This window comes from Hemitrygon akajei, chromosome 2, assembly GCF_048418815.1.
Source record: "Hemitrygon akajei chromosome 2, sHemAka1.3, whole genome shotgun sequence".
Lineage (NCBI taxonomy): Eukaryota > Metazoa > Chordata > Chondrichthyes > Myliobatiformes > Dasyatidae > Hemitrygon > Hemitrygon akajei.
In genome coordinates this window covers 32,556,379-32,700,557 of record NC_133125.1, presented here as the reverse complement: position 1 = coordinate 32,700,557, position 144,179 = coordinate 32,556,379, and the positions used below count along the sequence as shown (strand labels likewise).

The 144,179-nt window shown below is 40.3% G+C and overlaps 1 protein-coding gene across 4 annotated transcripts; it reads right to left on the bottom strand.

The window, feature by feature from the left end:
• Positions 1-26,050: 26,050 nt before the first annotated feature.
• Positions 26,051-143,720, bottom strand: gramd2b (GRAM domain-containing protein 2B). 4 transcript variants are annotated; one of them, XM_073069660.1, is made up of 14 exons: positions 143,595-143,720; positions 53,023-53,151; positions 48,361-48,439; positions 45,910-45,979; positions 45,036-45,139; positions 44,082-44,177; positions 43,402-43,473; positions 41,450-41,530; positions 39,902-40,010; positions 36,678-36,791; positions 34,063-34,156; positions 31,820-31,930; positions 27,268-27,361; positions 26,051-26,876 (listed from the first exon to the last, which is right to left on the bottom strand). In XM_073069660.1, exons 1-14 carry the CDS (start codon positions 143,654-143,656, stop codon positions 26,835-26,837), a joined length of 1,257 nt encoding a protein of 418 aa, XP_072925761.1. In that variant the 5' UTR covers positions 143,657-143,720; the 3' UTR covers positions 26,051-26,834. The 4 variants fall into 4 exon arrangements, with proteins under 4 accessions (XP_072925761.1, XP_072925749.1, XP_072925757.1 ...); XM_073069648.1 differs by lacking the exon at positions 143,595-143,720 and adding an exon at positions 128,028-128,149; XM_073069656.1 differs by lacking the exon at positions 143,595-143,720 and adding an exon at positions 79,048-79,499.
• Between the last annotated feature and the right edge of the window lie 459 nt (positions 143,721-144,179).

The following is a 144,179-nucleotide window of genomic DNA, read 5'->3' as shown; positions in this document are numbered from 1 at the left end:
AACACAGCAGCCGGGGGGGAGTGTCACAGCCTCAGTGCGAAATCCACCCGATCCTCGCCTCCAGTCCCGACACCCTGCCTTTCCAGTCTAACCACACCGGTGTTTAAATTATGCAAACAGTTTGGTTCACTGTTCACCAGTACAGATTTAGAAACTGGAGTCAAACATTAAGAGCATTATTTGAAAGAAATGGACTTGCAGTTCCAACAGTCAGAATTGTAGCCAGCAAAATCAGTCCCACTGGGTTTACACTGGGGCCAAACATTTGCTAATAAAAGCTGCTCAGCAGCAGTAGGGTGTTAGGAACAACAGTCACAGCAACTGAGATGTCAACTAGAGTAACCATGAGATTCAAAAGCCGGAATGGAAATGGGTAAAGATGTCAAAATGACCGAAGAATGTAATACTGATGATTAGGACTGAAATACAAGAACAGCAAATCAACAGAAAAGGCCTGGAGGTTTGGATCGGGTGCTGAGAAGGTGCCAGGAAGAGAATCCATGATTAGAAAACCATCCTCAATCCAAGAGTTTGACAGTGATCTAGCGCCATAGCAAAGGTCTGAATTATGCACAAGCATCTGTAAAGGGCTGCTTCCCAGAGGGATCTAAGGTAACTCATCATGTGTGGTAAACAAAAACTTCAGAACCTTGTGCAAAATTCTCAAAGGACTCTCTCACAATGAAGCAGTGACAATAGCTGACAATGGTATAAATAGAGCTGCTGATTTTAAGTGGCATGTACTTTAAAGAAAGGCCTGAAACTGTTGAATGCCACTATCAAAAGCAAATAGATGAACTACAGAAGTAATATGCAATTTTATGAAATCTCAAGCCAGAGTTAGATCCTTGAAGATAAAGCATATAAATGGGCAGAGCATGATGCTCCCTGCTAAGCATAACGCAGCTAGAATAAGACAAGGTTTTCTTGAAGTCCTATAGAGCAATCAAAAATACACAGGAAGCAGTTCCTATTTGCAAATGATTCAAAATTCAGGGATTAGAGAATCAATGTAAACTATACAGGTGGGTGTTTGGGAAAACATTTTATGCAGGGTAGTTATGATTGGGAACGACTACCAGATCAAGGCCTTCAAAAGAAAATTGTATATACATTTGAGAGAGAAATTTCAGGGCTGTGGAGGGTAATTATTGGAGAAAAATGATGGGATTGCTCTTCTTGAAGCTGGCTTAGACTGAATGTATTCATTTGCCTTCTGTGTTCTAATAGCAATAAAGGAATATAACTTTGTATCCTTCATCCAAACTCTTGTGTTCATAATCTGTTCCAGACCAAGACCCAACATTTAAATCTGATGCTGGGACTTATATACAAAGGTTCAAAGGTTTATTTATTAGCAAAGCATATATCCTTATACAACTCTGAAATTGGTCTTCTCCAGATAGCCATGAAGCAAAGAAAGAACATGAAAGTCATTCAGAGAGAAATATCAACCTCACCCCTTCCTCACACAAAAGAGAACGGCATCCTGATCATCCATAATTATCCCAATTATTTGCCATAACATATCCAATATTATTGTGCTCTGCTCACTTGATTTTGTTGCATTCACCTCTTCCATCCGTCCAAAACACCCAATACGCAGGCTTGGATCCAATTCTTTTAACAAACCAAATCCATTCAGCAATCAAAGTCCTAATTTAGAGTATTGTGGGCAGTTTTGGTCACCTACCCACAAGAAAAATGTAAGCAAGTTTGAAAGAGTGCAGAGAAAACTTACAAGGATTTTGCCGGGTCTGGATGACCTGAGTTATAAGGAAAGATTGAATAGGTTAGGACTGTATACTTCAGAATGTAGAAGACTGAGAGGAGATTTGATAGAGGTATACAAAATCATGAGGGGTATAAATAGGGTAAATGTAAGCAGGTTTTTTCCATTGAGGTTGGGTGGGACCACAACTAGAAGTCTTGGCATAAGGGTGAAAGGTGAGAAATTTAAGGGGAACATGAGGGGAAACCTTTTCACTCAGAGGGTCATGAAAGAGTGGAATGAGCTGCCAGCACAAGTAGTCAATGCGAGCTTGATTTCAACATTTAAGAAAAGTTTGGATAGGTACATAGGTAGTAGGGATATGAAGGGATATGCAGGTCGATGGGAGTAGGCAGTTTAAATGGGTTTGGCATAGAATAGATGGATCAAAGCGCCCATTTCTGTGCTGTACTTCTCCATGACTCTATGACTCCTGCAATGCAGAATTCCTTCACTAAAGTCATCACCAAAGCATATTCTCCACTTTTAAGACACTCTTGTGACAAATGTCTTTGACCAAGCTCCTATTCCCCACTCCTAATATTAAATCTACATTTAATATTTTTGATATTGCTTTTACAATCTGTTAAGTAAGTTCACCACAGTGGGTGATGTGTTTAAAATGAACAACTAGGGAGAAGATATATATATATAGTGTTCAATGATAATGAGAGATTCTCTGTGTTAAGTATCGTTGTATCATGGTTCTGCTGGGTTGAATGGTTGTTTCAGTGCTGCAGTTTTAGGAGGCTATTAAAGTTCATTGTCTTCTTGTAGTACTGTGAAGCAGACAAAGAAACTATTTTAATTTCACATTTGCAGATGAGATTTCTTAACTCTCAAAGCAATATTCACTGTTTGTGGTATTCTAATTGATCTGTATGGAGTCTCCATGGCATTTGAAAATGTCACAGACATTAGAACCCAGCTGAAGTAAAGAATGGAGATAATAGACCTTTTAATATTCCTGTCACATTCTCTACATTGAATAATTCAATGGTAATTTTATCTCTTTGCCTGAGAATTATTTCTTGTTTCTCTTAACCCATTTAACCACTACCTAAATATTTGGTCAAAGCAATTTTTTTTTCTGGAAAAATGCTGCTGTGCAAAGCACAATTGACTTTAGGAACATTCTAACCCAATGGTACAGCTGAATAAATTTAGTAGGCAATTGATCTACAGCCAGACAAGAAGGTATGAAGAGATTTTCAGTGAACTATTTTTAATTCAATGGAGTATCTTTTATAAATGAGGTTACTGACATTGCCCAGGACATCTAGTAAACAAACATGATATCATGTGTGCTGGTTTACTCTGGTATACACATTGGGCAAAGTTAAAAAATGAGTTTCATTCATGTATATATGTTGCTGAGAGATCAAACGCCCAAAGCAAATGCAGATGGTATTTGCAGAGAGAAAACGTCAGAAAGTCAAACCACTGTGTCCTATATCGAACTTCACAAGCTTGCAACTGTTACCAAGCAAATCTGCATGACTTCGCAGAGTGCAATAGTAGCAATTTGGAGCCATGCTAATTCTTTAAAGTTTCATCAAATAAAACCCACCATAGACTCAAACTGCTACAGGATGATATTGATTGCTATCACATCAATATTTTCATCCTTGTAGTAGTTTCCATGTAAAAAAAATCATTCTGCTCAATCCTGCTACCTCTTCAAGGTGTTCTCAAGCCATCATTATACACTCAAAGGTCACTTTGATAGGTACAGGAGGTGCCCAATAAAGTGGCCACTGAGTGTATGTTTACGGCCTTCTGATGCTGTAACCCATCCACTTCAAGGTTTGACATGTTGCATTTTCAGAGATGTTCGTCTGCACATCACAGTTGCAAAAGGTGATTATTTGAGTTACTGTTGCCTTTATGTCAGCTTGAATCAGTCTGGCCATTCTCCTCTGATCTCTCTTAGTAACAAGGCATTTTCGCCCACATAACTGCCACTCACTGGATGCCTTTTGTGTCTTGCAACATTCTCTGCAAACTCTCGAGACTATTGTGCATGAAAATCCCAGGAGATCAGGCGTTTCTGAGATACTCAAATCAACAATCTGGCAGCAACAATCATTTCACAGTCAAAGTCACTTAGATCACACTTCTTCCCCATTCTGATATTTGGTCTGAACAACAATTGAACCCCCACACCATGTCTGCATGCTTTTATGCTTTGAGTTGCTGCCACATCACTGGCTGATCAGATATTTGCTTTAGTGAGCAGGTGTACAGGTGTACCTAATAAAGTGGCCAATGAGTGTAGGCACCGGCATTTTCCTTAACACCGACCTTGGGTTAACAGATCAATAGTTCCCTATTTTGTTTCCTTTTTAAAAATAGTGTCATCACATCCATGGGAGCAATGCCAAAGTCTACAGAGCCCAGTGAGATGATAACTGGAGCATCAATTATATCCAGTCTGCCTCTTTTAAAACTCCGAGATGTGGAATATTGGGCCCTTGGGATTTATCAGTTTTCAACCTCACCAACTTCTTTGACTAATAACTAGTTCCTCATTTTCACTAGTATCAGGCAGGGGTTTTATGTAATTCCTCTGCTATTTCTTTCTTCCCCATTATAAATCCTCTGTCCTAGTCTGTAGGTGACCCATGTTTATCCAAGAACTCTTAATCTCCTATCTACCTCACTGTGGTGCTTGCACTTTATCTTACTTACCTCCTCTGCTCTTCACTTGCTCTGTAGCTGCAACAGCAGTCAGCTTCTTCTTTACTACCTTGATGCATGGTGTCATTGGCCTGGATTAACACAAAGGCTTTTCACTCTATCTTGCATTAGGGTTGGGGTTAGGCCATAAACATACACTCAGTGGACACTTTATTAGGTACCTCCTTAACCTAACAAAGTGACCTCTGAGTGTAGAATAACAGAACACCTTGAAGAGATACTAGGATTGAGCAGAGTAATTTTTTTTGTTTGGAGAGATCAAAGGGTAATAACATCTTTGTTTTAATCCCCCTTTAATCTTTGACATTGGTCTCAGTCTTAAACTTTGTAAGCTACATCCTTTCTCTGGTGCAGTCATTCTTCTGGAGTTTGACGTGATGCTCAGGAAACCTGAATACCTTCCAGCGTTTGGGAACTTCTTCCTTTAGCAAATGCAATCGAAACATTTTGTTCTAGAGATGTTAGTGAATGTGTAATTATCCCGCCCAATATCTTATCCACAGTAGCCTGACCTACTTCAGTGATGACCTCTTCCTACAAAGCAGCATGATAAACATATAAAGGACCTTGAGGGTATCGATTGTGTTGGCTTTCTTTATCCACATTTTAACCTGAGCAATTTGGTAAAGATCTTGATCGCTGCCACTTTGGCACTCAGATTGTGTGATGTGGGCAAAAGTTAGTATTGATTGAATATAGTTCAGATGAGTATGATAATCACTACAAAGTCAGGAGCTTTCATTATCTGTTCTGGGCAGCATGACAAAGGGTGTGGCCATTCTATTTATTTTGATCAACATGGCATTACTTTTGGTTGTTTAGCTGCATCTCGACTTGAGTCTTCTGTAGAGCTGGCACCAGTTTAAATAGGCATTTGGCTTAACACAAGTATGGGTCTTGTGCCCCTTAATACCATCTTCAATCTAGAAGAGGTAGCTGCGAAGTGTTCACACTCCGTACATTCTTCCAAGCTTTTTGTAATGAATTAATTCTTTTTCTACATCTGATTGGTAGCTCTACTTTTTGACTCTGGTGTAAGTCTTTCAGTGTCTCACCTGAATAAATTTTGTCCATAATCAGGACAAAATTTGTGCAGCTGACCAGTGCACATATCAACGGCTTCACTTTAATTTAAAAATTGTTGATTTCCTATTGTGGCACATACTGTTTAAGCTACATAACTTCCACTGCTCATTGATTTTGATACTGTGCGAGCTCCTCCATTGTAATTTTCACTGATGAAGATTGATCTTCATCCTGCGTCTATCGAGACAGACTGAGCTTAGACACTTTTTTTTAGGTTGAAACACTTTGTTCTTCTTTGGGCACTTGCTTTGGGCAGTCTTCAGTACATTTTTGAACAATTTTCTCCAGCCCTTCTCAACTTCTATGCCAAATGTGACCATGTGTTCCAGGTTTGTATTTGAACTCTCACCTTTGCTATTGCTCTTCAAAGTTCAAAGTACATTTATTAGATAGATAGATAGATAGATAGATACTTTATTCATCCCCATGGGGAAATTCAACATTTTTTCCAATGTCCCATACACTTATTGTAGCAAAACTAATTACATACAATACTTAACTCAGTAAAAATATGAGATGCATCTAAAATCACCCTCTCAAAAAGCATTAATAATAGCTTTTAAAAAGTTCTTAAGTAGTTTACTTAAATACATTGAGTCCTAACCCCGGCACTTTAACATATCTTACTCCTGGCGGTTGAATTGTAAAGCCGAATGGCATTGGGGAGTATTGATCTCTTCATCCTGTCTGAGGAGCATTGCATCGATAGCAACCTGTCGCTGAAACTGCTTCTCTGTCTCTGGATGGTGCTATGTAGAGGATGTTCAGGGTTTTCCATAATTGACCGTAGCCTACTCAGCGCCCTTCGCTCTGCTACCGATGTTATACTCTCCAGTACTTTGCCCACGACAGAGCCCGCCTTCCTTACCAGCTTATTAAGACATGAGGCATCCCTCTTCTTAATGCTGCCTCCCCAACACGCCACCACAAAGAAGAGGGCGCTCTCCACAACTGACCTATAGAACATCTTCAGCATCTCAAAGTCTATATGCATTATACAACCTAGAGATTTGTCTCTTCACAGGCAGCCACAACTATTCACCCAACTATTACATAACATTGCTATTAGGCACTGGTTTATGTTCTTCAGTGCTTTTAGAAAATATCTCTATTGATATGGCTATTTTAAAAGCACATTAAAATGTTGAGTCTTACATTCTCAGTGAATAGATTGAGTTTTCTCATCTGCAAAGTTTCACATGAACTTGTAGTAGTTCAAGAAGTTTGACAATACAACAACATGGCAGATGGAGTACAGTGTGGAGAAATGTGACGTCATTCACTTTATTTGACGAAATACTGAAGGGGCAGGTTGATGTGTCTGTGCACAACTACATGTATGTTAAATAAAAGCATGGACATGGGGGATGGCTTTAACTGGTGTATTCACACTGCACAGAGAGAGAACAATGTGCACGTGTAGACAAGAGTGCATGCACAAACAACAGATCAGTACGTGGTGCTAGGGGTGGTCATTGTTCTAAAAGAAACAGATCCATACATTACACTTCCTCCCCTTTAGATTAATGTAACATAAAACTGTACATGTACAAAACTTTCAATTTCCCTTTCATAAACCTATATTTCAAATAAGTATGCCTTCACAATGACAGTCCATAACAAACTTCACAGTTCTAAAGGTTCAGTCTTTTGGGTGGAACTCTGTTTCTTTCAGGATAGTGCCTCTGGACCTGTGGAGTGGTATCAGGTTTGGCAGGTGTCTTGTCAACAATAACGTATTCGTTGCATGTCAGGACCTGTGGAGTGGCATTAAGTTTGGCAGATGACTTGTCTAAGATAATGTTCTCAGTTTCCAGTGTCACATTGCTGTCGGTGACATCATCACTGAGAGGAAAGTCCTTTGCCTGTAATGTGTCCATCTTGTTGGATGCGGTCGACTCAGGTGTGTTCTTCAGGTGAGCATCCAGTATCTGGTCCACTTGCCATCTCCAAGTCCGATCTCCAACATCCACTGTGTACATCAGTGGTCCAAATCTTGTAGCTATTCCAACCAGGTGTTCACTTGTCTTCTTGGTAATCATGCACTAGGACTTCCTATCTATTCTCAAAGCTCCTTGCTGCTTCACTTGGCAACTGGCGGAACTGTTTATTTTGCACTTTGCTCCGTAGATCTGGTTTCAGGAGGTCTATGTGAGATCTCAGATTCCTGTTCATGAACAGCATTGCAGGTGTTTGATTTGTTGTCGCATGATCAGAGTTCCGATACACAAAAAGGAAGTTGTCCATCTTGTTCTGTAGAGAAATGCCCTCCTTGTCCATCACTTTAATGGACTTCTTGAAGGTCTGGATAAGCCTTTCAGCTAACCCATTCTTTGTTGGGTGGTGAGGAGCTGACTAGAAATGTCTGATGTCATTTTTCTTCATGAACAGTGGGGATTCTGCTGACATGTATTGTGGTCCGTTGTCACTCACAGTTTGTTCTGGTAAACCATTTCTGGTGAAGATAGATTGCAGAGCAGAGACAGGTTTTGCTGAGATAGTTGACTTCATTGGTATAACCTCCAGCCACTTCGAATGAGCATCCACACCAATCAGGAAATGGAGTCCATGAATGGCTAAGCAGAGTCAATATGTACTCTTTGCCATGGTGATGACAGCCACTCCCACGGGTGTAACAATGCCTGTAGGGGGCGCATTTTGAACTTTTTGGCATCCCAATCAGCTTTTGCTCAAGTTTTCAACCCATTTATCTCTTCCCAGCCACCACATGTAACCCCAGAAGAGACTCTTCATCTTGACTGTACCCAGGTGTCCTTCATACAGACTTTCTAACACTCTGCTGTGCATGTTAGAGGGAACTACAACACGAAATCCACACATCATCGTTTTTTGACATACCAACAGTTGGTCTCGTCTCATTGAGTTCTCTGGAAACATAGGGTTACCATCAGCTGGCCATCCTTCCACGGTGATGTCATAGACTTTTGACAATATCAGGTTATTTCTCGTTTCTCTTTGTATTTCTGAATTTGTTACTGGCAACTGCTCCAGCAATGCTGCGTGGAACACTTCTGCTGGGTCACAATATGACTTCTTCAGTTGCAAAAGTTGGACAACATGACAAGCCATTAATGTTGCTATGTTGCCTGGTAGCATTGAACTCCATGTCATTAGTGCTGGCTCCTAGGAACAGTGCCCAATGTTGTAAGTGGGTAGCAGACATCACTGGTATTCCCTTCCTGGGATTGAAGATAAACACGAGGTGCTGGTGATCTGTCACTAGCATAAACTTCTGGCTGTAGAGGTAGAGGTGGAACTTCTTTATTCCCCATACAAGATTAAGGGCATCTCTGTCAATCTGTGCATAGTTGTGTTCTGCACTCATCAGTGATCTTGAAACAAACGCAATTGGGTATTTGGATCCATCTTTCATAGTGCGTTCGGGCGTTTGGATCCATTTTTCATCTTCCATCTTTCAAATGGCTCCAGTGCCATAAGGGGACACATGGCATGTCAGGGTGATGGGCAGGGATGGGTCATAATGGGTGAGCACTTTATCCGATGTTATTAGTCTCTTTGTTTCCTTGAATGCTCTTTCACATCTTTCGAACCATTCCCAATTTGCTCCTTTCGTTAGCAGTGCATTCAATGGATGCAGCACTGTAGCAGTATTTGGAAGAAACCTGTGGTAGTACTTTACAGGCTCAAGTACGACCTGAGTTCTGACACGTTTTCCAGTTTGGGTGCCTGCAGCTCTGCCTCATTCTTCTCTTGTGACTTGTGTAAACCATGCTTGTCAATGACATGTCCACAATATGAGATTTCATTCTTGAAAAATTCACATTTTTCTCTTTTTGCACACAGACTATACTCACTCAGCCTAGTAAGCACTTTACCAAGGTACTGAAGGTGCTCTTTATCACTTTTGCCAGTCACAATGATGTCATCAAGGTAACATTGTGTTCCTGGGATATCTTGGAGCACTTAGAAACATAGAAACATAGAAAACCCACAGCACAATACAGGCTCTTTGGCCCACAAAGTTGTGTCAAACATGTCCCTACCTTAGAAATTACTAGACTTCCCCAAAGCCCTCGATTTTTCTAAGCTCCAGGTACCTATCTAAAAGTCTTTTAAAAGACCCTATCATATCCACCTCTACCACCGTTGCCGGCAGCCCATTCCACGCACTCACCACTCTCTGAGTAAAAAATTACCCCTGACATTTCCTCTGTACATACTCCCCAGCACCTTAAACCTGTGTCCTCTTGTGGCAACGATTTCAGCCCTAGGAAAAAGCCTCTGTCTATCCACAGGAAATGCCCCTTATCATCTTATACACCTCTATCAGGTCACCTCTCATCCTCTGTCACTCCAAGGAGAAAAGGCCAAATTCACTCAAACTGTTTTCATAAGGCATGCTTCCCAATCCAGACAACATCCTTGTAAATTTCCTCTGCACCCTTTCTATGGCTTCCACATCCTTCCTGTAGTGAGGTGACCAGAACTGAGCACAGTACTGCAAGTGGGGTCTGACCAGGGTCCTATATAGCTGCAACATTACCTCTTGGCTCCAAAATTCAATTTCATGATTAATGAAGACTAATTCACCGTATGCCTTCTTAACCACAGAGTCAACCTGCGCAGCTGCTTTGAACATCCTATGGACTCAGACCCCAAGATCCCTCTGATCCTCCACACTGCCAAGAGTCTTACCATTAATACTATATTCTGCCATCATATTTGACCTACCAAAATGAACTATTTTACACTTATCTGGGTTGAACTCCATTTGCCACTTCTCAGCCCAATTTTGCATCTCATCAATGTCCTGCTGTAACCTCTGACAGCCCTCCACACTATCCACAACACACCCAATCTTTGTATCATCAGCAAACTTACTAACCCATCCCTCCACTTCCTCATCCAGGTCATTTATAAAAATCATGAAGAGTAAGGGTCACAGAACAGATCCCTGAGGCACTCCACTGGTCACCGACCTCCATGCAGAATATAATCTGTCTACAACCACTCTTTGCCTTCTGTGGGCAAGCCATTTTTGGATCCACAAAGCAATGTATCCTTGGATCCCATGTCTCCGTACTTTCTCAATAAGCCTTGCATGGGGTACCTTATCAAATGCCTTGCTGAAATCCATATACACTACATCTACTGCTCTTCCTTCATCAATGTGTTTAGTCACATCCTCAAAAAATTCAATCAGGCTCGAAAGGCACGACCTGCCCTTGACAAAGCTATGCTGACTATTCCTAATCATATTATACCTTTCCAAATGTTCATAAATCCTGCTTCTCAGGATCTTCTCCATCAACTTACCAACCACTGAAGTAAGACTCACTGGTCTATAATTTCCTGGGCTATCTCTACTCCCTTTCTTGAATAAAGGAACAACATTCTCAACCCTCCAATCCTCTCCTGTCCCCATTGATGATGTAATAATCATTGCCAGAGGCTCAGCAATCTCCTCCCTTGCCTCCCACAGTAGCCTGGGGCATCTCGTCTGGTTCTAGTTACTTATCCAACTTGATGTTTTCCAAAACATCCTCTCCAGCACATCCTCTTTCTTAATATCTACATGCTCAAGTTTTTCAGGTTGCTGCAAGTCAGCACCACAATCACAAAGGTCCTTTCCTGACTAGTAGAGATTCTCTCAGCTAATACCAATGGTTTAGGGCTCAAGTGATTTTGTAAAATTGTAATTGTAAATACCTTACCTGCTGACTTTCCAGGGGTTACTAATTTGTGGAAGAGACTGCATGTTCTCGGGCTCATTAATCTAAGTGTAGGGGCTCTCTTTTGCTCCTCCACATTGTTTGCGTTACAATACAGTTCAACCCTCTCAATATACAATTGCCAGCTTTTATTAGCTCTGTCAAGTTTGTCAACTTTCCCAACTGAAGCCATTGCCACGTTATTTTCACTTTAAATTCAACACGTTATGCACTGTACTCATGTCTTTGTAAGTGTCTGTGACAGCTTTCTTGTGCTGTTTAACACTCACTGTTTTGTCCCTTAACTGTCGGTGCAGTTGGTGATATTCTCTGACATTTAGGTTCATACTCACCGTCAATTTGTTGTATCTGTGCACAACTATATATCAATTAAATGAAAGCACGCACGTGAGAGATGGCTTTAACAGGTGAATTCACATTGCAACGAGAGGGAGAAAGAACAATGTGTGATGCATAGACAACAGTGCATGTGTAGACAGAAGACCAATATGTAGTGCTAAGGGGGGGGGGGCATCACTGGTCTAAAAGAAATAAATCCATACGTTATACAAGAGAATCTTTAACATAAAAAAAATCGGCAGATGCTGGAAATCCAAAGTGATACAGATAAAATGCTGGAGGAACTCAGCAGGTCAGGTGGCATCTATGGAAATGAATAAACAGTTGACGCTTCCAGCTGTGACGCTTTTTCAGGCCTGAAAAGGAAGGGGGAGATGCCAGAATATAAATTTGGGGGGAGGGGAAGGAGGATAGCTAGAAGGTGGGAGGTGAAGCCAGGTGGGTAGGAAAGGTGAAGAGCTGGAGTGGAAGGAATCTGATAGGAGAAGAGAGTGACCCCAGGAAAAAGTGGAGAGCATTTTCTGCCTCAGACACCAATGGAATTATTGACCGTTCAAAACCCAATTATGGTTTATATATATCAGAATCAAAAGCTGGGGGGATTAGGCAGGAAAGTAACTGAAATGGAAGGTCAGCTGTAAGCTTGTTGACTAGAGGAACAGGCATAAGGGTCGAAATAAAATACACCTACTTTTGCAAAGAAGTGGAGATGTTTTTAAAGAAGCTGTGAAGTATTTCTACTATAGGTGGATGCTCTGAGCTCCAGTCTTGCATTCTTTTGCTTTAACAAGTCCAAGGTCACTCATTGATCTGAACATTAGTCTTAAACGCTTGTGTGTTTCAGTTTAATGAAAGTACCATCACTGTCCACCTGCATTTTGAGATTGCTGTGAATCACCAGACCCTTTAAGTGTACAATTTCTGAATATAGGCAATGGTTTTGTTGCTTTGGGTAGCATCTGATTTTCTTTTGTCTGTCCCTATAATAACTGTATGTTGCAGCATTCAAGCCCTAGAGCTAACCAGGGTGTACCGTGGTAAGTATGGAGAGCTGATAAACTATAAAAAGCAAAACTATTGGGAAAACTCAATAGGTCAGGCAGCATGTGTGAAGATGGATAAAGTGTTAATGTTTTGAGTTAACTCCGGACCAGAACTAGGAAAAATTAAAAACCTGGCATGGGTATAATTTGCAGGGAAGAATGGAGAGAACAAAATGTATATCTGGTAGGATTGAAGCAAATGAAAGAATGGATGACACTGGCATTTATTCAGAGAAGTTCTTCTTGGACTGTGTACAGTATACATGATCAAATACATCACTATATCATAATTTATGCTCAACCAATGTAAGGCAGCTTCCTTATTAACAAAAGCAATAAACAGATTATGGATTTTCAGTAGCATTGGCTATAACTCACCTGTTCTTCACCATTGAAAATTTGTTTTAGCTAAATCTGCTGTAATTTCAGTATTTTGATGTTTTTTTCATAAACAGTACAGACATAAAGCCTAGAGCTGTAATGCAGGTTTCATTTATGCTCTTGGAAGTTTGAATTTGCCCAGTGAAGAAAGAATATGATTGAGAATGGAATTCCTTTGTCATGGTCCCGATTGTTAATTCCCTATCTTGCCCCTAATCTCCTTTGATTATGCCTTGATTCCAATCATTAATTTCCCATTTACTGCTAATTCACCTGATGACAGCACACCTGGTCACCATCGAGAACTGCAGTATAAGAACTCTGGTGTCATAACCACTGGTTGCCAGTTTGTTGGTCTATTCCTGTGTGATAACTTTGTTTCCTGGCTGCTTAGAACCATTAGTTCTAAGTTCAGCTCCAGTTTCAAGACATTCCATGAAAACCCCGTCTCTGTCAAGACTCCATATCAGAGCTCCATGTCAAGATTCCTCCTGTTTGCTGCTCAACGTTCATGTCTGTGCAAGCATCCCCAATTCAATCTCTGTGCCTTTGTCGTGCACTTGGGTTCTCCTCAGTCGCTCTGTGCAACAAAATGAACTGGCCATAATGAACCCAGTGGACACGAATCGCCTGCTACAAGCCCTCTCCAGCCAGGGCTCCCTACTGGGCCTGCACGATCAGCTGCTCCGGGATGTCATGGAGAAACTCCGTTCCCGGTCAGTGAACGTAAAAAAAGATCAGTGAACAGGTCGACTGAGCATCCGCTCATCTTACCCCATCCACTCTGGGGACGCTGTCTGACCAGCTCGGATAGCCTGTAGTGGCATCGCCCTATGTGTCAACAACACGACTGCTAAGAGAGCTGTACGTACCTGAACCGGAGCCCTACGCTGGGGATCTGGAGAAGTGCCGGGCCTTTCTGCTGCAATGCTCCTTGGTGTTTGAGCAGCAGTCATCCATGTACGCTACGGATAGATCAAAGATAGCTTACATCATGGGGTTGTTGCAAGAAAGTGCCTTAGCATAGGCCACGGGATAATCAGCCAGAGACCCGCTCTTCATCCCCCACCCTCATCTCAGAAATGAGGAAGATTTTTGACTATCTGGCCTGCGGTAAAGATGCCGCTAAGTGTCTACTCACCCTCCATCAGGGCCCACGCAGTGTTGCAGAATACTCTGTGGAGTTCCGGACTTGGGGTGTAATGATGAGGCACTCCAGGAGGTATTTTGGCAAGGCCTCTGTGACATGGTAAAGGACGAGTTGGCGGCTAGGGATGACACTGACAGCCTGGATTCATTGATCTCTCTAGCCACCAGGCTGGGTAACTGACTCCGAGAACACCAGAGGGAGAACCAGTCATCCTACACCTTTGGCCACCCCACGGCACGCTTTACCACTTCTTCCAGCCCTGGCTTCTCTCCTCCTCCTGCTCCTCGAATAGCTCCTGGTCCGGCTGTTTCCACCCCGAGAGAGGAACCAATGCAGCTGGGACAGAGCTGTCTTCCTCCCACAGAGTGACTCCGGAGATTAAGAGCAGGGGATTGTTTCTATTGCGGTCAGTCTGGCCAATTCTGTGCTAACCGTTCTCTTCGGCCAAAAGGGAGGGCTCACCAGTAGGAATGGGGACCCTGGTGAGTCAGGCAACATTCCCTTCTGTCCCCAATCCCGGATGCAGATCCAAGCAACTGTAAACTACAACCAACAGTCCCTGTCTCTGTCCGCCTTGGTTGACTCTGGTGCTGAGGGACATCTGTTGGATGAAAACATAGCTTCCCAGGCCGGAATTCCTCGGGAACCATTGAGTACCCCTCTGGAAGCCCGGGCACTGGACGGAAGATGTCTGGCCCAAGTCACTGACTGTACACCACCACTGTCTTTGATTCTCTCTGGGAACCACCGGGAACAGGTACAATTTAACTTAATTTCCTCTCCTCAAGCTCCTATAATTCTTGGGTACCCTTGGTTAAGCTGCTATAATCCCCACATTGATTGGTCCACTGGAAGTGGGAAGATAGCCAGCTGGAGTCCATTTTGTCACTCCACTTGACTACAGTTGGCTCTTTCCCCTGTAAAAGCCACCACGACCTCGTCTGCCATTGGAAACCACCCCCCCCCCCCACCGACTTGTCCAGGGTTCCAGTGGAGTACCACGACCTGGGACAAGCGTTTAGTAAGCAACAGGCCCTTTCCCTGCCTCCACACCGACTATACGATTGTGCTACTGACCTTCTCCCCAGAGCTTCTCTACCCACCAGTCGGCTGTATAACTTGTCCCGACCGGAGAGGAAAGCAATGGAGGGTTACATCAGTGAATCTCTCATGGCAGGCATTATCTGACCCTCATCCTCCCCAATGGGCGCCATGTTCTTCTTTGTGGGGAAGAAGGATGGTTCACTACATCCCTGCATTGACTACCGAGGCCTAAATCATATAAACATAAAGAACAAGTATCCACTGCCCCTCATAAACTCCACTTTCGAACCACTTCACGGAGCCACCATCTTCTCCAAGTTGGACCTACGAAGCGCCTACCATCTGGTCAGAATAACGGAGAGCGATGAGTGGAAAACAACATTCAATACCCCTCTAGGCCACTTCGAATACCTGGTCATGCCATTCGGCCTCACCAATGCCCCCACCATCTTCCAAGTTCTGATTAACGATGTCCTAAGAGACTTTATTAACCATTTTGTGTTTGTTTATCTGGATGACATCCTAATCTTCTCCAGCAGTTTCCAGGAACGCATCCATCATGTCCATTAGGTTCTACAGAGGCTTTGGGAGAACAGATTATTTGTTAAAGCTGTGAAGCGTGAGTTCCATGTCCCCTCCGGCAGCTTCTTAGGGTACATCATTGAGAGCGGGCAAGTGAGAGCAGATCCTGAGAAGATCCAGGCGGAGGTGGAGTGACCAAGACCCATGACAGACAAGCAACTCCAGTGATTTCCGGGGTTTGTGAACTTCTATCGCCGTTTCATCAGGGATTATAGTTGGGTGGCAGCGCCCCTTACCCAACTCACCTCACCTACGACCCCTTTTCTCTGGGACCCCAAAGCAGACGCTGCCTTCTCAGAGCTGAAGAGGTGTTTCACGTCCGCTCCCATCCTGGTCCAACCAGACCCCTCTTGTCAATTCATCATGGAGATCGAAGCCTCCGACTCTGGGGTGGGAACGGTCCTCTCCGAACGTTCTGGCCCTGATCAGAAACTTCATCCCTGTGCCCTCTTTTCTTGCTGGCTGTCCCCCACTGAATGAAATTATGACTTAGGGAACTGGGAGTTACTGGTGGTCAGACTTGCTTTGGATGAGTGGTGGCACTGGCTGGAGGGATCGGAGCATCCATTTGTCGTCTGGACCGATCACAAGAACCTTGAATACATCCAGACCGCCAAATGCCTGAATTCCCGTCAAGCCCGTTGGGCATTATTTTTCGGCCGGTTCAGGTTTACACTCCCCTATCGTCCGGGGTCCAAGAACAGGAAGCCCGATGCTCTCTCCTGTCAATACATTTCCGAGGAGGGCCTTCCCAACCCCGAGACCATCCTTCCACCATCCTGTGTGGTGGCTGCCCTCACCTAGGAGATCGAGGCCATAGTCAAAGAGGCCCAACGGGCCCAAACTGACCCAGGCAATGAACCCTCCAATTGCTTTTTTGTGCTCGATTCCGTTCGATCTCAGGTTGTCCTGTGGGGGAACCTGCCATCCCGGGACTGATCGGACATTGTCCCTTCTGAAGAGGCACTTTCTGGTGGCCGTCCATGGAAGCTGATACCCGTTCCTTTGTCTCTGCCTGTTCTGTTTGTGCCCGTGGAAAAGTCTCCCACCGACCACCTGCTGGATTGCTTTGTCCTCTACCTATTCCTAACCATCCTTGGTCTCACATAGCACTGGATTTTGTTATGGGACTACCCCCTTCACATGGAAACACTGATGTACTCACTGTAGTGGACCACTTCTCCAAAACTGTACACTCTGTAGCCCTTCCCAAACTCCCTACAGCTCGGGAAACAGCCGGCCTTCTCGTTCATCACGTCTTCCACCTTCACGGGATTCCTTCGGACATTATTTCTGACTGGGGTCCCCAATTCGTCTCTCAAGTCTGGAGATCCTTTTGTCAAGCCCTTGGAGCCTCAGTAAGTCTGCCGTCCGGCTTTCATCCGCAGATGAACGGTCAAACGGAACGGGCTAACCAGGATTTGGAAGCAGTACTGCGCTGCATAACCACCAACAACCCGTCTGCCTGGAGCACCCATCTCGCTTGAGTAAAGTACGCCCACAACTCTCTGGTCAACACAGCTACCAGAATGTTTCCCTTTGAATGCTCCCTCGGTTACCAACCCCCTCTGTTCTCTGCTCATGAAGAGGACATTGCTGTGCCTTCTGTTCAGGCCCAGCTCCGCTGGTGCCGCAAGATCTACAAGGGTGCACGCATGGCCCTGCTCCGCTCCTGAGGATTACCGATCGCCATCGGATTCCTGCACCTGATTATCAACCTGGGCAGAAGGTTTGGCTCTCTTCTAAAGACATCCCCCTCAAAAACGAGCCCAAGAAACTCGCCCCTCGCTTCCTGGGACCTCTCGAGATTGAGAGTGTTATCAAGCCCACAGCGGTCTGACTCAAACTGCTTAGATCTATGCATGTCCGTCCTACATTCCATGTTTACCAATTGAAACCGGTATCTGTCCACCCTTTGTGCCCTCCGGCTCAACCCCCTCCACCCGCCTGGATCATTGACGACCACCCAGCGTACACTGTCAGGTGATTACTGGATGTGCGCCGCCGAGGCTGGGGCCTCCAGTACCTGGCTGATTGGGAAGGATACGGCCCGGAGGAATGTTCCTGGATCCCCTGCTCCTTCATCTTGGACCCTTCCCTCATCCGGGATTTCCATCGGGACAATCTGGACAAGCCTGGTGGATCGCCAGGAGGTTCCCTTTGGGAGGGGGAGTACTATCTTGCCCCTAATATCCTTTGCTTATGCCTTGATTCCAATTGTTAATTTCCTATTTACTGCTAATTCACTTGATGACAGCACACCTGGTCACCATCAAGAACTGCAGTAGAAGAACCTTGGTGTCACAACCATTGGTCACCAGTTTGTTGGTCTATTCCTGTGTGTTAACTGTATTTCCTGACCAATTAGAACTGTTAGTTCTAAGTTCAGCTCCAGTTTCAAGATATTCCATGAAAACCCTGTCTTTGTGTCAAGACTCCATATCAGAGCTCTGTGTCAAGATTCCTCCTGTTTGCTGTTCAACGTTCATGTCTGCGTCAGCATCCCCAACTCCGTCTCTGTGCCTATGTCCTGCACTTGGGTTCTCCTCGGTCGCTCTGTGCAACATCCTTGGCATTCAAATATGAGTTGCAGGAAGGAGATAAATACCTCCAATTGATTGATGTTGGAGCAGGTTAAAGGGTCGACACAACATCGTAGTCAGAAGGTCTGGACTGTTCTCTGTTCCAATGAGCTTTGTCGTATTTTTATATTAGCTGAATGCCCTTAAGTGTTTTGTTTAACGGCTGAATTTTCTTTGAAGGAAAATTATTTAATTGTGTTTGTTATATACTTAATGTTATACTTTTATATTTAATTTAATGTAAATGTTTTTATCCCACTAATTCGGAGTGATAGTTTGGGAGGAGAGGAAAAAAAACAATGGAGTGGGAAGAAATGCACTGTTTATTTGCATTGATGTGTCATGATTTTACACTAGCAAGACAGTAAAATGTGATTTGCAATGCTGGCATGAAGAAACTGGCTGAATCTAATTACACTAGGGCTGCAATAAAATCAAAAAAGCATTCCTTTCTAATTTTAAAATTATTTTCTCCCAGCAGCCAGCTTGATTAACACAAAAACAAACCTTTAAATAGGGTTTTCCTGTCAGTGGAATAATTCTCTCTTAATTCATGCTTAAAAGTATATTGTATGTTTGTCTAACATACGCTTGGATTGTGAACATTGTAAATCTACATCTAGTGGATATTGCAGTATTTGTATTAATCTACAGTGGTCTCTGTTGCTGCCAATTAAAGCAAGTTTAGGAGGTGTCCTATCAGGATCACGTGTAACTTAAAGAAAAGCTTGGACCAACCTTGATTGCTCATGTCCTCTTTGGAAAGAGCTCAATGGGCTAGGTGATGTTACTGAAGTAATTTTCAGTATGTCAGGTGTCTCAACTCTTAAAATGGCCTCAGTCAAAGTAAGGAAGCTTTTCCAATAAGTTTATCATTTTAGTACGTTTTATAGCTCCCAGAAATACCTTGACATTTATTTCAAATCAAAAAGTTCTTTTTATAATACCCAGGCAGGAGAAGCAACTTTGGGAGTATGGCTCAATGGCATTTTTAAACAGAGCTTTGTCTCAGTTCTTGTTTATAAATGAGGGATTTGAGCAGTGGTCAGGTTTCAGACCAGAAAAAAAGAATGGCTTAAATCTGATATCATTGTAGTACTATCTTGACTCTCTGTTGCCAGTTCCTCAAAAAAAAATCACAAGACTCATATCTTGGAAGTTGTTTTTACCCACCTTGTCTCTTCTGTTTCCTGCTCCAACTCATTCATGTAATGATCTATTGTTACGTACCCCGTAACTGGGTGTCTAACCAGCAGAGAAAGAAGAATTCGTTGGAGTCTGGTGGTACCAAACTAAAGGTGTTTATTAATAAAAATAAGCAAAAACCATATCAATAATGCAAATATACATATAAAACAAGTTATCAGTAATAAACCCAGAAGTGTAGGAATAATAATAATCAATAATAAACTAGCTCTATCGATGTCTAGGGGTAAATAAATTGTCATAGAAAAATATAAAGTTCAGTTCAGTTCAGTTCATGAGTGCTGATGAAGTTATGGTTGTTGTATTGTAATCATTGGAGAGAGAGAGAGCGAGCGAGATGTAACAGCTACAGTCAGGCAAACCTTTCTTTGCTTTCTTAATCCGTCGTATCGGTGTGGTCATTCAGTTATGACCTCTCCGTCCTTCAGCTACACCGTTCTTCTGTGGTGGACTCGTCACTCTGGCATGAGTGGACACACACACAAGTCCCCACCGGCCCTGCTGTGACACTGTGAGCTTTACTGACCGATCTCCTGGCTCGGTCTCCGAAGCCCCCACCTTTCTGTGGGTTCCAACACTCAATCAGTGTCCACTGGCGTGTCTGGAGGGTGTCTCTCCAGACCTGTCTTTTATCCCCACTCACGGGGACTCAGCTATCCATCACTCCTGAATGACTGTGTCCATCAAATAAGGCCACTGCTTCAGTCCACTGAGGAATGTTTATGAGCAAAATAGTAGAAGATAAATAACCCTTGCTTTAGTCATAATACAGTAACATCAACAGTCTCTCTCCCCCTCTTATCTATAGCAAATGTTCTTGCCTGGGCTTTATCTCTCTCTCATGGTCAGCATAGCAACAGTAATAGTTCGTGTTTCTCGGGGCGGAATGGTTAACTCTTCACCCCATTGTCCATCAGGTCTGTTCATCACTCATAACACTATAAAACTATCTGCAATGCCTTGTATAGAGCAATGCTCTCATTTTCTTTAAAAATAAACTAACACCATGATACTTCTCACAAGTTCACTGGGCAAAGAGACACATGACAGACAAAATGCTGGAGGAACTCAGCAGGTCAGGCTGCATCTATTGAGGAGAATAAACAGTCAATGTTTTTGTTGAAACCATTCATTAGGACTCGGAAGGAAGGGGGAACAAGCCAGAATGAATGTTGGGGGAGGGAGGAGGTTAGGAGTACAAGCTGGCTGGGTGATAGGTTAAACCAGGTGAAGGGAAAGGTGGATGGGAGGAGGATTGCAGCATCTGCAGAACATGTTGTGTTTGTAAAAAGACAGATAAGATTGTTCTTTTAGATATTAATCTCAATTAATTAAATGGTTGTACAAAACTTGTTCATGATATTCTGGTATATGCAAGTAGAAAGTGAACTCCAAGTTAGTGTGAAACATGTTTTAAGTTACAATAGCAAGTGACTATCATTAATTAGGTTCTAATATGTGCACTTGGTCAGACAATGTCCAAGAGAGATACTAAAAAATAGATTCATTGAAAATTAAAAGTAGTTATTTAACACTGAATACAGAAATGCAAAGAAGATACAATTTAGAAATGGAAATCAGTATGTATTTTGACCATCAAATAGAAAAATACAGAGAATAATATTCTTCAAAATATTTTGTAATACAATGCATACTAAATCACAGCTGAAATAAAGAACATTTACTGTGGAGGCCTAGTTTAGTCTTTCTGTTTAAAAAAAAAAAATTACAAAACACTCAGCCTGCCTATATAGGATATGTTCTGATAAAAGCATGCAAACTTTAGTTACAAGGATCAAAGCAATTGCCCTGACATCTTTTCTATTTTCCTGAGCATCTTCAATCTGTATTGAGTTTCATGAAACTACAGAGGCTGCAAGAAAACCTCAAATGTCACAATCATTAGAGCTTAGCATAAAAATGAAACATTAGTGATTGTAGTCACTAAGGAGCCAGAAATTCTCTATGGAATATGATACTTAAAATAAACTGTAATAGGAGCCAAACAATAGTGGATCGAAAAGCAAACCTGCAGGAACTAATGCGCGCACATTTGTACTGCTATGTAAAAGATACCTACATTCAAGAGCTTAGATCTATTATTTACTCAAAAAGATGCTAAAATTTGATATTTTGTCAGTGTCCTTAAACCAATGTGTAATTCCCAGTGAATGGAGCACAACCAGCTTCGGCTTGGATCCCAACAAAGCTTTTTTCTGTATCTTCAGATTCAGATTCCTATTCTCTTCCTATTAGAAGAGAAAATCACAACGGGCATGGCATCCTTTTGGAACCACTTTGAGGCACTAATACACTGGTCTAATTAACGAATTATTAATCACGACGGTCCAACCTGCTTGTTAATCAATACAATGCGAAAATCCCATTTGTTTGTTGTATATTTGATTGCTTGAGTTCTAATGTAGTATTCAACAACTTAAAACAAAGGGAGAAATGATTTTAATTTACTGAACTTGATAAGCAAAATGCTTCTTGACTGTTAATGTGTATGCCTAGAGTTATTTCAAACAGATGGTATAACAGGTGTTTATGAACACACACTGCTAGTACAGCCAAGTGCATCTCACAAAGTGATATGTGCCAACAGATGGCTGGTTTTCCATTTTCTCTTTGTAGGATATCTGTTAAGAGTAATTAATGAAAATGAAATCCTAATCAGGTATTCTTCAATTAAACACCTGTTTCTGAACTCATGTAATTCTAATAGTGAAATGTATCGCTATCTGGCAGGATGAGTCAAAAACTAATATTAACTGCTCATTAATGATATGCTGTCAAAGTTACTATTGTCAGGAGATAAACAGAAGCTGAGATTTCTTAAAAGAGAAAATCAGAAAACTGCAGATACTAGAAAGCTGAAATAAAAACAGGGAGTTTTAGAAACAGTAGGACAGACGTCATTTGTAGAAAGAAAAAAAAGTTAACATTTCAGCTCTAAGATCCTTCATCAAAATCATACGGCCTTCCCAAACCAGAAGCCTAGGATGAGCCCAGAGATCTGCAGTCTGCTGAGAGCTAGATTTGTGCCACTCAAGACTATTAATCCAGAATGCTACAAGTTGAGGTTTGACTTTTGTAAGAGCAAAAGGACAACTCTGACTGAAGCTGGAGACATAATTATTTGCATTTCAGCTGCCGCAGGGTTTACATGCCATTATTCCAAGGCGGCATAAATGGCAGTGATGTTTCACGTTTTGATGAACTCAATGCCTTTCCTGCACACTTTCAAAGGGAGAGCGACACTACACCGGCAGCATCTGGTGACCCTATGATCTCAGTCTTGGGAGTCCAATGTCTGAACATCCTCCAAAAGGGTGAACCCTCAAGACATTGGGCCCTGACGATGTAACTGGCAGAGAAGTGAAAAACTGTGCTGACCAACTAACTGGAGTATTTAAACGTCTTCGACCTCTCACTGCTGCACTCTGAGCTTCCCACCTGATACAAATGGGCAGCAATCATCCCAGTGTCCAGGAAGTGCAGGGTGCCTCAATGACATTTGGCCAGTCGCACTCCTATCTACCATAATGCTTTGAGTGGTAAGTTAGAATTAACTCCTGCTTGACCAAGGCCCTGGACCCACCGCAATTTGCCTACCACCACAACAGATCAATGGTAGATGCAATCTCACTGGCTTTTCACTCTACTTTAGAGCACCTGGACAACAGCAATACATACATCAGGCTGTTGTTTATCAATAATAGGCTGGTGTTCAACATCACTATTTCGTCAGTGTTAATAGTGAAGCTTCAAAACCTCAGCCTTCAGTACAGGTAGGTAATAACATCTTCAGCCTGACAGTCAGCACAGGCACACCTCAAGGATGTGTACTTGCCCCTCTGCTTTCCTCTCTCTACCCTCATGACTGTGAGGTAGAGTTAAAAATGCTGTAAGTTAAGATGACATTATTTGTTGGTGAAATGTCAAGTGGTGACAAAGAATATGGCATACAAAAATAAGATGGATTGACTGGTTGGGGTGGCATGGTACTGTAGTGGTTAGTGCAATACTTAGCCAACTGCTGCAAGATCAGGGTTCAATTCCCACTGCTGTCTGGAAGGAGTTTATATTTTCTCCCTGTGACCAGGTGGGATTCCTCCAGCTGCTCCCACATTCCAAAGGTTAAGGTTAACAAGTTGTGGGCATGTGCTGTTGGCACTGGAAGGATGGCGACACTTCAACCATAACAGAATGGAGAGGCAGACTTAATGGGCTGAATGGCCTAACTCTGCTAAGGCCTTATGGACATTTGCAGGCTGCCCAGCACAATCCTCACTGATTTGATTTGATGCAAATAATGCTTCTCACAGTATGCTTCGATATACATGTGACAAATAAAGCTAATCGAGTGGTGTCACAACAACCTTGCACACATCGGCGAGATCAAGCAGCTGTGCACTTCAGACAGGGGAAGTCAAGAGAACGTACCCAGTCTTCACTGAGGGGTCAGCAACAGAAAGGGCAAGCAGCTTCAAGTTCCTGGGCCCAACACATCAATGCAATCATGAAAAAGACAAGTCATCAGTTCTATCTCATTAGAAGTTTGAGGAAATTGGGAATGACAACAAAATCTCTTGTAAGTTTCTATATAGAAAGGAGAACATTGACTAGTTGCATCACAGACTTGTAAGGAGGCTGAAGTGCACAGGATATTAAGGAGGTGGTAGATTCAAATCTGCCTCAAGCAGAACCCTCCTCACCATCGAACACATCAAGAAGCAGTGCTCCAAGAAGGTGGCAGCTATCTTGAAGGACTTTCAAAAACTGGGACATGCCCTCTTCTCATTACGACCATCAGGAAGAAGGTACAGGAATTTAAAGACACAATGATTTAGTAACAGCTTCTTCCCCTCCACCATCAGATTTTTGAACAATCTATTAACACTATCTCATTTTTTTTTGGCACTATATTTACTTCTGTATTTTATAGATCCTAGTCTTTGCACTGTACTGCTGTTCCAAAAAACAATTTTCATGTCATATGTCAGTGATAATAAACCTGACTAATTGAGAATTGGTCAAATTAATTTTAAAACTCCAGTTGAAGTTTTAGAATCAAAATCCTTCAATTTATAGCTTTTGCTGCAATGTTTCACCTTATTATAACAGAAGATGTTATATTGGAATTAGACCTCCTTTATGTAGATGATGCACGATACAAATTGCATGATTAGAACACATTGTGCCGGGCTGTGCTCCTGTGTGGCCAGCAACTCTGTTTGTAGTTTTCTGACACTGAGCAGACAAGGTGCCAAGCCCAGATGATACATGATTTTTCACTCTGCTTCTGGAACCTGAGTTCTAAAGCAGTTTCACATCATACTGGGCTGGATGCACCACAAACTTAGCCTCTGGTTTTATCTCATCTATGGCTGACAAACACTGACCATATTTAACTAAATGGGGTTAGGGAGTTTCATTAATAATAAATTAAACATTCACTTTATAGTACATTTAACTTACTGTAAAAACTTGCTTAAACTTTTAAAATATTGCTATTGAACAGTGATTAAAAAAAACGCGAAATTTGTCAACAGGGACAGTGCTTCAGGGAGGGCCCCAGTTTCTATTACTTGCAGGTTGGTGCAGATTACAGAACAGATCTGTGGGCTATCATAGAACATGACAGGGTAAAGAAATGTGTGCCATATCTAGCCATTTAAACTAAAGGCCCAAATCATTAATTGTCTTCAAGTATTAAAAGAAAATAGGCTGAGGAATGCAGGTTATATATGGATTATGATTTGTGAGGTTGGGAAAATTTATGTTGACTAGGAAACTACTCCTGGGAGAAGAATTCGAAGGATTTAACAAATTCAGGTATAAATTGGTTCGGTTCTTCAGATTAACCAATTAACAATTTTCAAATCGGATTCCATGATTTAAGTTTGGTTACATGCTCTTTTTGAGAGCCTAGAGACCTTCATGTCCAGAATTAAAGGTTTTTGCCAATATGAAAAATGTTTCCTGCTTTATCCTTGTACTGTGTTTCCATGAAAAGAAAAATGGGACCAAATTTCTCAGGTTAAGCTAGACTGGATAAACTTAAAGCTAGGGAAGAAAAAACCTGTTTATGTAGGCCCAAAAAAATTGTGTTTTGGAATCCATGGTTGTTGCTCAGAAGTAAATGTACTTCTGCATTAATGTTACTGAAATTTTTCTTGGTTCATAATGATGGCATTGTCCAGATCCTATTATTAACTCAAAATTAACTCATTAAAACAAAAGATTTGCACATAATCTTATTACATGACAATCCTATATTAATTAAAACAAGCTTTCCCTCTGCTCATGACACATCAATCCAGCTCACTCCTCAAACTTGTAATTCAACATTAGTTTTGCAATGATTAATGTATAAACTTGATGAATGTCATTTCTATGTACAGAGTACAATAATGCCTACCTACCTCGTGAAAGAATAGTACAAATTTTAGTATGCCAAAACTTTATTTGTAAAACAAGTAAAATCAAATCCAAGATTTTAAGATCTCAGTTACAATGTATAAATAGCGGATTGTAATAGCTGTACATTTACTCAGTAATGTCTATAGTGCATTTAATATCACTGTGCAATGTACCTACTAATCTGAAGCACTGGGGTGGATTTTAATCCTCAGAGCCCAAGCATAGTGTCAAGGTGGAAATCAGACAGGGAGGATTTTGTCCTCCCATGCCTGTCTGTCTGTGATTTTTTTTCCCCTCTACATTACTAATGTGATCATCCATCCAATGCTCAGACACCAAAGATAAAAAAATATTTTATGTTCTTGGAAAATTCTGCACTACAAAAGCAATTTGTAACTTGTCCAAAGTTTATTTTGCATCATTAGACAAAGGGATATTGCATATATTGTACTTTATTCATAATAACCCTAATGAAGGGTCATAGCCAATGGCTCGACTACTTTTAGCTGGTTGGCATCTTGTAAAATACATTACAGTGGAAGTACATAAAGGCTCTTCAACTTTGAGTATTGCTTTGCAAAAGTTTAATTTCTAAATGAAGAACTTGCTGGTCAATGGAATTCTTTTTTTTTGCACATGTAAGGGAAAATAACTTGCATATTTCCTCCAAAAGGCAATGCAAAATTCCTTTAAATATAGGACCGAAGCTTATCAATCTTCACTCTGTCCTGCAGAGTTCACTTTACATTCCAGAGATTTATGGACTTGCTGGGCACAAAATGTACTGATGATTGGAAGCACAGAAGTTCATTCAGTTCCTTCAAGAAGCTTTTGCAGATTCTTCTGTATCTGAAAGACAATATAGGGAGAGAGTTGAAATGGGAAATACAGCCACACGCTCATTAATTTATTGGGGTTTTTTTTGCAAAATTTTCTACCAATATAATCAAAGGAAACAGAATTCAGATTTTAAAATAATCATTTAAATTTAATTTCCTCTCATGAACATAAGTGCACCATTTTCACGTCTTTGCAATGGGTGTCAGATAATACCTGAAATGATGTTGTGGACTCAGTTGCAATTTGAACCCTCATCCTCATTTAGAAAACTCTGTGTTATCTTGACCCATTCTGCACCTGAAACTTCACTTCAGACACTGAACTCATCTGTAATATTTTTTCACTCAAGAAGAAGCTTTGACACAATAATATAATGGCATTTGAATAATTTTTTGCTCACCTTTTCCAGCTTTGCAAGATTTTCATTTAATTCATCATAGATTACATCAGTATTGACTTGGTATGGTAAACCCATGTCATGCTGAATGAAGGAACTACAGAAAATAAAAGTGAATGCAATAAATTCTACGTATTACTAATTCAAGCCATAACTGAACACACAGTTAAACAATAGATTTCAACTGCTGTCATTCATTATTATATTCAAATTTTTAAAAAAATCAATAACTGAATGGCACTGCAAGGAAATAAAACACATTGTATCAATTATAATAACCCTTTATTTCTCGCCCAATATTGCCCCTTAACCAGAGCAGATCTTTCTATAGGTAGAGCTAAACCCAACTGGGTCTGGGAGTGGGAGAGGCAAAAGAAAAAATGACTTCACCTACACACACAAATCTCAAGCTGCTAACCTGACTGAATAATCCATTCTGTAACCCATATTGTTGTATGGCTGTTCTACCAGATGTGCTGATTTTCAGGATTAATAAAGATCCAGGTTTTAGAGTTAGAGAATGTAGGAACTCATCCATGGAGAGGAATAAACAGCTGACACTTCAGGCCAAGATCTTTTATCAGGACCGGAAAGCAGAATAAGGTAGAGGCAGGGGAAGGAGGACAAGCTAGGTGACAGGTGAAAAAGGTAGGTGGAGGAGTGTGGATAAAGTAAGAAGCTAGGAGCTGAAGAATCAGACAGATTAGAGTGGACTATTGGAGAAAGGGCAGGAGGAGGGGTACCGGGGAGGTGATAGGCAGATGAGAAGAAAAAAGGTAAGAGGAGTGGGGAATAGAAAAGCGAAGGGGGGTGATGGGGAAATACTGGAAGTTAGAGAAATCGATGTAATACCATCAGCTTGGCGGTTACCCAGATAGAATACAAAAGGCCTCATCATAACAGCAGAGCTGGCCATGGACCAACATGTCAGAATGGGAAATGGAATTAAAATGATCGGCCATCAAAAAATCCTGCTTTTTGCAGATAGAGTGACAGTTACTTGATAAAGCAGTCCACGTCAGGTCTCACCAATGTAGAGGAGACCCCATCTGGAGTACTGGATCCAGTAGATGAATCCAGCAGATTCCCAGGTGAAGTGCTGGCTCGCCAGGACTGTTTGGGGCCCTGAACGGAGGTGAGAGAGGAGGCGAATGGAATGGTCTGTGGGACCCTTTTTTGGTGATGGGGTCCCACTGAAGATGGTGGAAGTTGTGGAGAATGATGTGCTGGATGTGGAGAGGTGATAGGTTGGTAGGTGAGGACACTATGAACTCTCTATTCTTGTCAAGATGACAGGAAGAGGGCATGACTGTAGATACCCAGGAAATGGAGGAATGTGGGTGAGGGCAACATCAATGGAGGAGGAAGGGAAAACCCACTCTTTGAAGGAGGAGGACATGTCTATGCCCTGGAAAGCAAACCTCATCCTGGGAACCTCCTAGCTTTTTACTTCATCCCCCCCTCTCCTGCCCACCTGCCTTCACCTATCACCTTCTAGCTTGTACTCCTTCCCCTCCTCCCACCTTTTTATTCTTGCTACTGCTCCCTTCCTTTCCAGTCCCGTTGAAGGGTCTCAGCGCAAAACACCAACAGCTTTTTCAGTCCCACTGATGCGGTCTGACCTGCTGAGCATCTTGTGTGTGTGTGTGTGTGCTGCTCTGGATTTCCAGCATCTGCAGAATCTCTTGTGTTTACGACACTGCTAACTATTGACTGGAAAAGCCTGAGGTACTAATATTTCCCTCGAGCCAGCTCGATAGTTGTAATGTTTATTGCTCGTTAAGCATTTAAGAATAAACCAAGGAGACAAATAAGAATTTGAAAAAAATTCTTCAGTTTAACTTTTGTGGATAGGTCATATTCATCCCTTCTGAAAACATTGTACCATATATATAAAATCACTTGCAACATGGTCAACAGTAAAGGTGGCCAACTTTTCCATTGGTTTTTATGAAGTTCAGGGCAAGTAGCTGTAAAATTCATATTAAGGGCTGTTTTTGTTTCCAATGAAAATCAAAGACACAGAGTGGAATGCAATGTTGTCTATTCCTGCATTAAACTGTTCCCCTCATAAGTTGAAGAACTACCAGTAAGATGGCAGGGCTTGTGAACACCGGGCCTCTCGAGGGCCAACCAAAGGTGCGTTTTTTCCCCCCCTCGTAAAATTAGTTTTTTTTAAACGATCCAGCGACAATTCTGCTCCAAGAACTTTGAGTACCGCAGGGCTACTCCACCAGTGAGCTGCTCGTTGATCAGAGCTGCTGGACTGGTATTGGCGGCGGAGTGGCCAAGGTGTCGAAGGAGCCAGTCGGGACATCGGGAAACCAATCTGCCAGGATACTGGAGGAGCCGGTTTGTGTTTGGATGAGCCAACCTGGCTGCAGACTGTTACTCACAAGCATCAACGTTGGTGCAGTACAACCAAGGGAGATCGTCTCAGACATTTCACTTGCGATCGCAGAACTCCGTTGGACAGCGATAATACAAGTTGCCACAAGACTGTTACCCTTGTCTGGTGAAGGGACAGATGACATAGGAGCTGTGTAGCCTTGGTTGCAGTGAGAGTTAGACCTCAAGCCTCTGATTTGCCTGGTGCTGCAGACCATGTGAGAAGACGCGGAAGCATTACAGCATGGCGTCCATGCTTGGCTGTGGCCTGGCCTTTCCCCATTGGTGCTGCCCTCCAGTGTTTGAGCAGTGGAATGACATACTGGACTGCATGTATCTGCACACTGCTGGGATGCTGTACCATCGACTGATGGACACTGTCACTCAGGGTCTTGGGCTATTAATATGGTTTTTCTCCCCCCCTCCCCAAGTAAATATGCTTTTTTGCTCACTATTTTGAATGTTTTGCACCTTGGCCCCCAAGGAATGCCGTCTCTTTCAGCTGTATCTATGTCAGCTTGGAATGATAATTAAACTTGATTTGATTTTAATAGCACTAAAAGTGGGGAAACATAATCCCACAATAATACAAATTTCTGCATCAGACTACTTTTAAAAATTTGGGGTACAGATTTCCCCCGCTATCCGAAGGTAGATCGTTCCTATGAAACAGTTTGTAAGCCGAAATGTCGTAAAGCGAAGAAGCAATTACCATTAATTTATATGGGAAAAATTGAGTGTTCCCAGAACCAAAAAATAACTTACCAAATCAAACCAAATAACACATAAAACCTAAAATAACACTAACATATAGTAAAAGCAGGAATGATATGATAAATATACAGCCCATATAAAGTAGAAATATTGTATGTATGGTGTAGTTTCACTTATCAAAATCCGAAAGACAGCGAGCCAAAATCGATTTGGAGAGAGGAAAAAAAAAAATTGGCACGTACATAACTGCCTGCACAAGGCTTCACTGTCATGGTAGTCCTTCTCGGGGTAAACACATGTATAAAGCAGGTGTCTTTTTCTCGTAAAAGCGAAAATCCTCTTTGGTTAGCGAAAACAGGTATTAATGTAGGTCTTTCATAACAGCGAGCTGTCGTAAAGCAAACATTCGAAAAACGGGGGCCACCTGTACACTGCAGAAGTGTGTTTAACATTGGGCATTCTCAGACCAGCCACGAGTTAAAAGTGGCACTCCCCAAGCACCTCTTGAGCTTGGGCCATTAGGAAACCCACTTTGATAGCTTCTTCTCCTTCAGGAGCACTCTGCACCCACCAATCTCTACCACCCGTCTGCTGTCAGTGGGGTCTGTCCAGCTCCCGGCTTCACAATACATTTGGTAACTGGTCCTTTCCCACCTGTACTTCCCTTCGTATGCTGAGCATGAACAGTGAGTAAGGACCTTTTAGTAGTGCTTAATGCTATTGTATCCTTCTGGGCTGCAACATAATTGGAATCAGTTACCATGGCGATTAAGTTTTAGAATTCTGGACCACTGTTGCAGATGTGCAAGTTTAAATTCCAAGTAATGAAATAAAGTGGAAACTGAAGTAGTTTCATTAATGAGGTGCTGACGCTTCATAGTTCTAGTGACCTAGATACAAACTTGACAACAGCGGTGTCTGCGTGGAGTATGCTCGTTATTCCTGTGACTGTGTGTGGTCCCACTGGGTGCTTAGTTTTCCTTCCAAATCCCAGGGACACATGTGTTGGTTGAGTTAATGGGCCAGTGAACATTGTTGCCGATGTTCTTGGGACTGACAGACTTTGATGTGAACATGGGGGTATGGGGCTGAGGCGGCGAGTAAAGGAAATTGTGTAGGTTTGATGTAAACAGCTGCCTGAAAGTCAGCACAGATTGGGTGGGCCAAAAAAAAAAGGCTTGCCTCCATATTATAAAAGCCCAACTGATTCTGATGCCTTTCTGGAAAAGTAATCTGCCACCCTTCTGACTCCAGACTCAATGTGATTGACTCCAAATGCCTCCTCACCTCAGGGGTCATTAGCAATGGACAATGGAACTCTGCCTTTGGCAGCCGTTAGAAGAGCACTAGAACCCACACAAAGACTGTTTGCATGTTGCTCAACAACTATTTAGCATGTTTCCCCATGCCAATTTCTAGACCATCGATAAGCAAACTGAATGCACATACTCACTCTTTGTGGTGTGCCTGATATTCTGGCAGGGCTCCCAGTGAAGCTAGGCGCTGCTCCAAAGCACAGATTTTTATGCCCATATAGAAAGATGAAAGGACTAGCACAATGACTCTGCAAACAGAACAGTTCTTTAGCAAGCATTCACGGTATCTTGGTGCAGTTACATTTAATGTTGAAATAAAGAACTTCTAATGGATTTTACATTTTGTTCTTTGACCTGTTCAAATTTTTTTTGTCAAAGACTATGTATTTGTATTCAAGTTGAACTTCAGTGTTGATAGGTATAGAGCAGTAATCAGCGGAAACAACTGAAGTTTTTAAGATATGTACTGCAACTCTTAAATTGTTAATTAAATTAACAATTAAAACACTTAACTGGCTTACTAACATGCTGTTGAAGTTTCATAATTTGCCATATTATTCTTAACATTAAACAAAATAACAAAATCAATGAATTATACAAGTACAAAGATTAATAAGTTTTAATTACACTGTTAATAGAACAGTAATATTTTGAATGGAACAATGGAAAATTCTCATTAATAACTGACAGATAAGTGCCAATTTCTTTTGTATTGAATTCCTTTATTGCGTTTAGGCCTAATCCTGTGACTCATGGTTCTACAATCTTTCAGCCTCTGCACTCCAAGTGATTTAGGATAAAGAGACTTAAAGCAAATGTATAGAGGCTGTAATATGGGGTGATGTCAGGGAGGGAGGGGGGGGGGTGTGAGTGTGTGTGTGTGTGTGTGTGTGTGTGTGTGTGTGTGTGTGTGTGTGTGTGTGTGTGTGTGTGTGTGTGTGTGTGTGTGTGTGTGTGTGTGTGTGTTCTAGTAAGATAAAAAAATGGCTAGTGTATAATGTTAACCATATTCTATCTGAATCCCTGTTGTTTACCATATGGTGTAGGTTTTCACCTTACTGTTATATGACTACAAAGCCAAACAGAAGAAGCATGGGCAATTGTGCTGTTTCCGAAAGAATGATTCCATTCATTTGCAAATTAAATGTTTGGATAATGTAAAGTGCCAATCTCACCATGGTCACCGAGTCTCAGGAAAAAGCATTCATGATTAGATGTTGCAGGAACTCCACTGATCGACACCTGTCCATCACCTGCCTCTGGTGCTCTTCCCCATTCCCTTTCTTCCATGGTCTTCTACCCTCTCCTATCAGAGTTCCCCTCCTCCATAGCTTTATCTCTGTCACCAATCAATTTTCCAGTTCTTTACTTCACCCCTTCCCCCTCCCAGTTTCACCTATCACCTTGTACTTCTTCCTCCCTCGCTCATCTTATTGCCCTGACCTCATCTTTCGTTCCAGTGTTGATAAAGGTCTCCACTCAAAATATCGACTGTTTACTCTTTTCCACAGACGGGTATGCGGGGGGGGGAAGAAAAGGGGGGTGTGTGTGCTCGTGTGTGTGCGCACTTGGATTTCCAGCATCTGCAGATTACCTCAAGTTTGTTCTAAGAAAGGACAGGGTCTAGGAGGTTCAAGAGAATAATGATGGGAATGAAAAGATTAATGTATGATGAATGTTTCCCAGCCCTGGGCCTGTACTCAGTGGAGTTTAGAAGCGGGGGGGGGGGGGGGCGGTAATCTATTTAAACTATCAAATATTGCAAGGCCTAGATAGTGAATGTGGAGAGGATGGTTCCTAGAGAGGAAAAGTCAAAGTTCAGAGGGCACAGCTTCAGAATAGAAGGAAGTCCATTTAGAACAGAGATGAGGAGGAATTTCTTTAGTTAGACAGCAGTTGAGTTGTGAAATTCATTGTCACAGATGGCTGTGGAGGCCAAGTCAACGGGTATATTTAAAGCCGAGTTTGGTTGATGCTTGCTTAGTTAGGGCATCAACTGTTTATGGGGAGAAGACAGGAGAATGGAGTCGAGAGGGATAATAAATCATTCATGATGGAATTGTGGAGCAGACTCCATGACGAGTGGACTAATTCTGTTACGTCTTAAAATGATCCACTTCAGCAAAACTCGATTTCAACTCCACAGTGTTATCCACTAACAGGCTAGTGACGACTTGCATCAAATAGCCTTTCAGACAAAAAGCCTCACATTTTGTGCTGGGATTCAAATCTGCCATAACCTGGACTGGGACTGAGTAGATGTACTGTGATGATTGTGAGTTCCACAAATACATAATACACTACTCCAGAATAGATTCAGAGCCATATACAGAGTCAAAAACACTTACTAATTTATTTTGTAATTAAAAGCAATACTCACATGACTAGATAAAGCACCAGTAAGGTAGTTACCGATAGATGCTGTTCACCATTCACTCTTACTTTGTGTAATAAACCCCACACCACCGAATGTCCTGCAAATATACAACAGATATCAGAACAAAAGTAACTCAGAAATGCAAAGTCAGTGACTAATTTCTCTGCAGAAAGCAAATAATAGTGTGTGGCAGGATGACAATTATTGATCTGGAAGCAAAGGTCTTGACAAGTTTATCTGTTGATACCAGTTTGAATCTCATCACATCTCAAATTCAGCTAATTAAGTGAATCTAGTTTCAGTAATTGTAACCAAATGTCCTTCAGGGAAGGAAGTCTGACTGTATGGATACCAGTTCAAGGCAAGACGGTTGCTCTTTGCTGTTTTGTTAAATACCCTGAAAACTGTCATAGCTCTACCCCAAGTGGCCTGTTTCACATACAGTTTACCATAATGGAAGACAGCTGATTACACTGCCAGATCTAGCTCAAACTGCATCAAGTTTGCTGACGATACATCTATGGCTGACCTCATCACCAACAATGATGGGTTGACATATAGAGAAGAGGTAGAGAAGCTTGCCAGATGGTGTGAGGAACAGCAACCGGAATCTCAACGGACAAGACAAGAGATGATTGTGGACTTCTGGAAGGCGCAGGTCGACCACTTTCCATTGCACATCAGTGGCTCTGCCGTGGAGAGAGTGAAGAGCACGGAGATCCTTGCTGTGCACATACGGACGATCTAACTTGGACCCATAACACCTCCTCATTAGTCAAGAAGCCACAGCAGCATCTCCAGTTTCTCAGGAGAATGAGGTGTACAAAGCTCCACACCCCTATTCTAACAACCTTTTACAGGAGCACCATTGAGCATCTTGTCTGGCTGCATCATTGTACAGTGTTTTCAAGGCAATGGACACAAGACCCTACCGAGCAGGGTAAAAACTGCAGAGAGGATCACTGGGATCTCACCACCAGCCCCATTTGTGACATTTACTGGGAGCATTGTACACAAAGCATTATTGAGGCTTGCTACCAGCCATCCCACAATCTTTGACCTACTACTGTCTGGAAAGAGATACAGGAGCATCAGGACTAGGAAAGACAGATTGGGCGACAGCTTTCTCCCCCCAAGCTGAGAAACTAATGAATACCCTGACACCACTGAAGTCTCATTATTAGGACAGCATGCTATTTACCGTACTGTTTATTTCTGCTACACAATCCACGTGCATTTTGAGTTGTGTTTTATTAACTTATTTGTGGTAATATTTTGTTTTATATGCTATGTGTGGCATATGTATTGTGGGTGCACCATGGTCTGGAGGAACATTGTTTCATTTGGTTATATAAAAGTACAGTCAGATGACAATAAACTTGAACTTGGTGTCCTTCAGAGAAGGAAGCCCACTGTATTGTCACTAGATTCAAGGCAAGATGGTAGCTCTTAATCACTGTTAAATAGCCTGGAAATTTGTCATAGGTCTATACCAGGGGTCAGCAACCTTTTTGCCTCTGCGGGGGCGTATTAATGAGCGGACAGTGGGCCAGATAAATGCCATTAAAAAAAACTTGAAATATGGGAATTATCCATTTAAATACATCTAGTTATGTTTTGCCTCAAATTAATGAGTAACGCACACTAGAAAATCATTTGTGCTTAAGGTTGCCTACCCCTGCTCTATACCAAGCGACCTGCTTCCCATACAACATCCCATAATGGAAGGCAGCTCATCACCACTTTAAAGGGCAATTAAGGACATTAAATGCTGACTTGACAAAAAAGCCTACATCCAGTGAGAGAGAGAGAAAAAAAACTAAATATCAACTTCTTTTACAGAAGCTAGATGGTTGTATTGGAAAGTTTGTGGTGAACGGATATCTAGCAACACGATTGCTGTTGGATTGCTCTTCCCTCACTTTACTCCTCACACGCTCATTACTGTACAGCCAGATTCTGATCCAAGTCCATCGACAAGTTCCTGGACTATATCACCATACAGGGCCGAACTTCAAATAACCAGGTGGCAGAATACAGGAAGGAGATAGAGCGCCTGGTGGCATGGTTTCAAGATACAAAACTTTCCTTCAAATGTTGGCAAAGCAAAAGGACTGGTCACCGGAAGCAGGCTGGAGCACGTACCCTGTGTGTGTATCAATGGTGCTGAGGTGGAGATGGTTGAGACCATCTCCTAGGTGTAAACTTCACCAACAGCTTATCCTGTTCAAATCACATGGACACTATGGCTAAGAAAGCACACCAGTTCCTCTACTTCCTCAGAAGGCCAAGGAAATCTGGCACACCCCAGTTTTTATAGATAGATCATTCAAATTATTCTATCCAGATACATCAACCTGCACTGTGCTTTCTCCAAGTTAACACTATATTCTGCATTTTGTTATTGTTCTTCCCTTTCCACTACATTGAAGAACTTATGTTTTGAAATGATCTCTGAGGAAGGCAAACAAAACAGAGTTTTTCCACTATTTCTCAGAGCATGTGACAACAATAAAGCAATTACTTCTCTCAGGAGGAAAAAAAAACTCAGGAATCTGTGAAGAAAACATTTTGTGGAAAGCTTTTCATATACAAAAGAATCAGATACAAATACTCACTGCTCTCATGATAGCTCCTCCTCAAATCAGCTATTTCTTCTACGTGAACGTCAGCACGCACAGGAATGGCATTCTTTTCCACTTTCAATAACGCTTGGGTTGCGCTGTTAAATTCTTAATAGACAAATCAGATATTTGCATTTCAACATTTTGTAAAAGAAGCATTATTCTAAGCCCATAGAAAATGTCATGAATCTATGTATTCAATACTATAAGTATTCTTAAAACAAAGTTAAAATGAAGCATTTTAATAAGTTGCCAATTATTTTTAAAACCTGTGGGGAGCAGATTAAGTTAGGCACTAATTTTCAATTCAAATATATATATATTTTGGATATTGTTTCCTATTAAAATGCCACTGCTCTTAATCCACTTTTCTAATGTTATGCAGAGTAATAATAACATTTCCAGTGAACCAGGCAAGTTTAAAGGGTATGAGGGGAGCAGGGCCCCTGGTCAGTGTAAAGGGAGCATGGGGAGTGGGTGACTGATGAGTTAAAAGGAACATAAGAAACCAGTGAGGCTCATGCCAAACCATAGGGATTTCTGAATAATTGGGTAGTGGATTATTAGTTTTACTGTACTGCTAGAAGTGAATACTGAGTACTGTATTAAAGTTAAATTGGAGAAACTTGTGTACAAGAAATATTAAGAGTAGAAGAACCAATATTCATCTTTTGATTTTTTTAATATATAGACTGCATGCGTAGTTTTACTTCAGACCACCCACCTGCTCTTTGACATTTATGTTACATATGAGCAGAAGTAGGGCATTCAGCTCTTTGAATTTACTGTGATGTTTAGTGTGGTTTCTATTCTATATTTGTTATATTCTGTCTCCCACCCCAATATCGGTGATATCTTTTGTCTACAAATCAACCTACCTCAAACTTGGCATATACTACCGTCTGTGGTAGACAGTTCCACAGGTTCTCCATCTTTTGAAGATCTCCTCATCTCACTCATAAATGTTTTGTCCCATAGCCTGAGATTGTGACCCTCTTTCCAGACACCTTCCTCTAATCAATTATATTTACTCATCTCGATCATGCTGCGGGCAAATTGGTGAACCAAGAATTTTGTAAGGTCATCTGTTTGGTTAGACCTTTGGATGGTTTTGTGAGGTCACATCAGTTTTCACTCTTTGTGCTCCCTCTCCTTTACAGTGGCTTTGAGCTCATTCTGGTCTGTGAACTTTGCAGGTCTTTGGATTGAGATGCAAGTAACAGCCTGGTGTGAGTGAATGCTTTTCCCCATTGTACATCTGCTACTCTGAGTAACTTTAACTAATTCAAAGCACATGGGGAATTGAGTCCGCAGCTGACTTATGGCTATTTTTTCCCCTGATAGCTATTAGGGCAGCTTCAAAATTCTTGCTTTAGCAAATTTGTTTTTTATAAAAAGGTAAAGCACATTTAATAGCAAAATTCAATCATTACTAAGGAAGTATGTAGCATCAGCCAAGTTGAACAGCTCCTCACTGAGCGCTCCCTTCTGTGAAATGATCACCTCATTACATTCATGTCTTTTTTAAACTGTAACCCTTATGCAGTAACCTGAAAAGAGTTCTATTTTGGAAGTTGGTGAGAGGTGCCCACCTGCAGCAGAGATTTCAGGATATCCCCTTACGACTGCCTGTCTTAATTTTCAACATTTAAGGTTCTTTTTTAATTATGCTCAACAATCACAAACATAACCATTCAAAACAAAATGTTCAATCAAACTTTGCTGGCCTCTGAACACATTGGCATGGTGATGCCATCCATCTGTAATATTTTGCCTATAAGCTGCTTTTGTGAGTCTTAACATCCGATAAAGGGCCGCTCCGCAGCAGGAGGCATCACGACTGCTCATATCTTCAGTCGTGGGAGATCTCATTGAAACTTATTGAATATTGAAAGACCTGGATAGAGTGGATATGCAGAGGATGTTTTCTATAGTGGGGGAGTCTAGGACCAGAAGGCACAACACCAGAGGGTGTTAAACGTTATGGGGAGAAGACAGGAGAATAGAATTGAGAAAAATAATAAATCAGCTATTATGGAATGGCAGAGCAGACTTGATGGACCAAATGTCTTACCTCTGCTCCCATTCTTATGGTTTTATTCCTAAGCTTTTAAAATAAAGCATATACCACAAAAAAAGATTCTAATATTTTAAGTTATATTAATTTTTTTGGTTCATCACAACTTTTGAACCTTTCAATTGTATTTTTTTAATATTGAACTGTTGTAGGATAATCTGAAATTCTATCCTATATTTTGCCAACTTTATTTTACTGTTTTAGCCATTTTTCAGAAGTATATGCACTCAAAATGCAGTGGATTCCAGTTAATTGGGCCATTGGTTAATTGGGGCAGCTGCATATTTGGGACAACTTTGAAAGAACAAAAAAAATCTATAAAATAGCCAGGATTCCCCTCCACTTATTCAGGCACTATGCTGCTTAATTGGGTCAGGAGACTGTTGCTCAACAGTTCTAACTAGTGTCAGTTGTGGGAACTTGTGTGGCTATTAAACACTATACTGTGCAAAATGTTTAGAGTTGTGTCAGTTCTGTGTGTTTGTGTTCAAAAAGCAGCGATTTTTCTCACTGATAGTCGGCGAGAAATAAGCAGCAGGAGAATTCAGAACTCTTTCACTTACTGTGGGTTCAAGCACTCAGGCCTGGAGATGCTAGAAATGGCTGCGAGTGAAATTATTTCACTACTTCAACAAGTTAGAAACTATGAAGAGTTTGAAGGTTATCGACAACCATCTTGAATGTTACAATGAAAATGAAAATATGGAGGATGCATTGCGAGAAGGAAGTCCATTACATGTACTAGATGACAGCACCAATTGTGTTCAGTTATAGTCAATCAAAAGAACTCCGCAGTGTACACAGGAATAATTCCTGTCAATAATTATTAGGAATTAATACACAGTTTTAAGTACTGTAGCTGTATTTGTAGGTTCTAATTTGTTCTGTATTTCACTTAAACACACAATTTGTTACTCAGTTAAATGGTGGCTTGTCCTTTTTATTTTTTCCATGAAACCTCAATAATTGGGCAGGCGCTTAATTAGGCCAAAATGTCCTGGTCCCGATGTGTCCCAATTAACCAGAATCTACTGTATTACCTTTTATCTGCTGGCTTTATGGAATTTGATGTAACCTTATTAGACTAGAGCCAAAAATGGCATCTTATTAAGAATTGCCTTAAATAATAAATGCAATAAACCTTGGGAATTTTCAGACTCTGGAGTCTGAGAACCAGAACTGCTGAATTGCTCCAATTCCCGTCTTCTGCATACTGTTGGAAAATCTGTCAAATCCTCTATATTGAAATCCTATCCCCAAAAAAGAAAGGATAATTTCCATTAGGTTCCTTGTGAAGTTATATAGATGTATTAACAAAAATCAATCCAGGCATAATATACATCCCAGGTACAGTAAAACCATTAATCTGGCTGACAGTTTCCATTGAACTGGACGTTATTCTAATTAATAATCCAACACACTTTCAGAAAACTTTTCCTTAAATTAAAAACTCATCCAGATGCTGATTCAGGATTTCCAAACAATCACATAGTAGATCATTAGAAATTTACTGCAGCCTCACTGTGCAAGTATATCTATGTTCACGGTCAAACTAGCAACCAGCATCATGAAATTACCCCATTCATCAGATCACTTGAACTATACCGCTTAGAAGCCACCTGCACACATTGACACCACCGATTATTGTCAGGAAGAGATCACAGATGAAATGCACAATTGATATCAAAAGCACAAATTTAATGCAACATTCCTTACTAAAATTTGTGGAAAGCTGGGAAAAATTACACTCCTTTTAATGGAAGAAGCTGCATTAACAAGTTTTGTTTCCTTAAGTAGGATTTTTTAAAAAAGACTTTAGAACATTTATTGCTGTGTGCTGTTTCAACGTTTGCACAGTATAACGTACAGGGAATATGCCTGGTTAACTTTGTTTAAAGATGTCTCCATCTGAAACTAATTTCAATTTATGCATGTTGCTTTTCTCTACAAATGAAGTACACAGAACTGCTGTGGAGATTGCCATTTGATGTAGTTTGTGGGATCAAGTAATGCTTTTTCACTCCCTTTATCTTGAGGAAAGGAAAACACATTATGAAAGACTTCCATTCTTTTTTATTCTCTTAATTAAAATGCATAACATAGAGAAGTATCTTTGAAGTAACAAGTTTAACAACGAAAAGAAAGAATGATTTTTTTTGGTTCTGATATTATCAAAGCACTCAAAAAAACCAAAGAATAGCTCTGATCAGATACATATCTTTAATCCTTCGAGTTTATTGCTATAAGTTCATCCTATAAGGAATTGCAAAGTAGTTTAAATGTCTAGAGTCTGCATTATTGAAAAATTTAGTTCTATGTCTAACGCAAACCAGAGGAAAACATTAGCATATGATACACTTTATGTTATTTTTGATTGCTGAAACACTTTGAAAATAGCTACATGAAGTGATTGGAATAACCTTCAGGTGAACAATGAATCACAGGCACATGTCAGGTTTACACTTCAGTAGAATTGGGTTTAAAGTGATTTCTAAATCAGTCTTCAAAACAACTTTAACCTAAATATTTTTTAAGAAACCTATTATAAAACAAACACATTGAAATGGAAATAAGGATCTCCACAAGGACTGAAAAACACGATAACTATAGTAACCAGCCCCTTGAATCAGTCATTCTGCTGCAGATCACAAGATAGGAGTGATAAAGATTACAGTAAATTTCCACTTACTATAGGCAAAGATGTTGGGCGCTCAGCTCTGAGATTATTTTCAGTAAGGGGTGGATTTGGACTGATATCATCAGATCGCTCCTAAGAAAAGGTCAATGTACAAATCAGAATTAGAATATTGGATTTGGTATGAGACTTTGTTCAAAATTTACAGTTCATACAAGATTCTGAAGGGCTAGACAAAAATTGAAGCTTCAACTGATAGGAGGCTCAGGAGTGGGGGATGCCGTTTCTGGATAAAGACTCACCCATTTGAGATTGAGACAAAGAGGAAATCCTTAGGGGGAGTACAAACCCCAAAAATTCTCTGCCTCAGATCCATGAATACCAAGCCATTATATTTACTCACAGTACTACGGCACTGCATGGAAAACTATGGCTTGAAGAACAATGAAGTGCATTCAAAGCATCATGGGTTATATATGCGTAAATATATTGTTCTATGCCCTACACAGGCTTATTTATTCAAATCCTTGCATACTACAATTACAACGGCCATGCCTGTTATCTTTAATGGTTAGTTTAAAGAAATAAGTGAACATTTTAACCAATGAGAAATTCAGATAAGGAACAACACAATGGCTTGAATCTTGTAAAAGGCATAATGATGGAACTACACAGCTTAAACCAGTTCAAATACAGCGACCTCCTGGAAAGAAATGGTAGGAATGACAAGTTAACAGTAGCATTAGACAAAGTATCTAAGTATATTGTATAGGTTGAAATATTTATTGTTAATACTTCGCAAGTGCTATAAGCAATGATTTAATTCCAGCGATAGCTTTGGCAGATGGCTTTTCTGGAGATGGGGCCTTTACTGATGTATTAAAGCTATTCAGCCAATACAGTAATTGCTTGTTTGGGGTAGCTCTCCACTATATTATGCAGCAAAGGCTCACACCAATATGCTGGAATCCAACCTCCCTGCACAAGATCATGCCTGGGATCACAGCAGAAAAAACAGCATGGTTCAGGTGCAGATGACTGAAGACATGGTTCAGGGCTGAAGACATGTTTACGGAAAGGCAAGATATATGGTTTGCTTCTCTCCCCTTAAATTAAAAATGGAAGCAATCCAGTGCACGGGACACAACCTGCGACGATGAAACCCGATGGAAAACAAAGTTCTATTGAATTCAAACCTAAAGCTGTGGATACATGTTGACATGTGGAGATACAGAATGCTGCATTGACATAATCCAGCAAAATCACATGGACTCTTAAAGAATGGGACTTTAACACTGCACTAGTGGGAAGGCAAACCCATGACTATTAGGCAAGTGATTAAGACAACAAAATGTTGTGTTGTTATAATAGCTCATTTCCCCCAATTGTTGGAAAATAGGGAAAATGTCCACTGAATTGTCCAATGACATTTAACTAATGATTTACTTTCTTCTTCTGATATTGCTTCTGTTGTTTACTTTCATCTTGCGTTTTTGTTTTGCAATTTTGAGGTAATAGTGTCGGTTCTCCTCTCCGAGATAAATCAAAATTAGGGATGGTTAAATATGGATAAACAAACAAAAAGTAAAATGCCTGCTCAGGGAATACAAGTTGACCTGATGCCCACTATCTGTAAGGAGTTTGTACATTCTCCTCTTGACCACTTACTTGGGTTTCCTCCAAGTGCTCAGGTTTCCTCCCACAGTTTAAAGACTGGTTGATTGGTTGATAAATAGGTTCACTGGTCACTGTAAATTGTTCTGTGATTAGGCTAGGGTTAAATCAGGGGCTGCTGGCTGGCGTGACTCAAAGGGCTGGAGGGACCAATTTCACACTGTAGTAAAGTTTGATCAAGTCAGGAAGATGATCAATGGACATGCACAAGTTATCTCCATCCCAAATCCTTTGCCATAATAGTGAACAAAGTTTCATGTCATGCTTCATTGATAAAAATCTCTTCAATCTACAATAACCTAACCTTTACATATTCGATCATCTATACTTACCTCTAGATGTAAACAAACAGATTTCAGAAGCTTGTAGGTTGCATCCCTGGACAGCAATGAAACAAACATAAACTGCAATAAAAAAAAAGTTCAACATGGTGATGTTGATGCAATCATGATGAGGACATGCCAGTGACTATAGCTGATCAGGAATCTGAGGGGATTTGGTATTTCATTAAAACTCTAGCACGTTTCTGTAGAATTACAGTGAAGGTATTCTGACTGGCTGCATCACTGCCTGGTATGGAGGCTGCAGATGGGTGTACTCTCAGCCTCCTCACCATCGAGGGCATCTTCCAAAGGCAGTGCCTCAAGAAGGGGGAATACATCATTAAGGACCCTCACCACCTGAATAGATCCTGTTCTCAGTACCACCATCAGGGAGGAGGCACAGAAGCCTGAAGGCCCATACTCAATGTTTTAGGAACAGCTTTTTCCATTCTGCCATCAGATTTCTGAGTGGTACTATCTTGGTATTCTTCTTATGCATTATCTTTTTTGTACCTTTTCCATATCTTGCTCTGTACCATTGCCACAAGAACAACAAATTTCATGACATATGTCAATGATAATAACCGATTCTGAACTTCAATAACAAAGGAAGATCTGAACTCAATGGTAAATCTTATCCAACAAGTTGAAGCATTCTATGGAATGCTGCCCTACAACTGGAGACTTACCTTTTCAAATTCAGTTGATATGCACAGAGCATTTGGCACCAGCAAAGCGGTTTTGTGTTTCTTAATCTGAGTCACAGAAAAGGTAGGTATTGTAATCTGATGTGGGGAAAAGCAACACAAAGTTACAATGGCACAATTGTGAGCTATCGACTTTCTGCCATCATTGTAAATTATGCCGAGTTACATTTTAACTTGTCTCTCACTTGACAGGTAGAATTTGTAAAGCTCATCTCCAAATTCTGCATCCACCTTATGAGGTTTCATACCCAGTGGCTGCCTATTGAAAATTAATTCCAAAAGATGGAGGGCAAGGTTGAATACTAGCCTCTTGGGTACTAGCCTCCACAGTATCCAAGGCATCGAGAAGCTGTGCCTCAGAAAGGTGTCCATTATTAAGGATTCCCATCACCCAGGATTTGGCTCTCTTCTCATTGTCATCGTCAGGACTGAGGTCCAGAAGCCTGAAGGCACACACTCAATGATTCAAGAACAGTTTCTTCCCCCTCTGCCATATGATTTCTAAATGGGCACTGAACCCATGAACACTACCTCACTTCTTTATTATTTCTGTTTTGGCACTTACATTAATTGATTTACTTTTTTTAAAATATATATTATTATGTATTGCATTGCACTGCTGTTAGTTAACAAATTTCACAATATATGCTGGTGATATTAAACCTGATTCTGAGATTGTTGTCAAGGATGGATACAAAACTGAAAATTCAGCAAGTTATAATGCATGATTATTGCTTTATATATTTATAAATGACACTTAATAATTCACTTATTAATACAATAAGTGTGGTGGATTTCTCACTGGACATTTCTCATTAAGCGCCTTCATACTTGTGTACAGGAAGTGACATTAAACAACCTTGAATCTTGATAATGGCCAGTTTTAGCAAAGACTTCCTCTCTCCCCTTACAAAGAAAACATTAAAAGCTTTAAACCTTTATATCTCTTCCAAAGACTTTGGAATTAAAGCAAATCCAGTTTTCAGACACAAACAATTTCCCTTGGTATAGAATGTCCTTTTGTAAAGCACAAGTAAAACCTAGAAAATAAAATAAAATTTAGTGCCGAGTTTATTTCTTATGCAATAAAACTATTTACTTCTGTCTTCCTTGTTTTTAGGCCAACAATATATTGTATTTTAATAGCTTATTTTCCCTCAATCCCTTGTTGTTGAAAAGTAGGGCAAAAGTAGGGCCACTGAAGAACAGCCGCCTAACACTGCTGAACCGCAAAGCACAATTCTGGCTTCAGGCAATTTAGAGTTCTCAGTTGGAGTGAAAAAATTGACGCTACATTTATGCTTGGGGAGGGGAAACCATGCTATAACCAAAACATGCGATTCCAACTTTCTAAGTGCACTAGTGTCAGCAATGAAAGGCAAGGTTAAATGTAGCTGTGCACCCAAAACAGCGGCCATTTCAACCATTGTACATTCACAATGGTCAAGAAGATAGCAGCAGTTGGTGGCTAACTGTGTACAGATATGCTATAAGCCAAGCTCCACACCAAATATGGGAGAATATGAGTATTGTTAATTTTGATTTTCTTTTATCGTGTAGGAAAATTGTGTTTTTGTTGTATACGTACATTAAATTTTGTTGCATCATAGCTCATGGAAGCAAAACTTCTGAAGCAGAGCTCAACACACGTGTTATTACATTGCACATTTAGGATATACGGGGGCAGCTCTCGACTCAAGCAAATTCATTTAGAATGCAGCAGTGATACGAAACACCGTTCTATCAATGATACTTATTAGGCTCACTTACAACACCAAACACACAAGACATAACCAAGAATGTTGCTTACTTTGTTTTAATGATTCATCCTTTTCAATGTCTTTAAAGATCTTATGATAAGTTGCATTTGTCTTCGAAGGCTGGAGAGGAAAATCAATGAGATTTAAAAAAGTAAATAATCAGTTGTTCCTGTACAATAAAAGAGAGAGAGCTCATAAAAAAAATGGGGTTATAGCAGTTTCCAATGTATTCTAGTTTTCTATCCATGAAATAACCAGAGCTACTCATAACCATATCCTGGGTGTTGTCCAAGATACCATATGCAACATCTCAAGTGCACTTCATTTAAAATTTGAGTAACAAGGTCCTTATTTAAGTATAGTCATTAATGCAATACTCATTAAATATGCAAATGCAGATCTTCATACATGCAAAGGGACCTGACAAACAATGGAACCAGGGCAAGTAAGCTTAGCTGAGTGCTGAGCTTACCGATTATTTGAAAAGGTCACCAAATTTCAGATGTTTCCATAACTGTTCCTTAACAGCCCTTACATTTTGTCACACAGGAACTGTTTCCTCAAAATTTTGCGTGTTCTTTTGAACATTTATAATCCATTTGCACGACACCAGTTTGATGCTGAAGCGATCGCGTATTATCATATTCTGCTAACGACGCTGCAGGTGTCATTGTTACACAGCTCTGATTCAGCCTGGATTTCTGGCATTGTGTACAGTCTGCAAGCTTTACCTGTGACCATGTCCAGTTCCCTTGGTGCTCTGGTTTCCTCCCACATTCCTTACACTTGCTGGTTGTTATGATGATGGCTGCTGTAAATTACCTTCAGCATCGTTTGTCTTGTGGGAGAATCAGGAATTGTTAACGGGCACGTTAGAAAGAATGTTGCAGGAAAATAAAAGGAGTGGGATATATCCAAGAGCGGACAGAAACGTGATGGGTTGAATTGCATACCTCATAAATACATGCTGTATGAAAATAACACGATGGGTATCGTGTATTAGTCAGTATACTGAATGATCCAAATAAATTGAACTGTGACCCACAAATCATGTATAACCCATCCCTGCCACCACCAGCTACATAGAAACTGTGGAAGCCTTGGACTGTCAGCTGAACCCACACTTGCTTTGGAGGAGATGTGAAAGGAGAAGAGAAAAAAATTGGTGTTTATTCTTACAATCCCTATTTTTAAATTCACAATGATTACAACGGACTAGAATTCACTAAACAATACTATTGTCAGAAATACTGAAAATGACTAGTGTACACAGCATTGCTCTTTGAGCAAAACTCCCTTAAAAGCTTAAAGGAAAAATATTCAGAGAGATGCTTAAAAGTATTACTATTGTAACAAAATATTCAGACTACAATAAAGAAAACCATAAGACACAGAAGCAGAATTAGGCCATTTGTCTCATCCAGTGTGCTCCACCATTCGATCGTTGTTGATTTATCTTCTCTCTCAAATCCATTCTCCTGTCTTTCCCTGTAGCCTTTGATGCCCTTACTAATCAAGAACCTATCTGTTGTAATGTGAGTATTATTAAAAGTAAGTTAATACTACTCGGGAAGCTGTTGGTAGCCAGAGGCCGGATCCAGGGTTGGCGGGGTCTTTACTTCTGCTCTTTTTACTCCCAGTATGCATTGTATATAGTTCCTCCACCCAGGCCGCATGAGGTACCTGGAAGCCTCTGTATTGTAAATATCATTTGCTGTCCCAGATAAAGATGCTCTTTTGGCCATCAAGTTGTCGAGTGGTCTTTTTTGTAAAGTAGAAGTTACCACACTATCAATCTCTGCTTTTAATATACCGAGTGATTTGACTTCCAGTTATCTGAGGCAATGAACTCTACAGAATCCCCACCCTCTGGCTGAAGAAATTCCTCCTCATCTCCATGCTAAAGAAATGTCCTCCTTTTCCGAGGTTGTGCCACTGCTCCCAGACTCTCCTATTAATGAAAACATCTCTGTGCACACTCCATCTAGTTCTTTCAATATCTGCTACATTTCAATGAGATCACCTAAACTCTAGTGAGTACCGGCTCAGAGTCATGAAACACTTTCACTCCCGGGATCATTCCTGGGCACTTCCCCTGGGCCCTCTCCAACGTCAGCACATCCTTTCTTAGATTTGGGGCCCAGAACTGCTCGCAACCCTCACAATACACCAAATGTAGTCTAACCAAAGCCTCCACATTTTCAGAACCATTTCCAAGTGTATTTTGACTTCCAGGACTCAATATTTCAGTAACCTTGTGTGAAGTAGAATAATTCAGTTAAAGAAAATGCAGCCCAAAAAGAGATTTAAAAATATATATAGCCAATTAAGGTCTATTACTTTTATTATCAATCTCTTCACTACATGCAAAAGGCCATACTAAACTAACAATTTCCAGGCCAGAAATACACATGGAAATGTCTGCAGCACTTAAGATGGTTAATTATTTTATTATGGGAGTTATATGATCTGGAGAAACTAGAGTGTAGTAAATTACTCACATTGGAATGTTTTTTTCTTTCAAGCTTTGTTTCATAGTCTGTAGAACCGGATGTAAAGACTACATCATAAGTCTTTGATCTGAAAACCAAATATTTTTAATTATTTCTACAGGTGATTAGCATTTACAGGAGTTTTTGTCCAAAATAAACAATCAGTTGTTTACCAGTTCTAAACTGGAAATGGCAGCGACCTTAGGAGGGTCCAAATTACAGACCTTATGTATAGAGAGACCTTGGTGTGTTAATTCCATAGCTCAATGAAAGTGGTAACACCGGTGGAGAAAGTAGTGAAGGTGGTGTCTGATATGCTTGCTTTCTTAGGCTGAGGTATTGAGTAGAGAGTTAGGATGTCATGTTACAGCTGTACAAATCATTGTTAGAGTACACTTTCGTATATTGTGTACAATTCTGGAGGCCATACTGCAAGAAGGACTTGGTGGGAATATAGTGCAGAAGAGAGATTACCTGGTCCTCCTTTCCAGGTAATGGAGGACTGCAAGTTATAAGATTGGATAGGCTGCAATGCGGAAGCTGAAGGGTGCTATTATATACGTTTATAAAACTATAAGCCACATACATAGGATGGATAAGTCTTTTCCCGTGGAGGGCTGTCTAGAACAGGAGGACACAGGCTTAAAATGAGATGAGAGAATTTAAGAGATCTGAGGGGGTGAGCTTTCCTACAGAGGGTGGTAATTACCTAGAACGAACAGACAGTGGTACAGGCAGACACAATTACTATATTTAAAAGGCATTCAGACAGGTACTTTGATAGGAAAGCTGTAGCGAGATACAGGCCTAAAGCAGGCAAATGAGATTGGTGTAAATGGGCTTTATCGCTCACATGGATGGGCTAGGCTGAAAAGGCCTTTCTCTCGTTGTGTGATTCTCTGATAAACAACAGTTATCAATTTAGTGATGAATGTGAAGACTGGCACAACAGTGGCACTCAAACAGTTCAGCAAACCTTTGCTGCAGAATATGCAGATACAACCTAAATTTCAAAGCAGTACAGCTAGACTAACAGTGCAAATTCCCTTTCCCCAAACCATATATAACCATATAACAATTACAGCACGGAAACAGGCCATCTCGGCCCTTCTAGTCCATGCCAAATGCTTACTCTCACCTAATCCCACTGACCCGCACTCAGCCCGTAACCCTCCATTCCTTTCCTGTCCATATACCTATCCAATTTTGCTTTAAATGACAATACCGAACCTGCCTCTACCACTTCTACTGGAAGCTCATTCCACACAGCTATCACTCTCTGAGCAAAGAAATTCCCCCTCATGTTACCCTTAAACTTTTGCCCCCTAAGTCTCAACTCATGTCCTCTTGTTTGAATCTCCCCTACTCTCAATGGAAAAAGCCTATCCATGTCAACTCTATCTATCCCCCTCATAATTTTTAATACCTCTATCAAGTCCCCCCTCAACCTTCAACGCTCCAAAGAATAAAGACCTGACTTGTTCAATCTTTCCCTGTAACTTAGGTGCTGAAACCCAGGTAACATTCTAGTAAATCTTCTCTGTACTCTATTTTGTTGACATCTTTCCTATAATTTGGTGACCAGAACTGTACACAATACTCCAAATTCAGCCTTACCAATGCCTTGTACAATTTTAACATTACATCCCAACTCCTATACTCAATGCTCTGATTTATAAAGGCCAACATACCAAAAGCTTTCTTCACCACCCTATCCACATGAGATTCCACCTTCAGGGAACTATGCACTAGATCACTATGTTCTACTGCATTCTTCAATGCCCTACCATTTACCATGTATGTCCTATTTGGATTATTCCTACCAAAATGTAGCACCTCACACTTATCAGCATTAAACTCCATCTGCCATCGTTCAGCCCACTCTTCTAACTGGCCTAAATCTCTCTGCAAGCTTTGAAAACCTACTTCATTATCCACAACGCCACCTACCTTAGTATCATCTGCATACTTACTAATCCAATTTACCACCCCATCATCCAGATCATTAATGTATATGACAAACAACACTGGACCCAGTACAGATCCCTGAGGCACACCACTAGTCACCGGCCTCCAACCTGACAAACAGTTATCCACCACTACTCTCTGGCATCTCCCATCCAGCCACTGTTGAATCCATTTTACTACTTCATTATTAATACCTAACGACTGAACCTTCCTAACTAACCTTCCGTGCGGAACCTTGTCAAAGGTCTTACTGAAGTCCATATAGACAACATCCACTGCTTTACCCTCGTCAACTTTCCTCGTAACCTCTTCAAAAAAATTCAGTAAGATTTGTCAAACATGACCTTCCACGCACAAATCCATGTTGACTGTTCCTAATCAGACCCCGTCTATCCAGATAATTATATATACCATCTCTAAGAATACTTTCCATTAATTTACCCACCACTGATGTCAAACTGACAGGGCTATAATTGCTAGGTTTACTCTTAGAACCCTTTTTAAACAATGGAACCACATGAGCAATACGCCAATCCTCCGGCACCATCCCTGTTTCTAATGACATTTGAAATATTTCTGTCAGAGCCCCTGCTATTTCTACACTAACCTCCCTCAAGGTCCTAGGGAATATCCTGTCAGGACCCAGAGATTTTATCCACTTTTATATTTCTTAAAAGTGCCAGTACTTCCTCCTCTTTAATCGTCATAGTTTCCATAACTACCCTACTTGTTTCCGTTACCTTACACAATTCAATATCCTTCTCCTTAGTGAAAACCGAAGAAAATAAATTGTTCAAAATCTCCCCCATCTCTTTCGGCTCCACACATAGCTGTCCACTCTGATTCTCTAAGGGACCAATTTTATCCCTCACTATCCTTTTGCTATTAATATAACTGTAGAAACCCTTTGGATTTATTTTCACCTTACTTGCCAAAGCAACCTCGTATCTTCTTTTAGCTTTTCTAACTTCTTTCTTAAGATTCTTCTTACATTCTTTATATTCCTCGAGCACCTCATTTACTCCATGCTGCCTATATTTATTGTAGATATCTCCCTTTTTCCTAACCAAGTTTCCAACTGACACCTTTTCTGGAAATTATACAAAAGAAAAATTAACTCAGTGCGGTGAGGTGGAAAAGCCAAGAATGATAAATATGGTCCACAAGATGGGAGGGAGGAATTATAGAATAGAATTTAGTAACCATGTTTATTTACACAGTAACTCAGAGAACTGTTCATGATTAAGATAACAATGGGGGACATTCAATTAAGACAAATCATGTTCATGGTGCTTAAAATACAAATAGAGCATCTGAGTGAAGATAACAGAACTTTAGGCAATTGTAGGGAATGTGGTGAACACTACAAATGGATCCTGATATGATCAGGAAAAGAACAGGATATACTTAGTGAAGCAACCAAGGAATCTGTGGTTCTGACTAACTCAGCTCACTAAATTATATCAATTTGCTAGATTCGCTCTTTTAAAGTTCCAAAAGCATTATGAAGCTGAAGGGGAAAGGGGCCAATAGAAGAGACAGCCAGAATTACAGCAAGGATGGCATAATTTCTTCAGGGAAAAAGACAGCCAAATCTAAGGTACTGCTTAGCCAAAAGGCCATCCCCTGAGGTAGACGAGAATGCAAATCACCTCAATCCTTAATGCAGTATCTTAAACCCAAATAAATTCGGTTACTTGTGTCAATCTTCAGAACACAAAATGAAGACGGTCGCTAATGATTGCATAATTCAGTTTGCTTCTCCATTTTTCAGCCAGTAGGGCAGTTTCCACATGAAGGCAAAAGGCCAGCCAACATCTGGATGGCCTAGCCAAGAGATACTGCCTCACAGGTCCAGTGACACAGGTTCAATGCTGACACCCATTACTGTTTGAGTGGAGTTTGCACTTTCCCTCAATGATCATATAAATGGGGAGTTAAACAAATTAACTAATAAAACTGTTTGATTTTCTGAGGAACAATACAAAACGAAGTTTCACTGGCATAACAAAATTTAATTTGACAACAGGAAAAGTTAAATGTCAAAATATATGCATGTTCAAATGAAATAAGTACTAATACTTCCCTGTCACTAACTTCTTCATGCTGCATTATAAAATTGTGTCACAATTGACTACTTTGTTTTTATATAGAGCACTCTCAAGATTTGTTCTTCAGTAATATTATACACTTCATAAGCACAAAAGACCGCAGACGCTGGAAATCCAGAGCAACAGACACAAAACACTGGAGGTTATCAGCAGGTCAGGCAGCATCTATGAAAATGAATAAACTGTTGACATTTCAGGCCAAGAGCCTTCATTAGGCCACCTGCGGCTTTCATTTAATTAAAATCAACGTGGTTAGGATGTATGTTGCCTGTTATTGAAAAAGGGGTTTGTGTTGCCAGTGACCTCTTCTATTCAAGTGTTCAGATGGGTTATACATAGTTTTGTTCGATAGTAGAAACCGAAAATCAAATGTTTTATTTGCCAGTCTTAAGTTTTGTACTGGCAATTGAAGTGAGAAAAATAGATACAATTTCGATCTTTCAGGGATGAGTAGTGGATGAGGTTAAAGCTTCAAAACAACAAATATTTATGGAAGATTTGCCTCAATGCAAACAAAATAACAGAGAATTAAAATACTGAATACCGTGACGCATTCTGTGAGCTTCATTGGAAGCTGTCAAGTTGACCTTACCTGGTTAGACCAGTTTTCTTTTTAGTTTCAAAGATTTCTGCGTCCAGGTTCAGAGACTGTAACTGTTGATTAAGTGACTTGCCATTTTTCTTCGTCTTTTCTTCCAACCCTGCATTTTCCGGCTCTGAGCTGTAGGCAGATTTATAGTTAGATCAACCCAACACAAAAGGAACATTCTACAAGAAAATAATAAAGACAATCCAGTTCTGAGCAGGTTACCATGGCAATTTTGTTATTGCATTGGCGAATTTTAATAAGGTTCACTAAGCTGAGAGTTCACGGTTCACAACTATCCTGTTATATAATGGCATCCATTGATTTTCTGAACAGTGGTGTGTGCACTATTATAATAAGATGAGCCACAATATAGCTGCTTTATACTGCCTTCATTTTCATTTCAATCCAAGAGGCCAACATCTGTGAACTAGCTTTTGGCATGTATCCCAATAAATCTTGCTTTCTCATTTCAGAAGCAGACTTACAAATTGGTTTTATACTATACGAGACCTACACCAATAGTACAAGCTTTGATATGTGGATCTTGTGCAGCCAGCTGCCACCTGAATGCCTTCATCCTAAAATGGTCCAACACTGTTTGCCAGATAATGATCAAGAACGTGATCCTTCGGTGTCTTTCCTTTCCTCACACCCGATATGTCGAATGCATTTGCGATGCCCCAACAGGTTTCTGGCTGAAATCAGCAAACTCAGCTCAGGTCCACATTTGAATTATAACGTTTATGTGCAATTATCTGCACTTAATTGGGTATAAAGGAAAACTGCAGATCGCTGGAACAACACACAATTTGTTGGAAGAGCTCAGCGGGTCAAGCAAGCAGCATTTTCCGGGGGGGGGGGGGGGGGGCAGGGCGACTGTAGAAAGAACTGTCGATGTTCCAGGCTGAAACCCAGCTCTCCAATTACAGATTCCTCCCCGACTCATCAGAACAGTTATCTGTCTGGTTTCACTACTTGCATCAGGGTGATACAGTTAACCGGGTTTTAGAAAATAAAAAAAGACATTTAAATTTATTTATTTTTAAGTTTTCAAGATTATTGCCGATTTTCATAAGCAGTCTGGTCATAGCTTCAAACTATAATCCAGTTAATATTTAAACTGCAAGAAAATAGAAAGATAAATAAAAGTACCACACAAAATACTCCCTGATGTATTCATAAAGTTATTGAATCATATATTGTAAAACTTCAATGATTTAGTAGGTAAATTGCACACTAAATCAATACCGCAGACTTTAATGATTTATGCCCTGTGCTAACAACCAATTTATAAAATACATTTAACAGAACAAAAGATTCCCAGGGGTATGATTAACACATAATATTTGGCACTGAACCAGGCAAGGAAATACTAAAGCAGGCAAACTAAAGCTTGGTCAAGGAAATAGTCTTCGAGACAGCAATAAACATTTAGTGGCAGTCAGGTTTGAGCCGGCACATGGCATACTTGCCTTTATTAGTTGAAGAAATGAGTTACATGTTGTACCTTAGAAAACTAGCTGGGCGAAATCCAGAATAATACATTCAGTTCTGGCCTCCCATTACAGGAAAGATGTTGGGTCTCTGGAGAGGGTGCAACAGAGGTTTACGAGGATGCCACCTAGATTAGAGGTTTGTGTCATAAGGAGACATTGGACAGAGCTGGGTTGTTTCATCTGGAGCAGCAGAGTCTGACGGAGATCTGATAGACGTTCATAAGTTTGAGAGGTAGAGATACAGTAGATAGCTGGTCCCTACCGCCCCCGCCAAAGACTGAAATGCTTAATAACAGAGGGCATGTACTTAAGGTGAAAGGCAGCGTTTAAAAAGGGACATGTGAAGCGAGTTCTTTTTTTAAAAGACTGATGGGCGTTGGGAATGCACTACTGGGGTGGTAGTGGAGGCAAATAGTGGTGTTGAAGCAGCTCTTAGATATACACAATAAGGTGGAGGAAATGGAAGGTTTTGGACACCCTATTGGCATAAGGAATTAGTTTAGTTCAGTATTTGACTACCAGTTTAACTTGTTTGGCAAAACGTCATCTGCCAGTTCCTTGCACCATCCTGTTCTCAGCTCTGGGACTGTTTGCAGCATTCTAGACTGGACATCTAATCAGGTAACTTGCACTTGGTCTATTCAGTTTTTTTTTAAATCTCCCTTTGCTACTCAAGACTAACTTGCTTCCTCTCCTTTCCAGTTCTGATGCAGGGTCCTGGACCTGAAACTTTAATGGTTCCTCTTCTCAGATGCTGCCTAGCCTGGCGAATGCTGTCAGCATCTCCACTTTTTGTTTAAGGATCCATTTTATTATGATACTTGAAATAAGCATTTCCAAATAAAAATACCAAACTTTCACATCAAAAAATTTAACTAGCACACCAACAACCCCAGTACACAATTATTTACCAGTCCCTCACTGCTTACGCTTTAAATTCTTCCATATTGAAGTGCATGAAGTCAAATATCTACCACCTCAGTCCACTCATTTAACCACTAACATCTTTTACAGACAACTGGCATCCTCGTCAATTTATTTTGCCATCTAGTTTTATTTTCGACAATGAACTCTGAAACACTACACCGTTTTCTCATCCAAGTTATTAATATAAAATGACTAGTTCAGGAATCAGGACTGTTCCCGGTGGCATCTCACAGACATCGATCTGCCAAGAAATTACCCATTTGTTCCATCCTTTAATCAACCGTTTTTCCATGACATTTCCTCTAATACCATGAGCCCTTATTTTTTTGAACAACCTTTAAGCAGCACCCTTATCAAACTTTCTTTCAAAAACCAGGTGCTCCCTACCTTCACTCTCACCCACCCCCATGACAGCTTCAAAAAGAACTTGTCAAACAGCATTTCCCCTCTTAAAAGACCACATTGATTCATTAATTATGGATTCCAGCACTTTGCCAAAATAGATGTTAAAAATAAACAATTATTTGAAAGGTGGAGAGAAAACGAGCTGTGGTGTTATCTTCCAATCTGCTGACACTATTGCAGAAATCAAATAATTTAAAAAATTCATCATTAATTTCTCTGCTTTTGAAGCAGCTAACTTTTTTTAGAATGCTATAAATCAGGATATGAGTTTCAATGGATTTGTCTGTCTCTAATTTTTCTTCATTTTCACTTTTTATTGATATTAATTACCTTTAGATTCCAGTTAATTCTTTATTCTACTAATAACGACCCTATCATTGTCTCTAAAGTTCCCAGAAGTATAAATATGACAAATGCAAAAGGTTGGGTGAGGCTAGAACTAGAGGTCATGACTTAAGGTGAAAGGTGAAATGTTTAAAGGAAACAGGAGGGTGCACTTATTCGCATGGAGGGAGGTGCCAGCTGAAGTGGTTGACGCAGGATTTATTTCAACATTTGAGAAATTTGGATGGGAGGAGTATGGTGCAGGAGAATGGGATGAGGCAGAATAATAGTTTGTCATGGACTAGATGGGCCAAAGGGCCCATTTCTGTGTTATAATGTTCTACGACTGATTTTTTAATGCTCTATTCCTTCTTACATAGTAACGTTTAGCAGGATATTTTTTTAATCAAGTGTTTCTATGATCATTTCTTTTCACTTCATTTTTTTGGTAGTAAAGCATTTTAAAAAGGTCAGTACTGTTTGCAAACAGTCATTTCCATTGGAATATTCCTTGTAATTTATAAAAGTAAAATTCTAATGTATATGATTCACACCTAATGTACTTACAGTAGCTTTTATATGCCTAGAACTATTTAGATCCCAATACTGAATTTTCCAAATTCTATATTTATGAAGCCAAGAATACCTCTGCTTTTAGCAGCTTTTTTATGAATTCTATATTACTTGCTATTTATCAAGGCAAACCTGGTTCAAACTCCACATCCTTCCCACTCTGTACAAGAACAGCTTGCACTGATCTAACTGCATACCTCTAAGAACCTCACAGAAACACAAGTAAACAGCTGCCACCGAGGCTTACAAACAGGACAAACTCGGAAAATGACCAAATTTTAGTTTAATGGAAATGCATTAAAAAGCATAAAGTGGTGTGTGTGGGAAAAACGTATGGAGGGAATTCCACTCCTTAGGGCCTTGGGCAACTGAAAACACGACCTCCAAAAGATAATTACTTTTTAAATCAATAGGCTGGAATTGTAGAGGTATTAATTTTGGGAATATTCCTGGAAGATTACATAGTCAGGGACGTGAAAATTTATCAAAAAATTTCAGAACCAACATTTTAATAATGAGTGACTTTATATCAGCCCCAATTCATTACACATGTAGAACTTAGATTGAGGGGTTAGGATGAGTAAGACCAGGTAGAAAATTCATCTGCAAGAGCTATCGAAGATGAAAGATTTCAGCAGATGATGTTACACAAATTACAATTTCACTCCTGAAAGCGTTGGCTCTTCTTCAGGATAAAGTCACTAATCAAGACATCTCATTTAAAAAAAAAAGAATCCAGCCACCTCCTAACTTTTTACATTCCAACAAGTTTGTATAACATTTTCCTGAATTTTAGTCCTTGGATTCTACCATTCCAGTGAATGTACACGGCACTCTTTCACTTCAAATGTGGAGTCCTAAACTGCTCAAAGCAGAGTTAGGTACTGAGGGGTAGTTTTGATGGCTTGGCTGTGATATGATTTAGTACCCACACCGCCCTTAATCCCAAGAATCCTGGACATTCATTCCAATCCTTCATATAAAACTGAACGTCCATTAACCTTTATACCACAATTTTAAACAATTAATTTAGGAATTATTTGTTAATAAAAGTTACAAATGGTTGAAATGGGCAATCTTATGCAAGCTCATCTGAGGTACATTTAACACTTGGAACCACAGTGGTTCAGTTTCAGATGCACCTCAAGAAAGTGGATAGAGACCATGGCTAGGTTTTACAATTGAAACTGCTGGCATTGGTATCCAGCTTCCCAATATTTTTATTGAAGGAAATTCAGAATTGGATCTTAAATAATTTGCAGACTATGCCTTAATTAGAGGCTGTGATGATGCAAAGTTGTAAATGTGGAGACAGGCGCCATGTGCTTGGATGACACAGAGGGAAACCGTGCAAAGTGTTAAATGAGTATTACGGAGTAATGTTGATCTAGCAGATATTAATTCAAACAAGAACTAGTATTGTAAATACGTTCAGGACACTTGCAAATAGCATTCAGTTCTTTATGTAAATTGCAAGCATTAAATTGAAGTTGAACTTGCCCGCAGACTAAGAGATTGCATATGCAACAGCCAACATAACATCATTGGTTTGTGTTAATTGGTTGGATCAAGCTAGGCCAAGTTATTTATACCACTGTGACTGAGTTCAAGCTGGCAGACCAGATGGACGGTGTCACTTAGTATATCAAACATGGTCACAGGTATGAGCAATCAATATTTTCTGTGTACTTGTAGTACTTTGGCACTGTATCATTAGAGGTTTTTTTTTTGAATATTTGTGTTCATTAATTTCTCCCAAAGGCAGTTGGGCCTTCAGAGTTGTCTTATCAATTACAATGTGCTTCCACTATGTATCTCAATGGAACCATCTGTCAACCCCAAAGTATTGAAGTAAATGTCATTGTAATTATTGAAATTGTATTTAATCACCCACTGCCACCTTTGATCTTAAGGGTATAAAAATGTGAAGTATTTCTGAGTGTAAGAACCTCTACTGACAGTGTCTTCAGAGTGATGCCAGGTTGTTGTGATGAATAAAGACTTGTATATCACCAACTTCAGTGTTTCTCTGGTGACTTCAATCACAGTCACAACATAGTGCAAAATGAAATGGAACTAAGATTGGCTCCCTTAAGCACATCCAAGAAAACTGCACGTCTTTCCTGGTTTTACTAAGGACAGTCGCAGTGTGTGCCACAAGCTGTTCTCAATGCTCTGCAGCATGGAGGCACAACAAAGAGTAGATTTCTCCTCATTCCTACATTTAATTTTTAAAAAAAGACAAATCCTTTTGAGCATCATGGTTGACAGTCAGGTCCTCTGCAAATGAATGAAAGAACTGCTGACAGACCATGATAAACAAATTTGGAATCCAGTTTTGTTAAAGGTCAGTAAGGCCAGAAAGAGGAAACAGAAATAAGGAATCAGGCATTCACAAGCACAACAGGTGTAAACAAAACATTTGTTGCTAAACCAACATTGCTAATAAAACTAGTATTCTTGAAATTACATTTTAAAAATGTCAGCAACCCAAAAGCAAGTTCCTATTGGAAAGTCTGCAGAAGCAATTGAGCAGTCAAGTATTTTAAAGATCAAATCAGTAGTATTTTACCCAACACTTTAATATATCATTTGTTCTTGTGAATAGGTATTTTAGTATATACAAAATGTCTTGATATTGTCTTCATTTTCACATATGACCCTAACATTATCCAGAATACTGTATCAGTGAGAGTTAAGGGACTGAATAAAAATTACATTCACATTTACCTGGAAGGAACTTCAGAATATATCCAACTCTTTTCAACTCTTGGTTACAGACTCAAGTGCCCAGCAATTAATCACAATCTGCTCCCAACTGAGGAAAGCAGCTTAAAATATTTCATTCAATTCTTTACTACAAAACTGTGCACATGGAATGTACCAAAGTCTTCAGATCTCCAAAAACCTCCTAGTTGGGGTTTTTCCCAGAAGTAACAACACTTTGAATCAAAGTGCTCCAATCATAACAGAAAAATTCCCTAACAAGAGAGGACCTGCAGATGCTGGAAATCAAAGCAACACACAAAATGCTGGAGGAACTCAGCAGGTCAGGCACCATCAATGGAAAAAAGTACAGTCGACACTTAGGGCCGAGTCCCATCGGCATTTCCAAAATGTACCAATGGCACAATTATTGTTGACAGCATTTCAGTGGTGATGAGGAGGCATACAGGAATGATATAGATCAGGTGGTGTTGCAACCAACAACCTTGTGCACTCAACATCAGGAAGACCAAGGACTTGATTGTGGAATTCAGGAATGAGATCTTGAGGGAAACAAAACACACACTCACACTCATTGAGGGATCAGCAGTGGAAAATGTAAGCAATTTCAGGTTCCTGAGTGTTAACATCTCTAAAGATCTATTCTGACGCTAGCATATTGATGCAATTACAAAGAAGACATGACAGCAGCTATATTCCATTAGGAGTTTGAGAAGACTTAGAACATCAATAAAGATGCTCTCAAAATTTCTACAGATGTACCATGGAGATCATTCTAATTGTATGCATCACTGCCTGGCATGGAGGGGCCACTGCACAGGATCTGAAAAAGCTGCAAACTCAGCAAGCTCATTATGGGCACTATCCTACCCATCAAAGATACCTTCAAAAGGCGATGCATCAAAAAGGCACCATCTGTCATTAAGGACCTCTATCCAGCCTCGGCATGCCCCCTTCCCTCTGTCTGCTACCATCAAGGTGGTGTTACAGGAACCTGAAAACACACACTCAATGGTTGTAGGAACAGGTTCATTCCTCCCTTTGCAATCAGATTTCTGAATGGACAATGAACCCGTGACCACAACCTTACTCTTTTTCTTTTTTTTTTTTACACTACTTCTTTCTCATTGCAATTTATAGTGTTTTAAAAATGATGTATTGCAATCTTACTGTTCCATTCTGGACTCCTTCCTTAGAAAATTGATAAAGTAACAAATGCGCTCAAGTGCCACATACAAATAACTGAAGATCAGCTGGAATGCCAATTAGATAACCTGACATTTAACCTTGATATCAAGGAAGTTGTTCTTCCAATGAAAGGTATAAAGGGAAAAACAACCGTCTGGATATCAAAGCAATGTTTCCACAATTGGATTTTTCATAACTTCCATATGAATAGGAAAGTTTGAGGCACATGGACCAAACGCTGCATGAAAGGTGATTGTTTTGGATGCTGGGAAGTCCGTCATCTGAGTCACGGGACATTGCAGCAGGAGGTCATCAGGACAATCCTACACCCAAACATATTCAGCTGGTTCAACCATCTCCAAATGTCACAAGTGGTGCTCTTTACTGTCAATTTCTTAGGGCTCACTTGCGTTTAATTCCGCTCAGTTAACAAAGTAGTTCCTGTCCATACACATACATTGACCGTATTAACAAACTCAACCAATGATCAGCAAGGTCCCTTGACACATTACTATCACTACAGTCCCTTTCACTATGTACACTGGCAAAGCTGAGACATGGCAGAAACCAATGAGGAACAATTACTACTGTCTTTTGCATCTTCTGTGGAAAGCAATTCATCTCCTGTCTTCCCAAAGCCTTTCCTTTATATAAAAAAGCCCAAGACTGTTATGGAATATTGTTCTTTTGCCCGGATGAATTCAGCTCCAATAACAATGAGCTTGTCAACATCAATGACAAAAAAAACATTTAATTAGCACCTGATCCATCATCCTGAACATTCACTCCAGTACAGGCAGAACCTGCACCATCATCCTCACATTAAACTTCAGTAACTTGCTAAGGCTTTATCCACAGCACTTCCTGAAATTTGTTACTTAGAATGAGAAAAGCAGTGGGTGATCTCTTCTACAAAATTCCCAATGGTTTAAGAGGCTGATTCATCACCAGCTTCTTAATAGAAATACATATGTATTGCTTCCCTTGTTGGTTACTTGCACGTTCAATTAGATATTAAAACAAGAACTGCTTTTAATAAGTTTGCTATTCAATTGAGAGTCAACAAAATCAAAATGATGCAGATTTAAAAGGTATTTAAATAAATACAATATTTTGACTTATTGGCAAACACAAGATGAATGGACAACATGGCAAATCCATTTTCATATTTACAAATAGAATTGGTATATTATTGTCACACATCCTGAAATTAGTGAAAAATTTTTCCCATATGTAATGTTCATTCAAATCAATTCATTACAATACATTGAGGTAGTACTTTGTAAAGTAATAATAATAATAATCAGAATAAAGTGTAACAACTGCAAAGAAAGTCCAATGCAGATGGACAATAAGGTGTAAGATCACAACAGGTTAAGTTGTGAGGTCAAATGTTCATCTTATTATACCAGGGAAACATGCAATAGTTTTATAACAGCAGGATAGAAGCTGTCCTTGAGCTTGGTGGTATGTGCTTTCAAGCTTTTAGGGTTTAGGGATAGGGATGAGTCCAAGTCCAGGTCAAACATCAGTGATTCCAAAAGTTGTGTTACAGATACTGAGGAGACCAGCCTTCTCTAGGTCAGAAACAGGTTCCAGATTGGGTGTCCAGTTCCACATACAGGTGGGAGTCAAGAGGCTTGTAATATCCCCAGGTTGGAAGTCTGTGCAAATCAAGGTCCATGCAAGTCTAGAAATAGAGGCCTGATTGGCAAACATGACTATGTCCAGAGGGCAAAGCCAAATGGTGGAGCCCAGAGCATGGCAAGTCCAGAGGTAGAAGCCTGAAGGTCAAAGACTGAAGGTAGAGGCCCAAAGGAGACATGAAAGCCCGGGTCACTGGGGTTGTAAATCCTTACAAGTCTGGAAGTTCAAACCTGTGACTGACATCCTGGGTTGAAGTTGAAGGCCAGATAACTGAGAATCCGGGGACAAGGACTGAAGGCCTGGAGGGAGCCTGCCCTGGGGATTGGAAGCTTGTCTGGGTGCGTCAGTAGTTGAGTTGGAAGGATGGGAAAGGAGGTGCTTTTGCTGTCATAGCCTCATTTTTGATTATTATTGTTGCTTGTGTTGTTTAGTGGAAACTATCTATATGCTATATTTGCACTGCAATGTGTGGCAACCTTTCTAGCTGCTCCCAGCACATCCTTAGGTGTTTTGGTTGTTAGCACAAGTGAAGCATGACACTGTATGTTTTGATGTACATGTGATAAGTAGTCTGAATGACCCTAAATGGAGAGAGAGAGACTGCAGATGCTGAAAATCTGCAGCAATATACAAAATGGAGGACTGCAGCAAGTCAGGCAGCATACACGGAGGAAAATAGATAGTCGACGTTTCAGGTTGAGACCCATTGTTCCAGTTGATTCTTGTTCTAGAGAATTTGTTTCTCCTTACCCTCCTGAGTTTGAGCATTTTCTAGATATGTACTCTCTACATCTTTCACGAATGGTGGAGAAGGTACAGAGGTCACTTGGTTCAGTTGTGACGGTGGTGGAGTAGGTTCAGTGGAGTTTCACTGGTTTGGATGTGACAGCAGTGGAGGTCCACTGGGGTGGATCTACTAGCGGCGGAGAAGGTGCAGATGGCATACAAGTTGTCCCTGTGCCTGACAGAGGAGGAAAACTTGAAACTTCAAGAGAATAAAGAAGGTTGGTTGGTCAGAAAAATAGCAACGGAATTTAATTCAGATAATGCAACAAGGTAAGAGAATACCCATTCAATGCAAGATTGATGAGAAAAACAACTTTGGCATACTCGTTGAGAAATCCTTAAAAAGGCACCAAGTCATAGATAAAATGACACTTTTTTTGCTTAGTCATGACACAGAACATAAGAACAAAGAAGTTACATTACAATTGTGTAGACCTCAGTTGGGTCACTGCTTTAGCATTGTATATAGTCCTGATTGTCACATTACAGCAAAGATATTCTATTGTAAAAGGTAGATAGAAGACTTTTTTTTAAAACAAGGCTGTTGCCATGATTAGAACAACTTTACTTATAAGATTGAATCGACTGCAGCTGATTTCTTCAGAACAAAAGCTGAGGAGAGACACAGGAAGATGTAAACTAAAAATTTGAGAGGCCTAGATAAAGTAAAGGACTTTTTCCCCGAACAGAAGGATTATAAATTTAAAGTAAATTGGAGAATGATTACAGGAAAGATAAATTTTCCTGCCCAGAAAGTGGTAGGAGCCTTTAACTCACAATCTGAAAGGATTGAAGAATCAATTAAGCATGTAAAGAGGAATTAGGCAAGTCAGCTCTGGTTTTAGCTAGTGTGGACATGAATGGCTTCCTTTTTTAGCAAGAAGGTTCAAATATTCTGATCTGTAGAAAATCAAAATTGTTTTTAAGTGCACCATCACTATGCTGAGAAAGAATTTGGATAATCTTGGATTAACATTATATGCAAATTCCAGCCGGCGTCGGTAGAAAATGAACCCAAACTAAAAATAACTCAAAGTACACATCAACTTGCTTAATTTGGCAGCGCCTTCAAACGTGTTTCATCTGAACAATTCCTTACATCAACAAGTTTAAACAAAAGCCCCGTTCTGATGATTTACTTTCTTCCTGTTGTTCCCCCAACCCTTCAACTGAATACACGCCTTTGTCCGGTTTATGGAAATCAATTGACAAAGTATAATCAAAAGCTTAAAAGGTGAATGCGCGCGGCAGCTGACATTAACTGTTCCTACACAAACTTAAATTGCAATGTTGCTCCTCCATCATGCCCCAGTGAAGCAAAAGAATATTTAACCAGGCGCCTTCTACAGTACATCCCGGATGCTGACAACTGTCATTCAGTCAAATGACAACTCCGTTTTGAAGATGTGCTCCTAATATCTGATGTTTACAGAAATATTCCATAATATTGTTGGGTGTGGGTGGGTGGGGGTGGTGAGTGAAGTGAAAAAAAACATTAAAACGTAAGCCAATGTAAAAGTTGTTCAGAAACGCAATTACCAACCGCTCAATTTTCAAGTAGCTTTTCTACAAGTGCACGCGGACGCCGACGGAGTTGTACAACTTCAGCAAATTACTTAATTTTAATTCAAAAGTACGGCGATTAGCTTTCAGCAGCCGGCGCGGAACTCAGCCGCCTCCTTTACCGCGTACACAGAGGCTGCCTTCTGTCACGGGGATGCACCGGAGCGGCTACCCGGCTTCAGCGGAGCTCGCCACACGCAAACCGAAAGGCCCGGCTCCCCACACCCGAACCAGTCGGACCTTTCAAAAATAAAACTTCATTGTAAGCGAGAGTAAACGCCGCGCTCCCACCCACCTCCCCACGTTCATTGAAGTTTCTCCGATCCGAGGGCTTTTGTTAGCTGGGGAAGCAAGTTTTAAAATTTCAGCTGACTTCCGTCTGCATGTCAGGCTCTGTTGCATCACATCGGAGTTGAAACTTGAAACCAGCTGATCCGCAGCCCGGGTTGCGAGATGATGAGGGAAATAGTGCGATCGCCAGTAACACGAGGTGGAACTAATACAAGTTCTCACGCCACATCAAGTCAGCGGGGAAAAAAAAACTTTAGGACAAAACATCAAGAGAGCAGCGTTTCCCGCCTGGGATAACTCAAGTTCTTATTGCGATCTCAGCACTTCGGGAGTAATCCCAGATACACTTATTTCCTGACCTCGATGCTGCTCTGACTTCGGAAAAAAAGTATCCTACATCGAGGAAACTCTTTTGAAGTCGAAACTGTTTGGACGTTTCCTCACGTGGAAAATGGCAGCCAATTAGTACAAAAGCAGCTCCCACAGACTGCAGATTTATGGCAATGACAGCGAGCTGAATGGCCAGTGTAGACTGGGACATAAGGAATAGTTCTGCTCTTCGGCAGTGATTAGATAGATGGAACTGTATAGCAAGGAACAGGCCCTTCGGCCCGCAATGCTATGCCGAATGGTAAATCAACCATGGACCATGGTTAGTGGTGGGATCTTCCACTGAAGACCAGAAGGGCCTTGGATTAACATCTCATCTCGAACTGAAGAAGTATTCCCTCATTATTATGCAGTAATGTTGGAAGTGGGATTTGTACACATTCCAACACGGCCCCGAAACGTGCACTGTTGTATTTTCCTCCACTGATGAGCTGCCGAGATCCTAGAACATTTTGAGCACGTGAAAGGAGACTAAATCATCGGGGGGGGGGGGGAACGAAAAATATTTAGAGCAATGAAAGAAGCAGCAAGCAGAATTCTCTCTCCTTACCTTTAGTAAAGAGTAGGGAAGAGTCAATCACCTTTATTTATCATACCTATATATATTGTAAGGGTCGTGGGAAAAAGAGGAAAGAAATAAAATTTTGAAAAATGGGCATTTTGACCATGGATTACTCAAATTAATATTCTACACATACTTGAAAACAACAATACAGTTCTTTTCCTCTCAGAGCTAGGCACAGGAGTCATTAAAAACAACTTGTGTATACATTCAACTAGTACAGAATCAGATTTAATATCACTGGCATGTGTCATGAAATGTGTTAACTTTACAGCAGCAGTACAATGAAACATGATAAATATAGATAGATATATAAAACTGAATTACATTAAGTATGCATATGTCCATTAAATAGTGAAGTTAAAATAAGTAGTGCAAAAAAAGTGAGGAAGTGTTCATGGGTTCAATGTCCATTTAGGAATTGGATGGCAGACAGGAAGAAGCTGTTTCTGAATCACTCAAGTGTGTGCCTTTAGGGCTTCTGTGCCTCCCTCCCGAAAGTAACAGTGTGAAGAGGGCATGTCCTGGTGGTAGAGGTCCTTAATAATGGACATCGCCTTCCTAAGGCACCACTTCTTGAAGATGTCTTGGGTTCTATGGAGGCTGACTAATTTTACAAGTTTCTGCAACTGACTTCGATAATGTGCAGTAGCCCACCCCATACCAGAGAGTGATGCAGTCAGTCAGAATGCTTTCCATTTTACATTTGTAATAGTTTGAGTGTTTTAGTCAACAAACCCTTTCTCCTCAAAGTACAAATAGTTTATAGGGATTTTTTTTTTTAAAAAACAATTGTTGCATTCAATTTTTTTTTAAATGTGTTTTTCAAATAGAATTAATGCCCTTATAGAGTGGATATGGAGAGGATGTTTCCTACGGTGGGAGAGTCTAAGATCAGAGGACACAGCCTCAGAATGGAGGGGGTCCTTACTGAATGGAGATCAGCCAGGGAGTGGTGAATCTCTGGAATTCTTTGCTACAGGCAGCTGTGGAGGCCAAATCATTATGCATATTTAAGGCAGAAGTTGAATGATTCTCGATTGGTCAGGTAATGAGGGGATACAGAGAGAAGGCAGAAGATTGGGGCTGAGAGGAAAATTAATGATGATGAAATTGTGGAGTGATCATAATGGGCCAAATTGCCTAATTCTGCTCCTATATCCTGTGGTCTTATATCTGCTACGACTATCAGGTAAAAGGTGCAAAAGCCTGAAGAATAACACCATCAGATTGAGGAACAGCTACTTTCCACAAAATGACCTGCACAATCCCAATCCTACTTCAACAACCGAACACTACAGGCCACCACCTGCACAACCATGGACATGTTTTTAATTGGTTATATACTAACACTTTGTTTTTGCATACAGTATTAAATTGTACATAAACTGTGTCATCAGAATCTACATGTTGTACGTTTTTCATTGTATCTGGAATCTCCCTGTGATTGTGCATATGACAATAAACTTGACTTGTATATTTAAACCCAGTTTCTCTGCTGAAGGGTTGGCTTCTGTTTGTGAAAAACTACAAAGTGACTCAATGTCTGGAATTATCAGATTTAAAGCACTTACCAAGAGTTCAAAATCAGATTTAATATTATTCAGGCTCCTGTACCTCCTCCCTGATGGTCACAATGAGAAGAGGCATATGCTGGGTGATAGGGGCCTTAATGACGGATGCCACCTTTTTGAGGCATCGCTCCTTGAAGATGTCCTGGAGGCTACGGAGGCTGGTGCCCATGATGGAGCTGACCAAGTTCAGAACTCTTTGCAGCTTTTGATCCTGTGCAGCAGCCCCTTCCTCCACACTAGACTGTGATGCAGCCAGCTAGAATGCTCTCAATGGTACGTCTGTAGAAATTTGAGAGTTTCTTTGGTGACATAACAAATCTCTTCAAACTCATAATGAAATATAGGCACTGTCATGCCTACTTTGTAAATGTATTGATATGTTGGACCCAGGATAGATCCTTAGAGACGTTGACACCCAGGAACCTGAAACTGCTCACCCTTTCCACTTTTGATCCCTCTATGAGGCCTGGCGTGTGTTCCCTCATCTTACACTTTCTGAAGTCCACAATCAGTTCTTTGGTCTTACTGATATTGAGTGCAAAGTTGTTGTTGCGACACCACTCAACTAGCTGATATGTTGCTTCTGTATGTCTTTTCATCACCATCGGAAATTCTTCCAACAATAGCTGTGTTGGCATCAAATTTATAAGTGGCATTTGAGCTGTGCCTAGCCATGTTGTCATGGGTGTATAAAGAGTAGACCAGAGGGCTGAGCACTCATCCTTGAGGTGCACCAGTGTTGATTGTCAGCGAGGTAGAGGTGTTATTTCCAATCCACACAGACTGTGGTCTTCTGGTGAAAAAGCGGAGGATCCATTTTTAGAGGAAGGTACAAAGGCCTAGGTTTGGAGCTTTTCGATCAGAAATGTGGAAATCGTTATGTTAAACACTGAGCTGTAGTCAACAGACAGCATTCTGACACAAGTCCAGGTGATCCAAGGTCACGTGAAGAGCCAATGAGATTGCATCTGCTGTAGGCCTATTCTGGTGATAGACTAATTGCAGTGAGTCCAGGTCCTTGCTGAGACAGGACTTAATTCTAGCCATAACCAACCTCTCCAAGCACTTAATCACTGTGGATGTGAGGGTTACAGGACGATAATTGTTAGGACAGCTCGCCCTGCTCTCATTGGGAACTGGTAGGTTTGTTGCCCTTTTGAAGCAGATGGGTACTTCTGACTGCAGCAATGAGAGACTGAAAATTATCTGATCAGTTGCTTATTGTCACTCACCATACATGTTACTTTTCAGGAGCAAACACTCAATTTGTGTATGGGTCAAGCCTTATGGGATTGGGCACATGTGATGGGAGCATCACTGGCATGACACCAAACATCAAATGGTTCTTCAGGAAGGGCTGCAGACTGCCTCCTTAAACTGCTGTTTGTTGTATGGTGAAGATGATCTCTAATGCTGCTAGTGTAAGAGTACGTTTTAAATATAAAGATTTCGGGGAACTTTCTCGATGGCGATATTCTAATCTGCCTGGTTCTCCCCCCCCCCCCCCCCACGGGAATTTACAGCACAGAAAACCATTCTGCCCGTCATAATCATACAGAGCAAGCATGGTATTAAATTTTTGTCCACTTCACAGTTCTTGGTCCAGAGCCTTGAAGGTTATGCATTGAGTTTTCACCCAATTACTCAGGCTCTAGTTGGCAGGTGTTGCAGATTTGTGTTTCTGTAGAGCGTTTTGTAGATTGCACACATTGCAACGGGATGGAGACAGTAAATGCATGGTTGTAGTTGGACCCATCCAGGCAAATGAAGAGTATGACAGTCATCAAAGTGCTCATATGTAGTCAAATATCAACTGGGGATTCACTCCCCGCAGAATAATCCGCTACCTCTCTAGTCAGAGTCACAGTAATTGTGTGAAGATCAGGTAATGGCATGGAAGTATAAAGGCGGATGGTCTCACACTGTCCTATTGGCAACTGCTGTCACCGACGTGTGCCATTGCCAATTACTACCCTATTGTATGCTGGCCGGGACTGCTTCCTTATCTGAAAATGTGAACAAAACTTACCATTGTCTAATCTGCAATAATCACTGGCTCTAATAACTGACAAAGGGAAGGTGAATGGAAAAGAACCACACTTATGACAATGCTTAGAGGAGTACTAGTGATATCCAGGAATACAAAAAGTCTGGCTTCTAATAACCAAAACCAACATCTTTTATTGTAGATATGACTTCAGCCTGTGAAGAGAACTCTCCTCAATTCCTGTTCTCTAGGTTTTATCAGGTCATCTTAATGCTATGTCTAGTCAAATACTATTTCACAATGAGAAAAAGCCTAGGGAACAACGTTTTATATATCTAAGTACTACAATGTTTTCTGGTACTAGTGATTACAACCGTACAAACATTAACGTGGAGATTATAGTTTCATCGGATCTCACAGTATTACCAAATCAAAGGTGACTGTATTGTAGAAGAAGCCATAAAATAGATCTTTGGAGAATGGCCAAAGACAACTTCAGTGTAATTACTTTGAACAAGCCTATTCAACAAGGATATTCTTTGGCACCTCTGCTGAAGTGCTAAGGACAGATAACTAAAGGTCATCAAACCATACTTGCTGTGCTTTGGCAATTGCATATTGTAAAAGTTCTTTCTGAGCAAGCTATTTGTTATTTGCTGATGATTCAAAGGTTGGAGGTGTTGTGGATAGTGTGGAGGGCTGTCAGAGGTTACAGCGGGACATTGATAAGATGCAAAATTGGGCTGAGAAGTGGCAGATGGCGTTCAACCCAGATAAGTGTGAAGTGATTCATTTTGGTAGGTCAAATATGATGGCAGAATATACTATTAATGGTAAGACTCTTGGCAGTGTGGAGGATCAGAGGGATCTTGGGGTCCAAGTCCATAGGATTCTCAAAGCCGCTGTGCAGCTTGACGCTGTGGTTAAGAAGGCATACAATGCATTGGCCTTCATTAATCATGAAATTGAATTTAGGAGCCACGAGGTAATGTTGCAGCTTTATAGGACCCTGGTCAGACCCCACTTGGAGTACTGTGCTTAGTTCTGGTTGCCTAACTACAGAAAGGATGTGGAAGCCATAGAAAAGGTACAGAGGAGATTTACAAGGATGTTGCCTGGATTGGGGAGCATGCCTTATAAAAACAGGTTGAGTGAACTCGGCCTTTTCTCCTTGGAGCGATGAAGGTTGAGAGGTGACCTGATAGAGGTGTATAAGATGATGAGAGGCATTGATTGTGTGGATAGTCAGAGGCTTTTTCCCAGGGCTGAAATGGTTGCCACAAGAAGACACAGGTTTAAAGTGCTGGAGAGTAGGTGTAGAGGAGATGTCAGGGGTAAGTTTTTTTACTCAGAGAGTGGTGAGTGCACGGAATGGGCTGCCGGCAACGGTGGTGGAGGCAAATACGATAGGGTCTTTTAAGAGACTTTTGGATAGGTACATGGAGCTTAGAAAAATAGAGGGCTATGGGAAAGTCTAGTAATTTCTAAGGTAGGGACAGGTTCGGCACAACTTTGTGGGCCAAAGGGCCTTATTGTGCTGTAGGCTTTCTATGTTTCTATTTTGAATGATGGGATAAAATGACTACTTCAAATGAGGTACTTTTAGATTCAATTTGATTCACAAATTAAGGTAGTCTTCCTTTTAAATATAAAGAGTGTTAGTAACTGTTATGAGATCAGCTCAGGTTCTTGGCAGAATATCCATCAATTAGAACGGCGGTGCATCAATCCAACTATTGTTGCATCAACAAGACCTTATCAGTACCTAGTGATAGTATTTACAATTCAAAGATTGGGAAATGTCTTTGGGACATGTTTTGAATACAACGTCTATGTAAACTCAGGTTCACCCAAAATGGCAAATAAACAAAAAAAGCAAGTGCAGCTGACCATAATTTATATTGATGTTTTAATGGTTGCTTAACATGTGACACAGTTGTACAGCTAGAAGAGCTGTTGTCTCACAGCACCAGAGGTCTAGGTTCAATACCTACCCTCTCCGTTCACTCTGGGTGTCTCCCACATTCCAATACACATCATCAGGCCACTATAAACTGGCCTTCGTGTAAGTGAATCAGGGGGAGACAATAAGAATGTGGGGAGATTTAGCAAATGGAATTAATGCAGGATTTGTGTAAATAGGTGGTTGATGTTTGGCATGGACAAATAGATCAAGGGGCCTGTTCTGCACTGCATCTCTGTAATTTTTTTTAAAAAGGTCATCCAGAAAATATAGTATACAAGTATGTAGAATCCAGTTATTGAAATTTTAAAGATGGCCACACAACCTTAACCCTGGCTCATAAGATGACTTCATGGTTAATAATAAATAATTTTATACCTGCATTTTATATACACAGGAAGTAGTTCTTTGCAATGGCAAGTATAATGTCAAAAATATGTAATATTATATCTGTGCATGTGTGTGTGTGTATGTGTATATATATATATATATACACACATATACACATACACACACACCTTTTCAAATATTTATTCAACTTCTTGAAAAGATGTAATAATGTTGAAAGGATGTAGTCAATAATTTTTTTTTACAAATTCCTTCAAAAGTTCGATCTTCTCTAGGTCAATGAACAGAGGTAGAACCCGAAGGATTTCTATTATTATTATTCTTATTATTATTATAATAGAGTGCCACTACTGCTGATTCTATTCTCTATGCCCACTGTTGCCTTAGTGGAGTTTTAACTTGTACAGTAGTGGAGTAATTAGATTTGTTAGTTTCTTACAATTTTAATCTACACAACAAGATTTTTTTGATTAATTGCCTGAATATGGGCATCATTGGCAAAGTTGATATTTCTAGTAATTGTCAAAAGTGCCAGTAGATCTTGTCGAATCATCCTGGTTTATGTAATGAAAGAACTACTGAAACAGTGTAGTTAGATGCAATCTACAACCCAGTGACAATGAAAACCTACATGTCCGTTCCCAGACAGTGTTTTCATGTTTCTCATTTTATGAAAAGGTCCTAAATGAAATCCTAATTGAAGCTTCTCCCCCTGCCAAACAACATGTGCAGTTCCATATGCCACAATCACATTTTTCCCTTTGTTCCTAAATAAACAACTTAGTAAGCAATCATAACATTGACTCAGAGAATTTACTTAACCTTCGATCAGTACTTGGTATTGTGTAAAGCCACATCTAACATAAACAACAAATTCCCATGCTATTCAAGATAAAATGAGACCTGTAAAGAACTTCTGTACCAGTGTAAGTAAAGCTGTTCACAATGAGTTCTAAGAAAAAGTATTGTGATCTTTGAGAAATACACTTTGAGGTAGGGATTTAAACTTAAAAGCACTTGTAAATATAATTATATAGGTTTTTATGTACATTTTATATTTAATTTCAGGCGCATTTGAAATGTTACCGTCAGCTGCTGTCCATGTAAAAGGGATGGCACAGTGGTGTAGTAGTTATCACAGTTTCGGCATGTGGCTAAGTGGTTAAGGTGTTCGTCTAGTTATCTGAAGGTCGCTAGTTCAAGCCTTGGCTGAGGCTGTGTACGTCCTTGAGCAAGGCACTTAACCACACATTGCTCTGCGACGACACCGGTGCCAAGCTGTATGGGTCCTAATGCCCGTCCCTTGGACAACATCAGCGGCGTGGAGAGGGGAGAGCTGCAACATGGGCAACTGCCGGCCTTGCCCAGGCACAAATCCATGGTCTATCGAGACTAACAGAGGCCTACACTACAGTTATCACAACTCTTCACAGTACCAGCTCTAAGACTGGAGATTCACCCTGGTTTTCTCCCACATGCCAAAGACATATGGTTAGGGTTAGTGTGTAGTGTGAAGAGTGGCAACACTCATCGCTGACTTGATTTGATCCAAATAATGCATTTCACTGCATGCTTCAATGTACATGTAACAAATAAGGCTAACCTGCATCTTTACCTAATCTTAAGAATTTAGAAGATCAAAATAATAGTCTCCATCAGGTGGTCAGAGCTTAACGCGATGGAGTTGGCTCACAGTGGAATGTGGGGAAAAAGGGGAAGTGCCAGGGGGTTCAGTTAACATTTAGATCATGGTTATATCACAGCCTGGAGAGAACAAGGAAAAAAAAGGAGTGGCAACTTTAGAGATTATAATTACGTAAATTTTGATTGGAATATTGTCTGAGTGAAGGGAAAGGACGAGAAGGAATTTCCAAAATATGTTCAGGAGAATGTCCTTACCAACATGTTCTTGGTCCAGCTGATGTTGCATTGCAGATTCCGCCGTTAGGGAATGAGGTTGGCCAAGTGCACACGAGAAATCACTTGGACGGCAGTGATCATCATATGATCAAATTTAGAATGGTAATGGAGAAATGCAACAAAAAACCAAAATACAATCTTCAAACTGGAAGTGGGATAACTCCAACAGGGTAAAAGAGGGATCCAGCCAAGGCGTAATGCAACTAGAAATTGACTACAAAAATGGCAGGAGTGGAAAAAAAAGGGGGGGGGGATCTTAAAGGAGATTACAGGACAGGATCAACACATTTCCACATCAGGAGAAGCCAGGGCTCCATGGATGACGGGGGGGGGGGGGGGGGGGGATTGAGAATATGGTGAAATAAGAAGTAGGACATCATTTCATCAGAACTGATGAATGGTTATCAACCTGAACCATTAACTCTCAATTACTGCCAGAATGTTTTTTTTTCTTAATTTCCATCATCTGCAGCAGATTGCTTTTCTTTATCTTTTTTGCCTTGCACTTTTTCCTTTGTAATGGCAATGGCACGCACTCCTGCTCCTCTGGCATACAGCTACTGTGGCTCTATTGGCAACAGATGGAATTACATCCATAGAAAGAGGTAACATGGGGTCAGACAATGTTGAATTTTGTAGGTGGAGTTAAGAAACTGCGAAAGTTAAAAACATCATGGGAATCATATATAGGCCACAAAATGGAAGCCAAGACGTGGGGTTGAAATTTGCGAAGGAAGCTGGAAAGGACATGTAATAAGAATAAAGTCACAATTGTAATGGGGGACTTCAATATGCAAGGCGATTGGGAAAATCAAGTTGGTGTCAGATCCAAGAGAGGGGATTTGTTGAATGCCTATGAGATGGCTTTTTTAGAGCCTACAAGGGAAAAGGCCATCTTAGATTGGATGTTGTGTAATGACCCAGATCTTAATAGTCAACTTAAAGTAAAGGAATCCTTAGGAGGTAGTGATCATAACATGATTGAATTCATACCGCAATTTGAGAGGGAGAAGCACAAGTCACATGCATCAGTATTGCAATGGAATACAGGGAATTACAGAGGCATAAAAAAGGAGCGTGTCCAGGTGGATTGGAGGGAGGTACTGGTGGGAATGATGACAGAACAGATGTGGCTGAAGTTTCTGGGAAAAGTTCACAAGGCGCAGGATTGACATGTCCCACAGGAGTAGTAGATCTCAAATGGCAGGACTAGGCAACCGCGGCTGACAAGGGAAGTTAAGGACTGCATAAAAGCCAAGGAAAGGACATACAAGGTCACAAAAGTGAGTGGGAGGTTGGGTGATTGGGAAGCTTTTAAAGTCCAACAAAAGGCAATTAAAAACCTTTAAGGGAAAAGATGAAATATCTAAGCAAATGCTGATAATATAAAGCAGGATACTAGAAGTTTTTTTTCAGTTATATGAAGAATAAAAGGGAGGTGAGAGTTGATATTGGACCACTGGAAAATGATTCTGGTGAGGTAGTAATGGGGCACAAAGAAATGGCAGATGAACTAAATAAGTAGTTTGCTTTAGTCTTTGCTGTGGAAGACACTAACTGTATGCCAGAGGTCCGTGAGTGGCAGGGAGCAGGAGTGAATGCCATTGCTATTACAAAGGAAAAAGTCCTAAGCGAACTGAAAGGTCGCAAGTCACCTGGAAAGGATGGACTACATCCCAGACTCCTGAAAGAGGTTGCTGAAGAGATAACGGATGCATTGGTCATGATCTTTCATGAATCAGTTGATTCTAGTATGGTCCCGGAGGACTGGATATTTGCAAATGTCACTCCACCCTTTATGAAGGGAGGAAGACAAAGGGGGAAATTATAGACCAGTTAGCCTAACCTCAGTGATTGGGGAAGTGTTGGAGTCTATTACTAAGGATGAGGTTTCGGGGTACTTGGAGACTAATGATAAAATAAGTCAGCATGGTTTCTGTCAAGGGAAATCTTGCCTGACTAATCTGTTAGAATTCTTCGAGAAATTAACAAGCAGGGTGGACAAGAGAGAGGCAGTGGATGTCATTTACTTAAGATTTTCAGAAGGCATTTGATAGGGTGTCTCACGTGAGGCTGCTTAACAAGATAAAATCCTATGGTGTTACAGAAAATATGCTTGCATGGATAGAGAAGTGGCTGACAGGCAGGAGACAGCAAGTGGAATAAAGGAGGACTTTTTTTGGTTGGCTGCCAGTGACTACAGGTGTCTCAGAGGTCAGTTTTGGGACCGTTACTTTTAACATTTTTTGTCAATGATTCTGGAATTGATGGGTTTGTGGCAAAGTTTGCTGTTGATACAAAGAATGGGCAAAAGTGGCAGATGGAATACAGCGTTAGGAAATGTATGATAATGCATTTTGGTAAAAGGAACAATAGTGCATACTATTGTCTAAATAGGGAGAAAAATCAAACATCAGAGGTGCAAAGGGACTTAGATGTCCTTGTTCAAGACTCCCAGATGATTCATTCACAGGCTGAGTCTGTGGTAAGGAAGGCAAATGCAATGTCGGCATTTATTTCAAGGGAAAAGAATATAAAATAATGCTGAAGCTTTATAAGATGCTAATCAGGCCACACTTGGACTATTACCAACAGTTTTGGGCCCCATATTGCAGAAAGGATGTGTTGTCATTGGAGAGTGTCCAGAGGAGGTTCATGATGATGATTTCAGGATTGAAGGGGTTAAAATTTGACAGCTTTGGGCCCATACTCAATGGAAGAATGCATGGGAATCTCTAAAACCTACCAAATGTTGAAAGGACTAGATAAGGTGAATGTGGAGAGGATGTTTCCTCTGGTGGGGGCATCCAGAACTAGAGGGTACAGCCTCAAAATTAAAGGGCAAACTTTTCAGACAGAAATAAGGAATGTTTTAGCCAAAGACTGGTGAATCTGTGGAATGCTCTGCCACAGACTGTGGTGGAGGCCAGTTCCGTGGGTATATTCAGAGCACAAGTTGATAGATTCCTGATTGGTCGGGTCTTCAAGGGATATGGTGAAAGGGCAGCAGTATGGGGTTGAATGGGATCCAAGATCAGACATGATGGAATGGCGGAGTGGACTCGATGGGCTGAATTACCTAATTCAGCTCCTATGTCTTATAGTCTCAGTCACAGTGGATTCCAGTTAATTGGGGCACCCACTTATTTGGAACAACTCTTAAAGGACGAAAACTAATTGAGAAAACATCTGGGATTCCCTTCATGTATTTGGGACATGAACTATGCTGGTTAATTGGGACAGGAGACAACAGGAGATTGTTGTCTGTTTATAACCAGCATCAATTGTATGCACTTGTGTGGACATTTGACACCACAGCATGCTTAGAGCGAAGTTTTTAAAATAGTATCAGTTACATGTTTTTGTGTTTAAAAAACAGTAACAGTGAGAAGCGTGCCATAAATCAATTCAAAACCGTTTTGCTCACTACTGTTTCAAGCATTCAGGCTTAGAGATACCAGAACAGGCCAAGAGTGAAAATGTAACAATTTCACTACTTCAACAAGTTAGAAACTATGATGAATTTGAAGGTATTGACAATCATCTTGAATGTTACAATGAAAATGAAGATTTGAAGGATGTAATCGTCAAAAGCACTACAAGAAAGCAGTCCATTACTTGCCTGTGCAGATTCTGTTCATTTACAAGCAAAAGAACATGGCAGCATTCACTGAACTAATTTCTCTGTTGATAACTATTACGAACTAATACGTAGTTTTATAGTACTGTTCTAATTTGTTCTGTACTTCATTTAAATGCATGATTTATTACTCAGTTAAATGTTATTTAACTAACATTTATTGTTGTTAAAATCTATTTCAAAGAAACTTCAGCTAATTGGGCCAAAATATACTGGTCCTGATGTACCCCAACTAACTGGAATCCACCGAATTTCCTTCTGGAACACATGTTTGCCAAGGAGATCAGGAAAACCTTATAATTTATGTTAATATATAACTACACAATAAGAGTCGGTGCTGTATGACCCAGGTCATGCAATGAGACAAATATTAGCTTTGGCTGAAAGATCAAAAACTAAACGATTAATGCGCGTTGATCTGCCCAAAACCTGATTGGTTTCCAGTGCAAGCTGTCCACATCCAATGTTGCAGAGTGGTAAATACTAAAGGCACAGGATTGAATCTTGAGAGATGCTTTCAAGTTTGGTGCAGCCATAACAAAGGCCCTACAGGAAAAGGCCACAGTTCAAGGTCTTCTCATATTCACACAGAGGGACATACAATATCCTTTCAGACTTGTGTTTGGAATATATGCAAGGAATGTCATCCAGGTGGTATAAATCTTGTAAACAAATGGAATAAAGCTTTGCTTGTGAATAGTGACAAAGTTAGGATTGTATTTGCAAATCAATAAAATAGTTTTGAAAAAATATCTTTATTTGAGACTCCCTGAAGTTCACTTCCACAGATCCCTCTCTAACAAGATTAAAACCTGGAGTCAGGTCATTCGCCATCTTTAAAGAAGGCTCTTTGAAATTGCTGTTACTATCAGCCAGAAATGCACTCATCATTAATATACCTGTGTATCATGCAATTACATAATAGTGTCAACCAATAATACACCCACATTTCACAGCAGCGGACATGTGGTCACCATGACCGTTACCCAGCGTAACAACACATTTGGTCTTTGTTATAGTAACAGACTAAAACCCATTACAACCAAGTCAAATTTAGACTCCAGTCCAGAGGTCAGACTAGGCTTGACAATGTCCCCCAGTCTGCGGTTTCTGGACTAGAGAAGTTCCAAGTTGAGGACTTCAAGGGCATCTATAATAACAATATTTCTTTGGGAAAGCTGTGAATGAATAGTACCTTAAAGCTCAAAGTAAATTTATTATCAAAGTACATACATGTCACCATGTACAGCCCCGAGATCCATTTTCCATACTCAGTAAATCCAAGAAACACAATAGAATCAATGAAAAACTGCACCCAACAGGACAAACAACCCATGAGGAAAAGGACAACAAACTGTGCAAATACAAAAGAGAAAATAATAATAAATAAATAATAAATATCAAGAACATGAGATGAAGAGTCCTTGAAACTGTGTCTATGGTTGTCAGAACGGTTCAGCGATGGGGCAACTGAAGTTGAGTAACTGCTTATTAGAAACTTAACAATATGACAATAAACTTGACTTTGATTTATAAACACAAATCACTATTTCAAAAATATTCACTTAAATACACAGCTGACTGCACGCTGTACACATTACAAACCCCAGGCTGAAACAGAACACCAAGGTTCAAAATCAGACGTTTGTGGATACACAATTTAGACCTCAGTAACAACATCAAAAATCGTATGTGTTGGAGTAAAAATGATACTTACTTGAAATTAATAATTTTATTATCTTTTTTATTATGAGTTCTTGTAGTCTTCTGTTCATCCTCAGTTGTAGAATTTAGGCTTTGTTCAGTCATTAAGACTGATGTATTAAGCTCCCATCAAGTTATCTTCAGAAAGAATGAAATTCTCTGAACGTGAGTAAAGTGAGATAGGGAGAGCTCTGTTTTTCTCGCAGACGCAGACTTCCTTGAACCTGTACCACCGGGCCCAGCCCAAAAGCTGAAAGGCAGCCTTCCCGAAGTAAAAGCCAATGAAAATTAAACCGCTCAACAAACTCCAACGAAAACTTCGTCGTGAAAGCAGCAGCTGCGAGTTTTCTCTGACCACTAGTGGAAACTTTATGCCGTATTTTTCTTGAGGAACACCTGCAGAGACTCAGCATTACATAAGTGCGTTCCTCCTGCACGGAGTCTTTATCGAATTGTAAACACAATTTTCCGTGCGCACAGGATATGCGCAAAGCACTCAGTCTCACGCCCGCCAATCAATACGGCAAGTGATCTATTTAATGTTTAGTTACAACTCGACTGCAGTTGATTATAAAATGTCAAGTAACGCGCACTTAAAATCAAACCCTTTACTGCTGGAACTTCATAGAGACCGAACTTAAACGTAAACTATATTTGAGTGACAGTTTTCGCTTTTTATTAAGCCCCCATAAAGTTGGGCGCTGAAGGGTATATTATCCTCTCCGTGTTCTGTTTCATAATGACGGACTTCTGACTTGAAAACTATTGATGAGAGCTCAATCCCATGGACTTGAGTTTATAAATTGAGCATTTGCGGAGGGCCTGTATGGAAACTGCTGGAAGAACTGATGAAGCATGTCCACCCCAAACATAACAGTTGCTTTCTTCCTAGATGCTACTCTACCTGCTGAGTTTCTCAGACAGGTTGTTTTTCTTTGCTCCAGATCCCAGTATCTGTAGTCCTGCCCGTCCTCTTAAAGGAATTTTTATTTGAATTGGTAGGAAGGTCTTAAACTTTTCTGCCTGTTTCCATTATAGGCTTTCATCACACTTGTTCCTGATCGTTGAAGGTCGTGTATGTTAAAACTTAGAAGTTTACACTGGAGCAAGGGTTCCCAACCTGGGGTCCACAGACCCCTTGATTAATGGGTCCATGCTATAATAAAGGGTGGAAACCCCAGTGCTGGAGTAATCCTCAAGTATGTTCTAGTGTAGGGCAATTATGTAAAGTTTGACAAAACTGGTTACTTTCAGTCAGAAACCTTTGAATGTGTGGTTTGAGTAACATCAAAAATGTACCGCTGATTAAATAAAGGCTATCTAAGTGACATTGCTCTGCTCGTACATTTTTTAAGAACATTTATTAATGTAGGTATCTGAAATCAAAGCTGATTCATTTCCCAGTAAAAATATATCTCATTTGGATGAGCATAAAATGCACAAATTAAAATATATAGATTAACATTTTCAGTTCCATTTATGATATTGGCTATGATTTGAAAGAAGATGACCCCCATTATTATAGTCCAGGTCCAGGGAACTGGTGACACAAGAGACTGGGAGCTGGAGTTAAAAACAAGGTGTCGGAGGAACTCAGCAGGTCAGGCAATATTTGTGGAGGGAAAGGAATAGTTGTTTCAACTTGACACCTACATTGGGACTGGGAGTGGGTGTGAAGAAAACCAGATGGCTTTATTAAACAGGGTTCAGGATTAAAAACCTCGGGTTGGTTCCAGGTTGATTCTGATCTATTCCTGAGTGCATTTGTATATATTGATGAACTTGTTCTGAATTAATATTAACAAATCATTTAAAGAAAGACCAGACACCTAAAGTTTAAAGGAGCTGCTGGAACCAGTCAAGCTAAGTCATTGTGCAAACAAGCTGGAGGAACTCAGCAGGTCGGGCAGCATCCGTTGAAACGTTGACTGCTCGTTTCAACGGATGTTGCCTGACCTGCTGATTTCCTCCAGCTTGTTTGTACGTGTAGATTTGACCACAGCATCTGCAGTGTACTTTGTGTAAGCTAAATCATTGTCTTTGTCTGTGCTGAACCGGTTAATCTCGACCTCAAGGCAGTGTTATAGTTAACTTCAGGAAGGAAACATAGACCAACCTTTCCGCTCCAGGCTTCAGAATATTAATGCTTTTGACAATGAGTAGGTGCTGGGGATTTGATTGCCTGAACAATTTTATCACAGTTGTAAGACTTCTCCATGATCGGATGACAATGTCCTGTTCAGTGGATCTGCCTCCAAGAGTAATTGCCTTCAAAACAGTGTAAGGTCTGAGTTGGTACTTATCATTCTCAATAGCAACATTTACCTGACTTATCACTTAAAAAACATTACACTTCTGCTGCATGAAGGGGAAAAACAGCTTTTGAAAACGTCTTCCAGTTGCGCCAAAATGGACTGTGGAATATGAACATTAATTTAATGTTGGGTTCCTGTATGACCATTTTCCTGGTGGTAGAAGTATGTATTATTCAGGTCAGATATTACATAGTTAAGAAATCAGATGACTGCATTGTTAATGTTCCTGCCTTTCAGATGAGGGTAGGCTAATTAAGAGGCAGACATCGAGAGAATAAATTGAAATGAATTTGAAATGGATGGATGCTTAGGACATGTTTTTATGGCTGATATTTTGGGGTCGGGCATTTTAAAGGCTTCCAGATGTAATGTATTTTCCACTGTGGAGATGCAGCTTGTTTTTGCACTCCCTACCTTGTTTTTAAGGTGCTGCTGTAAGTTTATCATGTTTGGCTGAATTCCAATTCACAGTGGCAAACTGGGAGCATGTTTCATGCTGACAGCTCAATGCCCATGTTATAAAGTGGAGACCAGGTCCTCAGCTGAACAAAGCAGGCCAGATGCCATGCATGTTTCACCCAATGCTTACCTGAATAAAACCACGTTCAGATTGGCATCAGAGTTGGAAGTAGTGAGGCAGGTTTTTGAAAATGCTGTCGGATTGTTAGTGGCGCTGATTTGAATGTACTGACTTATCTTACCAAAATATTTGATTGCTTCATCTTCACTAAAACAGAACAAATGAATGTGCAAAATGATCCATGTGGGATCTTCAGTGCAGATCTCAAATGGATCATATTGTAAACAGTGGTGTAAAGACATAGTAAAATTAAGCATTGGGTATTGCAGGATCATCTTTGAACCTGATACACCGATTCATTGGCCACTTGGTGTAAAGTACTGTGGGCAAATCTGTGGAGCTCCTAATGCAGCCATTTCTGGGTGTAACCGGGCTGGCCATCATTTGACCACTCATCAGGCTGTCAGACTCCTTGCTTTTTACATGGCTAAGGTCCTTCTTGGGTTTCCCGAGAGAGAAAACCTGGGACATTCACAAATATTCTTAAGCTCTCTGTGAACCATTCAATTTAGCATCAGGGTCCAGAATTGTATCCTGTTTGACTTTGTGTAATTTCAAATGAATTTCATTGTAGTGCCTTTCCAAAAGGGAATGAAAATTAAGAAATGAACTCTCAGATGCTTACGTGAAATTGTACCTGAGTAAATACTTCTGTGACAAGTGGTTATCTTAGGATAAAAATGAGCTTGATTCGGTATCTTGTGGAAAAGGACACTTGAATTTACAGAAACCACCCACAAAGAAGATGGGCTTGCTGGCAATTTCCCCCAATTTTGACATGATATTCAGTCTAATACTGTCAACAGTAAAACTGTGAAATGTCAGAACTGTGTAGTTATCAGATGGCAAACCTCCAGGAAAAATCATGGATAATAATTAACTTCTCAATCAATTTCAAAAAATAAATGATGCATATCTTACATCTGCTTTCTGAGTCAGAGAGGTCATTCAGTAATTATTATTTAGTATATAGTTTGAAACCTCATTAATGTCTTCTGTAATGAGCTTAAAACTCCTACAAATTTGTAGTGAGAATAGTGCTAATTTTTTAAAAACAGAATTAAGTCCATGTCAAACCATTTAATTGATTCCATTTGTAAAACTGCAAGAATGTGTCCTGTGAAGGACTAGACAGTCACTGATAGCAACCTTTGCATTTTTAGATTTGACTATGCATGTGCAAATATCAGAAATTATTGTCAATGTTACGAGTAGTAATAATGATTACTGAAAAATGTGTCATCATTACAATCACAAAGTTAAAAGTTCTTATTCGGTTAATTACTAATCTACAGCTTGTGGTTGTCCACGTAAAGATCCTGTAAAAGTATAATTTTTTTAAAATTTTACACTTACTGGAAAATGTCTGGATGTTATGTTGGCTTTGTACTTCAGCATGCTTCAAGACACATGTAGGGGGATTTTGTTGTATTTTCACATGTTGTTATAGTATAAATACTGTCTATATCCAGTATTAGATAAAGTCTGATAACAGAATGAGGCATGGTAAGACTTTCCAAAGGAATGAGTCGTACTTCACTCTGAGTAAGGAGCCTGTTCTGATTTTTGAAAATTGTACTTTTATATAAACATGAAGCGATTTATGATAGTAAGCTTAAAGAATGAAAGCTTCAAAAATAGCATATTCTGCAACTGCTTATGAAGTAGATGTTGTGAACTGCACTTGATTCTGGCACCTGGAGCGCAGTGCTGCAGGAAGCTTAACTATGCATTTTGTAAATGGCCTAAGGAGGGAACGGATCCTCCCTCTTTCTCCTGCCCAGCATGGTGGTGGCACTTCTCTGATCAGAAGCAAGTTACAACTTTTCTATCTGTCATTTCAAGGTCTTGGGAGGACACAGTACCTGATGTTGAGGCCAATTTCTAGGCCCAACAGGTAATTTTCACATACAGCACGTTATTACAGCATAGTTCAAGTACTAATACAAACTGAAGGTGCATTTAGTCTGATGTCAAACAATAGAAAAATGATCATTCTCAAAAACAAAACTACGGAACTGACTGTAAATGTCAAAAGCACAAAAAGCAAACAGATGCTGGATATCTGAAATTAAAAACAAAAAATTCTGGAAACATTCAGAAAGTCAGATAACGTTTGTGTATCAGTGTGTATGTGTGCTGATTTGTTCCCATTAGGAATGATAATAGATTGATTAAATATTTCTGTGTTTGCAACGTCTGATCAATGTCTGTTTCTTTATTTATAACTGAAGAAAGTTTTGGTCAAAATCTTTTTAATGGTAGAAGCGTTGCCATCATATAAACTTGTGCAAATGCAGGTAAGTGTGCCATTTCAATTTGTAATTGCATTTGATGGGACTTTTCAGAATTGGTGAGAGAAATATTAGAACCAGTATAGAACTGGTTCGGGATTCCCCTGCAGGTTGAGATGGTAGTAAGGAAGGCAAATGTAATCTTAGCATTAGTTTTGAGATGACTAGAATACAAAGGAAAGGATGTAATGCTGAGGCTTTATAAGGCATTGGTCAGACTGCACTTGGAGTATTGTGAGCAGTTTTGGGCCTCTTATCTAAGTAAAATCTGCTGGCATTGGAGAGCATTGAAGAGCAGGTTCAGGAGAATGATTCTGGGAATGAAAGGGTTACCATATGAGGAGCATTTGATGGCCCTGGGCCTGCACGTGCTGGAATTTAGAAGAATGAGTGAGGATCTCATCGAAACCTATCGAATATTGAAACACCAAGATGGAGTAGATGCAGTGAGGATATTTCCTGTAGTGTTGAAGTCTAGGATCAGAGGATACAGACTCAGAATTGAAGAATGTCCATTTAGAACAGAGATGGAAAAAAGTTCTTTAGATAGAGAGTGCTGAATTCATTGCCACAGACGGCTGTGCAGGCCAAGTCATATTTAAAGTGGAGTTTTATAAGTTCTTGAGTAGCCAGGGCTTCAAAGTTTATGGGGAGGAAGCAGGAGAATTGGGTTGAGAGGGATAATAAATTGCTTGATAGAATGGCAGAGTCAATGTGCAGTGAACATCATGACTGAGAAGGTGCTCAGGAAGCTTAATTGTCTGAGGATGGATAAATCTCCTGGACCTGATGGAATTCACCTTCTGGTTCTGAAGGAAGTAGCTGGAGAGATTGCAGAGGCATTAACAATGATCTTTCAAGAATTGATAGATTCTGGCATTGTACTAGATGACTGGAAAATTGCAAATGTTGCTCTGCTATTTAAGAAGGGTGGGAGGCAGCAGAAGGGGAACTATAGACCCGTTACCCTGACATCAGTGGTTGGGAAGATGTTGGAATCGATTGTTAGGGATGAGATTACGGAATACCTGGAGGCAAAGGACAAGATAGGCCAAAGCCAGTATGGGTTCCTGAAAGGAAAATCCTAGCTGACTAATCTACTGCAATTTTTTGAGGAAATTACAAACAGGGTGGATAAAGGAGATGCAGTAGTTGTGGTTTCTCTTGGATTTTCAGAAGGCCTTTGACAAGGTGCTGCACATGAGGCTGCTTAGCAAGGTAAGAGCCCATGGAAGTACAGAGGAGTTACTAGTATGTGTGGAGCATGGGCTGACTGGCAGAAAACAGAGAATGGGAATAAAGGGAACCTATTCTGGCTGGCTGCTGGTTACCAGGGAGTTCCACAGGGGTAGGTGTTGGGACTGCTGCTTTTTATGATACATGTCAATGATTTGGACTATGGGATTAATGGATTTGTGGCTAAATTTGCCAATGATACAAAGAAAGGTGGAGGAGTGGGTAGTGTTGAGGAAACAGAGAGCCTGCAGAGAGACTTAGACAGTTTAGGGGAATGGGCAAAGAAGTGGCAAATGAAAGACAATGTTGGAAAGTGTATGGTCATGCACTTTAGTGGAAGAAATAAATGGGCAGACTATTATTTAGATGGGGAGAGAATTCAAAATGCAGAGATGCAAAGGGACTTGGGAGTCTTTGTGCAAGTTACCCTAAAGGTTAACCTCCAGGTCGAGTCAGTGGTGAAGAAGGTGAATACAATGTTGGCATTCATTTTTAGAGGTATAGAATATAAAAGCAGGGATATGATTTTGAGGCTCTATAAGGCACTCGTGAGACCACACTTGGAGTATTGTGTGCAGTTTTGGGCTCCTTATTTTAGAAAGGATATATTGACATTGGCGAGGGTTCAGAGAAAATTCACGAGAATGATTCCAGGAATGAGAGGGTTACCGTATGAGGAACGTCTGGTAGCTCTTGGACTGTATTCCCTGGAGTTCAGGAGAATGAGGGGTATCTTATAGAAACATTCCAAAAGTTAAAAGGCCTGAACAGATTAGATATGGCAAAGTTATTTCCCATAGCATGTCACGGTCCCAACCGTTAATTCCTCATATTCTCCTAATTCCCCTTTCCCCGTGTTCTCCCGGGCTCCTTGATTGCGGCAGCTGATTCTCATCTAAAACCTGCAGCATAAATACCCCGGCTTTGCATCCACTCATCACCAGATCGTTGATTTAGCCAGTGTGGTAATTCATGTTCTCAGCCGCTTAGGATTGTGTGTTCTAGGTTTTACTTCTGTACCATGGTTTACCTGTGTAACTCAGTCTCTCCATGTCTAGATAAGTATTGCCTGCCGCCTGCCTTTCTGTTTGCCGTTCAACTCCAGCAATGCTTCGTGTCAAGTTCCAGCCACGCTCTCGCCCTCGTCTGCATCTTAACTCTATCACCGTGCCAGTGTCTTGCGTTAGGGTTCGCCCCGTTCCTTGCAACATAGCAAGGGAGTCTAGGACAAGGGGGCACAACTTCAGGATTGAAGGACGTCCGTTTAGAACAGAGATGCAGGGAAATTACTTTAGTCAAAGGTTGGTAAACCTGTGGAGTTTGTTGCCACGAGCTGCTGTGAAGGCCAAGTCATTGGGTGTATTTAAGGCAGAGATAGATAGGTTTTTGATTAGCCAGGGCATCAAAGGGTGTGGGGAGAAGGAAGGGGAGTGGGGATGACTGGAAGAATTGGATCAGCCCGTGATTGAATGGTGGGGCAGACTCGATGGGATGAATGGCTTACTTCTGCTCCTATATCTTATGGTCTTATGGCCGAGTGGCCTAAATCTGCTTCAATGTCTTCTGGTAAGAAAAATTTGCCTCTGATGATCTCATCCAGTCTTTTCCCTCTCACCTTAAGACTATGCCATCTTGTTTTAGACTCTTCTACTTTTAGGTAAAAAGAATGTGACCATTCACCTTATCAATACACTTCATGATTTTACATACCTCTATAAAATCATCCTTCAGCCTTTTATGCTCCAAGGAAAATTTCACTAGCCTATCCAGTATCTCCTTAAAGCTCAAGCCCTTGGACCCAGAATATCCTTGTAAATCTTTTCTGCACCCTTTCCAACACATTCTTATAACTAGGCAATTACAACTATACATGATGCTCCAACACCAACTCACCAAGTCACCAAACATAACGCCCCAACTCTTGTACTCACTGCCTTGGCTAATGAAGGTAAGCACGACAAATGCCTTCACCACGCTGTATATATTTGTTGCCGCAACGAATGAGCTATGTTCTTATACCTCTAGGTATTTCCATTCCACAAGACCTAATGTGAACACTTCACACTTGTCTGCTTTCTTTGTTTCTCTGACATCTCAAGTGAGTTTGTATCATATTATTTTACCACCAGTCTCCTATTTAATTAAAAAACAAAAATTTTATGGAATGAGAAGATCGGAAGCAAGACCTGCACTTCTCACTTTGTCCATGACCTGCCACTTTATGCCCCACAGTCTTTCTGCTGAAGGTGCATTAATGACATTTACTTATTTTCTTATGTAGTGATACAGCACCAAACAGGCCCTTCTGGCCCAATGAGCTGTACTGCCCAGCAACCCACCTACTTAACACTAGCCTAATCACAGGACAATTTACAATGACCAATTAACCTTCTAACTGGTGCGTCTTTAGACTGTGGGGGGAAACTAGAGCACCCGGAGGTAGCCCACATGTATGTATGAGCGACGCTGGAATTGAACTCCAAACTCCAGAGCTGTAATACCATTGCACTAACTGCTATGCTACCATGGCATTGTTGAGGAGTGAGCTCCAGGATTTAGAACCGTAACCACAATATGATTGTCAGTCCAAAGTTCAAAGTAAACTTATTACTGAAGTATATATATGTCATCACATAGAATCCTGAAATTTATTTTCCTGCAGGCATACTCAATAAATCCATAAAAGAATAATAACAATAATAGAATCAATGAAAGACTGCACCAACTTGGGCATTCAACCAGTGTGCAAAAGACAACAAATTGTGCAAGTAGAAAAAGAAAGAAATAATAATTATAAATAAATAAGCAATAAATATCGAGTACATGAGATGAAGAGTTCTTGAAGTCCATAGGTTGTGGGAATATTTTAGTTATGGGCCAAGTGAAGCTATCCTCTTTGGTTCAAGAGCCAAAAGACTGAGGGGTAATAACTGTTCCTGAATCTGGTGGAGTGAGACCTGGGGTTCCTGAAATCCTCTTCCTGATGGCAGCAGCGAGAAGAGAGCATGACCTGGGTGATGGAGTTGTTGATGACGGATGCTGCTTTCCTGCGACAACGCTCTGTGTAGATGTGCTTAATGTGGGGAGTGCCGTACCCGTGATGGACTAGACCTTCTCCCCGTAACCTTTGATGCTTTTACTAATCAAGAATCTATCAACTTCTCCTTTAAATATTCATAATGATTTGGCCTCCAAGCCATCTGTAGCATTAAATTCCACAGATTCACCAACCCTCTGACTAATTCCATTATTTTTCATAGGATTTTCCATTTAAGGGCATTGATGTTTCCATACCAGGCTTTGATGCAGCCAGTCAATCTACTCTCCACCGCACACCTACAGAAGCTTGTCAAAGTATTAGATGTTATCCTCAATCTTTGTAAACTCCTAAGGAAGTAGTGGCACTGCCATGCTTTCTTCGTGATTACACTTAACATGCTGGGCCCAGCAAAGGTCCTTCAAAATAATAACATTGAGCAACTTTGCTGACCATCTCTCCCTCTGATCCTCCTATGAGGACTGGTTCATGGACCTCTGCTTTCTTCCTCCTGAAGTCAACAATCAGCCTCGTGGTCTTGCAGTCAGGTTAATTTGTAGATCCATTTCTTTTGCAGTTATGTGGGCACAGTATCTTGTACAATTACATGTTCGTCTGCATATCCTGCTGCCCTCAGGAATGTTAACAGGGTTAATTTGACTGGTATACAGAAACAAGACAAATAAATTGTAAAACTGTAAAGTATGTAAAAAAGCTAACTTGTTTTCAAAACTACTGGCCCTCATTTATATTGGGCTTGTTAAGCTATCAGCTGAACCAATCATCTGACTAGTGGGTAGAATCATAGAGTTGTCCCAACACGTCCATAAGACCATGGGACCATAAGACACAGGAGCAGAATTTGACCTATTGAGCCTGCTCTGCCATTCCATTATGGCTGATTTATTATCCTTCTCAGCCCCATTTGCCTGCCCTCTCCCTGTAACCTTTGACACCCTGACTAATCAAGAACCTATCAACCTCCATTTTAAATATACCTGATGGCTTGACCTTCACAGCCATCTATGGCAATGAATTCCTCAGATTCATTACCCTTTGGCTAAAGAAATTCCCCCTCATCTCTGCTTTAAATGGACGTCCCTCTATTCTCAGGCTGCGCCCTCTGTTCCTAGACTCTCCACTATAGGAAACATCCTCTTAAAATCCACTCTATCTAGGTCCTTCAATATTCAATAGGTTTCAGTGAGATCCCCTACTCATTCTTCTAAACACCAGTGAGTACAGGACCAGAGCCAACAAACGCTCCTCAAATGTTAACCCTTTCATTTCCAGAATAATCTCGTGACTGTCTTCAGGACCCTCTGCAATTGCCAGCACATCTTTTCTTAGATAAGACCATAAGACAATAAGACTATAAAACACAGGAGAAGAATTAAGCTATTTGGCCCATCAAGTGTTCTCCACCATTCCATCATGGCTGATTTATTATCCTTCTGAACTCCTTTCTCCTGCCTTCTCCCTGTGACCTTTGATGCTTTTACTAATCAAGAACAAATCAACTTCTCCTTTAAATATTCATAATAACTTGGCCTCCAAGCCACCTGTGGCATTAAATTCCACAGATTCACCAACCCTCTGGCTAAAGAAATTCCTCCTCATCTCCATTCTGAAGGGACCTCCTTGTATGCTGATCATTTGTACAAAGTAACAAAGAGTAGGACTGGAATCTTGAGTGCACCAAACTGGGTGAAAGCTCGCAGGTTCGTATGGCTGAAGGACACAGTTTTACAATTTAATTTAAAATGCTAGTCTAGGGTCACAAGTTGCTGAAGTTAATTTTTCAGCAGGTCACACTGGGATTGTTCTGGTTTCCTGGTCTTTTTGCAGAACTTTTTAAACACATCACCAGAGAACTGATTCATTGAAATCCAAAGTGAAGGAGCATGGTTAATGCAAACATTCAATCAGCAATTTTATGAGTTTAAACTTAATGGGTTCATTTATGACTGCCACTCTATTGGTTAGATATGGTAGCACTGGGGGTGTGCAGAGGAGATTCACCAGGAAAGTATTTGGTTTGGAGGACTTTGTACTGGGGAGATATTGGATTAGCTGGGCTTGTTCTCTCTGGTGGGGAAGGGTTGAGGGGATACCTAATAGATAAATTTCAAGAGGTAAAAATGGGTAGTTAGGGTATTTTCCCACTATGTATAAAAAAAACAAGAGGACATGTGTTTAAGGTGAGAGAAAGTTTTAAAGGTGTATCGAGGAGCAAGTTTTCTTTTACGCACAGAATGGTTGATATCAGGAATTCTCTGGTGGAATCAAATACAATTACTATGCTTAAGGCACATTAGACCTGCACTTGAGTAGGCAGGCATAAAAGAAAATGTCCTGAAGAATGATCTTGGTCTGAAACATTGATCGTTTATTCATTTCCATAGATGCTGCCTGACCTGCTGAGTTCCTTTCAGCCTCTTGTGTGTGTTACCATAGAAGAATATGAACTTAATGCAGGCAAATGTGATGAGTGTAGATGGGCAAAAATAGACATGGGGTGGGTCAAAGGCCCCACCAGACATTGGAGCAGAATTGGACCATTCGTCCCATTGACTTTGCTTCTCCATTTGACCACGGCTAATTTATTTTCCCTCTCAGCTCCATTCTGTTGTCTTCTCCCCGTAACATTTGAGCCCTTACTAATCAAGAACCTATCAAACTCCGCTTTAAATACACCCAATGACCTGTCCTCCACAGTCATCCGTGGCAATGAATTCCACAGATTCACTATCCCCTGGCTAAAGAAATTCCTCCTCATCTTTGCTCTAAAGGTAGATCCTATTCTGAACACAAAGTGCACTGCAGATGCTGTGGTCAAATCAAGACGTACAAAAAAGCTGGATGAACTCAGCAGGTTGGGCAGCATCCGTTGAAAGAAGCAGTCAACGTTTCGTGTCGAGACCCTTCGTCAGGACCCGACGAAGGTCCTGATGAAGGGTCTCGACCCGAAACGTTGACTGCTTCTTTCAACGGATGCTGCCCGACCTGCTGAGTTCATCCAGCTTTTTTGTAGATCCTATTCTGAGGTTGCCCCTCTGGTCCTAGACCCCTCAGTACAGAAGACATAATTTTCACGTGTTTGTGCCGTATGACCATGATCTTTTTCATAAAATTTGAATCACAAAGAGGGGTAAGTAATTAATCCAAGTGCAACATCTGTCTCTGTAAACCACACCAGCTTTGTCTACTGGGACCATGAAACCTGAAGCATGGAACGTCTCAGTGATGACCTGGAAGTAAAGACACACGTCACCACATTGTAACAAAGAGTCCAAATCTGCTCATGATATGCTGAGGATGCCTTGCAAAGCCTCAGCATTACATTCTTCTTTTTATATTCTAATCACCTCATAATGAATGCTAACATTGCATTTGCCTTTCTTACCACTGACTCAACCTGCAAGCTAACCTTTAGGGAATCCTGCGCAAGGACTTCCAAGTCCCTTTGCACCTCTGATATTTGAATTTTTCCTTGTTTCAAAAATAGTCTATTCTTCTGCCAAAGTGCATGGCCATACATATCCCTACACTATATTTCATTTGCTACTTCTTTGCCCATTTTCCTAATCTATCTAAATCCTTCCGCAGACTCCATATTTCCTTGACACTGCCTATTCCTCCACCTATCTTTGTATTGTCGACAAAGCCATCAATTCCAAAATCCAAATCATTGATGTATAACGTGAAAGGAACACCGATCCTTGTGAAACACAACTGATCACTAGCTGCCAACCAGAAAAGGTCCCCTTTAATCCCACTCTTTGCCTCCTGCCTGTCAGCCAATCACCTATCCAAGCTAATATCTTTTCTGTAATACCATGGGCTCTTGTAAGCAGCCTCATTTGCTGCACCATCAGAAAATACAAGTAAATAGCATTCACTGACTCTTCTTGGTCTGTCTTGCTTATTATTTTCCCAAAGAATTCCAGCAGATGTTAGGCCATATTTTCCCTTAAGGAAGCCATACTGACTTTATCCTACTTTATCATGTGTTTCCAAGTCCATGCCAATTGTGTTGCTCAGTGAACTAATCCTACCTGTCCACATTTGGCCTATAGCTCTCTTTACCCTCTCCTATCCAATGTATTTATCTGGATGGATTTTAAGTGTTACTAATGTGCCCACCTTAATCACTACTTCTAGTAGCACATTCCAGATATGTACCACCCTTGGTGAGAAGAAGCTGCCCCTAATGTCCCTTTTAGATCTTTTGCTTCTGACTTTAAAACAATGCTCTCTTGTTTTTAGTAACCTTTTCCTGGGAAAAAAGACAATGTGCTTTCACCCTGTCTATGCCTCTCATGATCCTATACATGGTTGTACTGCGAGATTATTTGAGCTATTTTCACCTTTCGGTCAGCTTGAACCAGTCTGGCCATTCTCCTCTGATCTCCCTCATTATATGGTATTTTTGTCCACAGAACTGCCACTCAATGGATCCTTTTTATTTTGTTTTATGCACTATTCTCTATCAGCTCTAGAAACTGTGTGCATGATAATCACGGATCAGCAGTTTTTGAGATACTCAAACCACTCCGTCTATCACCAATTACCATTCCATGGTTAAAAGTCCCTCAGCTCACATTTCTTCCCCATGCTAATGTTTGGTCTGAGCAATAACTGAATTTCTTCACTATGTCTGCACGCCTTTATGTATTGAGTTGCTGCCACATGATTGACTGATTAGATATTGGCATTAATGAGCAGGTGTACAAGTGTACCTAATAAAGTGGCCACTGAGTGTCTTTGTCTTTTAGGTCACTCCTTAATTTTCTACATTCCAGTCCTATCTACACAACCTCTCCTTGTAATTCAGGCCCCCAAGTCCATGCACCATCCTAGTAAATCTTTTCTGCATTCTTTCTGGTTTAATAACATCTCTCCTATAACAGAGTGACCAAAACCGTGGGCAATATTCCAAGTGCAGTGTCACCAAAATCTTATATAATTGCAACATAACTTCTCAACTCCTATACCCAGCGCCAATGCCTTGACTAATGAAGCCCAGAATTCCAGAGGCCTTCTTCACCACCCTGTCTACCAGTGCCTCTGCTGTCAGTGAACTATGCAATTCTAGATCCCTCTGTCCCATAACACTACCCAGGGCCCTACCATTCACTGTATAAGTCCTGCTCTGGTTTGATTTCCAAAAATGCAACACCTCACATTCATCTGGATGAAAGGCATTTCTCAACCTTCAGCCCCATACCTAGCTGACCAAGATTTCCCTGTATTTTACATATTCTACACTATCTACAACACCACTTTTCAATATAATTTGCAAACTTACTAACCATGACTTGTACATCAAATCCAAATACAGGTAATTTATATAAATTTTAAATCACAAAGGTCCAGCACTCGCCCCTGTGGCACACCACTAGACATAGGCCTTCAGAATGAAACACAACCCTCATCCATCACCCTCTGCTTCCCACCAATCTAATCTGCTATCTCCCCCGGACCCCATGTGATCTAACCTTTCATACTAGCTTGCCATGAAGGTACCTTCTGAAAGGCCTTGCTAAAAATCCATGGACAAAATCCATGGCCTATGCTCATGTACCCTCCTGGTTTCCTTCTTGAAGAACTCCAAAAGACTCGTCAGATACAGCTTCCCTTACAGAAAGTTGTATTGACTTATCAATAATCAGATCCTGTCCCTCAGCAACCTCTCTAACAATTCACCCACCATTGTCAGACTCTCTGGCCTGCAGTTTTCTGGCTTGATTTTGCTACGCCATGTAAACAATAGTACCACATTGATAACACACCTGTTGCATCTTTTTATTACTTCTCTTTTTCTTCATTATTCCATTCATTTTATCTATCTTTATTCTAAACTTCCCAAAGAACCTGTGTGTGTATTTCCTTTTTGTACATGATGACTACCCTGCTTCAGATTTCCTCCATTTTCTATTTCAATTTCATTAGTTGTGCATAGGATACTGAGGCTCATCGTCTGTACGTATGAATTTGTTGCTCATACCTAACGCCTGAATTTTGCATAATGCTTTTATGTTATTTTCCTAATTTAATTGCGGACACATCCAATGTGACCTTGTTACCTACTAAAAGTTGCTATGCAAGTAACCATGTGTCGAGAAAAGAAATGATAATAAAAAGCTTGATGTTTATTTCTAAGCTGTATTTACTGAAGGGAGTTTCAGTCCAACTTTCTGTGAATTCAGACTTTCCATTAATAATTATGTAGGTTTAGTGGAGTTACTCAGTCCTTTTAATTTCTCTGGTTCTACTTTTTTAGCAGCTAGTTACTCACCATTGCTTAGTTTTAAAAATAATTTTATTTATTTCTATTTAGAACTACAGCATGTAAGAGGCCCTTCTGGTCAAGGAGCCCAGCTGCCCCATTACACCCATGTGTCAAGTTAATCTTTAAACTTTATGGAAGGTGGAAAGAAACCGGAGCACTCGAAGGAAGCTCACGTGGTCATAGTGAGAACATACACACACCTTACAGACAGCAGTGGAATTGAACTCAGGTCCCTGGTGCTGTAAAAGCATCATGCCAGCTGTTATTCTACTCTGTCGCTTCACAGTGTTAAACCAAAGCTTCCTGGCAATCTGATCTAAATTATGTGTATGTGGATAAGTTTATCATCATCTGAAACTACTAGCTGTTAACCTAATGTGCACCAATTAGTAGTGTTCAGCATTGTGCATGGTGACCCCTGAAGATTCAGGTCAACAATTTCTGGTTTTAACATAACTCATTCAGGTGTTCTAATATTTTAACTTATTGCAATCTCCATAATGTCTGCTGGTTCAACATGTCTTTGGAAATCTGGAACCCCTCACTTTGGGCTCTTTAGAAAAACCCGCTCTCTTCCCTTTTTACCTTATCCCACCATCCTGCCTTTCCCCCCCTCACCTGGATTCACCTAAAACCTATCATCTTGTACTCCTCCAATCCCACTACCCACATCCTTTTACTCTGGCTTCTACCCACTTCAATTCCAGTCCTAATGAAGGGTCTGAGTCTGAAACACTAACTGTTTGTTTCCCTTTTAGAATTCATTTAAATCTTACATTCATCCCACAACGTGAGGGAGTAAAACTCTTTGCGTTATGACTCCATTGCAATTTACAGACATGTGAATTTATAAGCCTAACGGCTTGTAGAAAGAAGCTGTCCCATGGCCTGGTGGTCCTGGCTTTAATGCTGTGCTGGACGGAAGCAGCTGAAACAGTTTGTGTTTGGGGTGACCGGTGACCCTGATGATCTTCCAGGCCTTCTTTCTGCATCTGCTGCTATAAACGTCCTTGGTGGAGGCACGTTCACATCCACAGATATGCTGGAGTGTCCATCCCAATCTCTGCAGTGCCCAGCTGTCTAGGTTGGTGCAGTGATACAGCCAGTCAGTGTGCTGTCAATGGTGCCCCTGTAGAAGGTCTTCAGATTTAGGGCCCATGCTGAAATTCTTCAGTCACCTGAGGTGGAAGAGATGCCGTTGTGCTTTTTTTGTGTGTACAGTCCAGGTGAGATCTTCGGTGATGCGCACACCAATGAGCTTGAAACTACTCACCCTCTCAACTGCAGACCCCTTGATGTTGATCGGACCGAGCCTGTCTCCGTTCCTCCTGTAATCCACAGTCTGCTCTTTTGGACATTGAGCAAGAGGTTGTTATCCTAGCACTACGGTGTCAGGGTGTCACCCTCTCCTCTGTAGGTTGTCTCATTACCGCTAGAAATAAGGCCGATCAAAGTCATGTCATCTGCGAATTTGATCAGCAGATTGGAACTGTGTATCCTTACTACCTGTCGGTGATCCGATAGGAAGTCTAGGATCCAGCTGCACAAGGCGGGGTGCGGGCCGAGGTCTCTGAGTTTTCGTCAAGTCTGGAGGGAATTATGGTGTTAAATGCTGAACAGCATGCCTGTCCAGGAATAGCATTCTAACGTGTGCATCCCTCCTCCCTGGGTGAGTGAGGACGGTGTGTAGTGCTGTGGCTACGATGTCATCGGTATACTGGATCTATCGGTAGGCGAATCGCAGGGGGTCCAGTGTGGGTGGTAGCATGCTGCAGATGCAGTCTTTAACCAGCCTCTCAAAGCATTTGCTTATAATTGAGATGAGTGCGACAGGGCGCCAGTCGTTCAGGCATGCTGCCTTGGTTTTCTTCGGTACGGGGACAATGATGAACGATTTGAAACAGGAGGGCACTACACACGGAGATGGAGAGATCAAAAATATCTGTAAACACACCAGCCAGCTGTTCAGCACACACTTTGAGGATGCACCCAGGGGTGCTGTCTGGCCCTGCTGCCTTGCGGCTGTTGACACATTGGAATGCTCTGTGTACCTCAGCCTCAGAGATGACCAAGGTGCAGGTCTCATCAGCGGCTCCTTTCCGGGTTTCATTCCTACCAACCTCGAGTTGAGCGCAAAAAGCAATTAGCTCGTCCAGGAGCAGGGTGTACTGCTGTGTTTCCTCTCAAATTCCGCGATGGTGTGTAGTCCTTGCCATATGCTGCGTGTGCCATTGTCACAGGGTAGTGACTGGATTTTGTCCCTGTGTTGCAGTTTTGCCACCTGGATGGCTCTAAGTAAATCATAATGAAGGTATCTCTTGAACTCCTGTTGGTCTCTGGAGGTGAAGACTTTATTCCTTGTGCTGAGAGCAACACGCACTGAACTATTTATCCAAGGCTTCTGTTTTGGGTAGAGCGGACTGATTTTTGGGGAAGAATGTCTTCAATGCACATCTGAATGAAGCTTGAGACCACCTCCATGTATTCGGAGATGTTCTTATCTCGAAATACCTCCCAGGTGATGCTATCAAAGCAGTCTTGTAACATTAAGTCTGATTGGTTGGACCAGCAGTGGATAGTTTTCACTATGGCCGCTTCCTGCCTCAATTTCTGCCTGTAGATGGTTAGGAACAAGATGGAGGAATGCTCAACTTTCTAAACGGGGGGGGGGGGGCAGAGAAGTGCTTTGTAGGTGTGGTGAACTACATTTACCTGTCTGGACACACCCCCCCTGCTGACTGCTCCTGTGGCTCCTCCCACTGACCGTGGCTCCTCCCACAGACCCCGGTATAAAGGCAATTGGAGCCTGAGCCCTGGTCTCAGTCTCCAGGATGTAGTGAGGTGGTCAATTGTTGCTTGTTCTTTCTTCCAGCCAATAAAAGCCTATACCTCGCCTCACTTCTCCGAGAGTTATTGATGGTGCATCAGTAGGCATTGCGGAAGGGAGAGTAGCAGTAGTCAAGTATGCTTCCTCCCTGTGTGCTTATCTCAATGTGTTGGCAGAACTTTGGCTAAGCTCTGGTCAGCGACACTTGGTTAAAGTCCCCAGTGATGATGAAAGCAGCCTCTGGGTGTGTGGTTTCATGGATATCGATGGTTTTGCATAGTTCATTGAGAGCCAGGTTGGTATCGGTCTGTGGTGTGATGTACACAGCCATAATAATAGCAGATGTGAATTCTCTAGGCAGCCAGAAAGGTCGACATAGCAGCACAAGGTACTCCAGATCTAGGGAGCAAAAGGATTTGAGGGTGTGCGCATCACATGGGTCGCACCAAGCATTGTTCACCATGAAATGTACTCTCCCACCTTTACTTTTCCCAGAGAGGTCTTTAGATCTGTCCACACAGATCCCAATGGGTTCGACGGCTTGGTCTGGTATCTCCTCTACAACCAGGTTTCAGTGAAGCATAGAATGGTACAGTGCTTTGTTTCCCATTGGTAGGATGCCCTGCTTCTCAGCTCACATAGCTTGTTGTCCAGTGACTGTATGCTGGCTAGGAGTATGCTAGGGAGCGGCCGGATTAATCTAACCGAAGTCCTTGTAAATGCTGCATGATCCATTGAGTTCCTCCAGCATTTTCTGTGCATTGCTCTGGATTTCTAACATCCAGTCTCTCTCGTGTCTCTTACGTTAGAGCATGTTTTCAGCAATAAAAGTGTGAAACCCAAGAATTAACTCTCTAAACTTCTTCTTAAAAGACCCTTGGTATTTGACCAAGAGGTTAGTTACCGCTTCCTAACATTGCCAGATCTAAGTTGATATCAATCTCGTCAGATTTTATTCTACCAGGTTTCACTATCTCCTTTTGCAGAGCCACACCAGATCTTCTTCACAATTCTGCCTGTGCACCTGTTTGGGCAAATGTTGCAAATACTTTTGTGACATCAATTGTCTTCACCCATGCTCACTTCATTCACCATTCTCCCTTTGTATTCTGCTGTCTGTAATAGTCTCCATCTGTAGGACAATTAAAATATGTGAACTGAGATGTGGAAGCCAAGACCAGTATTTGTTGCTAATCTCTATTTGTGCGTGAACTGAATAGTTTACTGGATAATTTTGGAGTGCATTTATGAGTAAGCAGGGGTTTGATCTTTTGTTTTGTAGTCAGGGATGTTTCTGGTTCATGCATGTGAACGTAATGCTTCAAGGAAGGTCTTAACATCACGCAAGGTCAGGATAGCAATTGGCAGCAGGTGGACACTAGTGGATTCAGCAAAGATAAATTCATGAACATCAAAAGTCTGCAGATTCTGGAAATCTGAAATAAAAAATAGACATTACTTGGAAAAAGTGGAGGCTATGCAGCCCCTCTGCAGAGAAAAGCAGTCCCCATGTCAGGCGTGAGACACTTCATCAGAAAGGTAAGTGCATATTTGGCATGTAGGGCAACATCAAATGGAGGCAATTTGCCGGAGCTATTCAGTTCTGACCCAACCTTCATTTTGTCCATTCTGTTTAATGCATTTAATTGTGTCTTGTCATCAGTCTCCTACGTTTGTCTCTTAGTTCATTTACCCAGGTCCCTTTGGATTCTATTAGCAGATCAAAATTGTGGCCCTTTAATCCCTCCTGAATGTTTTATCAGAGTGCCTGCGTAAAAAAAAAAGTGCTACAAAATCCTTAGCAAGTCAGGCATTACCTAAGGATAGAAAAATAAAAGTTAATGTTTTGGTCAAGGACCATTCATTGAAACTGAAAAAACAATTAGACTATTTAGGTATCCTTGATATGAGTGTAATTTCTACTTTTTTCCAGTTCTGATGAAAGGTCATTTAATTGCGGCATTAACAACACTATATGATCTTCTAAAAAAAAACTCATATTCACTGTTTTTGTTTAAGGTTTCCAGTATAATTTTTAGGCTTTGATTAAAATCATTAAAATTTGGCACAGATTGATGCTCCTTGCTCCTTATTAAAATTGCTATAACACTCTTCACCACCTATTTTGTCCAAGCAACCCGGATTCTAGTTAGATCTTTTATTACTGAATGTCTCATTAGAAACTAATGAGATGCTTTGTATTTATTGATTTTTTTATTTATTATTACTGTTACTGAGGTACAATGAAAAAATTGTTTTGCATTCTTTTGCAGACATCTTTAACCTTTCCCTGCTCCAATCTAAGGTCTTCCTAGTATCATCCTAATACCCAAGAAAAACAAGCTAATGAGTCTTAATGACGATCACTTAGTTGCTCTGAAATCCACCATCATGAAGTGCTTCAAGAGACAGGTCATGGCACACATTAACTCCAGCCTTCTAGCCAACCTTCACCCATTGCAATTGGCCTACCACTGGAAAAGATCTATGGGAGACAACATCTCCCTGATCAGCACTCATTTATTTATTTAGAGATATAGCACAGAAACAGGCCCTTTGAGCCAAGCCATGTTTCCCAGTCACCCACCTATCTAATGGAAACTCATTAAAGACAGTGCCAGAATTGAATTCTGAGCTCCGGCACCCCAAACCAAAATAGTGTCGCACTAACTGCTATGCTACTGTTTCAGGAGCATCTGGATAGTAAAGACATCTATGTTAGACTATTGTTCATTGACTACAGCCCCACTTCAAGTACTATAGTTACCAAACAACTCCAAACTCCTAAACCTGGGACCCAACACGTCTTTTTGCAGCTAGATCCTTGACTTCCTGACCAACAGACTGCAGTCAATAAGAATAGGCAGCAAAGTTTCTGCCTTGAGTATTTTCAACACTGGTGTTCCACAGGGTTGAATCCGCAGCCACCACTCTACTGCCTATACACTCACAACTGCATGGCCAGATTCTGCAGTAACTCCATCAATAAGATACATGATACCATCGTAGTGGGCCTTATGTAAAATACTGATGAGCTGGAGAACAGGAGGGAGGGAGAGAGTCTAGTGGCGTGAAGCCATGGCAACAAAACAAAAGAGCTGGTCATTGATTGTCACATTGGTATATTTAACACTGAACATCAACAAAAGTGATATTTGTGAGAAAGATTTAATTTATTTCGCCACGAACTGAGACACAGTTTGATGATTATTAATTATCTTCCCTCATTGGTTCAGGAGATTAATTTTGCATTGTGCTTAATTTCTTGTTTTTTTGATGAGCTTCTAAATTTTGTGTTTTGATAATGAAATATTAAACGCTCTCTTAAAGTGTGAAAAACAGGTCATTTTCATGTGATTGCACAAGGCAGTCCATATTGAAATACTCACCATATATATAAATTGAACTCAGGAGAACTGTACTTGTTTTATTGATTATTGAAAATAAAATGTAACTTTTTAAAAAATTCATACAGAAGAATTATTTTTAAGGTTCTAGACTAGCATCTAGAGGACTGGACTATTGATTCATAATTCCCTTTCAAAGATTCTGGCTGACGTGATACAAAATTAGAATCCCGTAAGGCATGTGATAATTTAAATCAAAGTAATTTAGTCAATCTAAAATTAAAAAGATAGCATTGGCCATGATGTCCATTTTGTTGTAAAACGCAGCTTAGGGGGGGTTAATGGCATCTAATGGTGACCCCTTTGCTTGCATCTTCGGAAACAACTCTATTTCTATCTTTAACATCTTTATCTTTCCCTTTCAGGGTTCTTTTTGAAGATCCTGACCTGGAGTTACATGCTGACTACAGTTCTTTGTGGGAATGGGACCTGCTATCGGGGTTTCACAAATTGGCCGTTGTTCAGCACGCTAAGGGCTTGGCCTAAGAGCTCCGCTCGCCTTCGGAGGACCGAGTTTTTGTGGCTCTGGAGACAGGAAGTCGTTGTCTGACGGGAGATGGAAGATCTGTGGCTGTGCGCCCAGAGACCTGAGATCTTTGGGCACAGAGCTCGGAAAAAGCGACACAATGGACTTTTAACATTGTAAACCGGCGAGTTGTTTGTTATGTCACCCCTCACTGTGAAACGGAGACACCTCTTTCTCCTTTATTAGGGGGAGAGAGAGCCTGTGGTATGTCGAATGTCGGGTGAACAATGTAGTCACTGGAGTACTGCAAGTCGGTGTCTTTGCTGTTGCTTTGTTCACGCTTGTGTGCTTGTGTGCTTAGTGGCAGGTGCCGATGTGTTTTTATGCCAGTGAGGGGAGGGGGAATTGTTGTTTGCTGCCACTTACGTGTGGGACGGAGGGGAGCTGGGGGGAATTTCAGGTTATAACATTTAACTGTCGTTCGTTCTTTGGGGCCACTCCTCTGTTTTCGTGGATGGTTGCATTTCAGCAACCAGGATGTATATTGTATACATTTCAGGATATATATTGTATACATTTCTCTGACATTAAATATACCTTTGAAACTGTTGATTGACAAATTTTAAAATTGCCACGTGGTAATTTAGGGATGTATACTAACTGCAAAGTTTATTTCCCTCCTTCCTTTTCAGTCCTGATGAAAGGTCTTGATCTGAAACATAGACTGTTTGTTCTTTTCCATAGATTCTGCCTGGCCTGCTGAGTTTCACCAACATTGTGTGTATTTCCAGCATCTGCAGATTTTCTCTTATTTGTGATGTATCCTAAATGTTGGTTATGGCAGTGACACCCAGATAATTTACATGATTTACTTGTGAATGTATTTTAAATTAGATACCACCTGATGGAATTTTACCTGAGATACTGCTTAAATTATTCAGATGCTGACTGAAAGCCAAGTGAAACATTTAAGAATTATATTTGATTTGATTAGTGGCAATGACATCACACGACCAAAAAAACAAATACAGTATGTGCTCTTTTATAAACATCGTCAGAGCTCTAAGTTTAGGATCAAAGAATGTCCTTGGTCAGTTCAGGTCCAGGGCAGTGATAGTAGAACACATACTTAATGTGGCGTTAGGCTCAAATGATAGAACTGGAACAAAGAAGTGCTTAAGTTGCTCTTATTAAAAAGGCAGAATATAAGATTGAGATATTTTATAGGACATTAAAAATCCCACAGTCATTGAGATAACCAACGTGGAGTGGAGAAATAATTACTTTATTACACTATTCAGTCAGTTTAACCCTATTCTATTGTTAATTATAACTAATCAGTTTTGCAATGAACAGTTGTCTATTTTTCAATTTAGTTAATTAATCGCAGAAGTCTCAATTTAAAAAGTGGAAATCTAACCTTTTTTACCAATATGTATTCAACTTTATTTTGTTCACTTAGAACATGCAAGAGGAAAAATAACTGCAAGAGCATAATTCTTTCATTATGCATACTAACATTTCCAGTGACAAAACAGCAAGGGAGAAAAACAGTTGAAGAGATATTAATGTCCAATTAAGATGACAATCAAGTTTGCACACAATGTAATTCAATCCTCATTGAACTGTCTAAATAACCATTGAGAGTGATTGATACCCCCTGGTACTAATGACTCTGGATAACCACAATGATCATCGAGGTGGACTAATCCAGTCTGTGAACAGATGGCAATCGAATAAACACCTTCAGTATTGAAGCTAAGCATTTTAAATATTGGAACCAAAAGGTATTCAAGGTGAAGAAAAGATGAAGAGATTGCCTATCATTTAGATGACATCTACAAATTCTTGATGAGAAAAATTGTTGAATAGCTAGTTATTTTCAGACTCCACTTTTGGGTTTCCAAGGGTTTTTAAGGAGCACAGCCGGATCTGTCCCAGACATGTCCTCGTCTTGATTATTCTTTTTTAAACTGGGCACAGAAAATGAATTTGAATGTCTTTTGATCTTAATTTCTTGTTCTTGGATAGTGGTAATGGAGAATGATTTCTGCAGAGCCATTGAAAGTGGGATTGGAGTCAGTTGTCTTTGGGATTGGAATCATTAATCTAAACACAGTATGGACCATGCTGCTGGGATTTACCTCTCTTTCCACTGTCATGTCATGCGGCCACGGAAGCTTTGTCATATCAGATTTTGGTGGTTTCTACCCACTATTCTCTTGTAACCATTTACTCCTTGCCTTGACCCCTTTATACATTTTTTCTATTATTACTCCCTTTTGTCACTGAGTGATATCTGTCCTCCACCCTATCACAGACTGTTTAGATATTTTCTGTCTCTGTATTTGCTGAAAAGCTGTTAATCAATACACGCAAGATGTTAAGGAGTATACTTCTGAGAAAGTCATTCGTCTGAAAGTCCATAGTTAATTCTGTTCTCCGCAGATGTTGCCCAAATTTCTGAATGTTTGCAACATTTTCTGCACTTTTTACCATTTAAAGAAAAACATTTTGAAGAGTAATCAGGTACTCAAAGCAAGGGCTGTCCCACTTTTTGGAATAACATGCCAAAAAGTCAAATGATTATATATAGAGTATTGGAAGAAAAGAAAGCAAAAAAAAAAAATTGAGATTGTGTTATGGGAAGTCATGGGAAGAAAATAGTTAATACAGGAAATTGAAAGTGAGTGTGTAAGGAGTGCTTGTCAGATGCATACTGACATTGGGAGGAAAACGGTGAAATGTTTGGTAATAAATACTATTGCTCGCTGGACTGACAAATGTTAGTGCTAAATACAATAAATCTGAATTGAGATCTAGCACAGATTTATGCCTTAGTCCATGTTTTAGTTTATATGATGTGAGCTTCCTATTGTGATTTTCTGTCAGCTTTTAAGATTATTATTGCCTTGTCAGAAGTTCTCATTATGATGCAACAAATCAATTGTCAAGGTGTTTATATGATCTAACCATTAATAACTCTACAATCCCAGTACAATTCCCCCATACACTGTGTTGTTATCTAATATACCGTAGTCAGTCACTGAACTCTTAACAATGGCACATGAGGAAAGGGGAAGGGGGAATAATGATTCTTTGCCAGTGCAAGATAGTTGGGGTATAACTTTAGCTATAAATTAATAATTCACGTATGAGCATTGTGGTTACCAAAGTTTTATTAACACTTTATAATCAAAGTGCTGGAGGAATGCTGTGATTTTGAAAAAAATGTTGTTTACTTGATGGCTCAAGGGAACTTAGTCGGTGACTAACAGAACCAAAAAGCCTAGGGGACGTCTACAATCTTTTCCCAAGCTATATGAGAAGGCGTTCAGGAGTTAGATATACCAGCTAGTTGAGTGGTGTTGCAGCAAAAGCCTGGCACTCAATGTCAGTAAGACCCAAGAGCTGACTGTGGACTTCAGGAAGGGTAAGACGGGGGAGCACACACCAATCCTTATAGAGGGATCAGAAGTGGAGGAATGAGCAATTTCAAGTTCATGAGTATTGATATCTCTGAGGACCTTAGCAGGTCTCAACATATTGATGCTGCTATAAAGAAGGTGAGGCAGGGGCTATATTTCATTAGGAGTTTGAGGAGATTTGGAATGTCATCTAAAACACTCACATTCTGACTGGCTGCAACAGGTATGGGGGGGGGGGGCTACTGAACAAGATCGTAGTAAGCTGCAGAGTTGTAAAATTTGTCGGCTCCATCATGGGCGCCAGCCTCCGTAGTATCCAAGACGTCCTCCTTCTCTTATCAGGAAGGAGGTACAGAAGCCTGAAGGTACACACTCAATGATTCAGGAACAGCTTCTTTCCATCTGCCATTTGATTACTGAAACCATGAACATTAGCTCATTACTTTTTAATTTCTGTTTTTGCACTACTTATTTAACTATTTGATATACATACAGTGCCTGCAGAAAGTATACACCCCCTTGGAAGTTTTCATGTTTTATTGAATCACAGTGGATCTAATTTGGTTTTTTGACACTGATCAACAGAAAAAAAACCTCATTCATGTCAAAGTGAAAACAGATCTCTACAAAGTCATCTAAATTAATTACAAATATAAAATACAAATTAATTGATTGTGTAAGTGTCCCTCCCCACCTTCAAGTCAGTATTTAGTAGATGCACCTTTAGCAGCAATTACAGCCTTGAGTCTGTGTGGATAGGTCTCTATCAGCTTTGCACATCTGGACATTGCAATTTTTCCTTATTCTTCTTTACAAAACTGCTCAAGCTCTGTCAGCTTGCATGGGGATCATGAGTGAACAGTCCTTTACAAGCTCAGCCACAAATCATCAATTTGATTGAGGTCTGGACTCTGACTTGGCCAGTCCAGAACATTAACTTTGTTGTTTTTAAGCCATTCCTGTGTAGCTTTGGCTTTATGCTTGGGGTGATGGTCTTGTTGGAAAACAAATCTCCCAGGTCGCAGATTTCTTGCAGACTGCATTGGGTTTTCCTCCAGGTTCCTTGTAATTTACTGCATTCATGTTACCCTCTACCTTCACAAGTCTTCCAGAGCCTGTTGCAGTGAAGCATTCCCACAGCATGATGCAACCACCACCATGCTTCACAGTAGGTATGGTGTGTTTTTGCCTTACACCAAAGGTAGCGTTTAGTCTGATAGCTAAAAAGTTCAATTTTGGTTTCATCAGACCATAGAACCTTCTTCCAGCTGACTTCAGAGTCTCCTACCTGCCTTCTGGAAAACTCTAGCCAAGATTTCATGTGAGTTTTCTTCAACTGTGGCTTTCTCTGTGGCCACTCTCCCATAAAGCTGCGACTGGTGAAGCACCCAGGCAACAGTTGTTGTCTGCACAGTCTCTCCCATCTCAGCCACTGAAGCTTGTATCTCCTCCAGAGTTGTCATAGGTCTCTTGGTGGCCTCCCTCACTTGTCCCCTTCTTGTACAGTCACTCAGTTTTTGAGGATGGCTGCTCTAGGCAGATTTACTTCTGTGCCATATTCTTTCTGTTTATTGATGATTGACTTAACTGTACTCCAAGGGATATTCAGAGATGCGGAAATTTTCTTGTATCCATCTCCTGACTGGTACTTTTCAATAAGCTTTTTGCTGAGTTGCTTGGAGTGTTCTTTTGTCTTCATGATGTGGTTTCTGCCAGGATACTGACTCACCAGCAGATGGAATTTTCAGCTACAGGTGTATCTTTACTACAATCAATTGAAACACCTTGACTGCACACAGGTCTTCATTTAACTAATTATGTGACGCCTAAAACCATTTGGCTGCACTAGTGATAATTTGGTATGTCAGATTAAAGGGGTGTGTAATTCAATGTGATAAAACAATAAAACATGAAAACTTTCAAGGGTGGAGATGTATTTTGTAGGCACTGTATATATATTTACTGTAATTCATATTTTATAAAAATATATTATCATGTATTGCATTGTACTGCTGCCGCAAAGTTAACAAATTTCACAACATGTGCCGGTGATATTAAACCTGATTCTGACTCTGATGTTGCATTAGCGCAAGTTTCATTAAAAGGAATCAAATGGTCTTATGCCATTTTGTTAGCTCATAATCTCTATTAGTTATAATAACTATTGAAGCACTGTTGAGTAGTAGCTGTGGTCTGACATTAATGAGGACAATGTTTGTCTTGGCTGGTGTGCCTCACTAAGATCCAAGGACAATCATTTCCTGTCAAGATGTGAAATTTCTAACATCGTATTATTACCTTCTTTGGTCAAAATAATATGCATATTCACATAACCTAAAATCATCCATTTGGACTGATGTAAAAACTAAATTTAAAAGTAAATTTCCTGCTGTTTATTACAGCAGGTTTGAGCTAATCACTAATGCATGATTAGTTTGCCAAAAAACAGGGTAGATTTATGCTCAGAGACTGAGAAATAGTTGACTCAAATGAGAAAGATGCTTCAATTAGCACTGATGCTGGGGAATCACTGGTATTAATAATGCTATTACTGACAACCTAGCAATTAAAAACCCATCAACAAAAAATGAAGTACATATGCAACCACCTTGAAATGGTAGAATAAACCGGTTACGCTGCGTTTCATTTGTGGCTGGCCTGTATTTTCAACTTTTATACCTAATCTAGCCAGAATGTAAAAGATTAATAAGAGTAAATTCTAATGGTAAAAGTTAAAATGATTTACAAATGTAAGTGGGGAGGAAGAAAGGTATATTGAAGAGGCAACTTAAATATAGGCCTCCTTCACCTTCCCACGAGAGTAATTAAACACACCGGCAGTGAATAACAGAATTATTTCTTCAGTAATATCATAATCTATGGGACTTGACATCTACTTATATGTTACAGTTAAAAGATTGATGTTTTTAAAAGGATAAAATGTTGTGCACATATGTATAATATTTATACCCAATCATAAGATGCATATAATTTAGGAGGTGAGTTCACTTTTTATGGCATCAGGTTCAAGCTTCAATATTCATTGCATTACCCGCATCTATAAAAATGGCAAGATATAAAATCTCCACCTACATATACTCCCCCATGCATTACTCTTAGTGACATTCAATGAATTGGCTATGATTTTTTAGTGTAATTTTGCGTCCAAGCCGTGTGCTCTGATGTTCTCACAGCTTCAGTCTGAGACATAAATGTATATTGCTCAGTGAATGTTAATAAACCTCTGATGACTGATGGAAGAAGCAAAGACATGTAGGTGATTTAGCCACTTCAAAATGTATAAAAATAGTTTTTCCCTTTTCCATATTACGTTCTAATGTAATTACTGCCAGGTCAACTCAATCTCCACAACTGTCAGAAAGATACCGTCTATCAAAAATACATTTTCATATCTTGAATCACCAAAGATTTAATCAATTCAGGTAAAATTAAATTTGGTCTTGTTCAGAAAGTAAGCATTTTCCCACATCCTCAATGGCGCACTTGCTGCTTTTATCTAAGTAAAAATCAATGTCAATAAAAGCTAAATTCATCTTTTAAAGTTCTACTGGAATCTACTTTGAACTTGAAAAAGATTTGTTTTTTGTCCCTTTCAATTTGCCCTATTAATATTGCAGGCTAAACAGGAGTCAACAATGGCTGGAAAAATACAGTTTGATGTTCAAATATTGTAAATATCTATTACTGAACATATTAATAACATAAGTTGTAACATAAGTTAATATTAGCTTGAATTTTACCAGTATGTTACATTATAATTGAAGCTGGGGTGATCTTGGTTCAGGAGTGAAAGTGATGTATTCAAAATCAGATTAATTACAAAACAAAAGGCGCAGTGAAATTTGTTGGTGTTAACAACCAACACAATTAAGGATGTGCCCATAATTGTTGCCACATATTCCGGTGCTGTTCTTGATCCTGGTCGTGTGGAACTTTAGGCTTCTGCATCTGTTATTCAATGGTACTTGTGAAAAGATGAAATGGCCAAGGTGATGGGCATCTTTAATGATGGATAGACACAAGAGATTCTGCAGATGCAGGACTGATGAAAATACTCAGCCTGAAATGTCAAATGCTTATTTCCCTCCATAAATGCAGACTGTCTCGCTGAGTTCCTCCAATACTTTGTGGTTGATGTTGCAGTCTTGGGGAGGTTCTTCTGATAGATACTGGCAGTGGTGAGGGGGGAACGTGCCCATGGTGTGTTGAGCAGATCAACGCACCTCTGCAGCTTCTTTTATTCCTGTGTAATCAAACTGACCATGATTTAACCAATCAGCAGTAGAAGCTTGTTAGAATGTATGGTGGCAAGCCAAATCTCCTGACTTCCTAAGGATGTTGCAGCACTTACCTCATAATTGTATCACCAGTGCCTTGAAAAGTATTCAGCCCCCACAACTATTCTCATGTTTTACTGTCTCATTTTCTAAATTTTAAATATATTAGTGTAGGATTTTTTGAGCTAATCTACAAAATATTGTTCATCATGTCAAATCAAAAGAAACATTCTAAAACCTGTCAACAATTTACTGAAAATTAAAAACAAAAATTGTGAGGCTGAAAAAGTATTCATCCCCTTTGTGGTTACTATGTTAATTTTTTTCAGGTGCAGTAGTGTATATTAGCTTATCACTGACCCAACTTGTTGATGTAGAAAATTGGGGGATCACGTTTTCAATGAATCCCTAAGAATAAATACCCCCTCTCTCTATAAGGTCCGAGAGTTTGGTAGATTTTCAACAGGATAAACCAAAATGAAGACAGAAGAACATTCAAGACAAAAGTTAGGGAAATGATTATAGAGGTGGATAAATCTGGGGAAGGGTACAAGACCACCTCAAAAGTAGTGGAGCTCAGTGCAGTCCATCATGAAAAACTGGAATAAGTATAAAACCACAGCCACACTGCCTAGGTCAGGCTGCCACTCTAAACTTAGTTGCCGGAGAAAAATGGCACTTGTAAGAGAGGATACTGTGACACCAAATGTACCTCTCTGTGGGCTGCAGAAGTCAACGGCTACAACTCTAGATGAGGTTCATGGCTCCACAATCTCTATGGAAGAATGGAAAGGGACCATCGCTTAGAAGATACTCTAAAGATGTGCAAGAAGGTCTTGTGCTTGGATGAGACTAAAGTGAAACTTTTGGCTTGAACACTAAGCAGAATGTGTGGAGTAAATCTAAAATTGAATGTCAGCCAGGTAAAGCCAACCATACTGTAAAGTATGGTGGAGGTAGCATCATGTTATGGGGAATGCTTTTCAGCAGCAGGTACTGGAAATCTAGCCAGGACTGATGAAGGATGAATGCTGCCAAATATAGAGAGATCCTGGATAAAAACCTGCTAGCCTCTGTCAGAAAGCTTAAACTGGGGAGCAAGTTTATCTTTCAACAGAACAACAACCCAGGGCAAACTGCCAGAGCAAACATAGAGTGGCTTCAAATAAAGAAAATTAATATCCTTGAGTGGCCCAGTCATAGTCTTGACCTTAACCCAATAGAACATCTCTGACAAGACCTCAAGACTACTGTCCAACACTGTTTCTCAATTAACCAAGCACAGTTGAGCAATTCTGTAAGGAGGAACGGACAAATCTTTCTCCATCACATTGTGCAAAGCTAATCGAGATTTTTAGAGAAAAATATCACATTTACTGCCAAGCAAAATAATCTTTCTGCCCCAGAAAATTTAATTTTTTATGTGGTATCTAGTTGTTTTGCAATTTAGCTTTTACAATTTTCTCAGCTTTTTCTTTACCTCTTTATTTCTCTCTTGATTTCTGCCATCATTTTCCGTTCTGTGATTTACAAACCTTGTGGTAGGATTTATAGATCTCTAAAAATTCTTTAAGAACATTTTTAAGGAGTTTTTCTTCAATTTTGAATTTAAAACAATAATAATTTGGAAACACTGAATTGGTCAGTGGAAAGAGTTAACATTTCAGACCCGCAATCCATAATATAACTGGGAAAGGGAGACCTGTAATCAGTGTGGATAACTTCTCTCATCTCAGCACTGAACTGTTTACACAACCTATGGACTCACTTGGGACACTCAGCAGTTCTCTACATTAATTATTACTGTTATTTAGCTTTTTTATGTATTTGCACAGTTTGTCTTTTGCACATTGATTTCAGTCTTTGCACGTAGTTTTTCATTGATTCCATTGTATTTCTTTGTTCTACCGTGAAAGCCCACAAGATAATGAATCTCAGATGGTGACATGTACAGTACGTACTTTGATAATAAATCTACTTTGAGTTGATGGCATTGTGAGTTGGGTGGAACAAAGGGAATATCACTGTTAAATTGAGGATGGATATGTTAATGCTTTGGTCGAAGATACTTCATCAGGTTAAAAACCCTTCATTATTCTCTTTCAACACACAGTGCATAAACTGCACGAGAAAACCTGCCAGTGCTGGAAATCCAAGGCAACACAAACAAAATGCTGGAGGAACTCAGCAGGTCAGGCAGCATTTATGGAAAGGAATAAACAGTCGATGTTTTGGACTGGGACCCTTCATCAAGACTGGAAAAAAGTTGAGAAGTCAGAGGAAGAAGGTGGGGGTGGGGGAGGAAGAAATACAGGGTGGTAGGTGATGGGTGAAACTGGAAGAGGGGAGGGGGTGAACTAAAGAGCTGTGAAGTTGATTGGTGAAAGGGATAAGGGGCTGGAGCAGGGAGAATCTGATAGGACAAAATAGAAGAGCATGGAAGAAAGGGAAGGAGGAGCAGCATAGGGGCTGTGATGGACGGGCAGGGAAAAAGGTGAAAGGGTGAAACAGGATTGGGGAATGGTGAAGGGGGGGCACTTGCTGGAAGCTCAAGAAATTGCCGTTCATTCTAAGAGGCTGGAGACTATCCAGGCAGAATGTAAAGTGTTGCTCCTCCAACCTGTGTGTGGGCTCATCACGGCGGTAGAGGAAGCCATGGACTGACATGTTGGAATGGGAATGGGAAGCAGAAATGAAATGGGTGCCTACCAGGAGATCCCGCTTTTTCTGGCAGATGGAGTGTAGTAGGAGCTTGGTGAAGCAGTCTTCCAATCTATGTCAGGTTTCACCGCTATACAGGAGGCCACACTGGGAGCACCAGATAGAGTAGATGACCCCAACAGACTCATAGGTGAAGTGTTGCCTCACCTGGAAAGACGGTTTGGCTCCCTGAATGATAGTGAGGGGGAGGTGTAGGGGCAGGTGTGGCACTTGTTCCACTTGCTAGGATAAGTACCAGGAGGGAGATCAGTGGGGAGGGATGAATGGACAAGGGAGGTGCGCAGGGAGTGATTCCTGCAGCAAGTGGGAGGGGGGGAGGAAGGAAAATCCAGGGAGGGGAGTGTTCTAAATTTACCTGCTTTTGTACCACAGATAATCTACAAAAAGCCCTTTACTGGTTTTGAGCTTCTGTTCAGTAAATCACAAAAAACCTTGAAAGACTACTGATATAATGAGAGTTACTGACTTCAATATATAGATATAAATATTTAAATTTCTACTTGGTAATAAACCACCATGTCTGAAACATTTTATGTATAAATCTGCATCTATTTTCTTTGCACAACTTCTAGCTTTAAAAATGGTTTTGTAGACATTGTTTTACCATGAATGGTAAGAAACATAATTTCTTATCGATAATAAAGGTTATTTTATAAGGTAGCAGCTGGTGCAGTAGAATGGAATGCCAGTGAAGAGAGAGAAATGTCATTTTCAGACAGGATTGCAACCCTGAAGGCGGACAATGAAAGAACTAATTGTTTCTTAGGCATGAAAGATGGTTGTCTCAGCCTTAGTCAATAAAGCATTAGCTTTAGCAAAGCTGATTTTTATCTTCTCCTCTATGTCCACTCACCAAGTAAAAGTTCTTTTTAGTAAATTTGTGTAGATCTTAGAGTATCTTATCGTTTTCTGGGGCTTGTGGAGTATTCTTGATTCCAGCCTCCACTCGGGTTCTTGAGCATACCTGCAGTATTACTCCAGAATATTGATGATTTGACTAGCTCTCATCTCAAAGTGGAAATTTTTCATTAAATTATTCTCCAAATTTCATTCTTTCCTCAGTTTCACATGAATTATTTTGAACTCTCCCTCATTCTCTCCCAATATTTATGTTTCCTCTTTTGGGAAGATCTCACTCTAAGTGCACCAGCTCCTGATTATTTTTCATCACCTCCCGCTTCCTGCAAGGTCTCTATTCCACCTTCTCAATTCTTTCATCTTCATTTCAACTATTCTGACAATTACATCAATAATATCAACACGTGTTTCCCAGATGCAGCAGCCTTTTATTTGCACTTATTTAAGTTTATCAAACTATAGTTACTATGGAGATAAGGATTCATATAAACTAAGGAGACCAAACAGAGAGAGGCCATTTTGTGGAGTATCTTTGTTCAGTCCACAAGTGGGAGACCCTGGCTTCTAGTTGCTTGTCAAACATCTCCTTCTGTATTCCCTCTGATCTTGGCCTCATGAGAATATTTATTACATTTCAATGAATAGCACCTTATCTTTTTATTAGGTTGGTTATAGCTTGACAGTGGATTCAATAATAAAAGTGAAAGATAGTTGGAACTACCCCATCAGGTCAGGTAGCACCTTTTCGAGAATGAAAGAGAGATAACGATTAAGGGCAACAAAAAAAATGGGAGAGGTTAGAATAACAGTTTCAAAATGTAGAGAAAAGGAGAAGGAAACGAAATAAGACGTGATAGGAGAGATTGCAGGAGAGATCAAATGTTTTGGGATAATAATGTAAGATGAGAGAGAATGATGTTGAAACATAAACTTCTGGTAATGCTCCCACCCCTTCACTATTCCCCATCCCCTTTTCCCGTTCTCACCTTATCTCCTTACCTGCCCATCAACTCTCTCTAGTGCTCCTCCTCCCTTCTTTTCCTTCTTCCATGGCCTTCTGTCCTCTCCTATCAGACTCCCCTTACTCCAGCCCTGTATCTCTTTCACCAATCGACTCCCCAGTTTTTTTACTTCATCCCTCCCCCTCCCGGTTTCACCTATCACTTTGTGTTTCCCTCTCCCCTCCCTCCATCTTTTAAATCTACTCCTCATCTTTTGTTCTCCAGTTCTGCTGAAGGGTCTCGGCCCAAAACATTGACAATTCTCTTTTCTGTAGACGCTGCCTGGCCTACTGAGTTCCTCCAGCATTTTGTGTGAGTTACTTGAAATATATAAGGTCAGAATGGAGCAATTATCAATGGGCAAGGCAGAATCATTTAGCAAAGGAAAATACCAAGGATACTGGAAATCTAAAAATAAAACAGATAGTGTGGAATTTGCAACTTCTATGCCTATCTGTTGACATCTTCCTACAGCCGAGAATGTTCTGCCTCAAACATATGTTGCCATATTCACAACTACAGCCTTTATATTCGAGTCCAATTATTCATAAATCCTATGAAAAGCAAAGGGTCTCTGCTTGATGTTCTCCGGGCTCATGTTACTAAGTAAATTTCTGTGCAAGTATAAGCCAGTCTACTGTGGCATATTTTTTTCTCCACAAAAATAACATCTGGCCATGATATATACAGTAATTGCAATTGCAACTCAGATCTTGAGCAAATGTTAAGTAGGCTAAATTGTGCTAATACTTTGCAGGAGATCTGAATGGGACAACTGCAATGAAACTGAAGTGAATCTCTGACTGCCACATAATCACTTGTGTCAGTTTACTCTGCTGGCAGAGCCCCTGTATAGTACAGCAGCAGGGTCCAATTTTTCTGGGGACTTTTCATCCAGAACATGTGCCAGGTCAGACCTCGTGCAGGATCAGAGATCCCATTGTTTTCAACGGGGATTACATGGCAAAGATTTAGGAGGCAAAGGGAAAGACGAGTTGGTTTTTTAAATATTTTAAGTTCTTTAATTGAATGTTTTAATTGCTCAATTTTTGTTTTAATTGTCATCTTAATTTCTAAGTTTATTTGTATTTCAAACTCAAGGCAGTTCAAAGTGCTTTACATAAAACAAGATACAAAAATCAAACATCAGCTTTCAGACAATATAAAGAGAATAAAATCACACATAAAAATAAGAAAATTAAATCACAGTGCAGGAGATTCTAATTCAAAGCTAAAGCAAAAATAAAAGTTTTAAGCCTTGATTTAAAACAGCTTGAAGTTGGGGCAGACTTCAGATCCTCTCGAAGGTTATTCCAGACATGTGGAGCATAATAACTAAAAGCTGCTTCGCCATGTTTGGTTTTGACCCTGGGGATGGTAAGCAAACCCACCCCAGATGACCTGAGAGCTCAGGAAGGTTCATAATGCAGCAAGAGATCGGAGATATATTATAGCCCTAGACCATCTAGTGCTTTGTAAACCGTTAGTAATATTTTCAAGTCAGTCCTCTGATGGACAGAAAACCAGTGTTGCGATCTGAGAACTGGAGTGCTACACTCTATTTTCTTGGTCTTAGTGAGGACTCCAACAACAACGTTCTGAATGAGCTGCAGCTGTCTGAGGGATTTTTTCCAGAGACCTGTGAAAACGCCATTACAGTCATCAAACCTACTAAAAATAAATGCACGGCTGAGTTTTTCTAGATCTTGCTGAGACATAAGCCCGTTAAGTCTTGCTATATTTTTATGATGGTAATAGGCTGACTTTCTAATTGTCTTAATGTATCAGTTAAAATTTAAGTTGCTGTCCATCATAACACCAAGGTTTCTAGCTTGGTTTGTGGTCTGTAATGACAGGGATTCTAAATGAGCATTGACTTTTAATCATCCATTTTGGCACCAAAAACAATTTGGTGTTTAACTGGAGGAATTTTTGGCTCATCCAATCAATAATTGGTTCAGTACAGTTCTTTTAGTGATTGTATGGGACTTGATGACACTGTTATATAAATCTGAGTGTCATCAACATAATTAAGGTAAGATATTTCGTTGCTTATCGTGATTTGAGCTGGAGGAAGCACGTATATGTTAAACAGAAGAGGCCCTAGTATGGACCCTTGAGGCACGTTGCATGTCATTTTTGTTTGGCCAGATATGCAGCTAGCAATCGATACAAAATACAGTTGGTCCTCCTTATCCGTGAGGGATTGGATCCGGGACCCCTCGCAATACCAAGAAATGTGGATGCTCAAGTCCCTTATTTAACCTGTCTCAGTGCGGTGGACATTAAGATCTGGTGGAGCTCTGAATCTGCAGTGTTTCTGTTCACAAAAATAATCACGATAACGATTGAAAATAAAATGGAAATTATAAAGTGATCTGAAAGAGGTGACACGTCATCTGTCATTGGAAAAGTGTTAAGCTACAGTCGGTCAACGATCGGAACAATTTTAAAGGATAAAGTGAGAATAATGGAGCATGTGAAAGGCCCTGCCCTGATGAAAGCTACAATTATTACTAAGCAACGCAGTGGTTTAATTATTGAAATACATACGTTTCTTAAGTGTTTTATATGCATAGAAAGGTAAAATATATACTATATACTAAGACAAATGTTTGACTAACTGATGCTAAATAATACCAGATATAACTGTTCAGACTTACTTAGTAAGAGAATTTCAGATTTTTTCGATCCCGATTCAGGATAACCTACGCACATCCTCCTGTATACTTTATATCATCTCTAGATTACTTACAATACCTAATACAATATAAATGCTATGTAAAATAGTTGTTATACTGCATTGTTTAGGGAATAATGACAAGAAAAAAAGTCTGTACATGCTCGAACAACAAGTGTTTTCTCCGGGTTTTCTCGATTCGCGGTTGGTTGAATTCGCGGATGCGGAACTCGCGATAAGGAGGGCCGACTGTAGTCCCTGTCCCGTAAATATGATTCAAACCACTTAGGACTGTACGGGAAAGTCTCACCCAGTCTTCCACTCTGTCCAGTAATATACCATGGTTAATGCTGTCAAAAGCAGCACTAAGATACAGTAAAGTCAAAGCTGAAACCATCATCATGGTTTAAATGGATGTCATTTAAAACTTGGACTTGCTGTAATGTTGTTGAAATCCAGACTGGAAAATATCCATACAATTGCTTAGTGCCAAAAAGCTGTTAAGTTGCAGATAAACAACCTTTTCAATGATTTTACTTAAACATGGTAAGTTTGACAGAGGCCTGTTGTTATTAATTATTGAGGCAGCTAGGTTGTTCTTTTTAAAAGGAGGCTTAATAGCTGCAGTTTTCAGGGCTTTGGGAAGCAGCCTGATAGAAGAGCATTTGCAGAATGTCTGGTGCCATTCAACTAAAAACATAAAGGTTGTAAGTAAAATTTCAAGGGAACAGAGGAGGATTTCAGATGCAGCACAATTTTGATTGTTTTTAAATGTCTGAGAGTCACACTTTAAAAAAAATCAATGACAGGTTCTATGAATGGCAAATGCCTAACTCCCCACTCTCACCCTCACCTCTCGCCTATCTTCCTTTGATGGCAGTCCAAGGGTTTCAGGGCAAGTTATTGAATCCTGGAGTGCGGAGGACCAGCAAAATTGGTGCTTATATCGAATCCTGTTTAAGTGAGAGCATGACTGGAGATCCCACGTGAAAGGACTCTGTGTAATAAGTCAGATCAACAACCATCTTCCTCAAATAAAGAATTTACTATCATCTCTCTGTCAAAATGTTGTGTTAATCAAACTAAGAAACAAATGCATGCAACACCTACAAGCTCAGAAATGTGTCTGTGTGGAAGAATATTTCCATATTAAAGTGTTGTTTTGTTGGCCTCGCAAAGCCATCATTTTTTAGATTCTGTGAAAGGTCTGCAGTGATTTATGTCAACTGGCTTATTTGATCTTGATAATGCAGTTAATATTTATATGACAGAAAAAAACCAGAGCATTAGTGCAGGGCTTGGATCATGTTTCTGTAAACTGTTGTTATTTTAGTTCCTTTAAATAGAATCAAACCACTGGAAATACTAAGAATCAATGAAGCAGAAAGCTAGAAAATCATTAGTTCTTGAAAGACCTTTATGTAATTAACATGGAGTGACAGTAATACACACAACTAAGTAACACCAAGGCTAAATATTTGTAAAGGATGAGGACTACCATAATTGGGCCTTCAATATGTCAATGGAAGCATTTTTCTGTTACTGAAGTCAGAAAATCATGCAAGTCATTTACTCTATGGGTACCTCCTCTCCTGTATATTGTCTAAGAAAAATATTTTTTAAAAGTTTACCAACTTCATGACACATCTGTACTACTTACATGAATTGGAAGAAAATGACTAAGAACAGGAAAGCTGGCTGATACCTTTCAATGCATCATTCATCTGATTAACATCCAAAATCAAGGGTCACCAAGGCTAATTTCATGCCATTGATGAATGCCAAATCAACGGTGGTTTGTTCACTTGCTGCAGACTGGAAACTCAACTTGAAATCTTCCCTGGTCTTTGTGATTTTTAAAAATGACTTGGACAAGGAATTGGAGGGTGTTTTAGTACGTTTGCAGAATACAGGAAGTTAGGAGGTGCTTTGGATAGTGTAGAAGATGGTGATCATGTAGCTTCTGTTATGATCCCAGCCCCCTCCTTTGTGAGAATCGCCAGAGCCCTAGTGAAGGGGGGCTCAGTGACTCAAGAGAAGAGAGAGATACGTGCGGTGTCTCTCGTTTCACGGCGAGGCAAATCTGGCGACTGTGGTCATTGTCTCGTGGAGACAACTTTGTGAATTGGGAACTGTACTACGTGTATACCCTCAAGGCAACGTGGGTGGAGAGATGGAGAGAGATTGCATCATCCCAACCTGATTGACATCTGAGACCCTGTGAGTTCAGATAAAAGAGGGGTTGTAAAGACGGCTCCCCAGACGCACCAGAAGACACGCTAGAAATCCTGCGACAGCATTTGATAGCGACAGCCGGTGGTGGGGTTCGTGTGCGTCTTTTCCTTGCCCGGGATTGGCGACCTCACCACGAAAGAACGGCTTAGCTACGGGGAAGGCCACAAGTGAGCGTCCATTCCCCAATGAGTCTCCGATGAATCAAACCCCTAAAGGTTGGAAAACCCCGCCGGGTAACTGTTTCATTTAATCTCTCTCTCTCTCTCTTTAACAAAGTGCACCAACGCGACACCACAAAAGACGGCAGCTGGTGGAACTGCAGTGACCGCAAGAGACTTTCAGATATACAGCGGACAATATATACATTACCCCTAAACAACGATAGAGTTTATTTCTTATTGGTTATTACTATACCTGCACTTTAGATTGAGTATTGACGACTTATGGTATCTGAATGTTTGTATTAACCTTACTTTTGTGCCCCTTGATAAATAAAAACGTTTGAAAATGGTACCATCAGACTTCAGCGGACCTCTCTATCTTTGCTGGTAAGTGATCCAGTTACGGGATACGTAACAATGTGGGGGCTCGTCCGGGATTTGAAACCAAAATTGGGAGGGCAGTGAATTGGGTTTGTAAGTCAATAAATAAACAAATAAATTTGGATCTGGTACACGGGTAGCCAGACAGGAAACCAGCAAAAATGGATGTGGATGAATTTATGAAAAACCCGACTGTAGAGGCGCTAGAGGCGGCCACCAAATCAGACTTGTTAAATTTGGCGAAGGGATTGGACCTCGCAGAAGTGAGGTCGTCCATGAAAAAGCGGGAGGTGCGAGGGGCCATAACTCGGTATTACATTGGGAAGAAAGTGTTCGAAGCTGGGGTCTTGGAAAATATCCCTGAAAAAGTACCAGCAAGCGGAATGGATCAGGTAGAGTTGGAGAAATTAAGGTTGGAACATGAATTTAAAATGAAGCAGCTGGAAGTGGCTGAGAGAGAGAAAGAACGGGCTGAGAGAGAGAAAGAAAGGGACCAGGAGCTCCAACTAAAGGAGTTCGAGGTGGAAAAAAGAGCGGGACCAAGCTGAAAAGCAAAGACAGCATGAAATTCAGCTAAAAGAGCTAGAAGTAGCCGAGAATGAGAGGGAACGAGCCAAGAACGAGAGGGAACGAGCTGAAAAGCAAAGAGAGTATGAGGAGAGACGAGAACAGAGGGAACATGACTTGGATATGGAGAAGTTACAGAAAGAGCGAAGAGATCTAGGGTTAGATCGAGAGGAGAGGTTTAATGTTAGTCGGGAGTTGAGGGTAGTACCTCCATTTGAAGAGTCGGATGTTGATAGTTATTTCTTGCTTTTTGAAAAGGTGGCAGTAAATCAAAAGTGGCCCAAAGAGCAGTGGGTGGCGTTGTTACAAAGTGTGTTAAAGGGGAAGGCACAACGAGCATATGCGGCCTTGGCCGTCGAGGAAGGGGAAGCGGAGAATTATGCCAAAGTAAAAGAGGTCATTCTCTGGAGTTACGATCCAGTACCTGAAGCGTATAGACAAAGGTTCAGAAATTTACGGAAAGGGTGGAATCAAACATATACCGAGCTGGCCTATGAAAAGGGTGTGCTCTTGGACTGTTGGTGCACCGCGGAACAGGTGGACAGGAATAATGGGTGTATCAGGGAGTTATTTCTGATTGAGGAATTAAAAGGGTGTGTTCCGGAGGAGATCCGGATGTATTTGAATGAGAAGGCGAATAAGTCCATCTCAGAAATTGCTAGGTTCGCAGATGAATATGCCCTAACCCACAGGATAAAGATTTCCTCGCCAAAAGGTTACCCGAGAGACCGTCGGAACGGTAGGGAAAGTCCGCCGGCTGAGGCAGAGGTCCCGCCGGGAGCTAGTGGTAAGGTTGAGGGGGAAAGGCCAGGCAGCCTGAGATTTCCGGGCTTGACCTGTTTTAATTGTGGGAAGGGAGGACATATTGCCTCTAGGTGCTTTGCTCCGAGAAAGGAGGCAGAAAAAGGGAGAGCAGCGGTCCCTATCGGGTGTGCCATGGTAATCAGTAAATTGACAAGAGAGCCCCGGGTAGACAGAGTACAGGAAGGGTCAGAGACTTGGCTGTCACCCGGAACCGTGTCCGTGAAGGGGGGAGACCCACCCATTCCCGTCCGAATCTGGCGAGACACCGGGGCGGAGCTGTCGTTGATCCGCCGTGAGATACTAGATTTCGGTCAGAGAAGGGGAATGGTCGCCGTGAAGGGGATAGGTACAAGAATAGAAATGGTGCCCCTACATCAGGTAATTATGGATTGTGAGCTGGTATCTGGACCAGTCGAAATAGGGGTGCCATCAGAATTCCCGAGAACTGACGCGGACATCCTCCTCGGAAATGATTTAGCCGGGGGGCAGGTTTGGACACGGCTCAAACAGCCTGTGAGGATTGCAGCCCCACCCCTCGCATCTCCAGTCTGTACCACAGACGCGAGCACTCGCAGCCTGTCGAGAAAGGCAGCTGAGACAGCGAGCAGTTTAAATCTGGCCAGTATTGATTTGGCCGAGACGGTCCTACCGACCCTGTACCACGAGGGTTCTGAGGGTGGTAAACCGAAGAGTAGTAAAGTGAAAGGGGTTAAGGGAGAGGAGCGAGATCTGCCCTTAGTGAAGAGAAAGGTCCTAGAGGTAGGAAATAAAGAGGAGGATCGGAACCAACTGTTAAAAGGTCCAGAGTTGGACATAGATGATCTGTCGGGGGTGGCAACCCTGTTTGAAGAAGTTGAGAGTTATCAAGGTGTTCCCGAGAATGAGATGAAGGCAGTCCTAGATGAAAAGGATGCCATTACCTTGGAGAGGTCTGCTGGGTTGGCAGACGAGGTTGTTTCAGCCCGCGGGGTTGAATTTACTCCGGAAGGGAGTTGCCCAGAGAGGAACTGGGAGGATCAGGGGAAGTTAGAATTTGAAAAGGGTATGGGTATTGAAAGCCTGGTAGAGGCAGATGTCCCGTTTGAGTGTGTCTAAGATGTGGATGCACGTGGTACTGAACCTAGTAATGGAGCTCAGAAAAGGTCTGAGGTATTTGATTCAGTTGAAAAGGAATGCAGTCCCTGTGGGTCAGACGGACTGGGGTCAGTGAAGACAGGGTTAACCCTGGTAATTGGGGGAAGAGAGGGTTCCCAGGTGTTGGTACATGAAGGGGTGGTGAACCTTAAAGTGGAACTCGACCATGGGGGGATAAACATTATTATTGAAGGGAACGGGAAGTTTGTAGTTCCTAAATCGAATGAAGAAAATTTAAAGTTTAGATTGGTGTCAGAAGAAGCAACCAAGCTACAGAAACGAGGGCTTGGTAACGCGGTGCCTGTGCATCGATTACAGGTGGATTTGGAATGTAAAGGTGCCCCACACGCTGTTGTTATTCAAGAGAGCGCTGTGAAAAGGCCGAAATTTAAATGCGGCCTGAGGGAAAGGTTCGAACTGAAATCCATCAGCCTGCATGGTCTTGACGAAAGGGTTAGCTACCTGTGTAACATTAAAGATTTGGGTGGAAATTCCCACCATGATTTAAGTTTGGGACACGGTGTTGAGAGAATAACCCTTATGGAACGGAAAGGCGGGAGAGTACTTCGCCAAATTACCCAGGTCCCCCACGTAGGAACTCACCGGAAAAGAGGTGACGGCTAATGGGGGTGCCATTTTTAAATAGAAAAACCGGCTGTACGGGATTTTGACAAAGCATGTGAATAACAAAGACAACCCCCTTGGAACCCTGCCTGTTGAAATCTGATGCTACCAGCCTTTAGTCAGGGACAAGATGTTACCATATTAAAGGAAGTGACACTGTAATCGTTAACTGTTTAGACGCTGAAAAATGTATGACAGTACAGCTCTGTAGTTAAAAGAAAAGCTTTTGTACTATGTTAAATCCCAAAACTCTGTAAGACTCTGTACCACTCCGTTTTAACCGCTGGTAAAAACGTTTTTAAGAGGGGAGGTGTTATGATCCCAGCCCCCTCCTTTGTGAGAATCGCCAGAGCCCTAGTGAAGGGGGGCTCAGTGACTCAAGAGAAGAGAGAGATACGTGCGGTGTCTCTCGTTTCACGGCGAGGCAAATCTGGCGACTGTGGTCATTGTCTCGTGGAGACACCTTTGTGAATTGGGAACTGTACTATGTGTATACCCTCAGGGCAACGTGGGTGGAGAGATGGAGAGAGATTGCATCATCCCAACCTGATTGACATCTGAGACCCCGTGAGTTCAGATAAAAGAGGGGTTGTAAAGACGGCTCCCCAGACGCACCAGAAGACACGCTAGAAATCCTGCGACAGCGTTTGATAGTGACAGCCGGTGGTGGGGTTCATGTGCGTCTTTTCCTTGCCCGGGATTGGCGACCTCACCACGAAAAAACAGCTTAGCTACAGGGGAGGCCACAAGTGAGCGTCCATTCCCCAACAAGTCTCCGACGAATCGAACCCCTAAAGGTTGGAAAACCCCGCCGGGTAACTGTTTCATTTAATCTCTATCTCTCTCTCTTTAACAAAGTGCACCAATGCGACACCACAAAAGACGGCTGGTGGAACTGCAGTGACCGCAAGAGACTTTCAGATATACAGCGGACAATATATACATTACCCCTAGACAACGATAGAGTTTATTTCTTATTGGTTATTACTATACCTGCACTTTAGATTGAGTATTGACGACTTATGGTATCTGAATGTTTGTATTAACCTTACTTTTGTGCCCCTTGATAAATAAAAACGTTTGAAAATGGTACCATCAGACTTCAGCGGACCTCTCTATCTTTGCTGGTAAGTGATCCAGTTACGGGATACGTAAAACTTCTTAGCAATGAGTCACAACAAGATATAGACAGAATGTAGAGTTGGGTAGAGAAGTGACAGATGGAGTCAGAGGTAGATCTTTTACATAACTATAATTTATAGTTATGAAGTCCATTCCAGAAAAGTGTGAAGTGATGCACTTTGGAAGATTGAACTTTATGGTAGAGTACAATATTAGCGGCAGGATTCTTTGCTGTGTGGAGGAACAGGGGATCTTGGGGTCCATGCCCATATAGTGGTTAAGAAGGCATAAGATGTGTTGGCCTTTATTAGTCAGGGGATTGAGTTCAAAAGCTACAAGGTAATATTGCAGCTTTATAAAACTCTGGTTAGACTTCTGTTCAGTTTTGGTTGTCTCACTATAGGAAGGATGTGAAAGCTTTAGAGAGGGGCTCAGAGGAAATATACCAGGATGCTGCCTTCATTAGAGAATGTCTTGAAGGAAAATGTTGAGGAAACTCGAACTTAGAATTATGGAGGATGGGAGGTGATTTGATAGATATGAATAAGACCTGACAGGCACAAATAGAGTGGACAGTCAGCACTTTTTTTCCAGGGTGACAATGGCCAGTCCCAGAAGGCATCCGATTAAGCTGAGTGGAGTAAAGTTTATGGGAGAACTCAGAGGTAGGTTTATTGCAAAGAGTGATGGTTCCGTGAATTTCACTGCCGATTGTGGTAAAGGCTGATGCAACAGGGTCATTTAAGAAGTTCTTAGGTAGACATATGGATACAATAGATATTGAAGGTGATGACCTGCGTAGGAAGACAGTATTAGATTGATTGTAGAATATGTTTCTATAGGTTGGCACAAGATTGTAGGTTGAAAGGCCCGTACTGTACTCTGTGTAACCTGAACAAGCCTAAATTGATGTTGCAAGATGTTCTGATTGATGGTCATATAGTGAATATCGGGGAAATAATGACGCCTTTTATCCTTGTACACTGAGTGGCCACTTTATTAGGCACATCTGCTTGTTACTGCAAATATCTAATCAGCCAATCAATCGTGTGGCAACCACTCAGCGCATACAAGCATGCAGACATGGTTAAGAGTTTCAGTTGTTTTCCACGCCAAACATCAGAATGAGGAAGAGATGTGACCTAAGTGACTTTGACGGTGGAATTATTGTTAGTGCCAGATGGGTGTGGTTTGTGTATCTCCGAAACTGCTGATCTCCTGGGGTTTTCATGCACAACCATCTCTAGTGTTTACAGAAAATGGTGTGAGAAGCAAAAATAAAAATCCAGCGAGCAGTAGTTCTGTGGGCAAAATGCCTTGTTAATGAGAGAGGTCAGAGGAGAAATGACTGGACTGGCTCAAGCTGATAGGAAGGTGACTAACTCAAATAACCATGCGTTACAACCATAGTGTGCAGAAAAGCAACTCTGAATGTACAATACATCGAATCTTGAAGTGGATGGGCTACACCAGCAGACAGTTATGAACGTACACTCAGTGGCCACTTTATCAAGTCAATGAGGTACCTAATAAAGTGGCCACTGAGTATATGGTATACCACTAACGACTGGAAGAACATAAATATTTTTGATTTGCTTTTCTCAATTTTAGTTATAAATGTTGCTACATCACAGAAGGTGAACAATTCAACACTGATGATACTGTATGTATGGTCATGCTTAATGTAGATTGCAGTTTTATGGCATCTATGAAGACATGAAAAACTTATTTTATACCTACATGTAATCAAATACAAATGCAAACAAAATAAATCACAGTGAATTTGCTTCTGAATATATTGAAACACTATGCAATATAAATCCTAATGCAGTGGATTCCAGTTAATTAGTCCATCAGTTAATCAGGGCAGTCACTAATTTGGGACAAAAACCAATCGAGAAAATAGCCAGGATTTCCTTAGAATGGCTGGCAAATTCTGCTGGTGCCAAACTGTATCGGTCTCTGCCATTACTTTGGATTCATCGGCTGCTTGGAGAGGGGGAGTCTGCTGCGTGGGAAGCAGTTTGCTCTCCATATCTCACTGCCCTGGCTTGTGTATCATGTTGGCAGCTCGGACACAATATCCATGGGCGATCCCAATGAACAGAGGGCCTCATGCCACTTAATTGGGTCAGAATTCTGTTATGGAACAGTTTCTAAGTATAACCATATAACCATGTAACAATTACAGCATGGAAACAGGCCATCTCGGCCCTTCTAGTCCGTGCCGAACGCTTACTCTCACCTAGTCCCACCGACCTGCACTCAGCCCATAACCCTCCATTCCTTTCCTGTCCATGTACCTATCCAATTTTTGTTTTAAATGACAAAATCGAATTTGTAGCGTCAATCATGGGAATTTGTGTGGCCATTAGACACTACAACATGTTTAGAGTGAACAGTTTTTAAATACTGTTGGTTGCATGCATCTGTGTTTGTGAGAAATAAACTGTAAGACAATTCTGAACTGTTTTGCTCACTGCAATTTCAAGCATTCAGGCTTGGAGATGACTGAATTGGCGGGAGTGAAAATGAAATGATTTAACTACTTCAACAAGTTAGGACCTATAAAGAATTATAAGGTGTCAGCAATCATCCTGAATATTATAATGAAAATGAAGATTTGGAAAATGAATTCATCGAAAGCATTGTATGAAGGCAGTCCATAATCTGCACTATGTGTGTGTGCTAATCTTGTTCATTTACAGTCAATCAAAAGAACACGGCAGCGTACATTGGATGAATTCTTCCATCGAAAACTATTAGGAATCAATACACAGTTTAATAGTACTATAGTTATATTGATAATGATATTGATAATATATTGATAATTTGTTCTGTATTTTATTTAAGTACATTAAATAATTTGTTACTCAGTTAAATGGTAGTTTGTCTTATTTATACCTTTTTAACTATTTTCATGAAACTTCATTCGTTGCGTGCATTTGTGTTCAAAAAGCAGTGATTTTTGTCACTGACAGTTGGTGAGAAATAAGCAGTGAGACAATGTAGAATTGTTTTCCTCACCACTGTTTCAAGCATTCAGGTTTGGAGATGCCTGAAATGGCTGGGAGTGAAAAAAAAAACAATTTCACTACTTCAACAAATTAAGAACTTGAAGGTATCAACAATCATTTTGAATGTTACAGTGCATATGAAGATTTGTAGGATGCAATCGTCAAAAGCATTGTATGAAGGCAGTCCAGTACCTGCACTGGCTGTCTGTGCTAATTTTGTTCATTTACAGTTCATCAAAAGAACACGGCAGTGTGTTGGTTGTCCATTGTACCTGACGATGTCAGTGAAAGCTGTGTGGGAAAGGTTTTAAAGTGGAAAAGCCAATGGGACAGTCCCATTCTCTCAACCTCAGAAGTCTGGTCCAGTGGCACAAGTAGTTGTCACAAACTGGGGTCTTCCTTGGTTGTAGTTGAACAACCATGACTTCTGTTCCTTATCATGCCCTTTGCTTTCCACAAAGCATTGAAGAACTGCCTTCTTGGCCATTGGATCTCACTGTTGACCTCATTTGCCTGGTCTGCCAGAGCTGACTTCACGTGCTAGGACAGACATGTCCCTATTTCACTGGGGTGTGAGACCTGGTATCTACCCACACCTGGTTTAGCCCACCTGTTGAATCTGTGCACAGGGGTGTGGCTGCTGTTGCATGCAAACAGCTACTTGGAGCCACATGTGAGAGCTGAGTGAGCAAAGGTGAGTGAGCTACCCCAGAATGGACGAAACAAGCCCCTTCACCAGAGGTGATACCCCTCCCTGGACACCCCATACACAACTATGTACTCTGGATGAATTCCACTGTTGGTAACTTAGGATCTAATACACAGTTCTATAGTACTATAGAAGCACTCATAGCATCCTAATTTGTCCTGTATTTAATTTAATACATAATTTGTTACTAGTTAAGTAGTAGTTTAACTTTTTTATAGCCTTTTAAATATTTCCATGAAACTTTGGCTAATTGGGGCAATCACTTAAATGGGCAAAAGTGATGTGTCCTAATAACCAGAATCCACTGTACAATCATTTCCCATCCCTACAGATGGAATTTCCTGTTAGTACAATAAAAAAACAGATGATTACTTAATAGGCTTGTATGTTGTGCCCTTATCTCTAGCATTAATGAAGGCAATTAAGTTATTTTAAAGATTTTAACTAAAGCTATGGGAAAAGAAATCACATTCATGAACTAGTATCAACTACTCAATTCTAGCCATAAAATTTACAACTTCATAAAAGGTAAGTTTCTTGCAGCAGGTACAAAATGTTTAAAGCAACTCGTGATGATAAATGTTTGATTCTTTGCCACACAGAACATCCTCTTAAAATTTAGCTTGAAAGCTTGTCAAGATTTTTCAGAAAGGATAAACACTGATGATCGATTAGGTGTAAAACTTAACACGGATTTGAAATAGGAATTTTATGTTTAAAGTTAAAGAGGACAATTGGAGTCTGAGAGACTTCAAACAAAGACAGTCTGGGGGTAAAAAGTACTTTAAAATCTTACCTTGCAAACAGAGACTTTATACTTTCTGTAGGACTGGACTGGGGAGATTTCCTGACAAAATCACGTCCAGGAAGATGCAGAGCAGCACATTCCAAATCATCCTTCATAATTTTGGTATATTAACTTGACAGCAGCAAGAGACAGAACTAGAAGTTTGTAATGGCCCGATGGTGGAAGTTTGGAATTCTATTGATAACGTGACCTTAATAGGGAACGCAGCCTAACCTAGCCCAGCCCAGTTTCAACCAGAAAATACTTGATATATCGTTTTTCCACTCCGTCTGTCTAGTTCATCTGATAAAAGTGTTTCTATAGAAACCATTTCGTCTTTTTGGTTGTTATTTTATTACATCAGCTCTAAACATTAAATGAATTTTTTAACTAACTTGCTGGAATATTTCAGATCTTCATCTTGCATCTGTAACTCTTTCAGTCCTCCCTAACTTGGTCAACCAAAGCAACCATGCACGCTTTTAACATGGCTCAGGATTTAAGGTTTGCAAAACACCAAACATATAGAGTATGACAGAGGATGCTCTACAAGTTAGATGCAAGATTTATGCTATTATGCATACCAAATATTGTATCCTATCAGTTCCTGCACTAAATCTACTTTGTAAGCAATTCAGACAACTTAAATTTGATTGTAAATTGATGCAGTCTATTAATTCTGAACATGAAATAAAGAGCACTTCAAATTGTGGGAATAGGTGTGCAAATTAACTGCAATAACTCTAACAATAGAGCTGCTGCCAAAGTTCAAAAGTCCTTCACTGCCTGAAAAGTGCTTTGGGGAATTTTGGATCAATACAAGTCCTTACTGAAAGTGAAGCTGGGATTATATTTTAAAAGTCTGAAATGCTCTGCCAGAGGAGGAGGTGGGATCAGATACAATGGCTGTGTTTAAGAGGCAATAAGGCAGACACTTTAAAGGGTAAGGCACAGAAGGGTATAGTAAATAGAATTAATGTAGGTAGGCAGAGGTCAGTATGGATGGGATGGGCAGAATGGCTCATCTCTGTGCTGTAGACCTCTGCAACTGTAAATGTTGATTGGTGAAATACTTTGGGTTCATCCTGTGACTGTAAAAGGGATCTTAATAAACACACACATTTTATTTCTGTTCAGGAGTATAACTTCTTGTTAAATATCTATTATAAAAATAACTTTGACAAAATACTTAATGCTTAAATCTTGAAGGACAAAAAAGATAACAATTAGGTTGCTTGTATATTATTGCCTTTCAAATTTTATTTGCTTAACTGATGACTTTTGGTGTCAGATGCGTCGTGGCCTTTGTCTTGTCAGGAGTCAAGAGACATTGACCATTTGTGGAAAGAGTAACTCTCCCTCCGGGTAGTGATATGACAAGTACAAATGCATGTTGTATTTATTTATGCTTTCAGGGCTATTTATATGACTGCTACATACAAATAAAACAAATAATATATTGCATAAAAATAATAATACTAAAAGGCCAAAATTGCTTCAAGAGTGGTATGGAACAAATGATAACAAATTATGATAGATAAAGCTGTTAGTAATATTTATACATTAGTATAGCTTGTTTCTACAAATTCCACAGGATTTTTTTTACTTTTCACTTTAGAGATACATTGCAGAATAGGCCATTCCGCCCCTTCGAGCTACCCCAGCAACTCCTAAGACCCTGATTTAACCCTAACCTAATCACGGGACAATTTACAATGATCAATTAACCTACCTGATACATCTTTGGACTATAGGAGGATACCAGAACACCCAGGGAAAACCCACACATTCCACGGGGAGGATGTACAGACTCCTTACTGATGATATCAGAATGGAACTCTGAACACTGACATCCCAAGATGTAATAGCATTGTGCTAACTGCCGTGTTACCGTTGTGCACCCATGGATTAAATATAAGCTGTAGCTATACCAAAGTGAGTAAAGTAACCACGCTACCAAGTTCTGTAAACACTCTGGTTGGAGAATATTCATCATGTGTGAACTGTCTCAAATCTCAGAATTGAGTACTTTATTGCCAAAAAGAATGTATTCTACAAGTTTATACTTTTAAATTTGTTACTGTTGCTGTAAACAGGCTTGTACATAAAATAGATTTTTTACATTCTTTATTTTTGATTCAGCACTTTACTAAACTATAAATGTTGTTGTCTTTAGTGGCTAATACCTTTTATACAAAGTCCACCAATTCTTCAGAAACGAAATCAAAAGAAGAGCTGTTTCCAGGTTTAACCTAAGGGGGCAACTCTTGACCTCAATGATCCTGAATTATGAACTGGATATTTGATCTATAATCTCACTCAGTATTACATATCTTGGAAATGAAGCTAAACAAACAATGGATTGATATAGAGTACACCGACTAGAAATTTAATGGCGTCTAAAAAGATGAGGTTGAAGGGGTGCAATGCAGTGGTGCCTTGCTCAAAATTGATGGGGGTCCACACCAATTCTGAGCAAGGCTCCAAGCAGCAAGATTCCCTCACACTTGTCGCCCGAAATCTGGCATATTTTTACCCATTAGTGAAAGCTGTTGAGTTGCAGATCACCGTGGAGATGGTGAGGGGAGGAGGTGTATGTGGAGATGGTATACCAAGAAGGTTGGGGAAATAAAGAATTCAAAGGGAGGGGAATGTAAGTGCTGTTACATATCCCATGGGTATCTTGTGACTGTTTTATGACCATGATGTAATTGTCTTGTGATGGTGGGGTGATGTAATTTTCCCGCCAGTGTGAGGTCATGTGATGGCATGTTCCAACAGGTATATAAGGGGACCCCCCTGTTGTAACACAGTTATTTCGTTAGTTCGTTAGTTAGTTTTGCTGCATATTCTTCTTATGACCCAGTTTTGTTTTAAAGTGGAGTTTTTACTTTCTATTGTAAGGCGCAAAACCGTTGTGCTGGCGGTTTTGCCAATCACTGCCAGTTGTTGTTTCGTGCACCTTGGTTTTACCTCTACAGTCTAGTATTGGAGTGTGAAGACTTTACCAAAGTATGGGAACCCAAAGGATTGAGTAAAGTTGGTGTTGTTCAGTGGTTTTGTAAAGGATCGACCTTATTGAATCTTTGTTCAGTAATAGTGGCCTGCATCTGAGATAACTCCTGCAAGATCAGGAAGGTTTGTGTAGTGTTCACCCTCCAGCAAAAAAAGGTCAGTTCCTTTAAGCTATTTTCCTTCGTCGTGAATCCTTTGGACCAGGCATCTCTTTGGATGAGATCAGCAGTAACGTCATGTCTTTGAAGAAATCAGTTCTCAGAGAAGTCTCTCCTTACTGACTGTAGAAACCACTTGGACTTTTGAATTTACCACTTTAAGACTGTGTTCGAATTTACCACTTTAAGATTGTGTTCTAATTTACCACTTTAAGAACTATTCCAGAGTTTGGCTGTTTGTTAAATTGCCGTATAGCAGTTAACTTCCGGTTAAATTAGTCATTTGTTTACTTTTCACTTTTGTTAAGCAAATTTCATAAATGTTTATGTTTGTTTTTAAAACCTGAGTCAATTTTATATTCATTGTTGCCCAGCATGTAACAGCGTCGATAAAGTGAATATTGATAGATTTATAGTGACACAATCGATGATTGTATTGCACAGCCACGACATTGAGAGATTTTCTGGGGAAAATGATCTGTGACAGAAGGTGTGAGTGGGACAGTCAGGTGAAGAGGTAGTCAAAAGAGGTTCTGGAGGAACAGGGTATCTATGGTGATTTGAGGATTTGGAGGGGAGGGTTGGCTAATGCTGGAATCAAACATTCATGAAAATCTCTTCAAGGACAACTGAAAGTTATAACTTTTAAGAGCTGTTATAAACACACAATGTAGAAAGCACTGCTGGGTGAAGGACAGTGGGTCTGAATGGAACTTCTGGCCAGCTGCAGAGTATGTGGTAAGTTACCCCAGACATCTGTATCTGTCCAAATTCAAACAAGTTAAACCTCCTCAATATTTAATAGAACTTTGTGCTACATATTTTCATCCACTGTTCTCTGGCTTGCAAGCCTGTTTTTGACAGATGCTCCCTGTGCATAAGTGCCATACTTCTATTATCCATGATTTTTAATCAGTGTGCCACAACCTGTGAAATTAAAGATTTAACTCTTCACTATAATAGTTGCTAAATCTAAATTCTGAAGTTACCATTTATCTGAGGACTTTTCCTCTGTCAGCCCTTTTCATTGGTTAATATGATCGCCGTGACTGTTTTTCCATCAAGGGTGTAACTTGGAGCTATGGAAACTGCATGCAAGATAAACAATTTAGCAGATTCAATAATTAGTTTAAAGAAACTGTTGATTTTTTTTTACAATTCTTAGATTGCCAAGATTTTGCCTCTGCATTTTATATCAACTTTAATTGGTATGTTGTTGTATGTACATACTTGCTGAGGCAAAATCTTGGCAATCTAAGAATTGTAAAAGAAAAAGCAACATTTTCTTTAAACTAATGTTCAGTGAAAAACCTAAATGCTGAAAGTAACACTACAGTTACAGAGAAATGAAGTACCAATAAGACCATTGGAGCAGAATTTGGCCACTTAACCCATCGAGTCTGCTTTTCATTCCATTCCATTTTGGCTGATGGATTATCCCTCTCAAATCCATTCTCCTACTTTCTTCCCATAAACACTAACACCTTTACTAATCAAGAATAAAGTCATGTGGACTAATAAGATGCAAGGCCCAATACAACTTTATTGCAAAAGAAGTTTGTTCAAAAGTCCAATACCAGTAGGACAGAAGCCTTCCTTGAGCATAGTAGAATATATTTTCAAGCTTTTGTACCTTATTCCTGATGGATGGGGTGGGGGTGTAGAAGAAACAATAATGGGGTTGCAGGGGCCTTCGATTAAAAGCATATTTGTAATGAGGTGACAAAACAATAAAAATAAGCAATTTGAGCTTGAACACAGTAAGCTTTCACTTTGGTTTTGGCCCTCATTCTCTCCCAAATAATTTAACATCCTTTTGACATGTCATCATTTGGGCAGCTGAAGAAGATAAAAGGGCGAATTTCAAATGTGGCCATTTAGAAGGGAAGGAAGGAGACAGAAAATTTGGAAAATGAAAATGGTACTTGATGTGCCTCCACAGCTTGGGCAAGATTAAAATTCAGTTACACAAGAGATTTTGCTGATGCTGGGAACCCACACGCAAAATTTTGGAAGATCTCAGCAGGTCTGGCAGCATCTACAGAAAGGAATAAACAGTCAATATTTCAGCCTGAGATCCTTTATCAGTAGTGTCGAAAACATTGACAATTTATTCCTTTCCATAGATTCCGCCAGATCTGTTGAGTTCTTCCAGCATTTTGTGTGTGCTGCTCTTAAAATTCAGTTTCCTCTCTCACTGAGTGCATGTCTTGGATTACAAAAACTATGTAATCCTGCAGCATCTTGTCCGAACTTGTACTATTCCAGCAGTGGTTAACAGTTCTTCTCAAATCTGTGGCAAGGCCTGCAACAATTTCACCAAGAAATTGATCACAGCCTTTAAATGTGCGTATGGCTGAACCATAGGACTAAGGGTGAGGCACTCTTATTGTTCATCTTGTTTAACCAGCTCCTCAAGTGCTGATTTCCTAATCTGACTGGAGCCAGCAAGGGTTTAGACCGGTAAAATCCTGTCACTAAGGGTGGTGGTATAAGAAAATATTCACCTACACAATCCTCATTAACACATGATAATCTTGATGGCAGTCTCTGCAGTACTGCACTGCCTGAGACTATAATAAGAATATAGAAGATAAATGATTATTTAAGTATATAAATGTTTTAGAAGCTAGAAGTCCTGATAGATGGCCGGGAAAGATTTGCAGTTTGATTGGCAACTCATTAACCTGCCAGGTGAGAAACATTCCACAATGAGGCCATTGCTAAAGGGCAGATACTGTAAATTCTTGCTGCTCAGAGAGAGGCGAAATGGCTGATTTGAAAGGTAGGGTGATTGCGATGACCAGATAGAAATGGAGTGTCATTGAGCTGGGAGATCATTGGGAGAGACGTAGGGCCAGGAGAAAGCATACCTGCTTTCCCCAAATATCACTTATAGAAAGCATACCTAAAATACACTAAAGCAAAATGAAGAGACAACCAACAAATAGGAGGCATATCATGCAGACAGTAACCCGTATTTCTATATCCTCCTACAAGAGGAAACATTCTCTCAACATTCATTCAGTCAAACCTCCATATGATGTTGTATGTTTCAATCAAGCTGCCTCCCACTCTTCAGTAGCTAAAAGTTTACCCTGTCTAATCATACCTGATCACAGGCTTCCCATATCAGGTAACAAACCTGCTCTGAATTTGTTCTAAAGCCTTACTTAAATAATGAGACTAGTTTAAGAATAATGAGGGTAACCTTCAGGATGGTGAACCCATGAAATGCAGATGGTGCAGCTGGTGGAGAACTCGAGACTGGTGCTAATCCACTGGCTGGAGTGTTCACCGATATCTTTAACCTCTTGCTTCAGCAGTCTGAGATGGCCAATTGCTTCAAGCAGGCTTCAATTACACTGGTGTCTAAGAAGAACATGGTAACCCGCCTCAATGACTATTGTCCAGTAGCACTTACATTCACTATGATGAAGTGCTTTGAGAAGTTGGTGATGAAGCACATCAACTCCTACCTGAGAAGTGACTCGGACCCGCTCCAAATTGCCTTCCGTCACATCAGGTCAACAACAGACGTCATTTCATTGGCTCTTCACTCTACTCTGAAACACCTAGACAGTGAAGATGCATACATCAGGATGCTCTTCACTGACTACATCTCAGCATTCAATATTATTATCCACTCAAAATTAATCAATAAGCTTCAAGACCTTGGCCTCAGTACCTCCTTTTTCAACTGGATCCCCGATTTCCTCATTTGCAGACGCTAATCAGTTTGGATTGACAACAATCACCATCAGCACTGGTGCAGTAAAAGGCTCTGTTCATAGCCTGCTATTCTACTCACTTTATCTTTATATTTATGAGGTTAAGTGCCGCTTCAATGCCATATTTAAGTTTCCTGATGACATCTTTGTTGTTGGCCAAATCAAACATAGTGACGAATCAGCATTTAGGAGGGAGACTGAAAATTTGGCTGAACAGCGCTTCAATAGCAATGTCAGTCAATGTCAGCAAAACCAATGAGCTGATTGTTGAGTACAAGAGGAGGAAACCGAAGGTCCTCATCGGAGGATCAGAGGTGGAGAGGGTCAGCAACTTTAAATCTCTTGGCATTATCATTTCAGAGGATCTTTCCTGGGTCTAGCATGTAGCTGCCATTACAAAGAAATCACTATAGTGCCTCTACTTGCTTAGGCATTTGTGCAGTTCATGCTCTCTTTTCCCTGTTGCCATCAGGAAGAAGATACAGGAGCCTCAGGACCACATCACCAGTTCAGAAACAATTGTTACCCCTCAACCACCGGGCTCTTGAACCAAAGGGGATAATTTAACTCAGCTTCACTCACAACATCACTGAAATGTTCCCATAACCTATAGACTCACTTTCAAGGTGTCTTCATCTCATGTTATCAACCTTTATTTATTTATTGTTATTATCATCATTATTTCTTTTTCAGTGTTTGCATAGTTTGCTGTCTTTTGCACATTGGTGTTTGTCCATCTTTATGGCTGTGATCTTTCATTGATTCTATTGTGTTTCTTTGTATTTATATGCCCACAAGAAAATGGGAACCAGGATTTTATATAGCAACATATACACACTTTGATAATAAACTTACTTTGAACTTTTAATTCAATGTATTCCACAGTATTCCAAATAGAGTCTCAGCAATGTCTGAAATATAACCACACTGTTTCTTTATTAATTTCCTCACAATAACATTCTGCTGGCTTCCCCAATCACTGTCCATACCTTCAAGTAGCACTCATGCTTAGCGAGCCATACGAGGGAACACCCAGATCCTTTTGTATTCATATCTCTATAACCTATCACTGTTTAGACCATATTTTTCTTCTACAATTTTCTTGCCAAAATGGGTCATTTCCATACTAACTCTCAAGCTGACCTTTTAACATTACTGTGCTTCTGTTTAATCTGCAGCGCACATTTCCCCACACCCTCCAATTCCTCATCTCCAGCACTGCTAGCACAGGCTTATCACATAAAGGCCTGTCCAATTCCTTCTTTGTGCCCAGATATCCTCATGTTGTTTGTACCTCAGTTTGCTTTCATATTGAATCAGCCAATCCATTGGGCATCTTCCCTTGCTTTTCTTCCAACTACCAAGCAACATGCAAGCACTTTCCTTGCCACCTCATTTCTGAACCATATGCAAAATTCAAAATAAATGGAGTCAGAGAAGAGTACAGCACAGTAACAGGCCATTTGGCCCATCTAGTCCATGTTGAATCATTTAAACTGCCTTTTCCTATTGACCTGCACTGGGCCCAAAGCCCTCCTCACCCCTATCATCCATATATCTATCCAAACTTCTCCTAAACCTTAAAATTGAGCTTGAATGCACCACTTTCACTGGCAACTCATTCCACATTCTCGTGACCCATTGAGTGAAAAAGTTCCACTAATACTTTTCACCTTTCACCCTAATCCATGACCTCTAGTTGTGGTCTCACCCAATCTAAGTGGGAAAAGCCTGGCTGCATTTACCACATTTATACCCCTCATAATTTTGTATACCTCTATCAAATCTTCCTTCAATCTTCCACGTTACTGTATTTCTTGAAATGACTCCCCTGCTTGTAAGGATTTGCAGGAAAAATATACTGATTATTTTGTTTTTTATTCTTGTTGACTGTTTTCTTGGCTTTGTTCTTCATGTGAAATTAGCTTCACGTAGCTCATTTTAATATGTTAACTGGAGTGGTATTTGTACAGCACTCATTTTAACTATCTGGCAGTTCTGTGTGGGGTGTAGAACAGTTTTCAGAACAGCGAGCCAAGAATTTCTATAGCATGTTGTATTTTCATTTTGAAAAGGAATGTTGTTTATGAATTGTTAAGTTAATGGCTGGTAAAAGTTGGATTCCATGAAGAAAGTACCTGCCCATTTCATCATTTCTGGGTAATACTATTTATAAGAAACTTGGCTTTGGTTTACCTGGTATGAGTGATGAAAGGGGAAGGTGGAGAATTTATTTCTTGGTACTAAATTAATGCCCATGTATTAGAAATAAATTGTTTATGCATATTTTGTATTACTGGAATGTAGCGGTGTGCTACACGCAGCGCTAAAATAATGACACTGAGTCGGTAAACTGCAGCCAAAGACTAAGTTTATTTCAACTCCACAGTCTTGCTTTAAAGCCTGCCTCTCCCACCAGATACCTTGAGAGGCCCTACTGAAACCCCCTCAGGCTTTCTTCCTTTGTCCCTGCACTCTGGCTAATTGTCAGCCGGTTCGAGTGTGCTAGTAATTGGGTCGCCACAGGAAGACACTATCTATTTACCTGTTATTTATCTATTGAGCTCAACAAGCCCATGCACCCAGGTGAACAATGAACTAATTAACTTGTATGGCTTTGGAACGTGGGAGGAAACCGGAGCACCTAGAGGAAACCCACATGGTCAAAGGAAAACCATACAAACTTTTTATAGACAACAGCAGGAAATGAACACCGATTGCTGGCGCTGTAAAGCGTTACACTACAGTATGCTACAGTGTCGCCCATTGTGGGTAAAAAGTGACGTCTTGTGTCAAGTAAAACACAATGAAGTGATCTGGAAACAAATGACTACAAAATCTCTGCAATATTCAATTGAAAACATCTTTTAACAGAAAAACAACTACTTATTTCATTGACAGCAGCAAGTAGTATCACAGAATGTATTATTTTTATGATGGATGATTAAATAAAATCCCAATAAGATGATCCGCACATTATGACTGTTTGGGTTACAGAAATTGCCCTGCCAGAGTTCACAAACCTTTGAGTCTCAAAATAAAATTTGCTTTCACAGAATTTATGCGAAAAGATGTAATTAAGTCAACATATTTTTTCAACTCTTATTTCTCGATGCTTGCATAGACCATGTGGCTTCATGTTATGGAGAATAATGATATAGTCTGATTCCTAGGAATACAACCCTCCCAGAATACAGGAGTTACTTATAATTGGTTTCAAAAAGGAACTAGACAGCAAACATGATTTGGAATGGATCAAATGAAACACGGGTCATATTTTGCCTGAAAAGTTGTCATGTAGAGAAATGAAAACTGCAAGCACATAAGCAAGTTTCTGCATGAATCTATACACTGAAGGCTGGGAAACATTCTACTTTTTTGTAAAGGTAACTATGCAAAAACTTTATACTATCTTGTTTATATTGCAGTTTGATTTAGAATAGTTGGAACAACTCAGCATGTGGATTTTAAGAATATTTCAATCTCGGTGAGTTTTGTTGTAAATGAGAGGTTGGAGATAATTGTGCATATAAGGGAAGGATATTATTTTCAAAGTTCAAAGTAAATTTTATTATCAAATTACATATATGTTACTGCATACTACCTTGAGATTCATTTCCCTGCAGGTATACTCAGCAAAACTATAGAATAGTAACTATAACAGGATCAATGAAAGGTCAAGTAAAGTGCAGAAGCCAACAAACAGTGCAAATGCAAATATAATTAAATAGTAATAAATAATGAGAACATGAAATTACGAAGAGTCCATAAAGTGAGATCATTGATTGTGGAACATCTCAGTGGATGGGCAAGTGAGTGTAGTTATCCCCTTTTCTTCAAGTGCCTGATCATTGTGGGGTTGTAACTGTTCTTGAACCTGGTGGTGTGACTCCTGAGGCTCTCGTACCTTCTACCTGATGGCAGCAGTGAGAAAAGAGGGTTTATGGTTACAATTCAGCATGATGCCTGTATCGTAGAGCTCAAAGTCTATCTTTGCCAAAGAAAGTTTAAGGAGATTTGAAATTTACTTGGTACACTGCATTAGTGGCATTCTGAAATATTATCAAAGTAACTAGTAAAATTTAATATAAAAATGTGGTCAATTTATAATATGACTAGCAATTCTGCACTGGCATTGGCTATGAATCTAAATAACTATGGCGACTTTAACGAGAAGGATTAGTGGTAAGTAGAGAGTACCATCAGGCCACTGACTTGTGGTGATGGGATAGTGACTTAGCCCCTCCCCAACACTAGCTAGTATTGATATATAAATTACTGATGTTCCTTGAATAACAGTTTAGTAGCAGGATCACCGGCACCAGAGGCACTGCACTTTCATTGAGGTTTTAATCTCTAAATGTTTCTTAATCCTGTCATTTGTATGAGAGATTACGGGACAAATTGCTACACCTTTCAGTCAGGGTAAATAGGTTTGTATGACACAATATTCCCTATGTTAATTCTGCAAAATCCAACATAGATCATGTGGAACATGAGAAGTTCAGTGTTTCATGGGATATGTGATATAATGGAAAAGAATTCAGAGAATTTTATTTTTTCAGCAAGAGATATTAAACACATGCTTTCTTTCAACTAATTGCTAAAAGTGGCATGTTGCTGCTTACTAAACCATTAATTTTTTTCTTCTATTTTTCAATGTTGCTTAAAACAGATAAATTAATCATTTATCTTTTTCTTTTGGTTGAATTTTGCCTTGTGGAAATTGGTTGCTACGCCTCAAACAACAGCTCAGACATACAGAATGTCTACAACAGGTGTAGAGGACACTCAGCCCATCAAGTATGTACTAGGGTGCCTCTTCTCCCTATAGTTCTGCAAATCCTTTCCTTTCAGTTATTTATTCAGCTCCTTGTGAATGTTAGATCGATCTGCCTCTATTACTCATGGCCCTGCATTCCAGATCTTTGGCATTAGCAAAGAAGAAAAAGCTCCCATCTCACTCACATTCTTTAGCTAATCACCTTCTGCCCTTTAGTTCTAACCTGTCTGCCGGTGGGAATAGTTTCTCTCTTACTATTCTGTGTACAACTTCCATCATTTTGAACATATCTGCCAAATCCCCTCACAACTCCTCTGTAGCAAGGATAAAAAACACATTTCTCCAACTTGCTCACATGACTAGAATCTCACATCCCCGGAATTATTTTAATAAATCTCTTCAGGCCCTGTAAAGATCTTACAGTTTTCCTAGAGTGTCGTGTCCAGAACCAAAGTACTGGCTGAACAAATGTTACATCATAGTTTCCTTGTCCTTACAGTTAATAAATCCCAGAATTCCATACTACTTTAACCACTTTCTCAACTTGCACTTGAACTTACAACAAACTATGCATGTGATGTCATGTATCCTTCTGCACTTGTGTCACTCCTCGAGTTGTGCTCTCAAGTTCATGTTCTCCTCAGCAAACTGTAACACTTATTATCACCACGGTTAAAGTCCTGTGTTGTTTGCAAGTTTGGTAATGTGTATGGCATACTCAAATTTAAATGATAAATCGATATTAAGTAAACCAATGTTCTTGGTATTAACTCCTGTGGAAATCCACTATACACTTTCTTGCAGTCTGAAAGACAACCGTTCATTACTACTTGGTTACCTGCCGTTCTATCCATACTGTCACAGTCTTTTTTTAATTCCATACACTTATTGTTTGTATCTTTAGTTGGCTGTGGGAACTCCATTTGTATCACATAAACTGCATTTTCCTTTTCAATTTCTTCTGATCTTTTATCAAGTAATATATTAAGATAAACACAGTTTTCCCTAACTGCTCAGTCTGTTGGTGACATCTCTCTCTGTGTAAGTGGGTGGGTGGGAGGTTTGGGGAAGGGGCTAGATTTGCTCTTACTAATTTGTTTCTGTTTTTGCTGCTTGTGTTGTTCTGTGGAAGATGGTGGGTGTGCTAAGTTATTCGTTTCTTTATTGTTCCCTCCGGCCCTATGAGCTGCACCCCCCAGCAACCCTTAGTTTAACCCTAGCCTAATCTCAGGACAATTTACACTGTCCAATTAGCTTACTAACTGGTATGTCTTTGGACTGTGGGAGGAAACTGGAGCACCTGGAGAATTCCACAAGGAGGATGTATAGACTCCTTACAGATGACATTGGAATTGAACTTCAAACTCTGACATCCTGAACTGTAATAGTCTTGTGCTAACCACTGTGCTACAGTGTCACCCATGGGCTAAACATAAACTGTACCATTCCAAAGTGAATAAAGAATAACCATGCTATCTGGTTGTACTCTTAGTAACATCAATGCCTTTGCCTTGTTGGGAACTTTAGCTCACATGCTTCTGAAATCTTTCATTGTTGGACAGATTTTAATAACACTGGTATTTCTGTAGCAGCATGATTTAATGGGACCTCCCTCAGTAGATCCCAGCCCAGCACAAAGATCTGCCTCTGGTAGCTTCCCTCTAACTTAGTCATTCCCAGAAGACCAAGTCCTGCGCTCCCCTATGTTTCTTTTCTTTCATTGGCCCAACAAAGTAGCAAAGCTTGGCATAGGATGTGTGTGTTGCACAAGATTTATCTTGTGATTTTCCAAAGCTAGTACTGTGGTATTAAACCATGTATGCCCAGGATTGACTAATAATGTTCACTCAGTTTAATTTCCATTAAAATTGTGGTTGAATTTTGTGGGCAGTTATGTTCATTATTAAGAGCATGGAGCTGTCCAGTTTTGTGCAGAGTATGGACTCCTTCCTTTCTAACAATAGGATGTGAAATCATCTTCACCTGCTCACATAATGGAACCGACTAAGATGCGTCTGATAGGTAACACTTCTTGCCTCTCAAAGTCCAACCCTATGTCCCTTTCGTGAGAGGTGGAATTGGGTACGGCTGGCCAACAGGGCTCTGGTGAGGCCCTATAGGTCAGTCCCTTGTACACTGGATGCAATGGATTGCAGAAGCATTGATGAACTCCAACTGTATTTAGGGATGTACAGCCCAGTCTGTTAGAAGTAGAGCCCTATCCACCATCGAGCATATCTACATGGAGCACTGCCACAAGAAAGCAGAATCCATCATCAAGGACCCCCACCATTCAGGCCATTCTCTCTTCTTGTTGGTACCATCAGGAAGGAAGTACAGGAGTGTTAGGCTCCACACCACGAGCTCAGCAACAGTTATTACCCTACAACCATCAGACTCCTGACCAAGCGTGGATAACTTCACTCACCTCAAAACTGAACTGATTCCATAACCTATGGACTCACTTTCAAGGACCCTACAACTCATATTCTCAATATTAAAAATTATTTATTTGTTTATTTTTTTTTGTATCTCCAAATTGTTTGTTCTTTGTGTGTAGTCTTTCAATGATTGTGTTGTGTTTCTTTGTGTCTACTGTGATTGCCTGCAAGAAAATAAACCTTGGGGTAGCATATGGTGACGTAGCAGTACTTTGATAATAAATCGACTTTGAACTTTGAACTTATACTCTTTTTCAACCACGACGTCCATATCATATTTTGCTGATACTATTTTCCAGGTTTTTAAGGCGATGTCAATGCACATTTAGAATTCCATTTGTAGGGGAATGAAGACTAATGGTAATTAACTTGTTTTAAAAAATGCCACCAAGTAGAGTCTATTACAGTTAATAATTAGCTTGTTGTAACATTACCTCACAGAGCACAACCTGGATTCAAATTGCACCTGCATTATTAATATCATGTTCCAGTTCACCTTTCTTCTCAACCCTCTTAGTCGCCAGAAAGGAATGTACAATTATTTATTTGACATCATAAAATAAAAATGTTCTTGCCCTTGTCTCCAAGGCACTTAGCTCCCAATATTTGAAGTTGTTTTGAGGAACTGAGACCCATAAGTTGAACTCCTCTTGTCATATTTACCACAGTTCTCTTTGAAGTTCAGCTTTCATTATTTCTTCACTGCGACCGATACTTAATTTACATTGTTTTTAACGTCACTGAGTTTCAGACTACTGTTATGCTCTTAGATCTAGTGTAGTTTTTGAAAACGATACTTAGCCCCAGCATGTAGAGCTGCCACAATGAGATTTGTAATATGAGTATCCAGATGGTGTTGTTTCATTTGAATGATGATCCTTATGTTTTGTCAAGTTTCTATGTGGATGCCAGTGCATGTTTCTGTGACATCTAAGTATTTACCAGGTAGTAGAAAAAGCAAAACAGATACATACAGCTCATAACTAAATATTAAAACATATTTACAGATATTCTAGCTGAGGCCACCTTATTTACCTTACTAACATTAGAGAACTAACATTTCTACTAAAATCCAAAATCATATACAAAGCAAATGTAATTTGCTTTATCATTCTGGACTAATCAGTTCTCTGCATGTTGTAAATTTTTCTCTCTTCATCACTATTATTACTAATTGATCAATTGTGTTTTCTTGGTTGTATTAAAATGTTCATTACAACCTAAAGAAGAGCCTTGTTCTATTTTCCAATTACATATTCATTTAAAAATAAAATTATTTCCGGTCGTAGTTATATTATTGCTACATCAATATCTCTGTAAACAAAAAGAAAAACACGCTTGCTGTATACACAAGAAATGTTTGCCAATATTAATGAAATTATTGTCTGCACTTATTTTAATTTAACATTATTTTGCTCTTCCACATTTGATAAGAAAAAGAGCCTCACCTGATTATGTCCTTCCTGGCTTTCAGGATGGCAAAGAAATTGTATTTAGTTTTGCTGTTCATCTTTTTAACAATGACCTTCACTTCAAAACTTCTAAATTCCTGTAATTTTTACAGATTCAAAGGACCAAAATAAACTTAGTAATGGGAATGATACCCACAACAGGTGACTGTGTCCTTGGCAAAGTATTTTACATAGCTCCCTGATCTGCTTAAGGCATATTAAATCCTTTGTTGAGAATCAGATAAGACGAAAAGTTCGTACATTGCGAACTCTGAACCTTCTTTGAAAACCCCTCAGATGCTGATGTTCCTTCAAGATATAATTTCTCTTATCTCTAAAGCCTTTGTTGAATTTGTCAGTGTTCAGTTCATATTTGTTGATATGCTGTAGAACTAAAGCAGCTTGTTGCTATTTAATTTTTTAATATCCTTTTTAACTATTCAGTTCAATAATATATAAATTCTAGTATCGAGAATACATTTATATTGTTACACCTTTCAAAGAAGGCATATTTTATTGGATGGCTTCAGATACTCCATTTCAAATTGATTATCTAAAATGTCAAAATCAATTAGTTTAGCT

Coding starts and splice junctions, on each gene's coding strand:
- gramd2b (XM_073069648.1), bottom strand. CDS start 128,134: ATGAAGGATGATTTGGAATGTGCTGCTCTGCATCTTCCTGGACGTGAT. Junction 45,980..48,360: donor AAAGAAAAAAACATTCCAAT/GTGAGTAATTTA, acceptor TTTCCTCTCCAG/CCTTCGAAGACAAATGCAAC. Junction 36,792..39,901: donor AGAGTCTGAAAATTCCCAAG/GTTTATTGCATT, acceptor TTGTCTATTAAG/AATTTAACAGCGCAACCCAA.